The 143,186-nt window shown below is 49.9% G+C and overlaps 1 protein-coding gene and 2 long non-coding RNA genes across 3 annotated transcripts; all 3 read left to right on the top strand.

Annotated features, from left to right (window-relative positions):
• Nucleotides 1–34,059: 34,059 nt before the first annotated feature.
• On the top strand, nucleotides 34,060–113,533 carry FAM78B (family with sequence similarity 78 member B). The gene is made up of 2 exons (XM_025927854.2): nucleotides 34,060–35,090; nucleotides 112,048–113,533. Exons 1-2 carry the CDS (start codon nucleotides 34,828–34,830, stop codon nucleotides 112,568–112,570), a joined length of 786 nt encoding a protein of 261 aa, XP_025783639.1. The 5' UTR covers nucleotides 34,060–34,827; the 3' UTR covers nucleotides 112,571–113,533.
• On the top strand, nucleotides 68,935–77,001 carry LOC147572458 (uncharacterized). The gene is made up of 2 exons (XR_015246044.1): nucleotides 68,935–70,859; nucleotides 73,163–77,001. It is a non-coding gene; the product is annotated as an uncharacterized LOC147572458 (long non-coding RNA).
• A 7,881-nt stretch (nucleotides 113,534–121,414) lies between the features above and the next one.
• On the top strand, nucleotides 121,415–124,674 carry LOC147572457 (uncharacterized). The gene is made up of 2 exons (XR_015246045.1): nucleotides 121,415–121,665; nucleotides 122,051–124,674. It is a non-coding gene; the product is annotated as an uncharacterized LOC147572457 (long non-coding RNA).
• Nucleotides 124,675–143,186: the final 18,512 nt, after the last annotated feature.

The raw sequence follows: 143,186 nt of genomic DNA, 5'->3' as shown, positions 1-143,186 counted from the left end.
AGAAAATATTTTCATGAAATGTTTGCTTGATATTGATTAGTTGGTTGGTTTTAACGGTGGGAGAGACTTGAGCATTTCTATTCTGTTGGGGGAATGAGATGGGGCCTCATCTTCTTCAGCTGCATGTTATAGAAATGCCAATACTGCCATAAGAAAGTGTGTCCAAGGTCACCTTGGCCAACTGGCCAAAGTATTAGGATTTAAATCCAGGTCCTTTAACAGTTTGTTCTGTTGGGTGCATGATGTCTCTCCATTTTGCAAATGTTTTGGCTTTTCAGTAGGGCATGAGAGGATATAAGTGGTTGTTTCTGTAAAAATACATTTGGAAAGAGGTGTTGGATCCCCTTGGGCATGGCAGGGACAAAGAAAGCACATACTTGATTAAGTAAACACTTTGCATCTGTCAGACACTAGGGTAAGCACTTTACCTATAACAAGTTAGTCAATCCTCATAGTAACCATATGAAGCAGATAAAGTTACTATCCTTATTTTATGAATAAAGAAATTGAGGTCTCAATTTCTTAGTTACTCAAGATATTACTCTTAGTTACTCATTGTCTTAGTTACTCAAAGACATTAAGTAACTTGCCTAAGATCACATAGCTAGCAAAGGTCAAATCAAAGAGTCCATGTCCTTAACCACTAGACTATACTATCTCCCATGGGAATATAGAGTAATACTCATTTATACCACAAATTAGCAAATAATGTTTTAACATGTCACAACTCATTTTTTTCTACCGTCATATTTATTGTCCTATTTTACCTGATTTTACTTTCAGAATAACTGGTTGTGAGACAACTAAGGCAGAGTGCACCATCTACATTTGAAAGTAGGAACACTGGGGGCACCTGGGTGGCTCAGTCAGTTAAGCGTCCAGTTTTGGCTCAGGTCATGATCTCGCAGTCTGTGAGTTTGAGCCCCGTGTCAGGCTCTGTGCTGACAGCTCAGAGCCTGGAGCCTGCTTCAGATTATGTGTCTCCCTCTCTCTCTGCCCCTCCCCCACTCATGCTCTGTCTCTCTCTCTCTGTCAAAAATAAACAAACATTAAAAAAAAAGAAAGTAGGAACACTAAAACACACTCTCTCTCTTTTTCTCCCCATCCCCCCACTCCAACCAAACACACACACATACACACACACACACACACACACTTCCATTAGGAGGTGTGTGACACAAAATGTAACAGAGCCTGGGCAGGCTTGGTGCCCAAATTTGCTGCAGAGTTGCCAGGATCCATAAGAGAAGAGATTCAGTCCTCTGCTGTTTTTAGCAAGTAACACCTGGTGTCCAAGGTAGAGAAAATAAACCCATTCCATCAAAATGCCAGAACATAGGCCTGCAAGCTGCTTTATCAGAGAACTAGGTGAGAGGATTCATAGGTAATAACCAGGAAACTATTTCCTAGTAATACAAACTCTTAAAAAAAATAACTGTAGCATGTCTTGACCCCTTCTAGACTTCTTTCCCCTTCCAAGTGACCTACAGTGAATCTCTTGGCATCCCAGAACTCTTTGGTGAGTTGGCGATTTGCAATTAACTTTAGGAATAAAAGAGTAAACACAAGTTGGTCCCACATGGTCTTGACACATAACAGACCATTTAAAAAGGTGGTATTCATCAGTTTGGAAGGGAATCACTAGTGTGAAGAAGAAAATCAGCCCAGGTGTGATTTGTTGATAATTTGGAGCAAGGGCCATATCTTATTCATCCTTGCAACCCCAGCACCCAGCACAACGTCTAACACATAGTCAGCGCCCCGTAAATTTTTATGATGATTGATGAACGTTAGCTAATGCATAATGATGACCATGTCTGCCACCATGCTCCAATTCTCAAAAACCAGTGACTGTCCTTCTAAAATCTACTTCGCTGGGCAGAAGGAAAATCAAAATGATGCAAACAACTCTGGTCTGAAATTCCAAGGGAATTTTTTCAACTTTTAACTTGCTTGGCTTGTAGCATTGTGACATTAATGAAAGCAATTCTATTCTTGGTGGGTAAGTTTCTAGACCACGTATAAAATTCTTGAACCCCAATGTAGAATTATCATAGTGTCCAACAGCAGCATAGAACCATATTCCCATTTTTATTATATTTACTTGGCAAGATTTATTTGGAGTTCCAATCTGAGATATCAGAAAGAGATCTTCTGCTGGAGTCCCAGTTTCAGATTCCAGAACTCCTTTTTAAACCTCTTTCAACTCTGTCTTACCTTCCATTACCTGTACCCGCCCACTCACCCTGATTTGCACCAAAACAGAATCCACTTCTCTTCTGAATCTCAGTGAATGGCAACACCATCTACCCAGGGACTCCAGTCTAACACTTTGGAATCATTCTTACTCCATAGTCCCCTCACTGCCATGACACACATCCACATCCACACACATACATCTTAACAGGCTCTCAGGCACCAGTGATTTCACCTCAGCCACCACTTTAGTTCAGGACATTGTCTTTCTGAACTACTGCAGTGTTTCTGTGTTCCAGAAAGAAGAAAGCCATAAATGCTGTAAGTCTTCTGGCCATTTCTATGCATTTAAAATTACCTGAATTCAGAGGTTCCTGGGTGGCTCAGTCTGTTGAGCTTCCGACTCCTGATCTCAGCTCAGGTCATGATGCCAGGGGTTTGTGAGACCGAGCCCCACATTGGGCTCTACGCTGGCAGTGCAGAGCCTGCTTGAGATTTTGTTTCCCTCTCTCTCTCTGTCTCTCCCCCTGTTTGTGCTCTCTCTCTCTCTCTCTCTCTCTCTCTCTCTCTCTCTCAAAAATAGAACAAATAAACATTTATAATTACCTGAATTCATAGGTTAGGAAGTGTACTCAGGTGAGTACAACATTGAGGTAATAAATGAGACTGTAGAAGGAGATGAACTCTCCAAAAGGGGCAGACTTATTCTTCAGGACCTTGGAGAGAACCAGCAACATGGCAGATAAATAGATGGAGGCAAGACTGTAAACAAGGCCAAATGCTGGAAAGAACTCAAGCTAGATATTCCAGTCACAGATTTTCTTTCTGATTCTTGAAGCTTCGAATCCATTTTTTTTTTTCTGGGCTTTTGCACCAGATGTTTCCCCTGAGTGGAACCCTTTGCCCCTACATATTTGCATTGCCCTCTGCTCCTCACCATTCAGGTCTCAACTCAAATGACTCTGTAGTCAAGCCTTTCTTCACTCATTCTTATCCTATGTCCTCATCTTACTTTCTATGTGAAACTATGCTACTTATTCCTGTGTTTACTTGACTGTTGTCTCCCTCACCTTCACAGAAAGTAAGCTCCCTGAAAGAACAGACCATGTCTATGTAATATCTCCAGTGCTTAAAACATATCTGACACCTTGAAAGCACTCTACAAATAGTTGACAAATGAGCAAATGAAATACAACAAGAAATGAGAGCGGGCAATTAGATTTGAAGTTGAGGAGATTGTTGAGGACCTTGACCTGAACAGTTTGAGCTAATGCTAGACACTTACCGTTGAGATCTGAGATGCCACATGTAGATTGGTGTTAGCATGACCCATATAGAAACAGGCATCTAACACATTCATTGGGTGGCACGGCCAATGCTACATTTTCATTTGTAGACTCACCAATACATTTTGAACTAATAAAAGCAAGACAATCCCACATTTGGATCTCTGCAAATGCAGAAGGGAATAAGGAATGTTTCCCCATTCATTTCCTTTAGTAAGGGACTTTAATTTTTCTCAGTAACATCCAGTGGAGTCTGGCTGGGAAAATCACTGGATGGGGTGTTTAACCACTCCACAGAGGTCAGTGAGCAAGAGCTAGTGCCCCTGAGCACTCATTTACAGAATTATCAGGAAATGAGAGCGTCTTGTGGCCGGGGAGCTTGGATGCTGCCATCTCTGCTGATGGCACACCAGGGTGGTGGGGCCAAGGGTCTGCCCAGGAATTTGGTAAACGGGTTTTATTTGACCCACACAGTGGCATTTGAGTTTGAGGTCCCCCACTATGAAATGCAAGAATCAGATGGTTCTAGGTACTGGGGACATGAGAGTGATTAGGAAGATAAAGTATCTATATGGAATCAATGTGTCCATGTTTCCAAAAAAAGGAACAAATCTGTGATACATCGCTATGGGCGTGGATATTATGCACTATTTTGCACAGCATCCCCTTGAAAGACGTGGTGAGATGTGCACATGTTGTACTTGCATGCATACACGTGTTCACATAGGAGACACTCAATGCGTATTTACTGAATAAATTAGCGAGGGGCTTCAGAGCATTCATCAAAATCCTAACCCCTAAAAAAATATATTACAAATTACTGCTGTACGTTTTACAGCTTGTGAATCCACTGTGCTTTTTCTCTCTCTTATTTTCTCTCAGTTTTAGTCCAGAACTAAGAATAGAGATGTAACTAAAACCCATTAATTAATTAATAATAGACCTGATCGATCAATCATCAATTAGTCTGCTTGCACCCATTTCATGTGGTTTAATAGGGCCTTCACTGCATGAGTGAAGCCCAGATTTCTTAGTTTGGACATATGGGCTCTCCCCCTGGCTCTGCCACGAACTGGTTGTGGTTCTTTGAACAAGTCACTTGGCTCTCTGACCAAAGTTTGCTCATTTGTAAAATTATATGATCTCCAGGGCTCCTCTCTCCTTTACGGTCTCTGTTTCTGTGAAAAACAGACACATAAGAGGGAAGAAGCTGGAAACTCAGAGCAAACAGTCTAGCAAGGAAAGACCAAGAAGAGATTTTTTTTTTCTTCCCCAATAATTAAGGCAAGGAGGCCTCCACATGCCCGGGCAGCAATCCATGGAGGGACAGGAGTGGAACGTGAACTCATTAGCAGGATGTTGAGTAAAACTCAGAAAGGAAAAGCGAGTAATCGGGAGGGAGTCCAACTGGAGACTGAGAATTCTAAAGAAAGAATGGAAAAGTACTGCTAATTAGGTCACTTAGAAACTGAACAACTGAACGTGATTCCTGCTGAAGCAATAGGAAAAAAGCCAGGGGATGCATAAGAGTAACAAGAATACATGTTAACAGACAAAAGCAGGACCCCCAAGTAACTCAGGACGATAAGCCACATGCAATCCAATAGATGCCAGGTAGAAAACAGCACCTGAATTGAAGCACAGTTTTTAAAAAATATACAGAGGAAGCACATAGTAAGTGCTCAGAAAATATTTGTTGAATTCAATTGTATTATTAAAAGTTCTGGTGTGGGTACCTGGGTGGCTCAGTTGGGTAAGAGTCCGACTTCCACTCAGGTCATGATCTCATGATTTGTGAGTTCGAGCCCCATGTCGGGCTCTGTGCTGACAGCTCAGAGCCTGGAGCCTGCTTCAGATTCTATCTCCTTCTCTCTCTGCCCCTCCCCCACTTGTGCGCATGTTCTCTCTTGCTCTCTCTTGCTCTCTCAAAAATAAATATTAAAAGAAATTTTTAAAAAGTTCAGGTGTGCTTTGCTAGGTAAAAACTCTGGCATGAAGAAAATGAAAAATCTGAGAAATATCAGAATCATCATTCCTCTTTAACAAAAGGATTCACTGCAAGTCTATTTTAATTAAGCAGAAATCTTTTACCTTTAAAGTGTAAAATTAAAATATTTGTTTCTGAAGATTTTCCATTGACAAATAAGATAGAGCTCAGAATCGGTGTTTTACTTAATTTTGCACCCACTGTTCCCAACACAGTATCAGGCATAGAAGGTGGTGAAATAGCTTTCAGCGAGTAAACATGTGTGTTTTGTTTATCTGTTGCTACATAACAAACCTCCCTAATTTAATGGCTTCAAACAACAACTTTCTCATCTCTCACATCTCCCTAGGTTGACCAGGCTAGCTGGGAAGTTCTTGTATTCTCACTTGGGTTCTCTCGTGTGCTTGCAGTCAGGTGGCAACTTGGCATGGGGTTATCTGGAGGCTCCTCTCCCTCTTGGGGTAGTCTCAAGCCTCTCCCTCTCCATGTGGACTCTCCGTGTGGTCTTTGAAGCAGGGCAGCCAGTGGCTCAGGGATTCCAAAAGTACAAAATCAGAAGCTACCAAGGCTCCTTAACACTTGGGTCCAGAGCTGGCACAGCGTCCCTTCTGCCATAGTCCAGTGGTTAAAGCGGGTCATTGGTTAAAGCCCAGAGTCAGCAGTGAAGGAACCACAGAAGGATATGAACAGGAGGTGTGGCTCAGTGGGGCAGTTTTTGCAGACTAGTCACCCCAGCTTACCCTCGCTCTGGGTCTGCAACTTCCAAGGAGGCAGGAAGCAGGCTTAGAGCCACATAGCTACAATCACAGGCCATCCTTATGAAAAAGGAAGAATGACTCAGAACCAGAGCCCCAAGGATGAAACCAGGAGCTGAGGAGAACCATTCCTAAAAAGCAAAACTGTGCCTTAATCAAGGAACATTCCCTGCCTCGAGTCAGAGAAATTGGGACAGGTGCCAGGCTGGATTTTTCAGGATTGCTGTAAATCAGGGACTGCTTGTGTCTCCTCCCTTTCTTTTTCTTTTTGAACAGGGGAATCAATTGTAGTTTTTCTATATCTTTCATTATTATATTATGGGTGGGGGTTGGGGGACAGATAACCTATCTTTTGCTATTCTCTGTACCAGAAGAAGTGATAGGGACTCCCTGGGGGCAGTCCCATCCACACTGGCACCTGATTTAGTGGGCAACATCTTGGGCCTTAAACTGATGCCATGTTGAACTGGGATTTGTAGGGGCAAGTGTATTTTTCATCTAGAAAGGACCTGAATCATTACAAGCCAGAGTACGGTAGCTAGTCTCCAGAGATGATTTCCCAATGATCCCCACCTCCCTGCATCACACCGTTGTGTAGACCCCTCCCTCACTGAAGGTGGGCTTCCCTGAGACTCGATTTAACAAAATATGACAGAGCTGACACTGTACCAGGTAGGGCATTAGTTTCACAGGTCTAGCAGCTTCCACTATTTCATTTTTTGAAACCTTGAACTTCCACATAAGAAGTCTGGTTCTCCTGGAAAGACCACATGGGGAGATGACATGAAGAGGTCAAGTGGTAAGGGAGAGGTAAGACCACTTAAGGAGGGAAGAGGCCCAGCTGTGCCAGCATTCCAGCCAAGTCTCCATCTAAGTACAGCTGCAAGAGAGAGCCCAAGAGAGACCAGCAAAAGAACAACCTATAGAAATTTGAAAGGTAATAAAACGATTGTTTTAAGCCACTAAGCTTTAGAGTAGTTTATTAGCGTAGCTATAGACAACTAAAACAACATCAGTGGATGAATATGGGCAAAGTATACTCTCTGAGGAAGTTATATTTTCATGTGATATCCATAAGTTTCTTTTCTCTATGTAAGAAATATTTGTTGAGCCCTGATGTCTGTCAACACATCCTTCTTGTGCATGGAGCAAAATGGTGTCTCCTTTGTCTCGCCTACATGCTCTCTCACCCCAAATCAAGCTTTGATTAAGATTTAGGAAAAAATCTTTAGTTGGAAAGTGAAACGTTTAATTAAAAAAATTTTAGTGTGGGGCGCCTGGGTGGCTCAGTTGGTTAAGCGGCCGGCTTCAGCTCAGGTCATGATTTCACGGTCTGTGAGTTCAAGCCCCGTGTCGGGCTCTGTGCTGACAGCTCAGAGCCTGGAGCCTGTTTCGGATTCTGTGTCTCCCTCTCTCTGACCCTCCCCTGTTCATACCCTGTCTCTCTCTGTCTCAAAATAAACGTTAACAAATTTGTTTAGTGTGTTTGACACTGGCTCGAGCATCCTCAGGTCTGAGGGGAGATAGTTTTGATGCATTCGCAACAGGAAACCATCGCGGATTCTAGGGGGACCAGTGACATGATAAAGTAATGTTTGGGAAGTTTCATTTGGCAGTGGAGTGCAGACAGGTTTCAGGGTGTGTGGGTGGAGCCATGAGGCATGGGCTCAGATTCAAGCTGACCTGCGTCCAAACCAGGGTAGATGGGAAAAGAGAGAATTTGATTACAGAACTTAGTGAACTATGGAAAATAAAAGAGAGCATGCCAAAGATTACTGAGATTGGGAGAATAATGATGCCATTAATAATAATAAAAATAATAATTAATGATAGAAAAGAAAAAAGAAGGAAGAATGTAGGACAATTGGAATAAGCATCGTTCATGTATGGGAAGAAGAGACCCATCCCGATTTGGACTCATTTGGACAAGAGAACAACTGAACACAGCTGTTTTAGAGGCAGTTGATTGTTAAAAGGAAAAGAAAAAGACGATGGGTGAAAAAGAGGAGGATTCAGGAGGTTCTGTGTTTGGCCCACTTGGAATTAGCATGGCTTTGCCCCCACCAGCCAGTGAACAGTGTGGCCCAGGCCACAATTAATGTCTGGATCTGAGACCTGGAATTCTCAGGTCTTTTCCAGTTACTGCTTCCTAAGAAGATCCTAACACATCAAGGTGGACACAGGAACCCCATTGGAGAGTAGAGTGCTAGCAAGGAAGGCCTACCAAAGACCAATGCTCTGTGGAGGGGCCATTGACTAAGCTAGTGAATTTGAACCCAAGGCAAATAATTTTCCAACTTCCCCCAAAATTATTTAAAAAAATTTTTTTAACATTTATTTATTTTTGAGAAACAGAGAGAGGCAGAGCATGAGCATGCAAGGGGGAGAGAAAGAGACGGAGACACAGACTCTGAAGCAGGCTCCAGGCTCTGAGCTGTCAGCACAGAGCCCGATGTGAAGCTCAAACTCACAAACCATGATATCATAACCTGAGCTGAAGTCGGACCCTTAACCGACTGAGCCACCCAGGTGCCCCAAAATTATTTTCAAAGTAGTACAACTTCATTACTTATTGTTAGGGACTGAATGCTGTGTCACACCTCAAAAGCATTTGTGGAAGCCCTAACCCTTATGTAATGGCATTAGGTTGTGGGGCTTTTGGGAGATGATTAGGTGAGGGCATGAAGGTAGAGCCCCTGTGATGGGTGCAGTAATCTTATATGAAAAGGAAGATACATCAGAGGTTCCATTCTCTGCCATGTGATAAGGTAGCAAGAAGGTGGCCATCAGCAAGCCAGGAAAAGAGCCCTTACCAAGAGCCAAATGGTCATCACCTTCACCTTGGGTTTGTAGCCTCCAGAACCGTGAGAAATAAATGTCTATTGTTCAAGCCTCCCACTCTCCGATACTTTAATATAGCAGCCCAAGCTGGCTAAGACATTTGCCCTTTAAATAAATACAGTATCCTGCATGGAAATGAACTTGGTGAACTCCTAGTAAGCTCGTAGTTGTTCAGCATAGTTCAAGCTCCCATGGGAAGCAGCTTGTACTTCCAATGTCTGTGGCACTAGATATTCCTACATTAAAGCCATAAAGTAAAAATAAACAATGTTTATGAAGATGACGAAACAGAACTGGAGTTACTTCTGTTCTGTCACCCCATGTGATCACTTGTAGCTTTTTATGTGTGTTTAAAAGTTTTAGACAGTGAAACACAGTGGCTGGAGAGATCATTTGAAAATGTGCTTAAATGGATCTGAAATCCAGATGCCTCTATAATGTATGCTCAAAACCACAATGTGTGGTTGGGACCTTGTGCATTAGGACTCCATTGTAGCTGTGGAGATCATTAAGTCTTAATGGTAATGCCATGATTGTTTAGCACTCAGATAACAATTGTTGTTTAGGAAGGAGAATGTTATTATTATTGCTGGCATATGATGATAATAAAAAGCAGGCCCACTTCCATTCTTTTTTGTAATTAAAAAAATTCTCCACAGGGGCGCCTGAGTGGCTCAGTCGGTTACGCGTCCAATGTCAGCTCCGGTCATGATCTCGCGGTTTGTGGATTCAAGCCCATGTTGGGCTCTGTGTTGACAGCTCAGGGCCTGGAGCCTGATTCGGATTCTGTGTCTCCTTCTCTCTATGCCCCTCCCCCACTTGTGCTCTGTCTCTCTCTCTTGAAAATAAATAAGCACTAAAAAAAATTTTTTTTTTTTAATTCTCCACGGAAAATGCATCAACTTGTTACCTACACCAAGGGTGGACCATTCTCACTGCTCTGTCATTGGCATGCCAAACAAAGCCTGATTCTGAAAAACAATAACCTAGGGAGGTAGCACTAAACCTCCTCAAGTCCCCAGTATGAATGGCCACAGACAGAATGAAGAGACACATATTGGAGCACAAACCTTCTCCACAGGTTGCACAGCCCACATGGGACTCTCTATCAGAGAAGTCAAACAACTTGCCCAAATACCTAGTTACTGAGTTGCTACATGAGACAGACTTGGGGAACTCACCAATACCTGTCTTTTCTCTTTCTCTGGCACACTGCTGCATCACGATCCCAGCCCCCTTGCAGCTAGGTGGGGCCATGTGACTAGTTCCAGCCAAGGAATAAGGGGGGAAATAGTTTGTGCCGTTTCCAGCCCTGGCCCTTAAAACAAGTCCTACTACCTACCCCATGCTCCTTCTCTTTGCTTGTCTCCTGGCTGGATACCAAGGATCCAGTGGAGGGCTCAGAGGAGGTGCTAGATGGAAGGAGCCCAGGTCCTATTCTACGTGGATATACGCCAGTGTGATCAAGCACAAGCTAGCCTGCCAGGGGACGAGATGCCACATGGAGGAGAGACAAGCCATCCCAGCTGAGCCATCTTTTACTGGCCAGCCCCAATCAGCTCTGCAGATTCTCACAGATGTATGAGACACCTGATATATAAATATATAAATGAGCGGCAGCATGGGGGAGAAATGCACCTTTATGATGTGAAGCAACCGAGATTGTGATGTTATTATAGCTGTTACTCCACACAGACACAGTGCTGTAATTTGAATCAAGGCCAGTTTGACTCCAAGCCTGTGGTCCCAAAGGGCACAGAAGCATGACTGATAACAGATCCTACCTCCTACTCCAGATTGCCCAAATTACACCTGGCTGGATAGGAAGCTGTCCCTAAAACCCCATCACACACGATGTCATCAGTAGTACTAGACTCCAGGAAAAATAGCTGTGGAGCTTTTGCTACAAAACAAACCACTTCAAAACCAAGTGGCTTACAACAATGAAAAGAAAAAAGCAAAGAAAAACATTATTTTAGCTCACGGTTTGGAGAGTCTGCAGTTTGGGCCTCCCACAACTGAGTGGTTCTTCCAGCCTGGACCAGACTCTGCTAATATCAGCTGGGCATTCATACAGCTGTGCTCAGCTGTAGAGCCGCCTGGGAGCCGGCTAATCCATGATGGCTTGGCTGCAATGGCTTACCTCTGCTCCGCATGATGTCTCTTCCTCCAGCAGGCTAACCTGAGCTTGATGGTTTGGTGGCAGCAGCAGAGGTTAAAAGAGCAGCGAAAGGAGAAACCTCAGTGCGCAGGCACTTTTCAAAGTGCTCCCTTTAGCCAAATTAAGACACGTGGCTATGCCAACAGTGGGGTGGGAGGGCACTACCAAATGCCTGGATACAGGAAGTGGGAGCAAATGTGGTCATCACCACAATCAATCTACCCCAATATCCAAAGATCACTGTTTGGAGACCTGAGCACACACAAAAAAAGGTGTGCTGTTGACTTTCCAGCTCTGACCTCCAAACCCCCAGCAATCCAATAGCAATACAATCTGTGGGGCAACAGCATCGGTTGGCTTTTTTTGGAGTTTATTGGAAACCAAGCTTGGGAGGAAATGACCGATTCATTGTTCCTGTGGCTGGTTTGGCAGAACTCTGGAGGCAGAGAGTCGTCTCCATCTGACAGAAGGATGGTTCCGCTGGGTGTGAGAAATCTTCTTCCTGTAAAAAGTGAGTCATGATAAGAATAGAGTGCCAGACCTCCCTCGTACTCGTCAGTGGCAAGGAGAATGTGACCAAATCCCTGATGAGTGCACTCCCTTTCCTGAGAAGGAAGGGCTGAAAGAGTCTAGAAGGAGAAAGAAGAGTGCTCCTGGAGCAGCCGCCCAGTCTGCTCTCTGCAAACGTTTCCTTTTGTCTTGATTTCTATGTTCAAAATCTTCTCCTTGTGGCTTGCTGTTGTTTCTATAAAAATGTCTTTTACTTGGCAACATCCTAGCCAAGAGAGGCAAAATATCTAACAAGAAAAAACACAGCTTGTCTGTCATCTCAGTGACTTAAGGCCGGAACAATAACTTGTTATTGAGTTATGGGTTGCATTGTGTCCCCTTAAAATTCATATGTTAAAATTCTAACTCTCCAGGACCACAGAATGTGACCTATTTGCAAATCGCGTCATTGCAGATGTAATTAGTTGAGATGGGGTCTGCACAGAGAAAGAACGGACTTGTGATGACAAAGCAGAGGTCGTGGTGAATCAGCGGAAGCTAAGGAACCCTAAAGATTGCCATCCAGCCACTGGAAACTAGGAGCAAGGCATGGAACAGCCTTCAGAGGGAACCAACTCCACCAACACCTTGATCTCAGACTTCTGGTCTCCAGAACTAAGATGATACATCTGTGTTGTTTAAGACCCTCAGGCTGTGGTACTTTGTGTTACTGTAGCCCTAGCAAAACAATACTGGAGTGAGCAATGTTAGAAATAAGCCCACCGACCCAATCAAAGGAGGGAACGGTGAAGCGAGGTTTTAATCATCTTCTTGCAAGAGCTGGTGTCTGATAAACAGGCACACTGGGGGCAGTTACAGCAGACAGTTTATCTCCTAGCGTGCAAGTCCCTCCCCTGGTTCCTCATTGGCTGAGTACTACAGAGGCAAGTCCCTCCCCTGGTTCCTCATTGGCTGAGCACTACAGAGGTTGCAGCCTGAGGTGGAAGTCCCCTATGCCCACATAAGGCAAAAAGTAGTCTGATTGGAATAAATGTACATTCCCTGAGGTGACCCAGAGACTTTCAGTCCTTCCTCCCTTTGTTCTTTGGTGCATGCTCATTGCAAAGCCTGGGGAAACAAGCCCAGAAAACGGCGGGGGGGGGGGGGGGGGGGGTGGAGAAGAACCAGGAAGTGAAGTGTCTAAGGGTTTGGGATATCTCTGTGGGCGTGAAGAGTTGTACATATTTCCAATAGGTTGTAAACTTACTGTTAACCAGACAGCACAGCTTTTATTTGGTATTTCTGAAAATGAGTCATCTCCCTTACTTCTCACAGCAACTCCCTATATCATGGGCCATTTCCACTCATTTTCTCTTCCACTCCTTGACCCCAAGAGTGTTGGCCCCGGTTGCAAATGAGAACACTGAGGCTGAGTTAGCATGGTCAGAAGCCAGGCTCAAGCCCAGGTGGCCTGAACCCATCTGTGCATTTTCCTTTACACAATGTTGCTGCCTCTTGGTTGCTGACAAAGGCTGACGGCAAGGCAAAGGTTGGGACAGCAATTCTAAAGGCAGCTACACCCACCCCCATTGTGCAACAGAATGGTTTAGGAAAGAATTTGTTCTTAATTGATTCTTTATAAACTCAATGATGTTTTAAGTGTTTCCAGGAGTTCCCTATTAAAAGGAGCCCTGTGGGAGACCCTTTTGTGTAAAAAAGGGTCTTTCTGGGTTGTGAATGATAACCTTACCTCCCTCTAAATTCATTTGCTTTGCAAGTGTAATTTGTTCTCATAGGAGAGGTTTTTGAGAAAGCGGGCCTGCCTTCAGCCCTACACCTCTGCCTTGGCTGGCGGGGGCTCGGTAAATGCTCACACTTGCCATTGTGGTTGATGGCACTGAAGGACGCCCACAAGTTGCACTGCCTTTTAAATACACGTGGTGTCTGGAATGATTTCCTCCCATTTCAAGCCATTTTCAGCATCCTCAACTTAAAATCACTGCTTGGGTAGAAAAAGGGAAAAACATCATTTTGCTAAATGCCAACATTTAGCTATTAATTACTGCCTAACTATTAGTGAGCTTTGTGTTAATTACTATTCTGAATACCTAGGTACTTGTAAATTAGCAGGTGCTTCACTTACTTTCCTCGGTCTGTCTTTAGGCTGCCTGTGCAGAAGGATTCCCCTTGGGAGATGCATATAGCCCGCTGGAGAGGCAATGGTGGTGGCCGGAGTCACTAGAATCTTATGACTCGAATAACAACCTCTATTTGAGGATACAGGTTGCCAATGTTTTAGATAATTTTCAATGTTCTTTCCTGCAATAGCTTTATTTTAGTTAGTTAGTTAGTTAGTTCACAAGCTCAACTGAGTAGCTACTAAGTGCCAGGCACTGTCCTTGGCCCTGAAGATGCAGAGATGAACAGAGGACTCCAGCCCTACCCGTCACTCCTCAGCATTTAGTGGGAGGATACACATGTAAGTCAATAACCACAGCAACGTGGTAAGTGCTGTATCAGAAGGCTGGAGAAGGCAATTGGGGAGCACAAAAAAAGAAGCACTACGCTTTGCTGGAAATGGCAAAAACCATTTCCCAAAGTTGGTGGCATTCTCACTAAATCTTGAAGGATGAGTAGGAGTATGACAAATGCATAATGTGACATAGGACATTTCAAGAAGAGAGAGTAGTGCATGGAAGATGCAGTTATGAGCACCTGGTGTTTGGAGACTGGTGGGTGGCTAGACATAGGAGGTGACGAGAGAGTAGCAGAAAGTGAGTTTAAAACCAGTTTTCTGGGGGCAAGATCACAAGAGAGCTTGGGCATTAGTCAACCAGCCATAGGGAGCCATTGAGGGGTTTTACCCTAGAGAGGAGGATTGACTTGATTAAATGTGGTCTGAAAGGTTGAAGGGGCTGGAGGCAGGGGACTGAACGGGGAGACAATAATAGTGGATGAAGATCCAAGCTGGGAAAGCAGCGGTGGAGACGGAGAGAGGCACAGTGATTTAAGCAGTAACAGCAAGGTCAGATTCTAAAAGTTTGTCCCTGGGAGATGAGACAGAGGAAGGGTCTGGGACAACCACACATCTCCAGCTTGTACATCCAGCTATACTAACCCAAAGTGGGTGATGCGGGCAGAAGGGCTTCGTTCCCAGTATTGTTTGTTTTTTTTTTTTAAAAAAAGAGGGGCGCCTGGGTGGCTCAGTCAGCTGAGCATCCGACTTCAGCTCAGGTCATGGTCTCACGGTTCATGGGTTCCAGCCCCGTGTTGGACTCTGTGGTGACGCCTTGGTGGCTGGAGCCTGCTTTGGATTCTGTGTCTCCCTCTCTCTGCCCCTCCCCTGCTTGCACTCAGTGTCTCTCTCTCTCAATATTTTAATGTTTAAATAACATTAAAAAATATTCAAAATAAATTAATTAATTAAATAATTTTTAAAAAGAGAAAGAAAGAAAGAAAGAAAGAAAGAAAGAAAGAAAGAAAGAAAGAAAGAAAGAAACCAGCCCAGAATGGCGTCATTTGCCCCAACAGAGGCAAACCAAGACTTAATTACAGTTTTGACCTCCCCAGGGATGTGACCTTTTAAAAGTTAATCAGAAAATTTCTGATTAGCCCTAGTGAGGTAAGCTGCATGAAAAAAATAAAATAAAAAATCTTGCTGCTGTGTGTCAACCAAACTTCAATTTAAAAAAATATTTTTAATTGTATTTTTATCCATAACCAAAAAAAAAAAAAAAAAAAAGAAAAAGAAAAGAAAAGAAGAAGAAGAAAGAAAAAAGAAATTCTGATGTTTCCTTACCTCCAAAAAGATGTCAGGGCCTGAAACAATCCTTCTCCTCTCTCTCTCTCTCTCTCTCTCTCTCTCTTTAGCTGATAACTTCCTGCCCCACCCTCCTGCCTGTAAAGACCTTCTATTTTGTACACCTGCTCAGAGCATCTTTCTACTTGCTGGATGGGACGCTGCCCAATTCATGAATTGCTTAATAAAGCCAATTAGATCTTCTAATTTACTCAGCTGAATTTCGTTTTTAACAGTATCTTTGGGGTGCAGACATTGCAAGGAAGCTTCCAGAGGTGAGATTTGTGCTCACTCCTTCAAGGGTAGTTTAGGACCTGCTCGCTCACTCTGCCCCAGCTACTGTTAGGACCGTAGTCCCTGAGCGACAGAACAGGTGAGTCCTGTTTGCATTCTCGTGAGCAGGAAATGCTGGCTCTAGGTTTTTCAGCCAGGGTTCCAGGGACACACAACAGAACCCCCCCCTTCGGCTGCCGTAAGTAGGAAAAGAACTTATTAAAAGATACTGAGCAGCTCAGAAAAATCTCCAGGAGGGCTGGAAGGGCAGGTCTGGTGGCCCCACGACTGAAGTCAACAGGAGGACCACACTGTGGATGGCTTTCTGAGGAGATCTCAGGGGGCAGGGGGTGGGGTGGGGCCGTGACAGCACACAGTTCACACCCTTGACCTTGGGCGCTGGAAGCCCCGAGCTCTGCTGCCCCCAGGAGCCAAGTGCCCCATAGCCTCCCTCAACAGAAAGCAGTTTCCAGCGCCTGCTTCCTCAGTCCCCTGTTTTCCTAACTGAAGTCTCCGGGCAGGGTATCTGATCGTCAGAACTTGCATCTGTGAATGAAGCCCGGCCGCAAGGCAGTCCGGGAAAGCCAGGGCCAGGCTCTTCCCTTGGGGAGGGGCGGCTTGTGTTGCAGAAAATACCCCAAACGTAAGAGGGATTTTAAAACATGTGAGTAGGAAGCAGACAAACATTAGCTCCAGAGGGCTACCGTTGGAAGAAGAAGCTGGAATTAAGTGATCTCTTCCTCCTGTGTGAATTCACAGGCTTGTGAATCACTGCTTTGGTAGACTTCTACTTTGTACTATAGTTTTTCTTCTCCCCCACCCCCACCTCCCCAGACTGGAAAACTCCCTGTGGCACGTGAGGTGTCATTTTCCGTTTTGTGTGCCGCGTTGTTGGTGCCGCGAACCCAGGACGGGCTCACAAATGTGTCTGTGTCCAAGCCCATAACAACGATAGAACTCTCTGTGCTTCCTCATTCGGTGAGTACGTCTAGGCACCTACTGTGTGTCCTGACCGTGTTGTGCACCCCAGCTGCTTTAGCAGACGTACTGGACACACGTATGCTCACGCCCTGTAGTCACAGGGCCTTCTATGCAAAGTGCACAGAGATGACATCTGACGTTTGTCATCACTGTGGTAACCTGTCATCCTTATGGGAACAATCGCAGTTTGTCCTGGGAAAGAGGCCTTCATTCGTCATTCCGGGAGGTAAGAGCCTTCTTGGGCAGGGCCACCCTGGCTGTACCTACTTGACATTGGTTTCTATGGACACTGCCTCAAAAAAAAAAAAAAATGAAACCAGAAGGAAAAAGTACTGAGTTCCAAGGAGACATAAGAAAAGGACCTTCTAGGCCATTTAGTCTTTGAAATGAGGATTCTAAGCCTGCGGGAGAGGCTTAACCTACTGATAACTCTGTTTCAGTCTGTCTTTTCCGAGAGGAACGCTCAGGGACACTCACCCATCCAAGCTGCCAGTTCCCCTGCAGTCCAGGGGGCTGCCCGACTCATTCCTTACCCCAGCAGGGCCGCCCCACCCAGGAGAGCTGAATTACGGGAAGGAGAGAAAGTCATTCATCACAACTCTGCCACAGAGTTAGTCATGATCCCAAGGGGCAGAAGTGAGGCCCTGGGTGGATGGCTTCACTTCTCAGTCTTGAGTTTCAGTGTTGTGGTGTTAGGAGGCCCCATGGGGTTATGGCCTGTTTCCCTGGAAACACAGGCAGGAATGGTCTTCAAGCAAGAAAGCCAGGCAAATCCACTGTGACCAGGGGCCCAGGCCGGACACTGCCTGCTGCCTTCAGCAACTTCCAGCTGATTAGGGCAAGTGAGTTCACTAGAATTAAGGGTAAGGTCAATGCGCCAGCCCCCAGCGATAATGGCGGCGTCTGTATCTTGCTCCAGTAGAGCTTTAAGAAGGGTAGAGAGGGGCGCCTGCGTGGCTCAGTCAGCTAAGAGTCCAACTTCGGCTCAGGTCACGATCTCACGGTCCGTGAGTTTGAGCCCTGCGTTGGGCTCTGGGCTGATGGCTCAGAGCCCGGAGCCTGCTACCGATTCTGTGTCTCCCTCTCTCTCTGCCCCTCCCCTGTTCATGCTCTGTCTCTGTCTCAAAAATAAATAAATGTCAAAAAAAAATTAAAAAAAAAAAAGGGTAGAGAGTGGACTTCTGATCTGAGGCAGAGAGGAACCGATTATGCAGACTTTTGGCATATTGAGATTGGTCCCTTGCTCCTTATCACACTGCAGGTGTCCACGCGCCAGGTTTTCATGACCATGTGCCAATCTTTGGGATCTGAGTCTTCTTCAAAGCCAAGTCTTTAAGCAATCTCATTTTAAGTTATTTTATATCTACTTTCACTTCCAAATAAGATGAAATAAACAGCTAAAAAAAACCTGGATTAAGTGTATGGAATGACAGGTTTCGGACATTGGACAACAGGCAGTAAAGGACAGGGCTCCCTGGGAAAGAAGGAACAAACAAAAGAAGCCCCATGGTGTCCCAGATTCATGTCTGAGTTTCCAGAACACAGAACAGAGAGAGGAGACCCAGGCAAAGAGTCTTCCTGAGTTGGGAGGTGGAGTTGGGAGTCTGGGGAACCCAAGGCACCTAGAGTTCACGTGCACCCTAGCAAAGCATTAGTGAAAACAGACCTGCACAGACAGAAAACTGCAGAGATCTGCAGAAGGTTCCTTTGGAATATTCGGGTGAATACTGATTAGTGCTTACATGTGAGGAAACTAGCTGAGGCAGAAGAAAGACCCACCAGAAAAGACCAGGAGAAACGATTCCCAAAGCTCACACAGAGCTGGGAGTCATTTGCAACAATTAGAGTGGAGAAACCTGAAATATTTGAGGTATCAGAAAGTGTATTCAAAAGAGAATTGCCAGGTTACCTCCAAACAAAAGATTGGCTGGTATCTCTCAGCAAAGTTCAAAGCAAGCCTCAAAAGGACCACATTGTTTTGTTTGGTTTTTCTTTTTTTTAAATTTTTTTTTTCAACGTATATTTATTTTTGGGACAGAGAGAGACAGAGCATGAACGGGGAAGGGGCAGAGAGAGAGGGAGACACAGAATCGGAAACAGGCTCCAGGCTCTGAACCATCAGCCCAGAGCCCGACGCGGGGCTCGAACTCACGGACCACGAGATCGTGACCTGGCTGAAGTCGGACGCTTAACCGACTGCGCCACCCAGGTGCCCCTGTTTGGTTTTTCTTAACTGCATCCCAAACAATGCACAAAAGCCTGTAAGGGAGTACCAAAAATTCAGCACTCAAAAGCATAAAATGCAAAGTGCTTAGCATCCAATGAAAAGTTATTAGACATGCAAATAAGAAAATACGTATGATCTTTCATGAGGAAAAAAAAATCAACCAATAGAAACGGGTCCACAAATGGTACAGATGAAAGAATCGTTAAGGAAAGACATTGTAAATATACTGTATATATTCAGGAAGATAGTGGAAAATGGGGCGCCTGGGTGGCTCAGTTGGTTAAGCAACTGACTTCGGCTCAGGTAATGATCTCACGGTTTGTGGGTTCGAGCCCCGCATCAGGCTCTGTGTGGACAGCTCGGAGCCTGGAGCCTGCTTCGGATTCTGTGTCTCCCTCTCTCTGCCCCTCCCCCACTTGTGCTCTGTCTCTCTCTCTCTCTCTCTCTCTCTCTCTCTCTAAAATAAATAAAATGTAAGAAAAAAAAAGAAGATAGTGGAAATCATAAGCATGATAAAGAGAGATGTGAAAGATATTTTTAAAAGATCCAAATCGAACTTTTACAGATGGGAAAAACATCTAAGATGGAAAAATACAATGGAAGGTATTAGCATTAAGAGCAGATTAGACACAGTAGAAGATAAGATTAGTGAGTAGCAATAGCAATAATCCTAGAAATATTCAAAACAAGCTGTATGGTGAAAAAACATTAGAAAAAGTGCACAAAATACGAATAACTTCAAGCAGCCTAACATATATGTTATTGGTGGCCCTCAAAGAGAGGAAAAGGAAAGAGGAAAAGGATGTAGAGAAAAATATTTGAGGAAGTAGCAAAGAGATCTTTTTTCTTTTGAAAACTATAGACACAGACCCAAGAAATTCAAAAGAGCAAACATTATCAAAAAAGTATACCAAGATATATCATAATCAGATTGCTTAAAACCCATGATAAAACAAAAATCTTAAAAACAGACAGATTTTCGGGGCGCCTGGGTGGCTCAGTTCCTCTCAGAGGAACAAAGATAATAACAAGAAATATGTCTTTGGAAACAACACAAACCAGAAGAAAGTAGAGCAACATCTTTAAAGTACTGAAAGAAAAACCCATCAACCTAGAACTCCCTATTTGTAAATTAAACAACACACCTATAAGTAAACCATGGGTCAAAGAAGAAATCACGAGGGACAATATAAAGTATTTTGAATGGAAATTAGACAAATCCCAACATATCAAAGTTTATGAGATACAGTGAAAACAGTACTAAGAGAAAAATGGATAGCATTAAACACATGTTAGAAAAGAAGAAAGGCCTCAAATCAATAACCTTAAGAAATTAGAAACAATTAAATTAAACCTCATGTAAGAAGAAAGGAAATCATTATAACAGTCTAAATCAATAAAATTTTAAAAAGAATAACAGTAGACAAAATCAAGGAAACCAAAAGCCAATTCTTTGCGAATGTCAATAAAATTTATAAACCTCTACACACATTGATCATGAATTAAAAAAAAGAGAAGGCCCAAATGACCAATATCAGAATGAAAGAGTAGATATCACAATAGATCCTACAGAATTAAAAAAAAATAGAGGCAAACCAGGAAACAGACTATTAACTACAGAGACCAAAGTGGGGGTTGCTGGAGGGGAGGGGGGCAGGTGATGGGTTAAGGAGGGCACTTGTGATGAGCACTGGGTGTTGTATGGAAGTGATGAATTACTAAATCGTACACCTGAAACTAATATTACAGTGTATGTTCACTAACTGGAACTTAAATAAAAGCTTGAGAAAAAAAAGATAACAAGGAGTATTATAAACGACTTTGTGCCAACAAATTCAGCAACTTAGATGACATGTTGCAAATTTCTTAAAACGCATAATCTACCAAAGCTCTACCAAAGAGAAGTAGATAACCTGAACTGTCTTAAAGCTACGAAAGATGGATTTTGTAACCAAAAATCTTTCCATGAAGAAACTCCAGGCCCCGAAAACTTCTCTGGAAAATTCTACCAAACATTTAAGGAAGAAATAATACCAATTCTACACAAACTCTTCCAAAAAATTAAAGAAGGGTATGGTAAGCAGAATAATGGTTTCCACAGATGCCCATGTCCTAATCCCTGAAACCAATAGATGTGTCACCTCACATGGCAAAAGGAACTTTGTAGATGTGAGGAAACTGCGAATCTTGAGATGGAGAGATTACCCTGCATTATCCTAGTGGGCCCAATGTAATCACAAGAGTCTTTGCAAGTGAAAGAGAGAGGCAGGAGAGTTGAAATAAGGGATTGAATGATGCTATACTGATGGCTTTGGAGAAGAAAGGGGGGGGGGGGCTGTGAGCCAAAGAATGCAACATAAAAGGCAAGGAAACTGACTCTCCCTAGAGCCCCCAGAAGGAAGTCAGCCCTGCCAACATGTTGATTTTAGCCCAGTAAGATTCACTGTAGACTTCTGACCTCCAGAATTGAAAGATTCACAAATTTTCCTTGTTTTAAGCCAATAAAACTGTGCTTATTAGTTCAGCAGCAATAGAAAAGTCGTACAAACAGAGAATGCTTCCAATGCATCCTATGAAGCCCGTGTTATCTTGATATCAAAACTAGACAATGCCATTACAGTAAACCACAGAGTATCAGCACTAGATGTCCTTAGCAAAGTTAAGCAAATCTACTCTAACAACATATAAAGAAGATAAGTCCTCATGACCAGATACGGCTTAACCCAGGAAAGCTATTACAGTTCGATGTTCCATTGCTTTTCCAACCTGCTCCCAATCCCTTTGATAGACTTGGTCTCCAGCATCCCATCCTATGTCATCTTCCACCCCATTTCACTCTTCACTCAGAATTTGTCTGCATCGGACTTCTCTCCATTTCCTAAATATATAAAGTACCTCCATGTGCTCATGCCTTTGCTCATGCCATTCCTCTGCGAACACTGTCTTCTCTAGCCTTCTTCCTGGGGACACTTATTCACCCTTCACATCCTAGAGCAGATCTCTGCTTGTGCTCTGAGAAACCTTTCCCTCCAGCCTCAGGCTCTTCTTCCCCATCTCCCTATCTCTCTCTGCAGCATTCCAATGGGACCTGTCTTACAGGATTTCACCTTCTCTTATAATTCTTACTTTCCTCCCAGACTATGAGTTCCATCAGGGCAAGAAATGGTGTCCAATTCTTCTTTGAATCTTCAATGCCTAGCACAGCGCCTGCCATGTGGGAGACCCTTCATAAATTACTGATCAATTGGCACTTTAATAGAGAGTAGTAGATAGTCACTTGAGATACAGTCTAGTGTTCTGCGGGACAGAGGGAACTAATCTACAAGGAAGAAATGAGCCTCAGAGATTGGAAGCGGTCCAAAAAGAAACACATCATCTTTCCACTCAAAATTACATCATCTAATTGGCATGCTGAAGCATTTACACATACGATATTCTTTTTGAGGGCAATAAGGAAGATGGGATTAATCCTACTTTTCCATGAGGAAACTGACGCTGAGGAGAAATAAATAGTTACCCAACATTATGGTGTGAGACAGTGGCAGAGCAGTGAGATCCACTCCCAGGTGGCTCACAATACCCCATATGCCGCAGTTGCCCACCCCTGCCTGAAGGAAGTGAAAATCAATTGGGTCTTTGTGCTGGACTGCAGGCATCCCATCTGGAGTTCTGAACTGCCTGCCCTCCGGATAACTTCCACTGCAGGCTAAGGTTTCCCCAGCCTAGTAGCAACCCTGGCTGCCCCTTGACCTCTAGACCTTCTAGGCATTGCCCTCACCTCTACCAAAGCACTCAGTCAGAACACTAACAAAAATGGGAAAGAGAATATGTTTGAGTTGAAAATAGGGATGCCTATGTAGCTCGGTCAGTTAAGTGTCCACTCTTGATTTTGACTCAGGTCATGATCTCACAGTTCATGGGATCGAGCCCTGCATTGGGCTTGGTCTGCTTAGGACTCTAGCTCTCTCTCTCTCTCTCTGCTCTGCCCCTCGGTAACCCCGTCCCCTCTCTCCCTCTTTCTCTCTCTCAAAATAAATGAATAAACTAAAAAAAAAAAAAAAAAAAAGAATTGAACGTAAGTAGGTACAGCCAATAGCCCAGTGAGCTTCCCCATTTTACATCTTAGGAATCACCTAATAACCCAGACACAGTCCACTGGCTCCACGGCCGTGGCATCTTCCATCTTGGAAGTGTTGAGGGTGGCGGTCTCTGGCCAGTCTAATGTGCCCGAGAGTGACCCCTCTATTTACGTGTGACACATACCTCCTCACACTGATCCCCCCAGTCTGTTTTTTGGTTTCTACCACGTCTGCTCATATACCTTCAACCTTACGTATTCTGCTTGGTTGCGTACACGTCCCCGTGCAACTTGGGTAATGTACATAAAATCTCTTGTGCTTTTACCTCTACTCCTTACCTTGAGAATTTCCTTCATATCCCCCCTTTTCAGGTCCCATTACTCTCTGTCTAAAAGAGGAGCTGAATTCCTTCCAACCGATCATTTTTTCATCTGTTTCATGTGGTATTTTAATTTCTTCCTCTTTGAGGAAACAACTGTGTAATCTCCTTATACCTCTGCAGAATTATTCAGTTTTACATTCGTCTTTGTTACTACCATAGCATGCTTACAAAGGTGCTCTCCTGAGGGATGGCTCTCGATCTTCAACGACCAAGAAGAACAAACAATAATCTTTGTGTCGTGCTTTGCAGATTGGAAATTGAGTCACAAAGTCTAGGGACACACGCAGAGAGGGCTGAAAGCCTCTAAAATAGTATTAGTGATAATGATATCAGGCACTGGCAAAGCTTTTCATACTCTCTGACTGATGACACTCTTCAACCCTTAACAACCACCTAAGATTAGTAGGGCGGCGGTTTCCAGCAAGAATAGGAGCACTGGCTTATTCCAATGGTAAGTGCTCTCAAAGATTTCTGCCCTTGTGTCGCATTTATTGGCACCATTTTGCATTTGACCTGGCATACTCAGGTTTCCCTTCTCCTTGAGAAGGAAGGACTGCATTGGCTCAAATGCGTAACCCATGCCCTCAGAGAATCCATTCACTTTTCCAAGATTTCTGCCGTTCTGGGAGGCTTGTGCCCTCGAAGCCTCCTCTGTCGCTGCCTTCACGACACTTCTCAACTCTTGCTCTCCACAATAACTCATACAGTTGTCTGCCCTGTAATCGCCCCAGACGTGGAACTCAGCCTTACTCTTTAATTTACGTGCATGCACACACAGACACCCACACACAGAGTCTTCGCAAATAAAGAAGACTTTGTTAAAGATTTGGGGACACAGAAGAGAGGGTCTTTTACATGAAAAATTAACACAAACCTTTTGAAAACTGGATATTAGATTTCCCTGTTCTCCCTTCCCCGCTTGGTAGGCCATCCACCCTCTCCTCCCTGTCTTCTCTTCCCATCCCCCCAATTCACTTTCATTTCTGTGGGAGAACCACCTAACATCTTTTTACCAGGTCTCAAGCTCCTTGTCGTGGAATTCTCATCTTCCGCCCCAAGCAGTTTATCAAGGTATTTCCCAGAACAAAACCAAGACAAAATCTGGAGAGAGCCATGAAGATTGTCTCTTTGAATTACAAATACAAACAAGGAAACTGAGGCTCAAAGGCTTTCTGTGACGTGCCCAAGGTTAGCGAGTTGATATCACTTCCAATCTTCCATTACCTGAAAGACACAAAGCTTCAGAGACATAACTTTCCAATAACGCTCCCCGTGCCAGGCCATGGGCCTATTTTAAGATACAATCAATTGTACTTCGAACATTTTAGGGAAACAGTGTGGTCCTCTCCACCCAGCTCCGTGGCGGGGGCTGGGGGTGGGGGTGGGGGGTTGTGAAATGAAATTGTGATGTGTGGCCTGCTGGATGCCTGTGTCTGTTGCTACAGGATTGTGGGTGTTGCCAACTGCCTCAGGAAGTGTAAACACTAATGTTATTTTGCTTCCACTGTGTGTGGTACTTACTGGGTGATACAGATAGAATTAGTTTCTATTCCTGTAAACATAATACCCAATTTAAAGGGATTCGCAGGCTTTCTCTTTCCTTTTGGTATTGTTTTCTTCCTAAACTGCTCATTCCCTTTATTATAATGTGATTTGGACTTGCTTTCCATTCATAAATCAATAGTTTCCAGCAGTAATAAATATAAGTACTCATTCCGATGGTAAATGCTCACAAAGATTTGTGCCCTTGTGTTGCGTTTATTTAGCCTGGACTGAGGCCCAGGTTGAATTTTCTGAGTAGATACAGCACACACTAGAGCTCCTTTTGCAATCAGTCCCCGGGGATCCACACATAAGCTCCTCACAACCTCCTGCTGTATCTCCAGACACATGTCCACACCACAAACTGGTCGGTGCAATCCAGGAGGGGTGGGACTTGGAGCTTAACATGAAAATCCCAAAGCAGGTGCTCAGAGAAATGTGTCTGGTCCCACAGGTACAGCTCGGTGTCAGGAAGGCCTGGCCTCCGCACCAGAGTGACGGATGCATCCCAGCAGGGGGCGGAGCCGGGCCAGTTCCAGGAGCAGTGACAAGGCTGGCCGCCTGATGGAAGTCTGCGAGCAAGGGACAGGATTCGGAAACCAAGGCAGAGTTCGGGGATCTCTCTCCCACCCCAAACAGCAAAAAGTTCCCACACTAATGGAGCTTATAATCTAGCAAGGTACAGCGATCATAATTAAATGATCACAGAAATGATTAATTAATGGCTACGTGATAAGGGCTGTGAGGAAGAGGTCCAGGGGCCTTACGGATGCACGATATCGAGCCTTCCCTGGGCCTGGGAGGCCAAAAGCACTGCTGAAGGGGTTGAGCATTTAGGTTGAGCGCTGAGGGATGAGTTGGCTGTGTGAGCGGCACCTGCACAAGAGAAAAGGCAAGTGCATTTGATAAATATTTATTAGGTGCCTACCGTAGTCCAGGTACCATGCTAAGCATTTGGGATCCATCAGTGAACAAAAAGGCAAAGAGCCCTGCCTCATGGAGCTGGCCTGTTTGTGGGACGTGACAGTGAAAAGAACATGGGATGGAAACCGTGTGGGCCTCAATGTGGCTCTGTGTGAGGGGGGAGCCGGGAGGTTATGCGGTGGGGTGGGAAGGGGCCAGACTTCAAAGTCTTCTTCGTCTCGTGGAGAAGCATAACATCATGGCACCTTTATAGCTCCCGCATATGATGCCTGACAGATGGCATTTGCTCAGCACATGAGTGAATGCATAAATGAATGAATGAAACAATAAATGAATGAATGAATGGCTTCAGACAGGCCAGTAAACAGTGACCAGAGTGTTTCAGAAAGATAATTCTCAGTGTAATGTAAAAGAAGGGATTGAGACCAGGAAGCCAGCTAGAAGAAGTTGCAATGGTCTCGATCAATCGTTGCCAAGTAGGCTTGCTTGTTTACTTATTTATAAATGACTTATGTGAGCACCAAATACTGATAAATTCTTTAATACAGCATACACAAAAATAGAGATTTTAACAGGAAAAGCAGAAAACAGAAATGCTATTATTTTCTTTCTCTGCTCCAGTGGAGATGAGTTTGGAGACCAGTGCTCTAGACGATGCAGATTGGATGGTGGTGGTGGAGACAGACGAAGGGCAGCAGTGAACTTGCGGACAAGCGGTGGCTCTGTCCTCCACACCGCGCGAGAGCCAGAGAGCAGCCAGCCCTGGTGCGAAAGAGCACCTGTGCATACACACTGGCGTTGAAACGTCGTCCCTGCACCCTAGATCGCAACCCCACTCTCTCACCCACGCAGAGGAATCGCAATGAAACACACCTCATCCAAGATGAGCGGGTGCCTTGGCAGGATAACCCGGTGGTGAGGTAAGAAGGGAGAAGAAGGAAAGGCGTCTAGAAGAAAGGTGACTGAGGCCAAAGCAAATCCAGAGGTGACTGCCTTTGCTGAGAGTGTTCACTGACCTGGGTCTACCTGCAAGTGGCAATCCCGCCTGAGGCCTCAAGCTGTGTAACCAGTTTACAGCCCATCGCCTCCAGTTGTAAAACCAAAACAGAACATGGAGAGGCTATAGCCAGGAGACCCATCCACACTGATGATCATCTTGCCTGGAAGTTCCTACAGGCAGGGACTGTGTTTTATCCGTCTGCCCCTGTTGACTCTGGCATCCTCTGTAACGGTGGTGATGCTCACTGCCATTTGCTGAACACCTACCATGCCCTGGGCATGGCATTAAGGAGATTTACATTTTTTAATTTTTAAAAATGTTTATTTATTTATATTCAGAGAGAGAGAGGGGGGCAGACAGAGAGCGGTATACCAAGAATCCCAAGCAGGGTCCGGACCGTCTGTGCAGATCCCGATGCAGGGTTCGAACTCACGAACTGTGAGATCGTGAGCTGAGCCGAAACCAAGAGTCAGATGCTTCACCAACTGAGCCACCCAAGCACCCCAGGAAATTTACATTTAATTAATGTTCACAGCAGCCCTATGAAGTAGACATTGTCTTCTGTTTATTCTCGTTTGAAAGACACAGAAAATGAAGCTAAGGGACATTGAAACTACACACCTAGTTCTCGTCCAAACTGAGGTTAGAACCCAGGTATGTCTGACTCGACTGCATTAGCTTTTCACTGTACCTCTCCTGGCCTCATGTAGACCCTGGGAGCTGCACACCCTGGTCCCAGCTTCCCTTTCTGACTTCCTCAACGCCCATACCCACATCCCCATGTGCTACGTCCTGCCACGCTAAACTTCGCACTGCCCCCTACACACCGTCCTCTCTATCATGCTCATGCTTCGTGAACTTGGATGCCAGTGCAGCTAGTCCTCAGACCACGGTTCAAGTAACGAGAACTTAGAAACTCACCACGGGTGCGGTGTCTCAGGCCCACCCAGATCTACTGAATCAGAATCTGCATTTCATCAAGATCCTCAGGTGGTCTGTATGTATAATTTGAGAGGCACTGGTCTCAACCTGAAATGTCTTTTCTCTTCCTCCTCACCAGGCTACCTGTTACCCAGCATCACTTGAGCATTTACAATGTACCAAGCACTGTGCTTACAACTGAGGACACCAAGTCGAATTAAATGTGAGACACAAACTCAAGATGATGAAAATGTATTCATGGAATAGGATGGAGTATCTCATATGCCTCACTGTCTCCAAGCAGCATCGTAATACCAAGAAAAGGCTTGATGATATTTCTGGAAGAAAGTAAAGGCAGAAAGGGAAGGGAGAAAAAGGGAAGGAGGGTGAAATGAGAGAAAGAAGGAATTTCACTAAAGCTATACTTTCTAAAATGGCAACTCAAACAAGATGGTTCCGTCAGTGACTTCCCTACTTGAATACATGGATATCCTGTCGAGAGCCCCCAACCCACCAAACTCTCTTCCTCTTTTCATGTGATTCACTAAGAAAATGGTATTATCATTCTAAGTGATTAGCCTAAAAATCTTACATTTATCCTCGACTCTTCCTTCTCCTTTGCTCTTTCTATGAAGCCATTATAAAATCCTGTTATTCTACTCATTCGTGTGTCACTTACTCAGTGTCCAGTGTATGTTGTGAGTAGGAGTTCAGGAATGAAAAGGATCATTTCTGACTGAAGTGCTCACAGTTGTTATGAGTCAGAGGGGTCACAGTGCATGGGCAGACGGAGATCTGAGTGTTGGCCCAGCCACTTACCAACGTGACCTGGAGCTAGTCCCTCATTCTCTTTGTACCACCATTGGCAAAGGAGGTAAGAGTATCACCTCACAGACTCATGCAAGGAACCATTACACATACATGGTTGCCATCATTATCATTGTCATGGGCGGGGGGCCGGATTTGGACTGAGCTTAAACAAAAACAGAGAAGTGGAGAGGGTGGAGGCCTGTGGAGGGAATGGTGAGTTGTCCGCTCAGGCCAAGGCCCAGGGTCTGTTGGAAGCAGAGGGAAAGACAGCTAGAAAGGCTGCCTGAGGTGCCCTCCTGGAGCACTTCAACACCAACTGGCGAGATTTGTGGTGAATCTGATGGTAACAAGAAGACGCTGAAAGTTTCTACGATAGGGAGAGTCATGAGGATTGTTTTTCAAGTTTATTTTTATTTTTAAGATTATTTATTTATTTTGAGAGAGCGAGAAAGCACCAGTGAGGGAGGGCCGGAGAGAGAGGAGGGGGCGAGAAGCCCAGTGTGGAGTCCAATGCGGGTTCAAACCCATGAACCACCAGATCATGACCTGAGCCAAAGCGGGGCACTCAACTGACTGAGCCACCCAGGCTCCCCAGAATTTGTTCCCCCTTGGTGTGTGAATAAGGAGTGGCAAAGACAGAGGAACCTTCAAGCACAGATGGGGTAGTCAGGAGGAGACACTGGCTTGCAGGGAGAAAGGTGTCAATTCGCTGAGATGAACAAGATGGCAGTACTTCTGAATGGAAACATCTAGTGGTCAGATGGATGTGCTGGCCTTGAATTGAGGAAATGCTTAGGCTGGAGGCACCAACTTGAGAGACATCCATGGAAAATAATACAACCAATAGCATGGGTAAATGCCCTGAGGGAGTTCAGGTAGGGTGAGGAGAGACCCTTGGGGTGGCGGGGTGGTGGGGAAGCGAGAGGAGTCAGAGAAGCTGGGAGGGCAATCTTGATTGCAGAATTGTGGGATTAAAAGAAGGGGAGAGAGTTAAACCCTACAGGCAAGAATTGGGAAAAGGACTCTGCAAGTGACAGAGACAGGCATGAGTGCCCTTCAACAGGACAGCTGGGGAACTAGAGCATCCTTCTTCACAGTCTTTGTAGCCCAAGGTAATGTGAGGCTGGTAGGAAAGGCTTGACAGCTACCGGCCACGTGAAGCAGTTGCCGGATCTTGGGGCCGAATGCCTTCTACAAAGAGTCTATGGCCACGGTCCACTTCATGCTGAGCCTAGCGTGGCCTGGAAGAGAAATCGATTACTCTGACTTGAACTGGTGGTAGGAGGTTGCTCACAGCCAAAGAGCAGAGTCGTCTCTTTAACCCTGAACTCTCAGGGCTTGAGGATTCATTTGCCCTCTTGCCTGTCTTCAGGGCATCGAAGCTAGGTAGAAATCCACGTCCATTTTTACCAGCTCCAGAGGCAACTCCTTGACAATATGTGGTAGTCTGTTCTACAGTTTCTGAAAACCCTTGCCAAGGTCAAATAGAAAATAGGCCCTTGTAACCCAGAGTTTCTAAAAAGCACACTTGACCACCAATAGGAAAAAAAGAAAGTCAGAGATCGCCCTGCCTCTGGAAAGCCTGAGCGTGGGGTCAGCAGAGGCTGAGGGAATGGACTGCAAAGGAGGTGCAGAGGCCAGCATCCTGGGGAGTGTGCTCTGGGGCTTGAACTTGGCGAACTGAGGGTCTCTGTCATGCACGAGACCATCAAAAGCAGGACGTACAAAGGAGCATTTGTGCTGTGCCCCGAGAATAAACTCGAATGAGGTTATTCACAAGGAATGATTGTCATCAAGGTCTCGTCATTGAAGTTTTTCCCTTTCCTGGTGCCTAGAATGGAATGGATACCCCTGGAGATGGTGTACTGCTCAGAGACAAAGGGCATGAGCGGGATGGCAAAGAAGGACCGTGCAGAAAGAATTAGGGTCAAAATTTATGCTTGTTGGAGGTAGGGAGACAAAGCTCATAGGTTATGGGAAACAATGTTTTATCATCCTAAAAAGATAATTTTAAACATTCTAACATTTACTGAGAAGCTCCTGGGCGGCAGGCACAAGGCTGGGCCACCGGGCATGATGGTACATTCTCTAGAGGGGTGAAGAGCTTATTGAAGGAGATCGGTGCGAGTGATCCACCTTCCGGAACAGCGCGGAAGGTGCTAAGAGAGGCAGGGAGCTGATGCTAAAGGGGCGGGGACACTCACTGTACCAAGAGAGAAAGAGGAACTTGGAAGAACAGCACAGAGACATTATGGTGCTTCTGAGGATTTGCCCTCGTGCTACATGGAGTTGTTGGTTGGCATTTGAAGACTGAATATTTGTGGATGAAAATAGTCTCCGCTGAGTGATCTGAAAGGTCCCTGTCATGAGGCAATTGTTGGGCCACAAACTTGAATGGCCTGGTACAAGGCCAGAGAGGACTTGCCAGCCACTTAGCTTGTGAATGGACCACGCCCATCACCTGGCATTCATGTCCTGGCACAACTTAGCCCTTCTCTTCTCCTTGACATCTGTGTAGTAATTCTATTGTGACTTTTTTTTTTTTTTTTCCTTTGCAGAGCCAGGGAAACATGGAGTTAATATATGGAGTTAATAAGGTACAGAGCTAATGAAGTAAGGAGTTAATTTTAATGGCAAAATTTATTTAAGTTGCTTTAGAAATTACCTTGGTCCCATATTTATAGAACCATTAAGAGTCTAAAAGGATCCCTTACATTTTTCACACTTTGCTGCTTTTTGTAGTGGAAATGTTAGGTCATGGTGACACTCATGATTTTGGAGACTCGTGAAGGTCATGGATGAACTCTTTGAGAATGTCAGGGGTCCAGGTCTGTGAATAATGAGTTGTATTTTACTGGCACTCTGCTGGATACCACGAGGCCTCATTTGTAGTTTGGAAAGAAGGTATACTCTCCTTTACATGCCTTCCCTCGACTTTGGAGAAGGGTACCACTGCTCTGCCCTGTTTATGAAGGTTTAGCTTGTGCTACCAGAAGATGATATTATCCACAAAATTGCAGCCTGACAAGTAACTCAAGCCAACAAAGATTAACTAAATTCCCCCCAATTGAGTGCTTTTCTTTTGGTCTATTTCCTGGAACCTAATAACCATGGAAACTCAAACTCTGGCCCCTTCCCCAAAATACCCTCCAAGTACCTCAAACTTAGCATGACGATATACAACCTCAATCTGCTTTCAATTCTGTCTTCTCGTTCTGACTATTAGGATCTAATGTATTTATTGCTGAAGCCAGGAAATTCGGAGTTGGCCAGACTCTCTCTCCAACATCTAATCAGTTACCAAGTAAATCGATTTTACCTCTTAAATGACTCTCAAATGCAGCCAGGCCTCTTCTGGCCCGATGGCACGGCCCTAGCTCAGGGCCAAATCATCTGTCATTACAATACCCTGACACCCTGCCTCTAAACTGTCCTTGCCCTATCCTCCAAAAGGATAGAGTAATTTTTCTCAAAATGCAAATTTTGCACTCAATGGCTTCCACTTAAGATCAAGATAGGGTCCTGTCAATAAGCAGTTCCTGGCCAGTGACTCAGATGCCCATGGTCTGCACATAACCCTGAAAAACGCTTTGACTGGGAGCTGTTTATCTCCCTGAACACGCTGTGTTCTTTCATACCTCAACGCATTTTGGATTTGCCCAAGTCTTGCCCTACGCTGCCTGAAAACTCCCCCTCTCGGAGAGCTCTATCACTATCTTCAGGATCCGATTCAAATGCCACTACTCCAAGAGGGCCTCCTGTACATCTCTCAGTGGGCATCCTATCTGGGCTCCCCCCAGCACAGGACACACGCCACTATTAAAAGCACGTGTCACAGTTCACACTAACAACTTGCTAGCAGGTTTATCTTCGGTGATCCATGGGCTCCCGCTCATCTTTGAATCCTAGCACTTAGCACAATGCTTGGCTCCTGCCAGGAAGTCCGTCAGTGTTTCCTGAATGAAAGGACCAGTGATTGAGATCCGTAGCTACGTGGGAAAATGACAGAAGCACGTCACCAAAGAGCAAAAACCGCTCTTTTGGTAACCAAAAAGTGAATCAAGGCGCCAGAAAAGTTAAAACAAGGATGAAGAATGCTTTTGGATCTCAACTGACTTTTACTCATCACATCTGTCCTAATAAAGACCACCATCCCAGGTGAGTGTTTCACACTTGGGCACCGGATCCTGCCAATGTTCAATGGTCACAGAAGAAATACGTAAAGGGAAGCTATTGGCTTTTAAATGTAAAAAAAAGATGCCCCGTAAGAGCAACAGCATTTGCTAACTATTGTTTTCCGTTTGGCACACGAGACCACAATGTCAGATGCACGACTTGGGTCCGACTGCACCCGGTGTCCAATATCCGTGGTGGCGGTTTCCACAGGACAATTAGGGCGAGGCTGTTCTTTGTTTACGCCTTCATTCATTCACAGACAACTGTCAGGTCAGCCCGTTCGTGCTGGGCTCTGGAGAAGCAAAGACAAGAACGGGCCCCTGAGATTCCAGGCTTTCCATCAGGTAGATGGCTTAGTACACACCGGTGTCCCGGACTTGTATCATTAAGCAGTTACTATTTAAATCCAGCCTGGTTCCAAAACCGTTCCCAAGTTCCCCTCGTACTTAGCAGGTCACAGGTTACCTTGGGTAACCTCGGGAAGGCCGCTAAGCACTCTAATCCAGCTAGATGGTCGTGCTAGGCACAACCTGTCTCTAGGATGCAGCTACATTCAAAACGCGGTGTTTAGTTAGGGTAAGTCCACCACTGCTCTAATTCCCCAGTGTGTGGGATTTTGTTGAAAGAGCATTTTCTAAGAAGGAAAAGATTTGGACGAAGGCAGGCGATGAGTAAAAAGCTCAGCTCGCGCTACAACCGAAAACTCCTGGCATTTTGGTGACGTGCTGTTGGGGCACGGAAGGTTTCTCTGGGCGCCCTCCCTACACAGGGTGGTGGAAAGAAAAGCTTCCAGAGCAAACCCAGTCGGGCAAAGCCGTAGTAAATCCACCGCCTTTCGAGCCACTCCGGGAGGCCTCCTCAAGGTAGGGTCCTCGGGGAGCTCCAGCCCAACTCCGATCTAACAGACCGCGTTACAAATACCCCAACAGCCCGGGATACAGCTGCTCCCCTGCCCCTCGGCTGCCCCACACCGTCACCGCCGGCTTCCCACCAGGCTCGGGAGCGCGGCGCCCTCCTCGGCCCCACCCGGGCCCGGCCCGACCCCCAGCCCCCACGCCCACCCGCGCGCCACCTCCCGCAGCCCCGCCCCGCGCCGGCCCCACGTGCAGGGCCCCACCCCGGCGCCCGCGGCCCTTTAAACAGCCCCCACCCTACCCATCACCGCCGCCCCCCCCCCCCCCCGCCACCCGGACGGCAGCCGGAGAGGGACAAAACTCATGGCGTACAGCCAGTCTCCTCCGCGGATCACGTCCCGGGCCGCCCCGCGCGAGGCGCCCTCCACCCGCGGTCGCAGCCCCCCAGCCCCCCAGCCCCCAGCGGCCGGGCAGGGGAGTGCGGGGCGGGGCCGGCGGCCGCGCGGGTCTCCGCTGCCGCCGCCGCCGCCGCCGCCTCCGCCTGCCGCTCGGGCCGCCCGCTCGCCCGCCGCTGGGTGCGCTGCACGCGGGGGGCAGCCGCGGTGCAGAGGTTCATGCAGCGGCGGCGGCGGCGGCGGCTGCTGCTGCTGCTGCTGCTGCCGCCGCGGAGGCAGACAGACCGGGCGCTGCCGCCGCCGCCGCCGCCGCCGCCGCCGCCGCCGCCCTCCCCCGGCTCCATGCCGCCGCCGCCGCCGCCGCCTCCTCCTCCTCCTCTCCGGCGAGGGGCGGGGGGCTCCGGCCCCGGGTGGGCACCGCTCCGCGCAGCGCCGCTCCCCCCCCTGCCCTCGGCGGGGGCGCCCGCCGCCTCCTAGGAGCGCACGCTCCGCGCGCCCTGCCGGAGAGAGGGGGCGGGCGTGGGCGGGGGCCGGCGGGCGGGCGTCGGGGCGGCGGGGACCCCGCGCGGCGGCCGGAGGAGGGGGCTTCCCCGGAGGATGCCCGGCGGCGGCTCCCCGCTCCCAGGCGCGAGCTGAGCCGGACCGGGAGCGGGCGGCGCGTCGCCATGCCGGCGTGACGGGCGCCCCCGGCTGCCCGCGCGGGCCCCCGCGCTGCCCCACGCCGCGCCGCGCCGGCGCCGGGCGGCAGGATGGGCTGTATCCAAAGCATCACCTGCAAGGCGCGGATCCGGCGCGAGAACATCGTGGTGTACGATGTGTGCGCCACCATCGACCAGTGCCCCACGCGCATCGAGGAGACCTCGCCCATCGTCCTGCGCTACAAGACCCCCTACTTCAAAGCCTCGGCCCGCGTGGTCATGCCCCCCATCCCCCGCCACGAGACCTGGGTGGTGGGCTGGATCCAGGCGTGCAACCAGATGGAGTTCTTCAACACCTACAGCGACCTGGGCATGTAAGCGACCGGCGGCGCGGTGCCGGAGCCGGGTCCCTGGCCCCGTCTCTCCTCCCCACCCCGACCCTCCCGCTCAGCTCCTTCTTAGCGCTCTCCCCATCCTCTTTCTAAACCTTCCTCCCGCCTCCTCTTCCACCTCCCTCCTCCCTGCGCTTTTGTTTCAGTGACAGGGCGGGTGTAGGGAGGCTCCTCGCGAAGGCATTTTCTGGTGGTTTGCTTCTGACTCTCCGTGAACGCGAGGAGGACGGTGCGGGGCGGCGAGAACACGACGAGGAGGGTTCGAGAGACGGGCGTCGGGGTGGCTGGCGAGTGCCCTGGGAGTTTCGGGGCGCCGTCTGGGCTTGGTGGGCGCTTCCCGGGAAGAGTTTGGGGGGACCTGTGGAGAGAGGAACGGAGTGGAGTGCCGGGGGCGCACGGGCTGTGCCGCGCGTCCTTTGGAAAAGCCCGAGCGGGCTTGGAGGAGAAGGTCCCGGGCGTCCGAGCGGGACTCGCTGGTTCTGCCCTTGGTTCCCTCGACCGTTGGGTTTGAAACCTTGTGCCCCAGGCCGGGGAGCCTGCCGGCGTTAACATTCGGAGCCGCAGACCCGGCCGAGCCGCCTCTCCGGCTCGGCGCCCTCTGGACGAGGTGTGCGGCGGTGAGGAGCACCTTGTGCGAGCAGCCTGGGGCTGGCGTGGCGCGGTGTTTTCCCTGTGCTCCTGCGAAGCGCAGGTCCCTTGGCTGTCCAGGGTCCTTACTTACTCCACTCACAAACTGCGGCGCTGGAAGGGATTCCCCGGCGCCCACCGGCGAATCCTGCCGGCGAGCTGGGAGCTCTCCAACTTCCTTCAGCAGCGCCGCTCGGTGCGCGCGGGGCTGGGCGGCTGCGGGGAGACCCAGCGCCGCGGCGACGCCGCGACCGCGGCCAGGAGCCCACAGCCTGCCCCAGCAGCGCAGGCTGCGGGCCCTCGCGTCCAAGACTTTTTAGTTACTCGGTTTTCTCAACCTCCCTGCCAGCTCCCTTGCAGAAGAAGAGTCTGAGCAGTGGGCGGCTGCAGCGGCTAACGGTTTGGGGGCCTGCCTTCTACCTGTGTTGCGGTGTTGGTCCAGAGCACCCTACCTGCAGGCTGTAGAGAAACCCTTTCCTGGAAATTCGGCCTCGTGCCATTTATCACCCGAAGACTCTAGAACTTCCAAGGTTCCTCTCCTGAATGTTGATATGGGGCGAGCGTGTTTCTATTTCGAAAGGTCAAACTATCCTTTTAGTGGCGGTTGGCAGGCTTTTTCTTGCATTCCGAGAGCATGTAAATTAACACTAGTCGTGGGTGCTAAAAGAAATTTTGACAGGTCGTTTTGTTCCCCTCACCTTCGCCTCAAAGAGTTTGAACTTTTCCCTTTAAGCACGGGATCTCATTGCTGGAGAGAGCTCATTCCTAGTGATGATGGGTGAGAGCCTAGTTTCTTCCTGTAATGCCTCTGCTCAGTGTGTGTTCTTATCTTTCTGGAAGACAGCTGGATGTAAGAAATGGGGGTGGGGACCATATTATTTTAGGTGGATCATGCCGTTTAAAACCAGACACACCCTCAAAAGGATGATTATATCTGAACACACGGGTCTCTTAAAGTGGCTTTTGTAGAAACTGTTTCCAGCAAAGGCAGACAGAGCAAGCCCCAGACCAAGCAGAGGCTTTCCCTTTTGTCTCCCTGGCCCGGCTCTGATGGCAGTGTGCTCCTTGGCGGGGGTCGGGGCAGGGGGCAGTCATTGCAGTCTGGGGCCTCTGTAGAGGAGACTGGGAGGGACTGAACAGAAACAGCCTCACTTTTCCCCAGACCGCACAGCCAAACCTCTCTGTTGCTCATATCTCTTGTGAATCAGTATATCAAAAGCCAACAAACAAATAATTTCTTTCCATAAAAGAAAATATATTCTGCCTCAGGAAGAGTCAAGTTGAGCTATAAACAGACATAGTAGTTGAACTTCCTTGGATCAGTGGGAGGGTGTGCCCACCACGGAACCAACTGTGATGGAGATGAGCTGGGGTTGGGTCTGAGGGACACATATTCCCTGACCTTACCTGACCGAATTCTTGCCTTTGGGGCTTGGGGAAAAGTTTTGCTTTTAAACTGCCACTATCAGTATTTTAAGATTCTTGGTGGTCATCTTGCTGCAGGGGAGCAGGAGTGTCCCCAAGAAATCATGAAGCCTGTTATTGTAGATCTGTGCCCAGGGTCTACCTGTCTTCGTGGTCGCAGCAATTACGACCTTTGGAGCCCAGATTTGATTGAACCGATCTCCACAAAATGTTTATGACCTGAAAACTTAGCCAGTGCAAACTTTTTAATGGGACCTCATGTTGCATGAATGTCATCACAGCCTATTAATTATCTGCTTTAGCCAGTGTCTTGAGTTGGGGGCGGGAGGGAGTGGAGAACACCGCAGGCTGAATTTTCACCCTGTGCAATGCTGTTGTTCCATGAAGCATGATATGATCAGAGGGTTTAGCTTAGAAAGCTGCCTTTTCGACATTATAAAAGGGACTGCCAGAGGAAATCCACAATTGAAAATGGCAAGAAACTTCTAGTGACAGGCTTAAAAAGCAAACATGGGCTTTTGTGGTTTAGGGTTTCAACATTTCCAGGAAGGAGTTGGTTTCTGAAGGAGCATTTGAAATCGTTGATGATGCTGATGGCCAGAGCATCGTTTGAACTTGAACTCATGTAACTTGGAATGTCCTCCCACGACCACATAGAACCCAGGCTGGGGAATACTTACGTCCCCTATTATGTCCCCTGGGCCCTGGTGAATGCTGCCGATGCAGCCCTGGGGAGACAGCTGCAAGCCTTCCTCTTTTGGGGATGAAAGGCCTCTGGCTTTTCTCAGTCGTCCCATCAGTAAACAAATGTTTACCAAGCGCCTCCCAGGTAAGGGCGCCAGCAAAGAAAGCAAAGGACCAGCAGGCAACTTCACTGTTCCTCGGGAGGAAGGAATGTTCCCCAGGGTGTCGGAGAAATGCTGGAGACGGGGTTGGGAACGCAGGCAGCGTGTTCTGGAGGCAGAAGGACGAGCTGGATGTGAGTGTGAGGAATGGATCAGGTTCACCTGGGGGGGTGGGGGGGCTAATTCTTAAGGGGGACGAACAGCAAATACGTGGAGTCAGGAAAAAAGAAGTTGTTCTAAGGGGACATAAGTAGGCTGGGGGAAGGGGAGCTGTCAGATAGGAGAGCAGTGGGAGACGAGGTCCGAAAGCAGGCTGGGGTCTGTCCGGGAAGGCCTAGAACAGTGTGACCCGGAAGAGAAGGTTGGGGTCAGGTCATTGGAGCCAAGACAGAGTGTCGGGAGGCTCTTCCCACCTCCTTCAGACCATGTGGGAGCTTTTCAAGAGGGACACAAAAATCTTTGTGATGGAACAGCTTTGAATGCTAGAGCGCGGTACCCAAGAGGTTTCCTGAGTGAGGTTTGAACAAAGAATGGGGTTCATGTGTCAAGGACGGACGAGGTGAAGCCGGAGTGCGGGGCGAGAGCCAGCAGCAGCCCTCCCCACTCTCTCGGAGCCCCGTGGGAGGCATCTTCCGAGCTGTAAGGGAGCTCTGGTCAGCCCGGGTGAAACTTTTTTAGGAGATCGTAGCTCACTCCTGCCTGTCTCTCTACTCTACTCTTCCTTCAGAGCCAATGTTAATGAGAATCTGACTCCACTAACCCACCTTGGTCGTCTGTTCATTTCGACCCAAGCTGGTTTCTATCCATCGCAGAATCGTTCTTGCTCAGTTTGTGACGTCCGTGTGACCAATCCAGGAGACATCGTTGAGAGACACTTGCTTTTTCAGCAACGACAGCTTCCTCCATCTTGAATCACCCGCATCTTTTAGCTTTATGCCGGTTTTCTAGCTGTTTCTCTGTCTTACCTCGAAGTACCGTTCATCAGGACGTTACTCATCTGATCCTCTCCCTGGTAATTTTATCCATCCCAACGGCAGCTTCTGTGTGATATGCAGTCACCTGTGGTACAGGTGTGTGTGTCTATGTAGTTTCCGCTCGGCTGTCTCAAAGACATCTCAAATTGAATGGCTCCAAACTGGAACTCTTTTTTTTTTTTTTTTAATGTTTATTTCTTTTGAGAGAGGGAGACAGAGACTCTCAAGCAGGCTCCACACGCAGCACAGAGCCCAACGTGGGTCTCAATCCCACAATGGCGAGATCACGACCTGAGCCGGTATCTAGAGTTGGGCGCTCAACCAGCTGAGCCACCCAGGCACCCCCAAACCAGAACTCTTGATTGCCACTATAGCTCCCTCCTCCCCAAATCTACACCTCCACAGTCTTTCCCCCATCATGGTAAAGACCAGCCCCTGAGCTGCTCAGGCTGAAACATCCGTGTGTCACCCTAGATACCCTCCCACGTGTCTGGTCCATCATCAAACCCTGCTGGTCCCATCTCCGAGATAGCTCTGTAATCCGGGCACCTATCTGCATCCACGCATACCCTCATAGGACAGGTCACTGTCAACTATCATCTGCTCCAACAGAGGATTTCTAGACAAACTTGCCACCTCCATTCTTGTCACCACCCCCCACCTCCAGTCTCTTCCCCACCCAGGAGCCAAGTGATACTTTTGAAACGTAAGTGTTACCGCTTTCCTGCTTAAACTTTTTTACTGATAAATTCATTGCAGTCGGAATACAGTTTGAATTTGTATCCAAATTCAAGGGACAGCCTCTTCCCTGGTCTCTGAATGTCTGTCCTCAAGCCGTGTTGGCCTGTTTCCATTTCTTCAAAAAACCCAGCTTCACCCCAATTCAGAACTTTGCCTGCGCCGCTCTGTGTCTGACGTCCTCTGCTTGCTCACCCTTCTCTAGAAGATTCCTACTTCTCAGTCACGTCTAAGCTGGTACCTCCTCAGAAGCCACTCTGATTTCACAGTTTAAATTCAGGTTCTTCTGGTCTCTTTGAGACACTATTCTTTTACTTGTTACAGCGAGAATGTAATTGTATACTTATCTAACACCTGACCCTTCTACTGCCCCATGAAGGCAGATACTGTATCCATTCTCTTCCGGTGAAGAGTGCACAGCTCCTAGCAGATACTCCATAAACACTTGAAAAAAATAAATGAGCCATTTTTTTCTGACCTCAGTGAGGCTATGTCACCTTCAACAAATCCTGTCTCTCTTCAAAGTCAGCTGCTCATAGTAAACCCAAGGCTAACCCTACCAAGCTCTTGAACTCTAGACATACGCGCCGTCACTTAGCACGGACACAGTTTAATGCCATTTTGCTTTTGTGTCATTTCATCCTGCCTTTGCCCCAGCAGATCCACTGCGTCTCAGAGCAGGGCTTCTGTCTGTCGCTTCCTCTGTCTCTGTGCAGTAATCTGTGCACCACGAGTCACGCTCAGCAAACGCGGAAGCCTCGCTTTCCTGTCACCTGTGATAAAGTGGCATCCAGGGCCTGCCCGAGGAGAGGTAGCATAGAGACCTTGTCATAGCATGTCACCTGCATCGCTGACTCGTGGCCTGACTCTCAGGACCTGGGTACTTTAGCATTTAGCGTCATTTCCCCCAAAGCTAGCACGCCCCTTCTTGTTCACAGCTGCGTGCTGCCTGCGTGTGCAGTATGGCTTTGCAGGTGGCTCTCACTGGTCGTAGAGGTGCCTCCTTTGGGCATCCGATAAGTCCCCAGGCCGTTGCACCAACAACCATCCCCCATTCCTGTTTCATCACTGGATGGGGGTGGGGGGGGCATGATCTGGAAGTAGCTGGAGCTGCTCCCCACCGGAAATGTTGGTGACTCCCAGTCTAGAGCATTAGATGGGAAACAGGATGCACTTCCCTTCTTAGAGTCCTGAGTGCCCTTGGAGGGGGCGGTGGCCTAACCCTTTGCCTCTAATCTTCCCCATCTGGGAGAAAGGGAGCTGCAGCAGATTAGCGGGCCTTATCAGGAAGCACTAAGCTCACTGGAGATAAAGCACAACCCCGGGGCTGGAGGGAGTGGGAGGAACCAGAGGAGATTTCAGGAAGAGGGTTCGAAAGGGAGTTAAAAACGTGGCTGGTGGAACCCAGGATGCTAAAATACAACCGGGCACTGGGTGGACGGGACAGCAGGGTGTCAGTGACCTTGCACGGGGCAGCAGAGGCAGATGCTGTCTTTGGGGCCCGGTCTGCAGACGCTTCATGTTCCAGGTTAAGAGAGAAGGGGCATCTGGGTGGCTCAGTCGGTGAAGCACCCGTCTCTTGGTTTCAGCTCAGGTCATGATCTCACAGTTCGTGAGTTCGAGCCCCACATTGGGGTCCTCTCTACCCCTCCCGCACTCACTCACTCTCTCTCTCTCTCTCTTTCAAAATAAATAAGTAAACTTTAAAAAAGAGAGAGAGAAAGAAAGAGAGAAGGCTGGCCGCTGCTGCGGCCTAGGGCCTCACTTCTCCCTCAGCGCTCCTTGAGGAGAGGCGCAGTGTTGCCAAAGGCCCCAAGTAGGTGATTCTGTAGCTCCCTTCTTGTTCAGCCACTTGGGTCACAGATAACAGAGGGCCGCCCTTTCTGACGTGTTCACGCTGAACATGCCGCAGGAAGTGGCCGCGATTCATAAATGGCTATCATGAGAAAAGAAATGATGTCAAGTTCGCCGTAACAGAGCATTCTGGTGAGCACTGCCAGAGAGGCAGGACCCGTGGAGGGCCGGGGTCCCTGGCAGGGGTCAGGGCCCGCACGGCAACCACAGAGAAGTGCCCACACCGACAGTCCTGCACAAGCTGCCCGTCTTTCTCGCCTGCCCTCCCCTGTCACTGAGGCGCCCTGGAGGTTTTGCCGAGGGTTGTAGACGGAGGGGCCAGTGTGTTGAGGTGGGAGAACCATTCCCATCAGGGAAAGCCTCCTGAGTCTGGGAGATGCTGCTACCGAAGGGCCACGAGGGGAGGGCCACGAAGGCAGGGGACAAGATGACACGGAAGGTCTCTGCGCCGAGTGCTTTCCACACACGGCCTACGGGAATCTCAGCAGCCAGGGGGGTGCTTCTGTGGCCGGGAGGGTCAGTAGCGGGCCCAGGGCCTCAGGGGCAAGCGGCCCTGCCAGGAGGTCTGTCTGGGGCTGCCATCAGCCCATCACTGTGTCTGGTCCACGGCCTTAACTCCTAGGAAGGAGGCGCTCTGAACTCGCTGTGTGGAATATTGCTGTCCCCCGACGGTTCGCTGGTCCTTCCCGAAGCGGACCTAGTTGTAGTGTCTGCTCAGATCTGTCTTATTTCCTCACTCCTCGGGAAACGGAGAAAGTTGCCCTGAGGTCACGGATGTGGGCGTCTCAGAGCTCCCGCTGAGGGCAGACGTTAGCAGGGTCTTTGGGGGCGAGGGGTGCAGAGAAGGCAGGGAACCAGCTCTGTCCTCGCCCAGAATCTCGTTCCCTGGAAACAAGGGGACGCCTCCTTGCCTCACAGGGACCCCACGCCGGCCAGTCTGGGCTGCAGGTTTTAGGCCCATGCCTCCTCCAGGAGCTTCCTTGAGGGGCCCGTGTCAGCCCTCATGGGCAGCATGACAGTCACCCAGACCCCTCAGTTAGCTGGACTTCAGAGTCTGTTTGTCCCTCAGACTCTCCAGACAGTTGCTGTCTGGATGGACGATCAAGAACAGAAGGCAGATCACTTGTGGTGGTGGAAGGACCCTGGGCTTGCGCGTCGGCTCAGAGGACATACTCCTGGCACTGTCACTCCTTTCCCAGCCCATGCTGTTCCAGCTCAGGAAGGAGCTGCGGACTTTCCAGCCCCGGGTGGGCAGATGAGGACCAATACCTGAAGTGATTTGCACCCACATGACGGCTGGTGTGTCCGCTGTCATTCATGTACTTGGTTGTTTCCATATAGACAGATCCTGTCTCTATACAAAGGAGACTTCACACAGGCACCCTGACAATGATCACAGACACGTTGAGGACAACCATTATTCCCATTTTAGATGAGTAAGCAGAGGCCCGAAGAAAGAGACTACGAAGTGTGCTCAAGGTCACCCTGGCAGGCACTGGTTGGGTCAGGCCTGGTGCCCAGGCCTCCCAACTCCTGCCCTAGAGCCTTTGTGTGCCAAGTGCACAGTCAGCCAGCCCTGGACAGGAGCCGGGGACAAGAGAGGTCATCATGAGAGCCGCGCACACTGAGCACCCCTGGGTCAGTCAGCATTTGTGGCCTGTGAAGACCAGAGAGGGGCAGAGAGGAACATCGAAATGCATTCAGCAAAAGCAAAGAGAAATTTTCGGGCTGTCAGATTAAACTGAAATAAATAAGACCTTGGCGTCTGATGGCACCCCAGCAGGGTCTCTGTGACAGGCCTGCCTCAGAAAGCCTCTGGCTGGCCTCCTCTCTTGGGGCCTGACCTTTCCAAGCTGGCTTTGGGCCCGCATCAGGCCCGGGCGCTCCGAGGCTGTCAGAGGTCTGGCTAATGGGAAGCGATAAACCGGTCAGCATCCTCGCTCAGCAGGCCCTGCGGCATCTTGAAGAGGCAGGCGGGCTGAGGAGATCGGGGCTTCTGGGCATGAGGGGTGCCCTCGACAGGCTTTGGCAAATTGGAAAGGGCCAGAAACGGGCCAATGAGATGTTGCTTTGCTCTAGAAATGGGAGTAGGGGGCCGGCGTCAGGGGCTGGGGGATGTGGGGACTGAAAGGCATGAAGGGGACTTAGATGGGCTGGTTGTGGGGGAGCAGGGTGCCACCCTCTTGTCCTCCTACTGAGAGCCCCCCGCTGAGCCTCCAACCCCAGGGGGTGGCCTCCACCTACGGCTGACTCAATCCAAGACCAAATTTTTCTTTTTTTCCAGTGACTCAAATAATGGAGAATCTGTTTCAAACCTTCCTGAATAAGCTTCCCAATTTTTTTTTTTTTAAATTTTTTTTTTTCAACGTTTTTTTATTTATTTTTGGGACAGAGAGAGACAGAGCATGAACGGCGGAGGGGCAGAGAGAGAGGGAGACACAGAATCGGAAACAGGCTCCAGGCTCTGAGCCATCAGCCCAGAGCCCGACGCGGGGCTCGAACTCACGGACCGCGAGATCGTGACCTGGTTGAAGTCGGACGCTTAACCGACTGCGCCACCCAGGCGCCCCTAAGCTTCCCAATTTTTAAGAAAGATAAGAAATTTGTGGGGCGCCTAGGTGGCTCAGTCGGTTAAGTGTCCAACCTCGGCTCAGGTCACGACCTCGCGGTTCGTGGGTTTGAGCCCCGCGTCAGGCTCTGTGCTGACAGCTCGGAGCTGGGAGCCTGCTTCAGATTCTGTCTCCTCCTCTCTGTGCCCCTCCCCTGCTCACACTCTGCCTCTAAATAAATAAACGGACAAACATTAAAAATAAATTTGTGCCATAAAACTAAACCCACACTCCCAAGATTTCTTCGTGACCTCTGATGCTGGGGAGGCTGTCTTATGCTGGGCCACACGTGCACTTCAAGGAAGGGGTGGGTATTGGCCTGTTCTGTTGTCTGTCTGCCCTTGAGGCCATAAGCAGCTTACTCAATGATAGTCAGCCATTTGTTGAACATGCGTCTAGTGCTAAATGCCTCATGTGCCCGTCTGCGAAGTAGGGCCGTTCCTTTCCCCATAGTAGAGATGAAGAAACTGAGGCCCCAAGGGGTTGAGTAACTTGCCTGGCATTGCCCAGCTAATCAGAGACAGAGCCAGGATTGGAAGCCAGATTTCCAGAGACTCTGTGATGTTACAAGCCTCATTAAGGGTTGAGTGAATGAATGAACAAACGAGGAAATACAGGGTGTTCAGGAGATGCCTGAGTGCTTGCTTTTGTCCTTACTGAGCAGACCCGGGGAACAAAGGGTTTAATCAAATTGGAAATCACCGGCCTCCTCGCCTCCCAGCTGGTTTGCTCAGCTGGTCGTGACATGACGTTAATGAGACCGGGGTCTTGGGGTCGGACCCAGGGGACCCTCTTGGCACCCGAGTCAGTGTTTTTTACCCTTCCGGCTACCAGTCACAGCAGAGTCTAAAGAGAAACACCCAGAAAAAGGCAGGTAGTAGGTCAGCAGAATCATCTGTGAGTCACGGAGTGTTAGGGCAGCATGGGAGCTCATCTTGCCCACCTGCTCATCTTACAGACAGGGACACCAAAGCCCAGAGAGGGGCTGTGACACAGCCAGTGAGTGGCACCACCAGGCCTCAGACCCACGTCCTTCCGACTCCCCGCAGCCCTAGTCTGTAAAGTAGTAATTGGGTCACCACGTCTGATTTTTTCATCCCTGCCCCCACCACCCTGCACGCCGTTTGCTGAAGGTCCAGGTTTCTGGACAGAGATGGTCACCCGCCCAAGAGAGGAAGCCACACAGAGGACAGGAAGAACCCGGCCCTCGGCAGCACAGAGGGGAGCTCGGATCAGCCCAAAGGATGTCTACACAGCTGCCAGGAACAGAGAGACCAGCCTATTCCCAGTGTCCACAGACAGTGATTAGCAAGCAAGAAAGGAGAGGGTCTCCCCAGAGAGGCGCATCACAGATGGCAGGAAATGGGAGGGTTTGGCAGCCCATGGGGGGGGGGGTGGAGGGGCGGGAGGAGGGATGTATGGAGAAATTGGGATTCTGCCTGGGTGCCCAGCAGCCCAGAATCCCTCTCCCCCACTTTGTACTCCCCTCCCACCCAGGTGCTGATGCTGTACGTGGGCCCCCTGGCTCGCTGCCCACACACAGGCAGGGTGGCTTCAGGGTCCCTGGCAGCTCCAGAAGAAACAAGATCCAAGTGGTGTCAAGGATGACAGATTGTGAGGGGCCGGGGGCCCTCCCCTGATAGCAGGGCTCAGCTGGGAGGCCCCCGTGGAGCAGAACAGATGGGGAGAGTCTGAGAGGGATATCCTAGCAGCCTGGAGACTCTGTTTCTGTTGTGGCTTTTAGTTGGGTTTCTCTCCATTTTGGGGGGGGGGAGGGGGTCTTATTTTTTGTTAACTTGAGGCACTTTAGCAGGGGGCATGATCGAAGTGGGCTGTCTGCTCACTGTAAAGAAGGGAGGGGGGGACGGGAACAGAAACGAGCCGGTCAGGGCCAACGCACCGCTTGCCCGTTGTGGGATTTAAGGAGGGTCTAGAGGAAGGACTGCAGAGGGGGCCATGTGTGCCTCTCAGCAGCCTGTCACTTCTGCCCGTCTGGTGACTCCAAAACTGTGTCTTTGTACCACTCCAGGCTGCCCGTCAGTCGTGATGACTAGAAAGTCAGAGCAATGTCACGTGGTCTGTCCCCCTCTTACACGGTCCTGTTCCAGCCTGGGCCTCCCTCTCAAAACTTGGCACTAGAACCTACCTCTGGACCTCCCTGGAGGTCCTACCTCCTCCCTGGAGGAGGACGCTCCTTCAGATCTCCTGGCCTAGTTGGGCCCCTCGGCAGTGTCCCCCTTGGCCCGCGGGGCCTTTTCAAGTCCCTGTCCATCACGTGCAGCATCTCTTGAGTCCGTGTCGACATTTCCCTGCCTGGTTTCTGGCCCTCTGCTTTATCTCGGGTCAGTCTCTCTTACTCTGTCAAGCTGCTGGGCCTTAGCCAGATGCCTGCCCCAGCCCCGTGTCCTCCTGGGTCCTCCCTGTCAGGCTCCCTCTTTCCATCAGAGGTGGGAGGGAGAAATGTAGAGGGGGTCCTGACCGGAGGAGCAATGCTGTCCTTTGCCCCAAAAGCCCGTGAGCCATCCTGTCCTCCTCATACCTTCTAAACCTGCACTGGGCTACCGTCGTCTCGTGGTGGGGGCGGGGAGGGTTTCAAAAGCCATGGAAAGAGCTTTATTTTTTTTAAGTTTATTTAGTTAGAGAGAGAGAGAGAGAGCACAGGAGGGGCAGAGACAGAGAATAATCCCATGCAGATCCTGCTCTGTCAGTGCAGAGCCTCATGTGAGGATTGAACTCACGAACCGTGAGATCATGACCCGAGCCATAATCAAGAATTGGACGCTTAACCGACTGAGCCACCCAGGTGCCCCCATGGAAAGTTCTTTATAAGGAAAATCGTTTGGAACTGAAAGGGGCAACCAAACTAGAGTTCTGGAAGACTGGCAAGGCAGCTGAAACTCAGACAAGACCAGGGGACTGGGGACATCCCCAGAGTGGGTGGGGCTGGGAGGGGGCCGGTCCACTCACAGAAGTCTGTACCAGAGGGATAGGGTATGAAAGAAGTTTGAGAACATGGTTCACTGCCCTTGTCCTCTTGGTGGCCATCAGAAAGGCCTGGGTGTCAAGAGCAGACCCTAAGATGTGGGAAAGAGGACAGTTGATGAGGTGTGGATGGGGCCCAGGGAAGCCACAGTCAGCCTGGTTCCTGCCCAGCAAGGCCGGACAAACTCTTGACCTTCTGTCCTGCCCTGCCTGCTCGGTGTGAACTTGGGAGACCCGGGCAGGGCTGGTGCTGATCTCACTCTCGCCCCAAAGCCAAGAACAGCTACCCTTGGTCTTCTTTGATGAAAAGCCCCTAGGGTAACAGTCTCTGGTCAGGTAGCTGAGCTGAGTGGCCCCAGCTAAGGGGTGCCAGAGACAGAAGGGAGGGTTGGGGCCGGGAACCCCGAGGTGGCCCCTCTGCGGCCAAGGTGGCATCCTCCTGCTCCGGCCACTGTCTCATCTTCTCTCAGGTGTCTCTGAGAGAGGTCACCTTTTCCGAGCCCAAGTCCCACAGGGAATCTCACCATCTGGGTGTACCTGTGGGGTCCCTTAATCACTATTGAAAAGACTTTTCAGAGGTGGAATTATTGCATAATTAGACAAAAGGTTGGACCTGAAGTTTGCCTGAAAGGGGTCACTGTGCAGATTTGGAGCCAAAAGGGCCCCTTTCTCCTGCAGGAACTCCCAGGCCCTTGGCGTAGCATGGAAGGGGGGAGAGGTGGCTCTGTCTACCTGGTAAGGTTTTCACGGAAACTTTATCTGTCAGCCTTTAACCTCCAGATCTGTGCATACCTTTCCATTAAGCAGCCAATTCTCTTTTAGCCACATGGCTGAAGGGTGGCGTGCATCCAGGACTTGAAGTCGGGGCACCTGGGCGCAGCAGCCCCCGCTGGGGGTTGTTTGTGAACACTTGGAGCTTCAGATGGTTTTTTCTCTACTCACATGGCGCCACGGTTTCTGCGACTTGTGTCGGTGACGACAGACTCAGGATGGAGGAGTCCTAGGCCAGGTACCCCCACAACTGGACGAACAGCCACCACTGAGCCAAGAAGAGTAGAGATGCTTCTGGGTCAGCAGATAGGTGTGTTTAGCTTTGCTCCAGGGGAGAAATCCATCCTTACTTGAATGCCGAGAGTGGTTTTTCTAAGATTTACCCTCAGCATCTGGTGCTTCTTGAAATGTCTGGGCAATCAGAATTAGGATCTAGAGTTTCATGGTCGTATTTATGACTTGCCACAAAAAAGGAAAAACATTTCGGAATGGGTTTTCATGCTATTCCAAAAGAGCAAAGACATTGAAAAAACTGTTCCATTAGAAACCTCTCTGGTTAAATGGAAGTGGAGTAGCTAGAGAGACAGAAGTGGGTAGATGGTGGCTGCCTTCACGGGGACGGGTCAAGGGCTAAGTATATCCAGAGTCCAAGAACACAGACTATTTACAGGCCAGCATCAAACTCTTGAGCTGTTATGGCCCTCCCTCCAATCATTTCCAGTCTCCAGGATTCAATTTCTTCTGTGATGCCTCCCCTGTCAGTCAACATTTTGATCCGTGCATGCATGACCCAGGACGGAACTGGGATGGAGCTCCCTGGCCTGTAGCTCCTTGGTGACAATCAACTTCCGTACAAGCTCAGAACGTTGGTTCTGGGTCCCTCCATCCAACTTCTGGTTAGTCACTATTTATGTCCATACGGCCCAACTTGTTACTTGCGTTGTGCAAACGTTCTGTGTTCTTGCCAAGCTTTATCTGCTTGATCTATTAGTTAGTGAGAAGGTCTGTTGAAATTTCTCTCCATGCCGGGGTGTTCATCACTCTTCCTGCAGGGTCCTCGAGTTTGCCTTATACATTTTGGGGCTGAGCCTGCGTGCTTCTTTGGTTTCGCTTCCTCTTCATTTTTGACCTCTGGGGAACGTGTTTTTGCAAGCTCAACTGTGGATCCCATAAGAGATTTGTAACGGAGGGTCTTCCAAGATATTTATTTCACTACATTATGATTTCCTTCCTAGATTCTTCTGTTCCTTAACTGTAAAGCAAAAGTAAGGCAAGAAGTAAGCTTTTTGTGGCTACCTTTTCTGGTTGGAAGGAATACCTTTCAGAGCAAGCTGCTTGTCCAGGCGAGGCCCTTTGGTAAAAAGAACTGAGGTTTCTCAGCAGCCCACCATTGGGGGTGGAGAGAGGAGCCAAGGCACTGGGAGGGTCTTGGATTGCGGGGGGGGGGGGTTTGTCTGGGAAGACCCCTGCCATGCACTGGACACAGCCGACTGAGGCGTGCTGTTGTCTCGGTGACTCCGTTTCTCTGCATTGTTGTCAGTGCTCTCTGGTCAACGACTATGGCATTTGTCCCCATCCGTGCACACCTCAGGGCCCCAGCTCTTCCTGGACAAGCCAGGATGTTCTGGAGAGGAGAGCTGCATTCCTAGGAAGCCTCGAAGCCCTGCCTGAGCACAGCCACCCTCCGTGTCTCTCTGTAGCATCAGAGACTCAGAAGGAGTTGGCTCCAGATTTCCCCGCTCCTCTTCCCTGGGCTGACCCCTGAGGCTCATTTTGCGCTGGCATTTGGCTTTTGCCAGGTGGCGAGCTGGTTTGCCTCCTTCTCTTCCAGATGGCTCCGAGAAGGACCGACAGGAGGAGGAAGGGGGCGGGGAGGCAAAGCTGTCTGCTGTTTGTCAGGCAGAACCAGGGACCCCAGAGAGGGCACACACACACACACACACACACACACGCCCGGCATTGCCCTGGCACTCCTCGGGCTGACTCTCTCCACATGTGGGGATGGGGGTGGGGACGCCCTGCGTCGAGCTACCCTGGGGTGTGCAGATCTCAAGGTAGTCGGAGTCACGTAAAACTCGAATCTGGTGACAAAAGGCGAGGCTGGAGCTTCCGCATTTACAAAAGCGCCTCTCTGTAGTTACTTCTGGTGAGGCTCTGATTCATTCTTCGAGGTGGTGGTGTTGTCCACATGACGCCGGAGAAAACCAAGGCTCGGGAAGCTTAAGCGATTTGGCAGGTTTACACGGTTAGGAAGTGGCCACGCTTGCCATCTGATTCCAGATTGATTGCTCCCTTTAGGTAGCTGATGCCAGAAAAGAGGGACGCAATGGAACTTTAGACCCCGAAAAGACCACGGAGCCCCCCAACCCGACGGCTTGGCTTTGCAGGTTAAGCAACGACACAGATGTGAAAGGAGGTGAAGGGAACTGTCCAAGGTCATACCAACAGCTAAGCGGCAGACCAGCTGAGATCCCCCCAGGATTGAGTTTATTTTAAAATATGTCTGGGTTTTTTATAACAATTCAGTGAGTTTAATTTTTTTGTACAAGCTTATCACTTCTCTGAGAAACACACTCTGTAACGCAGTAACAGTCTGCAGGAATGACCTCGCCTGGACAGGCGCTTTATCGGGGGACATGCCAGGAACTAGGATCGGAAATCTTTCATACCGTGCAGAAACACTGGGTAAAAGCCATTCCTCCAGCTAAATCAGCCAGCCGGTATTAAGCACTTGGGTGCTCGGTACTGTGCCGGGTCCACCGTGAACTTTGTAGGGAGGCCCACCCAGAGGCGGCAGAACCTGATAGGCCAGTAGAGACCGCCTAAAGACCGCCGTCAGTTGCGTTTTCTCCAGGCAGAATTATACCTGTTCCCTAAAGTGTCCTTACGGGTTCAGACCTGCTCGTCCTTGGGGCCCTATTCCCAGAGAAGGTCTAGCACGAGCGGGCAGCAGTCATGAAGGACTTCCATCCGGGCGTTGTCATCCCGGCATCGTGCCTGCTTTGAGCCTCCAGAACCACAGCGTTCCAGCAAAAGAGGGCGGCTGTTACCTTCAGCAGCCTTGAGGACTTTTCTGGCCATCCTCACCTCCTGCACGTCCCTGTTCTACATGTCAGCACACTCCCCTGCCCCATGTCCATTGCTGCACTTACTTGGCTTTCCTTGTTTTCCTTCCTGACCACCGCTCCCAGGACAGATTTCTCTCTGCTCCTCTCCTCCTGGATTTGGTGTCTCCTGAACCGCAAACCCAGAGCTCAAAGCTCTTGGATTAGATTATAAGCTCAGGATTTCTAGGAATCCTGATGGCTTTGTGTGTGTGTGCTTGGCTGGGGGTGGGACCTGCAAAGAAAGATTACAAGGTCATTATCACAGAGTCATCAACCTAGCCTGAGCACTGATACTGAGGAAGGCAGAGGACCCAGAGCATCCAAGACAAAGCTCAGGATAACGGCAGATAGTAGAAGCCAAAGTGAAACGCACGCTAATGCTCAGGGGGCTGTTTACCTGCACCGAGAGGTTGACAGAGATGTCCCCTGAGACCCATTCCCCACGATTTGTCCACTTTACCATCCTATTGGCTTTCTGGGTTCTGAATTTGAACATCAGCTTAATGTGCCACCCTCTGACCCTGTAATCAATAAATTTAATTCAGAGGTACAAAAAGGGATTCGGACAGGATCCTAAATAAACATAATGCTTTGTGGTCCCAGATGTCATAAAACCCTGCATGGAGTAGGTAGAAATTGGCCCTTGAGGCCGAAAGCCTTTTCAACAAAATGGCCATGGCAGTAACTCTGAAAGATCAGTCCATTGAACTAAAGGCCCAGCACATTCCCATGAATTGTCCTCAGGGAAGTTTCTGGACCTCCAGGCCATGTTAATAATAACCATTCTTCATCTTGGTAATAGAAACTTACAAAGTGCTTCTGTTCATAACGTTTCCTTTGCTCCTGGCAATGGTCGTAAAAGGAAGGTAGAGAAGGTATCATCTCTTTTCTGCAAATGAAGAAGGCAAGACTCAGCGAAGTTATGTGACATGTCCAAGGCCAGAAGGCACAGGCATAGGACTAAACAAGCTTCTTCTAACTCGTGATCCACGATTTGTCCACTTTGCCATCCTGCTGGCCCCGGGTTCTGAGCATCAGCTTGATGGGCAGCTAACCATGAAGAGCCAGTCACCTTTCATTTGGAAAACTTGCATAGATGGGCTCCGCTTGGTGTCCGAGTTGAGCTTATCTTTGAGAATATACAGATCCAAGATGGGCATTTTGCTGACTTTTGCTGAAATTATGCTTTTGGGCTCTCTTAAAGTCACAAAACAGCGGAAAAGGAATTGGGGAAAACATCTGACCCATCCCTCACTCTCCCCAGGAAACCCAGAAGCAGGTGGGTGTCCTGTATGACGCGGCCCCTTCTGCAACCGCCCCCCTCCCCCGCCACCTTTGCCCATCGAAAAGCCTCCTTGCCCTTTGAAAACCCAAGCAAAGTGCTGATGCCATGATGGCATCTGGAGCCAACCTCCAGGATGCCCTGGAAGGCAGGACACCAGATGCGCTCTGGGACAATTTTTTGCCATTCAGACAGGTTGGGCAGGGGCAGCGAGACTTCCAAAATGCAAGCACTTCCAAAATGTAAAGTCTTGCCTTGGTTGTATGCTGAGAAGGCATCTCTGATTTGGAAAAACGAACATGCTGGAACCAGTCTTGATGGAAAAGATGAGAGTCTGAGGCAGAAATGGTGATTCCTACAGTCCTTGGGCCTCCTGAATCTGTGGATATCAGACAGAGATCACCTTCTTTGTCCCAGGGCCTCCCAGGGAGCACAGCCTTTACCTTGACTAAAGCAGATTCAACCCCTTCGGGTGCCCTACCACCTGTCTTTTTTGGCATAGTTTGAGAATCAAAGCACTAGAAGTCTGATGTGGCTCTAACATTTCAATGTTAGTCAAGCCTAGAAGGTGGTGTTGGGTCCCCCCTCCCACCCACCCCCATCTGAGGCTTTTAAAAAAAAAATGCAAAACGTCTCCTTTCCATAGGCAGGAGAAAGTTTGGAAGACTTTCTTTGGAAGAGAGGGTTGCGTTTTTAGTGGGAAGATGAATGGTGTCTTAGAGAAATCTCTAGGTGAGGTCCCAGGGGGAGAAGAGAGTGGGGGTTTCTTCCACAAAGAAATGGCAGGTCTCCCCTTCCCCTGTGGGCTACCTTTGATGTACTCTTTCCCCCTTGAAGCTGAAGAGTCTGCCCTGAGGAAAGTTAGTTTACACCTTGTTACTGAAGAAAAAAGCTGAGGTTGGAAAGAGAAACAGCCACCCACTCCCTGTCTGTCAAGAGCCAGTACAGCTTGAGATGAATGGGAGACCTCTCTCTGCTCCCCTCTCCGCCCGCCCCATTACACTCTGATGCTTCCTGCTTCATCGTGAGGACAGCCAGCCGCCTTCTCCCCATCCCTGCCTCCCACCTTTTGGAATTGAGCTAATGCTTTAGGAAATATTTAATGTTCCTATGCCTCCCTTGCATAGAACCAGTTTCAGGGTTCTTGTGATCCTGGATTTACATCCGTCTCTTTCATTTCCTACAAATTTATTGCCATCTGTTGGTTTCATTCCTATGACACCCACATCGAGATCATTCATAAGGAGGGTCGGAACCATTCCTAGACCCTTCGCTTACGCAGCAACGCAGCACTTTCCCCCATCCAAATGTCTGAGCCTGTGTGGGTCTGTGAAGGCATAATCTCCCTCCTTTCCCCTTCCTCTCCCCACTCTCGCTTCTCTCTGTCTCTCTGTCTCTGTCTCTCCAAACACACACGCAGGTGCGCGTATTTGACAGACCGTCAGGCAATTTAGAGTTTTGGCATTTGTTTCCTGAATGATGAGAAGTAGGCACTCACCGATCCCTTTATCCCTTGGGAACCCTGGTTGCTGGACCCACTAATTTGGGTTCAGGATTTCTTTGCTGCCTTTCCTCAGCTCTTTGGCCTCGTTGTTACTTGCTCCCACATAAAATCCCCTTCCTTCTTTATTCTCAACAAAGGTAAGTTAGCAGATTGTGCCTCATCTGTCCCTCAGCCCCTGAGGGCATCCAGTCCCTCTCATCCTGCCACCCCACCTGCTCAGGGATTGGAGGGCTTGAGGAAGGACTGAAAGAGATGGCCCATGCTGAGGGGTCAGCACAGAGCCTGAGTCACAGTGAAGGGCTCCATACGCATTGTTGGTGGCGGTGTTGAAGCAGTCCTGTGTCTTATCCTGACCTTCTCAGATCTGCCCACCCTCTTCTCTCCATCCCCGCCCCCTAGTGCAAGCCTCAGCTCCTCTCAGCTCTGCCACTGCCTCCGTGGCCTCCCAGCTGGCCCCCCTGCCTCCTGTCTTCATGCCCTTCCCTCTGCCACGCAGCCTCTGCATCTCCGCGTGTACGTCTGATCATCTCACCCCTTCTACTTAAAAACCTCCTAAGATTCTCCATGCCCTCCGAGATAAAATTGAGACTCCTTACCAAATAATGCCAACATCCGGAGACCTGGTCCTCCCTGCCAGGGAAGCCCAGGCCATCTAACCTGCCTCAGCCAGAGCCATAGTACCCTGCATGCCGCCCACAGCCAGGGTTCCCCTCCCTTCTGTAATACACCTGTGAGTCTCCCCAGAGAGCCCCCCTGGCATCCACCCCACGCCAAGTCTGGATTAGGTCTCCCTCCCTCCCACTGCCCAGCCTCCACCATACACTAATAGCCAGCACTTACACGTTCCGAAGTATTTCATACATCTTAACTCAATTCTCACACCAGTCCTGTGAGCTGGGCACTGTTATTATGGCCACCTGTACATGCGGAAATTGAGACATAGAGGAATTAAACGATTTGCTCAGGACCACACAGCTCTTCAGAGCCACGATTGGAACCCAGTGATCTGGCTCCAGAGTCTGCGTTCAGAGCCACCAGGCTCTGTGGTCTCCTGTACTGTTGATCAAACTATGTCCTTTACTGGACTCCTTGCCTGAGAGGCCATGTGCTCTGCATGTTTGAATCCTGGAGCCGGCCACACTGCCTCCAGGTAGGGGCACATCTCCTTCCAATTAACCCTTCAGCCAATCCAGCCTTCTAGGCCCATGGGGCTCAGTAGATTGAAGACTAACCCACCTTATGCAGCCAGTTGCCCACCCATCATTCCATAATAGGCCTAGAATGCCTTCTATGTGTTAGAAGCGTGGGGTCAGAGACTTAGAACACAACCCTTCCCCCTTGGGGAACTTGTGATTTGGTTGAGGAAATAAACAAGATTATACACAAATCTAGAGCCATGGTAATAATGCCTCAAAGCACAAACAAAGCCAATTTCTTTGATTTATGGTCTATCCTGATACAGAGTCTCCATGTTTTCCCAGCTGGACTCCAGGTCCCTTGAAGGACCATGTGCCCAGCACTCACCAAGTGCCTCTCTGTGGGCTCAAGGCTCCTGCTGTGCTGTGCCTTGGCCTGAGTGACACAGTCTTCCCAGGCCTGGATGGTAGAGGTCGCTCAAAGGAATCGGGCATCTGGGAGATCCTAGGTTGGAAGCGGACTTCTGAGGGCAGAGCCCAACGGCAATAGACCTGAGTTGTTGAGGACACCAGAACCTCCTTTAAGGTGTAGTCTGACTGCACCCCCCGCCATCCCCAACAATCACTTTCCATTGCACAGTGTCCCCTAGTGACCTACCTCAGTATAGATCTCTACAAGGCAGCGATCCCCTTCCATGTCAACATGCCCCAGGACAGGGCTGCTACCGTGCCACTCACTCTTACAACCAGTCTGATCACAGGGGATCTGTGCCCAGGGCAAGGAAACCAGGATCTCTGATAGCATGCCATGCCAGGGTGCAGGGAGACCACAGCTCTGCAGGACCTGCCCAGGCCCTAGAGCCCGCCTCCTCCCAGGTCTCCACACAATCCAGCCCAGGGCGGTCTCCTTCCTATAGAGTCCAGGTCACTTGCAGACTGTGCTTGGTATGCACAGCCTTGCATCCACCAGGGCATGCAAAAGGCAGTGCCAGCTGTCATGGGCCGTGCATCTAACACCTGGTCACCACCCTTTGCCAGGCCCCACGTAGATCTATACTTCTCATCACCTCCAATAAAATAGATCGCCACCACCTCTTCTATAAGATGGGAATAAGCATGCTTACCTTGTAGAGTTTTTGTGAAGATCCTGCATGTACTTGGCTAACAAATGGTTGTTGAGTACCTGTTGTGGGCCCAGCTCCCAACACGTAGTAATCACTCACTTACAACAGCTTTAAGAAAATCTGTCTTCGATGGGGGTTCAAAATAATGCGGAAGATGTACAGGTAGAAATACTCCACTGTCTTCCTTCAGTTGTTCAACGCTCTTAGGATGTTCAAAGACAGGAATGTCTTGCCCAATCACCAGAGTAAAACCCGGAGAGATTTGCATGTCCCCAAACCACTGGTGTGCTCACGATGGGGCACCTGCCCCATCAGCCATTTGACTTGCTATGATGTAACTGTGCGTTGACTTATCTGCCCCGCTAGAGACCCCGAGGGCAGAGACCATCTTCATGCATCTTACATGTCCTTCCTCCAGAAGGCACTTGTTGGACCACCACAGGTGAGCCCTGTGTGAGTGTTCCGCCTGTTCAATGGCCTGACCTTCACTGTTAGGGGAGCACGGCCCCCACATGAAGAGGGCGTGAATGCTGTAAACCCTTCATGCCCCTCCAGCACAGCTACTTTTTGCTTACAAGGCAGTGAGGCAGCCTGGGCTTTGGTGTCTGAAGACCAGAGAGCGGTCTGTAAAATGAGAGCATGGGCTAGCTCGGAAAATTTCAGGTGTCCTTCTTGCTTTGTGATTCTGGAACACATTCAGAGAACGTCCTGAGGGTGGCAAAGGGTCTGGATATTCTTCCCGTAATGTTCATGGGACTGTAAGTGCTTAGGTAGGGAGAAGATATGATAGCTGTCTTGAATTATTTGAGGCACTGTCATATAGAAGGCAAAGAAGTTGCAACTCTTTTGAAAGACCCCAAAGGCTAGAAACAAAACCAATTATTAATTAATTCAACAAATATTTATTGAGCACCGGCCGTATGCCAAGCGCTATTCTAGGCAACAGGGATGCAGTAATGAATAAAAACAGACAAAAAAGCCTCACCCTGATGTCATTTACATTCTAGTGAGTGCAGACAATAAAAAAATAAACGTGATGGGTAGGAGCTTCTTGGAACCCCAAAATGGGCTGCCTGGGAGCTCTGCAGGACCTTGTGTTCAAGGATACTTGTAGGACTTCTATGGCTGGTTAGACAAGATGACCTTGTTACAAGTTCCTTTTAGCCCTACAATCCTGTGAGTCTCAGGCTAGTTTAGATGAGTTATCTCTCTTTATTTGGACACCTCTGCGCGAAATCATGACCTCCACTCTATGGCAACTCCCACTCCCCGAGAAGAGATGAGGTGGATACGGCAGCTATTTAATGGATGGCACCAAAAACTGGTATTGGAACGTGTGCAGGGCAAGAGGAAGAGAGGTCTTTCCTTGAGGTCGCTGTGATGTAGAGGCTGAAGAGAGGACTACAGAGGATGGACAATGTGGTTGGACCAATGAGGGTGTCAGGAGGATGGAGAGAAAAGCAGTGGAAGTGTGGATGGAGCCTTTGACGAGGAGGGAGCAGAAGTAGGAAACAAAGGGGACCCCCCCTAATTGAGACCCAGTGCCCCCAGCCTCACCGCCTCCTAGGCCCTACTGCCATCATCTTTTCTGAGCTGCAGTGTCCCAGGTTCCAGTCACATCGCTCATGTGCAGTGATGAGGTCTGGGACAGCCACTCTGGAGAGCAGGATGCGGGGGATGAGGGATACGAGAGAACACAGCTTCTACCTCCGGCCACATGCTCCCTTCTGCGACATACCTGGAACCAGCTGCCCCCAGGGGGCTGGAGACTGCCGCTGTTAGCCTTGGCTTTTTCCCATTCCCATTCTTCCTGAGCTCCTGCACCTGGGGCTATAGAGAGAGAGCATCTGGATACGGCTGTCCCTGTTACCCGCATCACTGATCCGCTCTCAGGGACCAGCACACCGCGAGAAGTCTGCTTCCCTAACCCCCCACTCTGCAGGTGTGGAGCGTATTCAACTGAAGCTGAATCTAGGGCTCCAGACTCCTCCCTTCCCATCTTGCTACTCTGCCTCTGCCTTCCAGTGTTTTCACGTCTATTGATAGCATCACGGTGCAGCAGTAAGAGCACGGGCCTAGGAGCTCAGAGTGCTAGGATTCTGGCCTTTCATTTGAGTCAGTAATTCTGTGAAATAGATAAAACAGGATTTATCTCTTGTAGTCTACAAGTGAAGAAAAGGAGTGGGGAGGGGGGCGGGGTGGAGAACTCATTCATCCATATTTATGGAGCTGGACCTGGTATTAGGCCCAGGATGGCATGACGTAGTGAGAAAAGGACTGGACTTATAGGTGAGAGTCCTGGATTCAGATTCCATCTCTGCTGCTGTCCAGCCGTGTCATGTAGAACACATGAGTTTTCTGATACACTTTATTAGCTACAAAATAAATAGGTGTCCTAGAAGGAGGCAATAGGGGCATCTGGGTGGCTCAGTTGGTTAAGGGTCCTACTCTTGATCTCAGCTCGGGCCTTGATCTCTGGGTTGTGAGTTCAAGCCCCACATTGGGCTCTGCACTTTAAAAAAAGAAAAGAAAAAGAAAATACGGCCATTAGGTGACATTGGGGTCCCGTTAGCCCTTTCCATGCTTGAGGCAGACATGGCTAATCGATCACAGCACACTGTCCGTCCCCCCCCCCCCCCCCACCTCCGGGCAGCCCCAGGATCCTCCTGGCCCAGGAGCCAGCAGCTGATGCTGAAAATCGGAGTCACCCATAAAATGCAATTGCTTGCCTTCCCTCCACTAGATCTCCAGGTTCTTTCTAGTCGTGCTGGGCATAGAAACCCATGCTCCTCCCTGCCAGCCCATGCACTTTCCACCAGGTCAGCCTGGAACCTTCCTTTTCTATAGACTATTAGAAAGAGTAACAGAATGAGAAAATCTGGGTTCTGGTCTGTTCCCTCCCTTAGTTTCCTGATGTTTAACTAGAGTGTAATGGCAGACTGTGCAGTAGTTATGAGGCGTGAGGGGTGGGGAGGAAGCACCTTTCGAAACTGTAGGAAGCCGTACAAGAGCATTCACGTAGCACGCGCTCAGAGCACCTGCTTTGTGGCGGGCACTGAACTAACATGCGGGGTAGCGCCTTATTCGTATTTGGTCATGGCAGCAACTTGAACACATCACCAGGCATCTAAACCCTTTTCCCATGAAGAGGCTGAGCAGGGACCAGGCCTCTTGATCCGGAGCAGACACACCGCCCCAATTATGGGCAAGGTGGCCCCGGGCCTGGGACAGAAAGTGGGAAGCTCATACTCCATGAGCTCATTGCTTTTTTTTTCTTTTGGCAAATCTTCCTGTTGCCCCTTTCCTCTCTTAGCTGCACTCTTGAGTCTTTTATTTTGGATTATTGCTTATCGGTGAAGCTATACTGCTGTACGGAGGGAAGGAAGGGTCACGGTCCGCAGTGACACTGGCAGAGAGGAAGGCAGCAGTCTGGGCAGAAGGACGAGGCGTCCAGATCTGGCCGTCTTGTTCCCCACATCACTGATCCGCTCCCGGGGGACCAGCACACAGTGAGAAGTCTGCTTCCCCAGCCCCACACCCTGCCCCTCAAGCCTCAGGCTTTCCATTACCCGGGGCTCTGGGAAGATTAACGTGTCATCTGTAAAGCACTTCGCGCTTCTTGGAAAAAGCCATGCTGTGAATTCTGACGTTGGTAGAAGATTGAACTCTTATCACATCTCTGACTCGCTCCATGCACTAGGATTCTTACAGCCTTGTTCTGTTACCATCCTCTGTGTCCTTTCCTAGTTCTCAGCTGTCCCCACAGACAAGACATTACTGGCAGAGTTTGGTTAAGACACTGTACTTAGCCTACCTAAAAATACTGGTGAGTGGCAAATCTCCCTCAAAGGGGCTCATTGAAAAAAGATTTAGTGCTGAGGCTTGCCATGTTTCTTCGCTTTTTCTGCTCCATCTTGCAAATGCAGGAACCCCTGGGGATATCTGTGGTCTTGGGAGACTAGATCTCTTCCTAATATATCAAAACCAACTTTTAGGAAATGGGTTTGGTCCGTACTAATTCTAAAATACCTTGGATTATTAACCTTTGCACTATCTTGGCAGAATACACACAGAATGTGACTATTTGGGGGAAGGAGAAACTCATTTAGGCCCCAACATCCCCTCCCCACTTGACAGATGCCATTATATTGAGTTAAGCGCTATGTCTGGGCCTGCATGGGAGCTGATGACCCAGAACCCTGGGACCACGATGGAAATTGTTCCACTTGGAATTCTCTCTGGCTTGGGTACCTCTCCGTCTCTTTCCTCACCTGGCCACAGAAGGAGACGCAGACAGTGCCATCCGGCTGCCCTTTCTTTGAATCTTCAAGGAGAATATCCTCACCCAGCATGTCTCATACTATTGGATTGAAAAGAAAAGCAATGAAAGCTTATCCCTTGTTGATAGTGAACCAGACAAGGGGTGATGCTTTCATTCTAAATGGTAATCAAGAAGATTCAGGTAATGCAACCCGAATCCTCATCAACATGGTGTTCCCTGCTATCCCATCTCCCAGCCTTGGATATTGGAGTCATTCCCAATATACCCTTTGTTCAGAAAGGAATTGCTCTCAGAATTTTGGGCTTTGAAAACAAAAGAATATGTTTTGAAGATTCCATTGCCGGTATAGATTATTTCACTGTGGTTAGAGATTATATATTCCTGCCCCTCAGCTCCCTTTTACCACTTTTCTTCTGGGGCAGACATAAATCATGTCCTCACAGGTGTCTAAAGAAAATTCCTCCTGGGGCGTCTGGATGGCTCAGTCAGTTACGTGTTCGACTTTGGCTCAGGTCATGATCTCATGGTTAGTGGTTCATGGGTTCGAGCCCCAGGTCAGGCTCTGTGCCGACAGCTCAGAGCCTGGAACCTGCTTCGGATTCTGTGTCTCCCTCTCTCTGTCCCTCCCCTGCTAACCCACTGTCTCTCTCTTCCTCTCTCTCTCTCTCTCTCTCAAAAAATAAACATTAAAAAAAAAATTCCTACTAAAGTGGGTTCCACCTGGAAGTCATCTGGAGAAGGTAAACTGTTGGTGAACTGAACTCTTTTCAGGGCACTTGTAGGAACTTCAAAATTGGCCTAATTAATGTTTTTGCATAGTAATATACCTGTTTGCATTGTAGACTTAATTAGCTTCTTTAAAAATAATTCTTCAGGTGAAAGATGTTAATGGCTTCTCGTCCTGCCCTGCTGAGCAGAGCCAGAGAGCTTTATAAATAAAAGAAAGTAGTTTTAGGCCAAATAAAAGAAAGTAGTACTTTACGCTGTAGGTAGTAAATGTGCAAAAATCATTACTCCGAGAAACAGTATGGACTGAAATTATAAATAGATTCCAGGAATGAACTTTTAGAGAGTCGTGGATGACACATATAAATGGGGTTATTAAATGGAAGTTAGGGGACATTTCCTAAATGCTGAAAGTCAACATTATAGATGTGTCTCCCGTATTCTCCCATGACCCTCTGGGACACCAAGGTCAGGGGTTCCTTGTAAGATGGGGTGAATGCTGCTCTGACCTACCGAGGGGTTTTAAATTCTCATGCTCCACTCTTTATAAGCCAGTGTAACCAGCTGAACCTCTGTTATTCTTATTTTTTGGATGTTCTGATCTCTTTCAGTCGACCACTTCTTCATAACTCTCTGAAATGATTTGGAAAACGTAGAGGGTCCTACAGCCCAACCATAAAATGAGAAACCCCTGAGCTCCAATCCTGCCCCTGCCAACTCTTTGCCTGACCCTGGGGTGTCCCTATACCTCTCCTACCTTGTTTTTTTGTGTGGCAAAGAGAGGGAATTGGGTGAAATCTCCCCTGGTGGGTAAGTTCTAGGAACCTATAAATAAATAAATAGAGTCTGCAAACTCATTCAGGGAGTGCCTGAAATGAAAACGTGGAGGGGCGGGGGGGGGGGGGGCTGCTTTGCCTTATTTTTCAGAAAAGGTAGAGTAGAGGGCTTCCCCCTTCTAACAGGAAATGAACATTGTAGGGACAGTGTCGGGAAAGCCGGTCAACGTTGGGGAAACCCTGGTATCTTTCTTTTCTTCCACCCCCGGTAGAGGAAGTGAGCGAAACACAGGGGAGAGCTCTGTGTGTGGGGATTGGGCAAATCTGAGTTTGGATGCGGCTCTGTCACCAGCTGAGTCCATCTGTCATCAGTGGCATGGAGATAATGATGTGGAGCTGGTGGGATTGTGGCAAGGAGAAAATGAGAGGCATGAAGTGTCTTGCCCGGTTCCTGGTGTAACGTAAGTGCCCAGTACATCATAATGTTTACAGGAAGGAGGCAGGGGTTCCGAACCAGGGTGATTATGAGGGCGAGCCCCTCGCCAGCAGCCGGCAGGGAAGGAGCAGACTGCAGTTGTGTGAAACCCAGTCCAATTAAATGGGCATGAGATTTGCATCGGAAAATGTTTCTAACCAACAGAAATCAGACTCCGTGTTCTGCCTTCTGGCCACAGTTCTTTTTGTCTTTAAGATTTCTCAGCATGGCGGACTAATATTGCTTTAAAGTTGTATACGTTCTAATAAATCCGCAAAACCCAGTCCAATTAAGTGGGCATGAGATTTGCATCAGAAAGTGTTTCTAACCAATAAAAATCCGACTCCGTGTTCTGCCTTCTGGCCACAGTTCTTTTTGTCTTTAAGATTTCTCAGTGTGGCGGATTAATATTGCTTTAAAGTTGTATACATTCTAATAAATCCATGGGAGTCGCATTTGCACACCTGGGGAGTTTGGGGAAAGATCCCTGCGTAAAGCAGACATCTTTGAGTCTGGGTCACATGGCTGTCCCCTGCTGGCAGAATATACAAATTGCAGGTTCTTTTGTTTCTTTTAAGATATTCTGCTAAGTGAGATAAGTCAGAGAAAGACAGAGGTCATAGGATTTCACTCATACGTGGAATTTGAGAAACTTAACAGAAGACCATAGGGGAAGGGAAGGAAAAATAAGATACAAACAGAGAGGGAGGCAAACCATAAGAGACTCTTAAATACAGAGAACACGCCGAGGGTTGACGGGGGTGGGGAAGATGGGTGATGAGCAGCGAGGAGGGCACTTGTGGGGATGAGCACTGGGCGTTGTACGTAAGTGATGAGTCACAGGAATCTACTCCTGAAGCCAAGACTACGCTGTATGTTAGGCAACTTGACAAAAAAAGAGAAAAGAAAAAGGTATCGCACCTCTAACGTGCATCTTTGGGAAAGTTTGAGTCTATATACAATAACAAGCACCTTCTCCTAGAATTCTCATAACCTGCCTTTGAGGCAGATGAAAGGGGTCTTAGGAGGAGTTGCCAGCCCGGCGCGCAGCTGCTGGGTCAGGACGGGCAGCTCTACAAAGCTCAGCCCTTGTTCCCCACGCCGTGGTGCCAAGGGAAGAGGAGAGGTGCAGACTCCAGCAGGCACCCTGTTGTCAAAGAGGACACGGCCGCTTCGCCACCCCCAGAGCCGGCGAAGCCTCTCGTCCTGCCAAGATCCACCCCTTCCAGATAATCCACACCTCCCCTCGATGTCGGGAGTGCAAGTCCTCCAGCCAATTCCCAGCACTGCTGGTGACCTTAGGTTGGCCCCAGAGGTTGTTTCCATATCCCAGAAGGCCTGAGTAGCACTGTGGACACCCCTACAAACTGCCCTTACGGCTTTCATCACGGTTCACGTCGGAAAGCCAGCGGACGCCATGGTGCTTTGTTTGATCACGTGGCTGAGCTGGCATTGTCAGTCAAGCCTCTACTTACCTCGTAATACTTCCAGGCAGTTAGCAACAAAGCTGACCTTACTGGTGCACATAGTTGATGCCATGTATATACACGTATGTGTATATGTATATATGACACATATGATACAGATTTTACATATATATATATACATATATATGTAGTGTAGTGGCTCCTTTATAGAAACTGTAGTATAGCATAGTATAGTGGTTCCTGTATAGAAAACAAGTCGAAGCAAGAACTTGGTGCCCTCATCCTAACATGAGAGTCTTTGTCTAATTAGGCAGAACAATTTGGCAAGTGTGAGCAACCATTAGGTGGGGGAATCTCCTACTGCTGCACCTTATGGTGGTAAAAAGGGAGAGAGAGGACATATGCGAAAGCCCTTTGCCTTGATGGCTGACGTGCACCAGTCACTTACTGGCGCATGCACGTTACAAACGCCTCATTTCGTGCACTTTACCAACGCCTCATTTAATCCTCAACTATTACCCTGTAAAGGTAAGTAGTAGCAGTCTCCCCGTTTGACAGATGAGGGAACTACAACGTGAAAATTGAGTGACTTGTCCAAGGTCACACTGTTCAGTTGCAGTGCCCGATTTTGAATATCTGTCAACGCCAGTGTCCTATTCCAACACCCTGAGTGTTGGGGGAGAGGAGAGGTTTGGAACTACCCCTCTAAGCAACCAAGTGAGCACCGAAAAGCCACTTTGCAGTCATTTGTGTGAACTGCTTACTGAACCCCCAGGTAACCCAATAGTAATGATATCACTGAGCATGTTATATTCACTTTGTTAGAAGTTTTATTTCATGGTGACAGCTAATACGTGCCCAGTCTTCACAGCCCGTTGCTCTTACTATAGACACACCTGCTCACAAATTCTCAAAATTGGAGAAAACTGTGCTTAGAGGAGGTTTTATGGCCTTCTTGACTTTCAGCCTCGGAGTGAAGGAGTCTTTCTCAGCTGAAGTCGGTAGCTTTGATCAGAGCGAAAGCAATGCCTGTCTGTCCCTGTCACTGTGAGACCCAGGCCTTCTGCATTCCGCTGAACATCTGCTATGTGGAGCTGGGCTTTTTCAAGTGACACCTCCTGTCCCGAGCAGCCATGCCGCTGAGGTCATCAGCTCATGCCCCACCGTTAGCACATAGCCTCACACCCTTGCATTTCCCTTCATAAAACTGAACTTTGGAGCTTTCCAGGTAGGAACCTCTTCAGTATCCGTTAGAGATCATGCCACTTACCCTGGATCTCAGTGACGTGGAACTGCATGTGATTTTATACAGCTGTCCCTATCCTTCCTCACATGGAGCCCAAATCTGCCAAATGTGGTCTTCTCCAGGAATCTCACTTCTGCCCACTAGAGCCCCCAAGACCATCTTCTCGCATAGCAGCCCTGCAGACACTTGAGGAAGCGCTCATGTCCCTAAGTCTCCTCTGCCCCATCAGTCTTGCACAGCCCTTTTCCATCTCACTGCTCTCCTGCGGATGGCAGGTTCTGGGACACGGGCCCAAATACGCAGAAAAAGTGGCATCTGTGTCTCTCGGGCCCCTCCTGCTCCGTGCCAGCCTGTCACCCTTCTGCTGTCTTGAGTCAAGGAATCCAGTAAGCGAGGCACGGTGTCGGGTTTCCCAGCATGGTCCCCTGGAGTCGCTTCAACCCCAGAGCAGTCTGGCCCTGCCTACTGGGATGAGGGTTCACTGCCCGCTGGACTTCTGGTATTGCCTCCCACTGTCTTCATTGGGAGGGCTAGCGAAAAGCATCCTGGCTCGGGAGAGTGGGTGGTGCGCTGAGTTATTTTGCCTCAGCCCACGCCCTTGCGGTCACTTTGACATCTACCAGGCTTAACAACAGCACTCTCGGTCGAGTCTGGTGCCCCTGAATTCCTGCCATGTTGTCTGGCTCTGCAGATAGGCACATAACCTAGAAGAAAGGACGCAGGGCTGGGAATCCGGGAACCTGAGGGTCAGCCTCGTTCTGCCACTTAAACAGCTGTGTTGTGGTGGGAAAATCACCTGACTCGTTTGCGCCTCAGTTTCCTTCATGGGGTTAAGAAGGCCTGTTTTACACTATATCAGGGTTTCTCAACAGGAACATTTTTGACCCTTTGGCTTGAATGATTCTTTGTTGTGGGGACTGTCTTGTGAATTGTAGGATGTTTATTTAGAGCATCCCAGGGTCTCTCCCTACTAGACGCAGGTAGCACCTCCCCATTGTGACAACCCAAAGTGTCTCCAGACACTGCCAAGTGTCCCCTGGGGGGCGAAATCGCCCCCAAGCTGAGAACCACTGCATTAACTCCTGGGATTACCAGGATACACAGTGTGTGCACATGCGGGGCCACCCTCAGCACCCTTTAGCACTTTGATCCTCTCTGATCTGACCATAATTATGCAGAAGCAGAGAGAAGAAGCCACGTAGCCCACACGAGACTCTTATGGGATCCACCGGGAAGCTTGATAGGTCTGTGCTTCAACTTCATGCAATTCAAGTAAGTTTCCTTCTTTTAAAGTGTTTAATATCTACCGTGTTGTGAAGTGAAGAGCCAGAAAAGATGAGGAGCCACTTTTCACGGACGATACAGTCTAGTGGGAGGAATTTTTCTGCCCAGAAATGACTGGACTGCAGAACGCGCATACCTGAGACCCGACAGAGGTGCAGAAGGCAGAGAGGAAAGGCTCTGTGCAAGAGGTGATTTGGGGGATCGGCCCTGGGGGTTGAACGGGGTGGCGGCGGGCAGACAGCACAGTCGACAGGTGGTCTGAGCAACGGGAACGGTGTGATGGAGGCCGAGGGGCACGGAGCATGACAGCACGAGGCAGCAGGAGATACGAGCCGGCGGCCAGTTTCTGAAGGTCAGCTGTGTTGTCCTTGATGTGGTTGGCAGTGGAGAGCCCCGGGGGGTGTCTGAGCCCTGGGGCGGCGTGGCCAGAGCCGGGTTTAAAGGGCTGTTTGGTGGCAGTGTCTGGAGTGGATTGGGGGGAGGGGAGGCCAAGTACAAGGTGATTGAGGGCCCGAACGAGAGTAATGTCCGTGGGAGTGGGGAGCACGGGCCGAACGGGGGTGGAGGTGCCAAGAGAGAAGGCAGCAGGACCTGTAAGGGGGGGAAGCGGAGGGGGAGGCGATGGAGGACTGAAATGTGGAATCTGGATCCCTGAGAAGGAGGTGGCCGTCCATAGACCAGGAGAGGCAGAGGAAGGACCGGGAATCAGGAGCTATGGGTGCTGGGGAGGGGCCGCGCAAAGCATTAAACATGCGGGTTTCCCAGAAGCTTCCACGTCTGCACCTGAACCCGTCCCACACACTTCCTGTTTGCTCTCACACACATGCTTGTGTGCTCAGTGCTTTGTTTCTTTCCAGTGCGGCCGGGCTTCTCAAATCTATTCAGAATTTCTTCGGGACTAAATAACATTCAGTGAAAAAAAAAAAAAAAAAAGAGAGAGAGAGAAGCGAAGCTCAGTCTGGGGCCTTAGTCCCTGTGCAAAGCACCTTTTTATTATAAGCAGAGAGAATCGGCGTTTGGAATTAAGTTAGTTAACAGCGGGAGCAGAATTGCATGCGGAGTATATGCCATATGCTGTTGTTTCTGAATTTTCTAACGATACACCGGGACGCTCCGGGTCTGTATACGGTGCCCACAGCAGGGGCTCGGGGCCCGGACGGGCACCGCTGGGCGTCCCGCCACTGCTCACACACCCGGGCACGCAAACAGAGCCGGGACTCTCGGTGTGTGAGCGGGTATCCCCACCGAAGGCTTCTGCCCTCCCAGGGCCACCTCAGTCACGGTTTCTTTTGTCCTCTCAGCAGGTGTCCCGACTGGCTTCTTCTTTTCTCCCCTAGACCTTGCTTTACCTCCCCCTACGCTTTTTACTATTCATTCCAGCTCCCTACAATTATCACGTTGAGATCCTTAAATGCATCTAAGAAGGGACAATCAAAGCGATGGCTCCCAGGACACCCATCCATCTTCCGTCCTACGTACATATTTAGTCATTAATATTTATCTGCTAACCAGCCAGAGGGCTGCTCCATGCGTCTGTGGGTCCACCACAGGAAAGAAGGAGGTCCTGCCTTGGCCACCCTGGCTGACAGCCCCGTGCCAGCTTTGCCCCCCGTGGGGAAGCTGGAGGAAAAGCCTCAGATCCCACAGGCTCTGGCTTGTGGACGTGGGCAGTGGGATCCAGCTTGAAATCTCCTCCCCTCTGTTCTCCAGCCGATACCTGAAAACACTGGCTTCCATGTGGATGGCTTTTCACAAGTGATCTGGCATTGAGCCCTGGCAGTTGCCGTGATGGAAAGTAGCGTGGGTGTTAACCCCAAACTTCGGGGAGCAGTGGGGTGCAGAGGGGTGTGTGTGACTTGTCCCAGACATTCCTGGTGGCAGCAGATCCCATGGTACTTTTAGTAATAACAGTGGCAACCACTTCCGGAGCACCTCGTGTATGTGTGTGTGTGGTACTGTGAGCGGAGCTCTGAGCACATCCCGTAGGGCCCCAGCTGATGAAAGGGGAACAGTAGAGACTCAAGGTTGGGGACACCGGGGGCACCAGATCCCGGCCGTCTGGGAAGAAAGGGCCGTGTGTGGGGACAGATGAGAGGGCGGTCCCAGGAGAATCCCAAGCTCCCCACTGGATTGGTGGTGATCGACTGGAGGCTACTGGTACCTGTCCTGTGTCCGACTGGGGCAGGATTGAGCTCGGGGATGGACGGGCAGTGACTGCAGCTCCAAGAAGCTGGGGAAGGAGGTAGGAAAGGAAAGAGGAACTGTTGGCACTTGTCAGAGCCCTTGTACACGCATCATTTCATTTAATCCCCACGACTCGATGAGGAGGGATGGCATCCACCGTGTGGTGAGGAATCCTGTCCTGTGTCGGAGGTCCCGCCACCCAGCAGGGGACAAGACCCAGGCCTCTGTCGTTCCACCCATGGCACCAGAATTGGATGAGATCTCGGGGATTCCTTCCAGCTCGGAAATTTCTGAGTCTCGGGTCCCACCAGGCCTAACTTGGTTGACATGGGAGGACGTCCAGAAGCTTTGCTCTGCCGAGTGTGGGGAGAAGGTATCTAGCATTGGGATATAGGCCTGGACTCTGATGTAGACGACCTGGGGGGGTGGGGGGGGGGTCAGTCCCAGCTCTGACACTCAATACTTACAGGTCACATTACCTTGGGCGTAACCTTTCTCTGCCTCAGTTTCCTCACGCGTAAAGTGGCTCATATCGTGACTCACAAGGGCCTGCGTTGATATGGCCTCTCCTCCCACCTTCTCAGCCTCTCTCGCCCCCTCACTGTTCCTTGAGCACCCTGAGAGCAGGCCCGCCTTGAGGTCTTCCCGTTGGCCATCCCCTTTGCTCAGAATGAGCTTCACCCAGATATCCACAAGGCCAACTGGCTCACTCCCAATAAATTTTCGCTCAAATATCTTCTCAGTGCGGCCCACCGAGGCCATTTCCCCAGCACTCCCAGCCGCTCACCTGCCCTGCTATTCGGTCCATATTCTTTCTAACCTACCACGTGGCTTGCCTTGTAGTTTACTTGGGTGTGATGTCCATTGCTTGCTGTCTGTATACAAGTCGCAGGTCTCTGTCTGCTTTGTTCACTGCTGTGACCCAGGTACCCAGCACTGACTCTGGCATAAATGGGTACTCGTCATACCATTGAAAGGATTGACTTTCAGGTTTGTGAGGATTAAATTAGATAGTATTTGGCAATAGCTTAGCTCAAAGCCTGGCCCATAGGAAGGACTTAATAAAACGCTGCTGTTGTTGTGCCTGTCTTTAATTGATTGATCTGCCGCTGGGTTATAGTTTGGGTTCAGGTCCTACTGAACACAGGCCATATGTGATGACCCGTCCATTATGGCTACAGTCCCTCCTTGCCACCCTTCCTAGTAGAAACAGGCCCTTTCATTGAGCTCCATGGCCTACCGAGGCAGAGTATTAGAGCCAGCTTCAATACGAAACTGGAGAAATCAAGTCAGGGAACGTTTGATAGCGTATTTAGCAAAGGCCGCGAGTCAGAGACCTGCTTGCCTCCTGGGCCGGCAACCGAAGGAAAGTGAAACGAAATGGAGGAATGCCACAGCTCCAGGCCTCCTGGCCCCGACACTGGCCTTATCACGTTGTGTTGGAAAGAACTACAACTGGGAGAGCTCCTTTTGCGCCACTGGGCAAGTCTCAGTCAACCGCAGAGAAAACCAAATCCGCTTCAAGAATATGGAGATAAGTTGGAGACAAAAAGCGTGGCTGAGTCAGCCAGAGGCATTTCACAGAAATGGCCCGGTGGGCAGGAGGGCTCTGGCCAGCTTGTGTGGTCTGCCAGGACACGGGCAGCTTGGGGCGGGACTCCTCGGACCCCATTCCTTCCATAGGTCTGCAAAAGGAGGTTCCAAGGGCCCCAAGTGGTCTTTTCTCCTTCCCTCTTCATCCTTCCGCCACCCAACAGAGGAAGTCCTGATCAGTTCTCAGATGGTATTGCGCGAGTACTGACTCCCTCGTCACCAGGAGTGTGAGGCTGACTGCCGCGACTGGCCCTGCCCTTGAGGGCTCACAGCCCAGCAGGGCAGACTGCGGCCCTGCAAGCCACTTCTAGATGAAGTAGTTAGGAGCACAGACTCAGAGCCATGGGGCCTGGGTTTGAGCTCAGCTCTGCAGGTTGCCAGCTTTGTGATCTTGGGGAAGTTACATAAACCTTTGAGGCCTCAGTTTCTTTGCTTCATAAAATCAGGACTGATAGGGGCACGTGGGTGGCTCAGTCGGTTAAGCGGCTGACTTCGGCTCAGGTCACGACCTCGAAGTTCGTGAGTTTAAGCCCTGCATCGGGCTCTGTGCTGACAGCTCAGAGCCTGGAGCCTGCTTCGGATTCTGTGTCTCCCTCTCTCTGTTCCTCCCCTGCTCACGCGCTCTCTCTGTCTCTCTCTCTCTCTCAAAAATAAAGATAAAAGAAAAACTTTTTTAAATGGGGACTGATAATATGCCTACCTCGTAGGGTCGTTGTGAGGAACAAATGAACGAAATGCATCGTGTACCTGGACCCGTGCACGGCACGTGGTAACCATTATGTACGTTTGTCTTTATTACTATTATTATTATGGTTTAGCATCATTCTGGGGTAAGCCCTGTGAAGATGTGCAGGGGTTCTGGGAGCTCAGGAGATGTCTGATCTAACCTACAGCTCTAGGAAGGGTTCCTGGAAGAGGTGACAAAGAACTGAATCTAGAAGGAGGAGGAGGCATGATCCAGGCAAAGAAGGTACAGAGAGTCCAGGAAGGGGGCATTGAAAACCATGAGCAAGACATAATGGCATGTGCTACAAAGTGCAAGGAGCCTGGTGTTGCTATAGCATAAGGTTCCAGGCTGGATACTGAGCAGCAAACAAGGTGCTGGGCTGGCCATGCGGTCAGATCATAGGGGGATTTGTCATGACCTTTCTGGCTTCTTTTAGCACAGATCCCACTCTTCTAACCGCTTTGTTAGGCCCAGGAGTGGAACCCAAGTACCAGTCACCTCCCCCGCCACTTCCACTGGCCACAGTGGGACCTCCCCCCACTTCCACTGGCCGCAGAGTGAGCGAGGGATAGGCATGTGACCCAAAGTGGCCAATCGTAATGCACCCCTGGGATTTCTGCTGGAGCCATGTCCCCCCTCTTCCCCGCCCCATGGAGAAGTCCCCAGCTTGGGCCCCTGAGATCCCAGGAAATGCCCAGATTCCTGCAAGTTCTTCCTTTTTGAAAAACTCCATGCTTTCTCAAGTTGGTTTGTGACATTTGCAAATGAAACAGGCCTGACTAATAGGCCACACTAAGAGGCTGGGATTTCATTGTCTGAGCAGTGAGGGAGCTATTGAAGGTGTTAAATTGGGGTCTGCATTTGAGAGCCATCATGCTGACAGCGCTGTTAGAACCCGACTTAGGAAGAGTGGAGCAGGGTGCCCCTTAGGCGCTGCCTCAGTCCAGGAGTGGCGTGCCAGGCCTTCCCTGACGTACCCCAAGTAGCAACAGAGAAGGCAGACTGAACCCCGAAACACTGAAGCAGTACCCTGAGCTGCTGGCGCCAGACCCTGACTGTCAGCTGTGTCTCTGCCGGTGAGGCCGGGATGAGGTCCTTGGACCTGTCACAGGTGGGGGAGAGGCCCGGCCTGGCCTTGAGAGTGAAGGCCTAGGAGTGGGCTGCTGGCAGAGGCCGTAAGAAGCGCTGTCCCCCCTCCCCATGCAACAGACCCTTTGGGCCACACTGTACTGTCACCTTGGTCCTGGGTATGGCCCCCAGTGCTCCGCTGTTACCGGGGAGGGATTTCTTGTAAATGTATTTGTCTGGGGGCACCTCGGTGGCCTAGTTAGTTAAGCATCCCCTTCGGCTCAGGTCATGATCTCAGGGTTTGTGAGTTGGAGCCCCGCATCGGGCTCTCTGCTGTCAGTGCAGTATGCTTCAGATCCCTTGTCTCCCTTTCTCTGCCTGTCCCCCCTCTCAAAAATAAATAGACATTATAGATACATAGATAGATAGATAGATAGATAGATAGATAGATAGATAGACAGATAGATGTATTTATCTGGTTTCCCACCTTCCTTTAGAGTGGCTCCAGATCAAAAACAAACCCTACCCTCTGCTGCTTTTGTACCCCCCTCCCAGCTCTTGGCTGGACCTGGGTTCCTCCACACAAGAGAGCCTCCCATAGCTGTGACCAACCTGTGCCCGGGATCCTGCACACGGCTCCCGGGATGGCCTGAAGGGTAAAATAACGTTTTGTCCAAGTACAGTCTGTGTCCCAGAGACTTTAAAAATGTCACCTCACTGAATTCTCTCGGTAATCCTGGTGGATACGTTCTGTCACCATTTTACAGGCGAGAATGCCAAGGTTCAGGAAGAGAAAATGAAATACACAACAACACACAGCCACTGAGGGAGAGAAGGAGAATTTGAACCCAGATCTGAGGTGATTCTCGCCTTCAGACCGATTTTTCAAACATTTGTGAGTGGGTTCCAGATGCCTCTGTTCTGAGGTCGGTTGCTACCTAAGATACATGTCTATTGACGTAATGTTGGACGCCACACTTTACAAGCTTGTAAATACCACGTTCGTGGGGTTTTTCCTTCACGCTTACTCATTCAGGTAGAGGTGGGGGGTTGGGCTTCTAAGAGAACCAAGATGAGGTGCAGTGGCTTCCTTTTCTCTGGCTTGGACCTTCCCCCCAGTTCAAGGTCAGCCACCATGACCGGCTGCTGGAAACTTCACTCATCCAGGCTGTCGTCCATCGCTCATGCTTCAGGCAGATCCATGCCCTGGGCGGAGCCACCTTCTCCTGGCATCAGCCGTGGCATCAACCCACAAATGCCCTCTGACCGAGCTTCTCCTTTCCCTTAGGGAAGATTCCGTTCCTCATCCTGGCCGAGGCGCACACACACATCCACGCCCTCACTGACTTCCAGCTCTTTCACAATGATGCCTCAGCAAATCTACCTCACAGATCTGGGAGTTAATCTGTGATTCAGCAAAGCAGTCAGAGATACGGGGATGTGGAGGAGAGTTGTCACAAACATTCCAGCCACGAGAATACAACAGTGCTCCATAGCACCTGTCTGGGAGTTGTCTGGAGGGCTCTGTGTCTCTCCGGGAGGCTGCGGTGTGAGCCTACGTGCCCTGCAGGTGAGCTCTGCCACGTGAGGAGGGGACACGGGGTAGTCGATGGAGCAGCCCGACAACTGGGCTCCGTCGCTTGTCGCCTTGGGCGCGTTGGCTCACCTGCTGTGTGTCTGAGGTTCCCGAGCTGTGAAAATGCCGTAAGGATGGTACCTACCTCCTGGAGTCATGAGAATTGAGTGAATTAGCCCAGGTAAAATGCTTCAGACACCTGTCAGTACGGGGCACTTGGTGGGTGTCGGCAAACGTCTCTACCACTCTTACACCCTTGTCCTGGGCCCTGTGCCTTTGAGGGCCCTGCACTCCACAGGGCATGGAGTTCTAAATGGCCAAGAAGACCATTCTTCTAGGCCTCCTCCTTCTAGGCCATTCTTCAGGTACCCCAAACCCCAGAATTCCCCACTGAGATGGCCTCCCACCTGCTTCCAGGACCCATGGGGGAGCTTTTCCCCAGGGGAGCCTCCTGTGGGTGGCCTCCACTGCCTTGGGAATCCTCAGAGGCTCCAGGTGCCTGAAGGCAAGGCTGTGGGTGGAGCCTGGGCTGTGGAGTTCAGTGTCCCGCCATGTGGGTACGGCCCCTCACCGCCCACGATGCCCTCATCCAGGGGTGTCCCATCCCTCGCCACCTTGGTCCAACACAGAACTCTGTGGAGTCTGAAAATTCTGAATGGAGAGCTGATCTTCCAGATGGAAGACCTGTAGTAGCTAAGGTAGGCAAATGGCACGTATTTTATCTGGCAGTTTGTAGGCTTGGTTTCTAACTTTAAAATATTTACTCGTACGGCGTGATGAGTCTATTTTTGCCCCAGGCCCTGAAGATGTTGGCGGTGGGCCTGGTGGTGATAATCGTGGTGAGGAGCGAGATCAAGGACAGATCATCGGAGCTGAAGCTCTGAGGCTCGTCTGCACTATTGTACTGATTTGCATCCTTACCTCCTCCCTCTGCTAACTGTTGCCAAACAGATGGAAGGCAGGGGTGCCGGCAACTTAGCTGTAAAGAACGATAGATGGTGTTCGCAGACGCGGCCTGGGGTTCTGGAGCCAGGCCCACCCCTCTGTCTAGAGCCTGCATCCGCTTACCTGTGAGCTCACAATGGTGACCTCTGCTCACCACCCACCCTTTCTCTTAGAAGCAGCTTAGCGCCTCCTGTGTTCTTGCGCCCACCTCCCCCCGGGATCAGCCAGAATCTTGCATTTTTGCTGTCTTGGGCAGCCCTTGCAATGGCCCTGGGGGACGCCTCTTCAGGAGCCCCTGGGGTCTGAATGAGCACCGTTGTCTGTAGCTCCAGCAACCCCACCAGCCCAGATCAATCCCAATAATTCACACTAGCATGCACAATTGTATTTCCACACAAATCGCGTCTGTTCTTCCCTCATTTCGCTCCTCTCCAAATGACCTTCAGCGTTCCAGCTTGCTCTCGTTTCAACACGACGTGCGGTACCTCCAATGCATCTGTGTCTCGACCCACGTTCCTGCAGCCTCTGGGCACCCTACGAAGCGGCTGAGGCACAGCTGGACGGCAACCGCGGTGAAAGACAGTCCCCAGGCTTCGGAGGTGGCACTTGATGGAAAGCACACGGACACACATGAGTTCAAGCCCCGCTCCATCACTTACTTCCTGTGTGTCTTTGGACCAGTTGCTTACCTTCTCAGAGCTGGGAATGCTGCATGTATAAAATGCAGATAATAATGCTGACCGTCTTGTTGTATGATGATTTAAACAGATGACACAGGTAAAGTCCCTAGCAAAGTACCTGGCCCAGATTCTCGAAAAATGTAAAGACAAGGACTCTCTCCGTCTTTGACTGCCGGCACCCTACCCGGTGCCTGACACGATGCATGTTGGTTGTCATCGTCTTTAAGCCGTGAGGAGCTGACTCCACTGAGAGGGGCAGGCTGAGTTTAGAGGGACAAGTAAGAGGGGAACCACTGGCTGAGCCCACGCAAAGCCACCTCTGTTGTCTGGTCTTCTCTCTCATCCTCGGCTTTCCTCCATTAGCAGGGAAATATCACCCTTGAAATTCAAACTTGTATTGAGCTGGTTGGGGGCTCTATGGGCACAGGGAACAATGCACCTGTCAAATGTCTCACCTTGGCAAGGCTTTGGGGGTCTCTCGTGGCTGCTTACGGCACGCACCCTTTATTCTCTTGACCACTTCTGTTGGGAAAGCCGATGTTCTTTAAATCCCTCACATGAGTATTCATTACTGTCTGTCCAAGAGAGATGTGTAATAGACGTGGAAATGCAGACAGTGTAAAGGCTTGTAAATGGCAAGAAGGAGGGAAACAGTCCTCTGAGGGGCTATAGCTGGGCAAAGAGAGAAAGCGAGGGTCACCTGTCAATGTGTACTCTCCTGGACAGATGTAGATCATTCTAATGGCCGATTGATCTCGTAGCTCTGAAAAATCTCCCCCACAGAAAACAGAGGCCCAATCTGGACCTCAGATTGGCTGTTTGTTCTTTTAAATATGATTGTGGGTAGACAGGGTAGTTTTCCCCTTTGCATTGTATCCCTTGGAATCTCTTATTTCAAAAGAAGATAAATATCAAGTACTCCTATGTTTTGCTGTTTGTAGTAGATGCCGCGGAAGTAACGGAAGGCAGCAGGGTATGTTAAAATCATTTTAACCCATCAGGGCTGCTTGGAGTGATTTCCCTGGAAACCTGTGAAAAGGGTTTTCAAGTTGAACTTGAGACAGTTGTAAATGTGTCCTTTTGTTGGATAACAGAAGGTGAATGCTAATGCTGAGAGGGAATTGGGGAGCCAGATAAGTTCTAGTCTTAGAAGTTCTTAGAAGCTCTCTCTGCCCTCCAAGCCTCAGCCTTCTTGGAGCAGCAGACGAGAGCCAGCACTGGGGGCTGAGACCTGTCCTGCAGCCATGTGGTGGGAGAAGTGACCCAGGACCCATCAGTTCATCTCTGCCCACGGCCCTCGTGTCTGTAAAATGAGAACACGACATGACGTGACGAGGTACCCCTAAACAGAAGAGCCAGCAATGGGAAGCTGGGAGCTGCAGCACAGAAATACGGGCCTGGGCAGCCAACGTCACGGTCTTGTTCCCTCTCAGCCACCAACTCACTCAACCTAAAGGAAGTCACCAAACTCTGCCAGCCTCAGTTTTCTTACGTATACAGTGGGGGATTGGATAAATGGAAGAGTGGCCAACTTTTTCTCTGTAGAGTCAGATAGTAAATATATTGGGCTTCATGGGCCATATGGTCACCACTGTAACTACCCAACTCTGTCACCGTGGCAAGAAAACAGCGAAAGACAACATGTAAATGAATGGGTGTGGCTGTTCCAATAAAACTTTATTCGTAAAAACAGGCAGCAGACCGTAGGTCTTGGATTAGAAGATCAGGGAGTTTCTTTTTGTGTTTTTTTTTTAATTCACAACATTTCTTTTTTTAAATTAACGTCTTTATTGAGATGTAACTGATATATCTCAACAGATATAGATAGATGTAGATGTAGATATAAACTGCGCATATTTAATATTTCAATAGAGTTTTTTCTAACTTAATAAAGTTATGTTTTATCTAATGAAGGCATAAACCCCATTAGAATATGAAATTGTTGGTTCTTTTATTTGCTGCGTGATTAACTGAAATTATACATTAGATGACTCTCTTGGGATATACTTGATAAAAATTTCATGGAATGTCAGACTCTCAGTGCAGCAAGGGATCTTCGGGATCACAGAGTGCCACAGCCCCACACGCTGGAAGCCCCCCCCTCCTGCCTCGTGAGCCCCAGTTATCCACTTATCCACAGCCTGCAAAGGACTTATCATCCCAGGCGGCAGCCCAGTCTACCCAAGCCCCTCGGTGGCAAAGGCAGATGCTGCACGCTTGCCGCTTCCCCTGTTGGTCCTACCCATGCAGGCTCCTTCGCTCTGCCTTCTTTTTCTCCCCTCCTCCCCACAGACGGACTGCAGTTCCCCTGCAGAGCCCAGGACGCTTGCCTCAGAGGACCAGTTCAGCTCTGCCTCCTTCCCTCCAATCCATTCCTGGCCTGGCGTCCCTGGGCCCCAGGCCCCTCCCCGGCTGCCTCAGTCTGGTCTGCTCGCCTTCGTGAGTCAGTGCTCCCGTGGGTCTGCCTGCTCCGCTCTCCACCTCAGCTGCGATCCTGACTCTCTCGGACCCCACTTGGCTCAATCCCTGTGCCCTTCCCAGACATCCAGGAAGCCCTGCCCAAGTCCAGCCCCTGGGCCCCCATTCATCTAGGAAGAAGGTTGAGAACGTCCGAGAATCCTTTAGGGATTTTAAATCTCTTTCCCAGACCAATCAGACCCCAGGGCCTTCGACCTACATATATACCTACAGTTCAGACGTTCCTTCCATGAGTAAAACAGCTAACGGCCATCTCGACCGAAATCTATGCTCATGAAAGCATTTATCCATAGAAAAATAAGTGCTATTAAGTCTGGAATGAAACAGAAGCCCTGGGAGCTGCACTTCTCCGGTGGGAGTAAATGGATACTTACGTTCTTAGCACATTGGAGACGCGGCCACTTGCGCTGACCAGGAAACGTGGTATTGGGGGGGGGGGGGTGCGGTGCCAGGACAACAAGGGCTGATCGGCTAAAAAAAGACAAACTTGCGATCTGGGAGTCTCTTATTCTGCTCCTGTAATTATGGAGCTCCAATAGCAAGCCTCGGGCTTCACAGAATGCGAAGTAATGCAAAATTAGGCGAGAATCCTACCCAGGGGCACAAGTCTTTCCCTAAACTGGGGAGGGAAGCCATGGACGGGCAGAAGTCTGGGTAAAACCCAAGGGACGTGGTAGACCCTTAAGCGGTAGATATGGCAGGTGCTGCCGTTAGGGAGGAAGCGTCGTGGGACCTTGGAGTCGACTGCTGTCACCCCCTCCCCTTTTCCAGATAGTCTTGAGGCTGGAGGGGTGCTCATGCTCAGGGCGATAGAACAAAAGCCGTACTGGAACCCTGCCGGTGCTCCCCTGTGAGTGGGGTGTCGGCATCCCAGCTGAGGGAGGGAGCTTCCCGTAGGACAGTTCTGCAGAAGACACACACCGCAGCTGACGTAAAGCCTTGGGCTTAGTGGAAGGACACTCTCCTTTTCCTACAGGGACCTAGAGATGAAGGGCTCTTTAACTCGGGAGGGTACGCGGAATGCACTTCAGTCTTGTCGGGGCCTGTTCGGTGTTCAGCTATGACCGTGCCAGCCTGCTGATGGAAATGTACTCCCAAATCCACCTTCTTTACAGAGAATGCAGGCTCCTCGCTTTCCCGGGCTGCGTGCCTCTTGCTACAGAGAAACGCCGCTCTGGACAGAGCCACGCGTGGCTTACGGGGAACAGCGTCCCCCTCCTGGATACGGACAAATGGCAGATGCGGGGTGGCCACGCTCGTCTGGAGCCTGGGGACCAGGGGTCTGCACACACGTTTGAGCAATCGCAGCTACCACTGGAGCAGATACCACAAGCTCAGGGTCTGCAGCAGCCCCGCTGACGGCCGCAGGATGTGCGGGGGGCACGGGATGCAGCCGGGCCTCCGGCCGAGATGCCCAGCTCTGGATTGTCACAGCTGAGCCACCGGCTCTCGTGGGTTCCGGGAGGATGGGGAGAGGCAGGAGCCTGCGCCCTCACACGGAGCCACACAACACACAGGAGGAGACAGTGTGGTGAGATCATAGCAGCGTTTTATACCTGGCTAGGGCTTTGCAGTTCTCAAAGCGCTGTTACGCCCGTGACCTTGTTTTCTCTGGAGAGAACAGGTACTGTTGTTCCATCTTACGCACAAGGAAGCAGAAGCTCAGGGAGATCAAGGGGCCTGACTGGGACAGCAAGTGGGCAGAACTGGGGCCAGGACACAAGCTGACTTCTGGCTGGTCCCATAGCCGCTCCTGGTGTCCTCTCCTCCGGAAGACCTTTCCTGAGCCCTCGGCCCCTGCACGTGCCCCACCCCTCCCCGGCCCTGACCACGGGGTCCCGGACTCAGCCCTCTGTCATCATCACTCGCTAGATCCTAAGCTGTGTGGACCCGAGGGCTGTGACTTGACCATCTTAGTATCCCCAAGTCCTAGGACCTGCTCGGCATGCAGAAGATACACAATAAGTTTCCAGAGTTCATTCGCCGTGGCTTCCAGGGCCCATCGGAGCTGGACCGATGCCGTGTCGACAACCTCTTTGGCCCCACCTCCACCCACCTTCCCCAAATGCAGGAAGTGCTTTCCCACCCCAGGGCCTTTGCCCTTGCTGGCCCTCTGCCTGGAACCCTCCGCCTCCACATGTCCGTGCAGTTCTTTCCCTCACTTCGTCTGGCCGTTGGCTTAAAATGACGAGACAACATTCTCAAAGAGGCCTTCCCTGCACCTGTCTGACGAAGCAGCGGCCACCCCTCCTTACCTTTTTCCTGTTTGTTGTCTATTTCCCCCCACCATGCAAGCTTCCTGAGGGCAGGAGCTTTGTTTTGTCCCTTGCTGTGACCCCAGAGCTTAGAACAGCCTCTAAGGAAACATGAAACCACGCTTCAAGTTAAGGCACCAAAAGCTGCTTTCTGTCACCTCCCGATCGGATGGTATCGCCACGTGCCCCTCCTAAACCTCTCACGCCTCATTCTTCCTCCCCAAAGATTGCCGTCTCTGTGCTATCGAATGAGGAAGGCTGAGGGGAACCATCAGTACAAGACCAGATTATCTCCAAGGGAGTCCGGAGCCCCTGGTGTAGACGTGGGTCAGACACGATCTAACCGCTAATGACACAGTCATGGTTTCTGAGTTTGGCGGGGAAAAAGCAAGGAACCTACGCTATATATTTCTTAGGAAATAAGGAACCCACACGGTCATATTCTCCAGGGCAGGGCCCGTGCCTTCCTCTTCGGTGTCCTCCGAGGTGACCAGCATAGAGCTGGAGGAAGGAGGACTAAAGGTCGCCTCCCCACCCCCACTCTGTTATAATGCAGGACGGATGAAGTTTTTTCGAGTCCTGCTGGAAATCTCCTGGCTGGAAACCTTCCCAGATACCCAATTTTCTTGCTTGAAGCGCATTTCTTTTCTCCTTGAAAATTAGTGCAGGAGAATTTGTCTCTGTTATAAACCCCGTCCTGGTGGGAGGTGCAAAGTGTTCACACAGAACTTTGCAAATGCTTGGTGTGTGCACTGCACAGGGGCTGGGGGCTCTTGGGGTTGGAAAGTGAAGGACGAGGAACGGGGCAGTTCATACAAAGCGGTTGGAATGGACTCCTCTCCCAGAGGACGTGTAAACTGGCTCTGGACTCCTCTGTGTCAAGAGGCAGGAAGAACTGGCCGTTCGCATCTTAGCGTTCTCCGCAGGAACCGGAGGGGCGGAACTGCGTCCCATGCCTGTGACACCCCCTTCTCCCCTCGCTGACCAAACTGACAGGGGCCTTGAGCCCTCCCTACCATGAGACCCAAGGGAAAGCAGAATTGGTCTTCTCTCTGGAGATGATAACTCAGACCTCAGGAATGTAGTCATTCTTCTAATAAATTCCTCAGGCAGCCTTGTTCTGGGCCCTGGACTTGGAGAACTGAACTGGACACAGGCCCTGCCTTTGGGGTGCTTCCGTTATGGAGGACACAGAGAGATAGAGATGATAGAGATAGAGATAGAGATGATAGAGATAGGTAGAGATAGAGATGGAGATAGAGATAGAGAGAGAGAGATTAGAGAGAGAGCAAGCGCGATAGAGAGATGATAGAGACATATATATATATATATATATATATAGAGAGAGAGAGAGAGAGATGATAGAGAGAGAGATAGAGATGATAGAGATAGGTAGAGATAGAGATGGAAATAGAGAGAGAGAGAGATTATAGAGAGAGCAAGCGCGATAGAGAGATGATAGAGACATATATATATAGAGAGAGAGAGAGAGAGCGAGATAGATATAGAGATGATAGAGATAGAGATAGAGATGATAGAGATAGATAGAGATAGAGATGGAAATAGAGAGAGAGAGAGATTATAGAGAGCTAGATAGAGAGATGATAGAGATAGAGACATAGATATATATGTAGAGAGATAGAGAGCGAGATAGATATAGAGATGATAGAGATAGAGATAGATGGAGATATATAGAGAGAGATGATGGAGATAGAGCGAGAGAGAGATAGAGATAGATGGAGAGAGAGAGCGAGATAGAGATAGATGGAGAGAGAGAGATGATGATGATGGAGACAGAGAGATAGAGATACAGATACAGATACAGATGGAAATAGAGAGAGATTATAGAGATAGAGTGAACGAGATAGAGAGATGATAGAGATAGAGAGAGATGGAGATAGCAAGATAGATATAGAGATGATAGAGATAGAAATAGATGGAGCTAGAGAGAGAGAGAGATGATGGAGATAGAGAGCGAGATAGAGATAGAGATAGAGATAGAGATAGATAGAGATAGAGAGAGAGAGATGATGGAGATAGAGTGAGATAGATATAGAGATAGATGCAGAGAGTGAGAGATAGAGATAGAGATGATGGAGATAGAGATAGAGATAGTTGGAGACAGAGAGATGATGGAGACAGAGAGAGAGATAGAATGCATAGTGGGAGAGGGGATCAGAACATAGAGGATTCGTGGGCCTGCTAAGGAGCCCGTCCATCATTCTGGAGGCGATAGGGAGCTTCTGAAAGATTTCAGGAAGAGGAGTGGTTTGGTTGGATTTTCATTTTCAGAAGGGGGCCATTAGGCCGTTGGTCGGCCGGGACCCATCACGGAGGTCCCAAGCCTCCCTTGCCCCACGAGCACCACGTCCCCTACATCCGCCAGCCGGACCGGGCGCGTCTCCCGCGCGCTCACGCTGCAGCTGGACTTGTCCCTGCTACGACAGCGCTCACCCTGCGTGCTAGGGTTGCCCGTTCCGTCCTGCTCCCCACCAGAATGCCAGGCACTGTGGCGGGCTCGCCTCTACCCCCCCGTGTCCAGCACAGGGCCTGGAATGCTGCTGGAGCTCACTCGTACATTTACGCGTACATATATATTTTTCACAAACGTCACATGGAACTATTGAATATCGCAAGAGAGAGAAAACTGGGGTCCGGGTGAGCTGGGGCGCTGACAGCAGGAGCGTGAACAGGGGTCGGGGGGAGACACCGGGGGTGGGCAGACCTCATGGCTGGTCGGTGCTCGTGGCGAAACTCTGCTCCCTGCTCCTCTGTGCTGTTCTCTTCCGTGAAGCGGAGCTTTTAACACCTGCTCACGGCGGTGTCACAGAGAAATGAGAGTAGGGTCATTGACAGCTGCTCGGCTGCCTCGGTTTCCCCAGTGCCCAGTGTGATCAGTCCCGGACTAGTAGTGGCTGAGCAAAAGGGGGAGGCACAGTCTGAAGGAGGTAAAGTTTCCTTTTCTACCTTCTGCCACTTTCCTGGGGAGGCCACACCCACGAAACAACATCCTCGCTTCTCTCAGGGCCTTGGACCCTCTGGCTTCAATGGCAGATGTTTACCAAAATTCCGGAAATTTCCAACCACTCCATGACTGACTGACTGACTGAAGGGAGAAATGGCTTTCTAACCCTAGCTCTGCCATTTACCATGACCTAGGACACCTTTCCACCCCGAACGTTAGTTTACCGCCACTAAATGGGCATCAGACTATGCTTTGCACAGGTTTGTTTCAAGAATTCAGTCCAGTCGTGCCTGTGTGAGCACTTCCCAAATTGTAACGTGCAACAGAAATGTCCTGTTATCAACATACCTGCCCCTCACCCCCCGTCCCCCCCAAAGGTGCTCAGCATGGAGCGTGCACAGAGGAGGCTGTGGCTGGAGGTTGAAAGGGTAAATGGGGTCTATATGATTTAGGGATCACCCACATCTTGTCATATGAAGTATTTGCATGCCAGTAGGTACCCGCGGGGTGGTGGGTCCCACTGTGGAGACCACATCACTGGGGCTAATGCACTGCCCCCTTTTGGCCACTCTTTGGCTTTCATGGTTTCACCCCGGTTTGGATCCTGACACCTGCTCCTGGGGGAGGTGGCCAGTTCCCCGGCTTCCCCGGCCACGTGGCAGAGCTGACGAAGGCCTGGCCTGTGGTTTCACAGCTGTGCCCACCTGTCCCCCATCCCGCAGTCCTCTGCGCCAGGAGATGCCCACTCATTCCTGTGCAGGGCCGTCGGGGGGAGAGCAACTGAGTGACCTTGCAGGGGAGGCGGGCTAGAGCAGCACAGCAGAGCTAGAGCCTCCAGGGGTGATGGGAAGGGGGGGATGATTCCAGCCTCCAGCAGGCTGGGAGGATTTTCTGATGCCACGTCCACAACCCACTAACCTGAGCAAATTCCTCTTTTGAAATGTAAGAGATGGGGCACCCCGGTGGTTCAGTCCGTTAAGCGTCTGACTTCAGCTCGGGTCATGAACTCACAGTACTTGAGTTCGAGCCCCGCATCGGGCTCTACGCCGACAATGCCAAGCCTGCTTGGAATTCTCTCCCTCTTTCTCTGTCCCCCTCTGCTCATGCTTTCTCTCTCTCTCTCTCTCTCTCTCTCTCTCTCAAAATAAATACACTGTAAAAAATAAAAATAAATAAATAAAATGTAGGAGCGTAAACCCTAATGGTCCTTCATACCCTGATGAAATAAACTTAGTTACATATTTAACTGCCGGTGTGTATAAAGCTTTGGCGTGTCGTTGTCATCACACTGAATTTCATCGTCCTGTGATGCAGCTTCGAGCCCTCTTTCACAGTTGAGGAAATTGAGGCTGGAGCAGTGAAGTCATCTGGAAACACAGCGACAAGTAAGGGAGGTGGGATTCCAGAGCCAGGAGTGTGTTCCTCCTGCCGAGCAGGTTGCCCTTCTCTGTGCCACACCGTCTCCCCGGAAGCCCGTGGGGGCAGGACGCTGATGGGGGAGGGCTGTGACCTCAGGGCCCACTGCAGGGGCCTCCCGGCTGTGGACAGTGAAACAGAGGGCCACTGTGACAGCCAACCTGCTCCCCTGGCCCACACCCACCTCCCGGCCCTGGCCTGGACAAGGCCTGCAGGTCTGGACCCACTGACCGGCTAAGGACCGAAAGTCTCTGGACAGGGCACGGCCGAGCCTGGTCCACTACAGTTACTTTCCACAGTGTTAGTTTTTAATTATAAAACAGATTTAAAAAAAAAAAAAAGCTCTCATCTCCATAACTTAGCCTGTTTAACAATGCACTTACAGTGGATTTTCCAGGCCGTCTGGGTGGCTCAGTTGGTTGAGCATCCAACTCTTGATTTAGCCTTAGGTCATGATCCAAGGGTCGTGGGATCGAGCCCTGCATTGGGCTCTGCGCTGAGCATGGAGACTGCTTAAGACCCTCTCTCTCCCTCTGTCCCTCTCCCCCACTTGCGCACGCTCTCTCTCTAAAATAAATTTTTTTTTAGAAAATGGATTTCCCAAGGATAGAGTCTAGTGAGTTGTGTTCATATCCCAGCTCTGGCACCTATGAGTGGTACGACTTTGGATAAACGACATAACCTCCGTGGGCCTCAGTTTCCACATCTGTGAGGTGGTCGTAGCCCTAGTTATATACTTCGTGGGGTCGTTGGGAAGAGAAATGAGGGGACTGTCCAGGGTGCTGAGTGTGGGGCCTGGAGCGTAGAAAGCATAGGTGGGCCACAGCCTTGGAGCCACATCCCCGTCCTGCTTGGTTTGAGGGCAGGAGCATGGGAACACCTGCCTCCTGGGTGACAGAGCAGCAGGTGTATTCTAACCATCGCTTGAAGAACGAGGCGTCCACAGAGGGCGGTGCAGACTGAGAGGTTAGTGTGGGCTCTACTCTGTATGGGCGAGATCCGGGACTTAGTGTCCCCCCTCCCGGTCTTGCCTCAGATAGCCCAACAGATGAGGCCTTCAAGCCGTGGCTAGAACAGTCTTGCAGCCCTTGGAGGGCTTCTAAGGGAAGAGAGCCCGTTCGGGCTCCACAGTTCCTCTCCTCGGCTAACGCAGACCGTCGGCCCCAAACACTGGATTAGTGCTTTTATATAAATGGGGCGAAGTGAGGTGAGAATGAGAAGCAGACACACAGGCTGGGCCTCGCAGAACGCTGCCCTGGGCTCACACTCGTATTTCCCTCCATCTGTCTCGTTCTTGTGTCTGTCTGGGGACCAGGGTCGTGAGTGCAATTATAACAGAAACATGATAAGTCACTAGGAAAGCTGATCTGTCGTACATACGTTCTGAAGGTGGGAACGACTAAGCTGGAAGAGAATTGCAGCGGCCGGGGAGGCGGGGGGGGGGGGGCGGTATATGCCCCAAGAATTGACACAGAAGCAGAAATGCCAGAGCGGCCTGGCTGCCTCAGGAGATGAGTTGCAGAATTATCTAGCCAGGGACGTCCAGGCCGCTGAGTAATGTCTCCTGATGTTAATCAAGTCTGCGACAACCTGGATCATGCAACTTACTGAACTCAATTTATATTCTCTTAGGCAAAATCACTATGACCCGGATGGAAATTTAGCCAGAGAGCAATAAAGAATGGAAAGCCCCAGGTAATGAACTAGCCTCTGGGAAGCCAGGAGCCCTGCTCTCTGGCTGGTTATATTTTAAATATTACAGGAAATTAGAGGATACTGAACATTTACTGAGCACTTATTATGTACCAGGAGCTGTGCTGTAAACTTTAAGGACCGGCATTCATTGGGTCCCCTCAAAAGCTCTGTGCAGAAGGTATCCCAGACCAGCAGCCACGTGGTAGTTTTCTGACATATAAAGACATTTTCTTGAGTTGGACTTTCCCCCCACTTCAGGTGGCCAAAAAGAAGCGATATCCCCAGTTACCTGTAATGAACGCGAGAGACTTAGTGCATCTCCAGAACAGCAGGGACACCGTACATGAGCCACAGTCAATGTGTCCTTGCTGGATGCTGGCTGTTCTGGCCTCTCTAACATGTCTGAGATTTCTAGCCTGCTTTCTACATTGGTGAGATCGTTCACATCAACTATCTTGACTTGACCCATCACTTGAAAGCAGAGACCCACTTATTGGGGTGCAGAGAGCAAATATGAGCCCATTATAACCCTATCCTTCCTCTCCCTGCCCATCAGTCCTGGAGAGAGTCCTACCTCTAACAAACCCCATAAATGCGGGGTCTCCTTGATGCATGGAGCAGCAGGTGCACTGAGCAGGGCCCCCCCTTGGACAGATCCTAGCCACCTGGATCCTGCAGTTGCTTGATCCAGGGGACCAATGAAAGAGAAGGGTCGAGTTCGGGCCAGTGAGGAGAAGGAGAAGTCAGAGAATGGCCCCATAACTTGCCTTCCCACCCTCCAGGCTTGGTCATCAAAGAGTTCATACTGGTCACTTTGTTTCTCTCCACTCCTGGGTCCTTCCTGTTTGCTCCACAGGGACCTTGCGGATTTTTCTGCCATCCTTCGTGTTTATGGGGCACAGAACCTTCCAGAGCATGACTGTGTAGGGCTAGTATGCTTATCTTACAACTAATTCCTGCTATTATGTGCAGAGGCCCGCGGACCTTGCACTTTGCCCTAGGACCGTGTCATCCCAGTGTATCTTCTGGCTCGTTCCTCACGGTGTCCCGGAGCCCTGCTACCTGAGGTGTCAGAAGCTGTGTCTCTCCGAGTTGGGGGCCACAACTCTACTCTCCCAACCTGGGGACTCCCTGGGTTTTCTGTGTAACTCAGCTCCCGATTTCATGGAGTCCAAAGAGGCCAATGCCCACCCTGCCCCTAACCGACATGCGTGTGACATAGGCTCGCTGTGTTGGCGACTGGCCAAGCAAGAAAGGAGCAGGGACGTTAATGATTAGCCAGGCTTGGGACAGCAGCACAGGAGAGGAAAAGCCTGTGATTGCTCACTTGCACTGGCCTCGGCCGCAGGAAGGAAACATAATGAACAATGTCCAGAGCAGCAGAAGGAGGAGAGCAGTTACAGTCTCTTGCTGCCCGACTCTTCAAAGATGCCCAGCGGCGCTGGGAGGATGTGAAGTCAGGATTTCATGACACCCAGGGCCAGGGCCGGTGATAAATCCCCGCCCGTTTTCTTTTGAAGATGGTTCCTCCCCTTCTCTTGATCCTAGGACTCCAGCCTGGTTTCCCCGGGCAACTAGGCTGACTTCCTGTGGCAAAGGTCAGCGTGCGGTGGGGTGCGAGCAGACCTGCCCCGGTGGTGTTTGGGGAGGAAGGACCCCGGGCAAGGAGAGGAGCAGCAGAACATGAAAGCAAGCCAGTCAGATGTTCTTGTCCTTAGCCCCCATCTTAGCCGAGGAAACTGAGGCATAAAGCGGCTAAGTGACTTGAGATAGTACATCGTGGAACCAGGAGTTGGATCTCTTGCGGAGTGAGTCTGCCTTCCTCCCCGAGAAACTGCAGCCACTGACCAACCTTGCGGACGTGGTGCGCTTAAAGCTCCTGCTCTTGGACGGGCGCCTGGGGGGCTCAGCCGGTTAAGCGTCCGACTCCTGGTTTCGGCTCAGGCCATGATCTCACGGTTTGTGAGTTTGAGCCCCGTGTCGGGCCCTGTGCTGATAACGCAGAGCCTGCTTGGGATTCTCACTCTGTCTCTCTCTTTCTCCCCCTCCCCGACCTCTCAAAATAAATAAATAAACTTTAAAAAATAAATAAAAAGCTCTTTCTCTTGGAGAGGAGACAGGTGCACAGTGACATGCGTGGGGGCCGGTGGGCTTCCTGTCCACGGTGGGGGGGGAGGGGGGAGCAGGCTGAGCTCACTGCCCCTGCCAGAGCCGTCAGCCCGTGTGCGACGATGGCCGCCTGTCATCCCAGCAGTGGCTCCTGGGTCACCACAGAGACTCAGAGGCCCAAAGCAAGGGGGGGGGGGGAGGGGCTGGAAATCCAAACGCGTTCTTCCCACCAGTCAGAGCCACTCGGGATGAAAACTTGCTGAGGGCAGCAGGGGCTCCCAGGACGACTGGCAATTTGAGCTTCTCAGAGACAGGCAATATGTTGGTACCAGATGTCATTTTAAGCTAAAAACCTACGGTTATGTTACTTAGATGATCTTCTTTATTTACTCTAACCCATAATCCAGAGCCGTTCTCGATTGAACGTGGGCCGTTGAGCATTCCTGTGGGAACCACAGCTCCGTATTTTTAGGTGTCGCCTGTTCCCAGCTGGGGAATGCGTTTCTGTGTGCGGCTCGCTGCGTTTAGGGTCTGATCGTCTCTGCGTTTATTCTGTCACTGGTCCTCGGGAATTAGCGCCTCACTCCTCTCTGTTGGGAGAGTATCGCCCACCCCCCGCAAGATCGTTCCTAATGTCTTCCCTCCTCCAGCCCCAGAGACCGTCTGCTGGGAGGCTGTGGGCATAACTCACCGTATCTATCACTTGGGCACTTCTCTGTTCATCCCTCCTGCCCTCTTGTCAACAGGGGTGAGGAGAGGCATGACTGAGGGGGCCTGGGGGTCCCTGGGGGCTCAGGAGTTCTGGGCCAGAGGCAGGGCGGTGGAGGTAAAGGCTGTATAGCTGCCTTGGAAACCAGTGGTGGTGGCCTTCCCACTGGGGCCGTCCCTCCCCTCCCCTGGTGGCTTCGGACAGCCCACACCGCAGAATGGGGAGGCCGTGAAGAGTACCCACGCCCCCAGAAGGGCCCAAGCCTCGGGATGCCTGGGCGTGTCTCTACCCAAGTCCTTCCGGCCTGGCCACCCCAGCCGCCCTGGCCGCCACCTCTTGTGGGACTAGGAGTGTAGGAGGGCCTGTCTTTGAGTTGTTCGTGCTCAAAGGAAAGGCAGTGCCCCCCCCCCCCCCCCAGGGCAGCCGCCCTGCCCACGGGGCCTGGGCAAGCCCTTTGGGGGTGGGGCTGGAATGCCGCCCGTCTTTGGCCGTGTGCGCCTGCCAGCTTGCCCCTGCAGGACCCCTGCGATCGAAGGGACTGGTGGAGGGAGTACACCGACCCGAGTGAGGATGGGAAGGGGCGTCTGGAGCGTCAGAGCGGGCTGGCAGTCTGGCCACCTCTGACTCGTCACCTTGGGCAGGCGGTTTTGGCTCTCATGTTTTTACGCAGTAAAAGGGTCTAATAATACCCACCACGCCGAAGAGTGGTTACGGGGAGTCCAGTATCAAATGCTGTCCACCCCCTGGCAGGCAATAGTGCATAAACCACAGTACTACCGTTGTCCCTGCTGTCACGACAACTGAAGGCCTCCCGCCCCTCTCTCTGCGGGCCCTGACCGGCCTCTGCAACTCTCAGGGTTCCTTCTAGACTATGTAGCCATTTCGACTCACGGCAGCATCCATACAGGGCCGGCATGTTCACTGCAGAAAAATCAAGGCACATGCTGTCCCCACACCTACAGGACACGCCTGGGCTGTCAGCCTTCTAAGGGAAGCACAGACTGGAGCAGAAGAAAGTCTGCCCCGATGGAGCAGGACGGCATGGGGCCAGACTTCTCTCAGCCCCAGCGCAGCGCGGCCGAGGGCTCTGCGGGGTCCACCCCGATTACAAAATGCCCACGGCCGCGCAGACCCTCCAGATGCACAGGTCCCAGCCCGGCAGGGGACGGGTTCCTACGGGGAGCGCAGGGCACATCTCCCCTCCCTAGCGGGGGGGGGGGGGGGGGCCCTTCTGCTTCTGTCCCCCACCTCCCGGCTACAGCTTCTCGCTCCCTCCAGGGCCACTCGACCTTGATTCCCACCACCCTGTTCCTCCTTTTCACTTGCCAGCATTTTTCTCTTGGCTGCGACTGCGGGTGCTTTCCTAGGCTCTGTCCCCTCCAGAAAGCTGCCTCCTGGGGCTGCATTCGGAGCTTCCTGTGTGAGGTCAGCCTTGATCCCAACCTCCTGCTTCCTCTCCAACCTCTGGCTCTATAAAATGTGGCCTCAAGACACACACACACACACACACACACACTCATTCACACTCCCCGAGGACCTCTTCCTTCTTCCCATGTCCCCTCCTCTCCCCAGGGCATCATCATTATTCCCAGGACTAGGCAGTTTTCCTTCCCAGCAGCCCTGTCCTTGTATCATCCCAGCCAATCAGGAGGCGTCAAATCTTCCCTAAAACCCAATGCCTGCTTTACCTCCATTGCCTCATCTGTGTCTGCTAATTTTGTTGCTTTCTTTAAAAAAAAAAAATAATAATAAAGAGCACTTTCCTTATGACCCTCTTGCCTGCCGATCGCACGATCCCACGTGGGAAGGTCCGGAAAGATATGTTACATAAAAGAAAGCAAGCCCTTTGCTTTAGCGTGGGGGTCCTACAGGGGCTAGCACGGCAGGAGAGTGACGCTGGGCCCTTCTGCATTTGGCCCAGGAGAAAAGGGAACCCAAGGACACAGACGTCCCATCAGACCCCTTTTCTCTTGGTAGAAGTCATGGGAAGGGCAGGTATGAGGAGTAGCCGCATAAAAAATTAGAATTTATGACCCTCTGCGTGTTTCTCCTGCTGTTCACAACCGCCATGCTAAGCTAGACTTGATGGACCACTTGGCCGTGTCTCCTTACCCCTTTCCATCCAGTACCTCTCCTGGGGCTTTTCTGACGTGCCCCGCTTTAAGACACTGGGTATCTATTTTTAAAGAAACTTGTAAAATAGGGAAAATGAATGGGTGCTTGTTTATCTGTCACATCAAGATTTTTCTCCAGAACACTTCCCTGCAAGATTTCTTTAATGAATGGCTGCCTCTGTATATTTGTTTCTTTGCTTATCCTGAACCGCGACTGAAGTTTACAAGTGGACTTAATGGCACACCGGTTTGGGGCTCAGAGAGGTCCAGCTTTAATCCTAGAGTGGCTGCTTAGTGGCAGGTTGGGAGATCCTGAGACCCAATGGGCTCACCTGTGAAATGGGCATTGTTGGAGGATTAAAGTTACTTATTCTCTTATTCAGCAAAAGTGTGGATTAGGGGGCACCCGGGTGGCTCAGTAGGTTAAGTGTCTGACTCTTGATCTCAGCTCAGGTCATGATCTCGTGGTTCATGGGTTCAAGCCCCACGTCAGGCTCTGTGCCGACAGCTCAGAACCTGGAGCCTGCTTCAGTTTCTCTGTCTCCTTCTCTCTCTCTCTGCCCCTCCCCTGCTTGTGCTTGCTTGCTCTTTCTGTCTCTCCCTCTCTGTCTCAAAAATGCATAAACTTAAAAAAAAAACGTGAATTAGAATGACATTTCTTAGGACCTCTTTGCTCTCACCTTTCATGCAAAAATAATCAGACAGGCTGCACCAAATTTAAGTATGTTTGGGATGCTTGGATCTACAACAAAAGCTGTGCCGCGTACATGGAAGTCCCTTTGGGGAGCTCATTGGGGCGTCAAAGGATTTGAAGACTAGCTTTCTGGGTGGGCCAGGCTGGCTGGCAGCTGAGGAACATGGAGTAAAGGAAAATCAAGGTCTATGTCCTGGATGACAGGCTTAAGGAAGCCGGACGCTGGAAGACTAACAAGCAGCGAATAGGCAGAGAACCAGAAGGGAATCCAGGATGGAGGGAGAGGCAGGAGAGGCAGAGCGGGACAAGCGGGCGCAGGAAAAGGGGGAGGGGCGGTGGGGAGCACCAACCACCTGCAGGGGGTCCCTGCTAGAGAGGGTTGAGAACACCAGGCAGGTTTGGGAGCGCAGGCTGCACAGAGGGCAGCCAGCCCGGGATCCCCTGCGGGGCGGGGAGCAGGGCCATGCCCCGCCATCAGAGGACACTTTTCCACCGCTCTTTATTCTCTGCACCAGTGCTGCCTCCATTAGCACAGATAATTAGCATTGATGGCAGCTTATTACCTCATTATTTCTGGCTCATGTTTGCTCAGTGTATTACAGGCGGTTTGGACAGATATTCTCCCTGAGAGCCAGGTTCTGGAAAATTCTTCAGAAAAATAGAATCTTGGTCCATAAGGCTCCCCCCCTTTTCGTGTTTCGGAAAAGATAATAGCTCGGCCATGTTAACCCCCGTCTCTGGGTTTTCCAGCTGTCCCGCCTCAGCGAGAGCAGGGCGAGTGTGGTAGACAAGACACAGAATGCAGATGCGAGTTCGAGACCCGTCTCCGTCACCTACTAACTGTCGGACCTTAAGAAAAATTATTTAACCTTCCTGAGCTTCGGTTTCCTTGGCTTTAAAATAGAGGACAGGGGCGCCTGGGTGGCTCAGTCGGTTAAGCTTCCGACTCTTGATTTCAGCTCAGGTCGTGATCTCGTGGTTCATGAGTTCCAGCCCACGTCGGGCTGCGCACTGTCAGTGCAGAGCCTGCTTGGGATTCTCTCTCTCCCTCTTTCTCTGCTTCTCTCTCTCTCTCAAAAATACATGAGTAAACATTTTTTAAAAATGGGGGACATACTATCAACTTCACTGGATTATTGCAAGGATTGGATCGGGTCATTGACAGGAGGAGATAAAGCCAGGATTTGGCTATGGTTATGTTCCCATTCAGTCAGTCACCAAACATTCGTGGGGTGTCTCCATGGCAGTGGTGAGTGGCAGGGCAGGACCCATGAAGAATTATGCTTGAGAACCCACCTGCTTGCACCAACCTGCCGTGGGGGCGTGGTCAAAGCCCCTCCGCCCCCCGCCGGGTCCCCGGCCTCATCTCCCCTCATTTTTTAAAAAAATTCATTCAGGGATTTTATTGTATTTTATTTTATTTATCAATTTCTTATTTGAATTCTAGTTAACATACACAATATCGGTTTCAGGAGTAGAATTCGGTGATTCATCACTGACAACACCCAGTGCTCGTCCCAACAAGTGCCGTCCTTCGCACCCATCACCTATCTAGCCCACCCCCCACCCACCTCCCTCTGTAAACCCTCAGTTTGTTCTCTATCATTAAGTTTCCTCTGGTTTGTTTCCCCCTCTCTCTTTTTTCCCCTCCTCCCATATGCCCATCTGTTTCCTAAATTCCCCATATGAGTGAAATCATCGTCTTTGTCTTTCTCTGGCTGACTTATTTTGCTTCGCATAATATACTTTAGCTCCATCCACATCGTTGCACACGGCAAGATTTCGTTCTCTTTGATGGCTGAGTAATAGTCCATGTATATATATATATTTATCCATTCATCAGTCGATGGACATTCGGGGTCCCTCCATAGTTTAGCCATTGTTGCTAATGCCTCTGTAAGCATCGGGGGGCATATACCCCTTTGAATCTGTATTTTTGTTTCCCTTGGGTAAATACCTAGTAGTGCAGTTGTGAGATTGTGGGGTAGTCGTATTTTCTAAGTTCTTGAGGAACCTGCACACTGTTCTCCAGAGCAGCTGCACCAGTTTGCATTCCCACCAACAGCGCAAGAGGGTTCCTGTCTCCCCTCGTTCTTGGCCCCGCTTGATGTTCAAGTCGTCCGAAGTCATTCAGCAGTGCCTCGGGTGTCCTCTCTGCCCGGGCCCCGCCTTGAGCCCATCACTCATGCCGCTTCCTCCTCTGCCACCCATTCTTCACCCGGGATTCCACGCGGGGTATGTTCAAATCCCTCATTACCCCGGGCTGGTTCGTTCACCCCCCAAACCCCAGTCCCGTGGGACAGTGCTACTTCCAACCTCGTTGGGTGGTCGTGACCATTGATAAGTAGCGTGCGAAGTGCGGGGAATGATGCCCACACAGAGCAAGCCCTCAATCCGCATTGGCCGTCACCATTGTCACCACCTGCTCCTATCCTCAGCTGGTGTCCATGCTTCTCCTACGTCCCCTAGGGTGACATGGCTTTGTCCCCAAATATCCCACACCATATTGAAGTGATCTGCCTCTAAGGCTGTCATTCCCTCGTGGGGGGGGGGGGGAGGGCGTGTCTTCATTCTTGGTGTCCCCTGCACTAAGGACAGTACCAGGCATATGGCAAGTGCTTGAGAAATCATGGAACCAATTTAAAATGAGCCATAACTCTGAGGTGGCTTTCCTTTATTATTGATTCTGATTGTGGAGACATTCCCTTCAGTGGGGCTGAGATGTAGCCTTTGAAGGAAGGACAAAGCTGTGATGCTAGAAAGCTCTTACCCCATTGTCATCATCGACATAGCCTCCTCCTTTGGCCCATGGCACATACTTCCTGTGTGACTTACTTTTCAGTCCAGTGTTCCTGTTGAATAAGGTTGGTTTCGGTGGCTGGGCATCGCTGTGCCTGTCCAGGGGCTGGGCCATTTCTGGCATCGCTGAGTGGGCAGATGGCTGGATGCTCCTGGCTTGGAAAAGAGAGCATTCTTTCCAAGGCTGTATGCTCAGGAGCCCCAAGAAGTGGTGCATGAGGGATAGGACTTGCTGCCCCCTGGTCTTCATGTTGACATCTTTCAACCCTCGTGAGTGCATGGGGTCAGAACGTGGGTGTTGGGGACAGTAGAGCTTGGGAGGGCCAGGAGGAGCCTTGTATAACTGACCTTGGTATGAACCTTTATATGCTGAAAAAGCTACTTCTGCAAGTGGCCATTACCAGCTTCCTGTTTGGCTTTCCATCCCTGCCTCTGCCGTTGGGATTTACACGGGCTGCCAGGGGGGGCCGAGGGCTCCGTGCGGCTCAGGAACTGTGTGAACCAAGTCTTCCTGAATCCCTGCAGCACGGTTGACCATGGGGCTCCGGCCCACGGGGAAAAGCTGCTGTTCGACCCCCACCAAAGTGATGTTAACGGAGCCCCCCTGCCTCCCAGAGAGCCCCCTCCTGCAGAGTCCAGGGGCACCTGTGTATCCCTTGGACACCTGGAGGGCAGGGCCACCCCCACCGCAGGGACACGGGCAACATGGGCCCCTCCGTGGAGCCCTCTCCTACTTCCTGGTCCATTTCCTAGCTGGCTGGGCACTCGGGACACTCCAACTGCACCCCATCAGGAGGCAGCATCCACCCCTCCTGGGAGCCTCAGAACAGACCATCCCTCACGCTGCTCCTCCAAAACCTTAAATTCAATCAGTCCCTCTCAGGGGGTTCCCACCGGGTTTCTTTCATCTCCTAGAGCCCTTGGCCCTCTTCCTGCCCACCCCACCCTGCTCCTCCTCCTTCCCTCTCAGGCAATCGACATCGCCACTCCGTCTCCAGCACCTTCCACCCTTCTGCCTCTTCTGCAGACCTTCACCCCTCACATGTCCCTGAAACACCACTGTGTGCCACAGTGTGGCAGGTACTCGGTCTGTCGTAGTAACCAGAGTCTGCATGTTCGAACCCACCTGAAGACACGGACGTTAAACCATAAAAACGCTCATACATGTGTAATTGCAAATGGTGATGTGTTGTATGAAATCAGAAAAAGAACAGAGTTCTGTGGCAGAAACCTAGTTTAATTCAGCGTTGGGGGAGGGAGGATGAGTGCAGATCAGGAAAGGTCCCAGAGGAGGTACTACTTGCACTTAGAGCTAAGGTTATTCAGAGTTACCCACGTAAATAATGGGGAAAAGTGCTTTCCAGGCAGCATGTGCCAAGGTCCTGGGGCAGGGAAGAGTTGGCATGTTTCAGGACTATAAGGGAAGCTGGTGGGGATGGAGCGCTGGGGGGAGAGTCAGAGACAAGATTAGGCAGGGTGAGTGGGCAAAGTGAGGGGTTTGGGATTCATTCTCCTTGTCATGGGAAGAGTTGTAAACCGGGGAAGCCCCCAAGCCAGCATCTGCCTCGTCTGCCTCTACATTTGGGTGGCTAAGTCACCAGCAGTCAGGTGAGCTGAAATGGTCACGAAGCACTTCCTGGAGGACTGCGGGGTGGAAACGGCTTGGCCAGAGCTGGATGTCACTCGATAAAGCCCGGAAATTGTAATGGGCATAAAAAAAACCTAGCATTCCACACACTTGCCATGGAACCTGCACCGTGGCTCCGTAAGGGGGCATCATTTTACAGCTCAGGCCACCCAGGCCAAGGACAGCCAGGGTGTAGCTCACAAGGGTCGTGCAGCTGAGTGACAGGCCGGGATGCAGGCCTGGATCTTCTGACGTCAAGTGCAGTGCTTTTTCTGCCCCGCCAGCAGGGTCTGCAGAGGAGGGAGATTCCCTTGGCAAGAGAGTTAGGACCAAGGGGAACACGGCATGTGGATGGATGTCGGTGCTCCTTCTGGTTCACACAGCTTTGATGGGCTCCCAAAGACAGGAAGAGTCCTAAAGCTCCCGATTTCAACTTCACATCTAAAGAGTGTGAGGTTCCAGAGGTTTCTGTTGTGAGTCAGCTCCCCTGCTGGCTCTCAGGCTGATGCCAGAATCTTCAGAGAGGAGATGATCCATCCAGGGGCAAAAGCCAGTCCCCTGGGTGTTTGATGGAGGTGACCAACAGCTTAAGCGGCATCGGCTCAAAGCGCCCGCAGCCTGGACCCCACCATGGGGGAGACTCCCTTCGGTGCCACCTTCCCCAGAGCACAGGACACAACGGCCAACACGCACTCTTCATGCATCAACTTTGTTTCTAAGCACGAGCATCGAGTGTTCTGAAAAGGGAATTAGGAGAACAATGCCTTTCACAATAGCATCAAAAAGAATACGATACCAAGAAACAGGTGACCTCTGGCATCTCCAACACCCCAGAAACTTTCTCCGGCCTGAGCGCACTCCTCACCTCCCTCTTTGCATTGAAGCTATTTGTGTAGCCCTTACACCTGCCAGGAGCCAAGCCAAGGCCTTCTTCGTGTCCCCTCCCCCCATATGGCCTTGGAGGTGGAAGGACTTCAAAAGGAAGGTGTTAAAGGATTTCATCCCTGAGCAGGGAGAGCAGATCGGGAGGCACAGATCAATAATGTAACTTTTTAAAATTGAAAACACAACATGGTCACGTGGGAGGCAGGCACCCAGTTTAAGGGGAAGAGTGTGGGGTCTCTCCTGGGTCTAAATCCCATCTCAGCCACTTCCCAGCTGGGGGAATACAGACAAGTTCCTTAACTTCTCCGTCCGAGAGGCTGCCTGGGGCCGGCGGGGTTAGTTAGCAACGCCTCCTTCACAAGGAGGTTATGAAGACCGAATGAGCTGAATCACAGCACCGAGCATGGTGTCTGGAGCATGGAAGGAGCTTGAGAACTCTCCATCTCTGGAGAGCTGAGTGCTGAAATTTGGGCCACAGAGGCGACCGCTCAGATGTGAATCCTGGCTTCATGGTTGCCCAGCTGCCTGATCCCGGTGTGACTTCATCTCTCTGTCTCAGTTTCCTCCTCTGCAAAGCAGGGTGGTGCCACCGGCCATCTGGTAGTGTTGTTGCAGATTAGAGGAGGGCGGGTGTGCGGAGGATGTCCCTGGTGATAGCCGAGGGGGTCAGTCCTCCTGGACCGAGCGCACATGGCCCCGCGGGGGGAGCACTTAGATGTCCCTGGACGGTTTAGGACCTCTCTGTCCCTCTCGCTTGGCAATACCCGTGCGAACTCCTCTGTGCTCACAAACGTGTCCACATCCACTTCCCTGCAGACAGGCGTCCCTTCTGTGTGTGAAGCAGGGCACCTGCCTAATAAACCATTTTCATGGCCGTGTCACCAGGACACACGCTGAGGTGTCAGCAGCCTCATGTTGCCTCCCCCCCCCCCCCCCCCCCCCCCCCCCCCCCCGCTTAGCTGGTGCCGGTAACTCCCCACATCTGCTGCCCGGCTCAGCGTGCAGTGAAATGTGGCGCGTGAAGAACACACAGCAGAAAGTTAATGAAAACAATAAACTCTGATTTTAAGAGTCTGTGCCGCTCGCCCACACCATTTCGGTCCTCAACCTCGTCCCTTCCGTGGACCTGTGTCTGCATCCCTCCTCCGTTTAGCTTCGTGAGCCTAACCCTTCCACCCACCCACCCCCCTGACCCCCGCTTGGGTATTATTTGGCAGGAGCTCGGATGTCCTTGAACAAGAAGCCGATGTCTTTGGCAGCTGGGAGAAGGGGCGTGGGCACGTCCCCGTTCCCCACCGTCCCGCCTGCATGCTGCCCAGTGCTGGTGAGAGGTGACCGCCCCCAGCAGCTGGACGGAGAACCAGTGCTTTGGGAGGGTGGGGGAGAGGGAATCGGGCTGGGCACTCGGCTCAGTACTGCCTGCCAACAGCTTGGGTTCTGAGCCACAAGGGGGCCCAGGTGCTGGGGAGTCAGGTTCAGACCAGGTCGGCCACCTACTTGCTTTGTGAATTTGCCAAATGCTTTAACCTGAGCCTCAGTTCCCTATTTGGGGGGAAAAAAGTCAAGGGGAGTAACTCGTGCCTCGTTTGAGGTGCTGTGTCAAGTGTTTAGTAGAATGCTGGACACACAGTAAGTCCCCAGGAAATATCAGCCATTAATAGCGGTATTAATAACATCTGACTTTCCGGAGTCCCCTCTGTCTGCTGTGACTTCCACCTCATTACCACAGCTGTCTTGCTCAGTCTGGCTCCTCTGGTCTTATTCTTGATCCAATAAACAGACCTTTGACTTCACTTTCTGGTTTCCAGACTGTAGGCCCCATAAGACCACTCGGGCCAAGCAGCCTTCACCCTAGACCCTGCACCGATACTCCCCCCCTCCCCCGCCCACCCCGAACCCACTCCTGAGTCTCGCTCTTGGCTTGGTGACCCAGACCAAGGTCTCTCAGACTCTTCCCTGATCTGTTGGTCTTTCTACTTAACTCCCCAGGTCTGGTCCCCCAAAGCAGCCTGAGCCCTGTGGGCCATTCTGTTCGGCTAGCTATGGCGGGGGGTGGGGGGGAGGACAGGAGTGGGAAGGGGCGATCTCTCTTCCCCAGGCTGGGATCAGTGAGGTTCAGACAGCTCTGGACTTGGTGGTGCCCCTGTATTCCTGCTCAGACGCTTGTGCCCAGAAGCCCTGCCGTGGTTCATTCATTCAGTTGGTAAATATCTAGTTACTTCCTATTCGTAGTGCAGAAGATTTAGCAATCATGTCATTACTAGTATCTCCTTGACCTCGAGAAATTGTCCCCCTTGATGATTCCCAAACCAGATAGGAAAGAATCATAACCACTGTCTAGGCCAACAGATAGGAAGAGCTCTGAATTCTGGCCCCGGCCTCCATCAGCATTAGGTCCAGATGTCAGGGTGGGGTGGCAGAGAGGCTGTCTCCTCCTCGGGGCTGCCTGGGGCCCCCTGCCAGCCGTCCTCAGTGTTCATCGTCTCCATCAGATGCACGCATCATCATTGGATCCAGCCCCCAGAAAACTGGTTGTGTCTTTACAAACAACAGCAAAGGCTGCAGATGTTCTGTGTAAAAGTCAGCGAGACCACACAACATGTCAGGCTGTCAGTTCACCGGGACTGGCAGGGTGGGAAGACCCCAACGCGTCCTCCCCCAGGGATCCACCGGGAGACTCCAAACTAGGAATCTCACTTGAATAACACAAAAAGAAACAAGCGAGCCACCACTTCCTCCCGGTCCGTAACACAACAGGAGGGACAAAAGCAAAGGGGGGGGGGGGGTGGGTGCTCACAGGGTCAGAGGCCCTTCGCTGTCGCAGCAGCCGCAGGGTTCTAGATTGTAGGAGCCCCCGGGAAGGCCTGGCTTGGGGCTGGGACCAGGCGGGGTGAAGAGGCCATGGCTCCTCGCACCCCGAATGCATAGGTTGGCAGTGTGGTAACCTGCAGATCAGAACCCCCCGTCGGGAGCTGCAGGTGGTGCGGGAGACTCAATCAGGAGGACTCAGGGACCCTAGAGAGGAGAAGTGAATGGGGACCTAAGTCCGGCTTAGATCCAGGGCAGCCATCCGAGTGCCCAGGGTCTGTGGAGCCCAAAGAAAGCCAGCTGTGTGGGGTCCTGTGTTCTGGGAGGAGCAGCTCATTTCTGGGGAGAACACCCACTGCATTTCTGTCTTCAGAAATCAGACTTCCTCCCTCTGAGGCCCCGAAAACCCCACCGGCCAGCAGAGTGAGTGCCTCCATGTGACAGCACCGTCCAGGAGCTCTGTTCCGCGGCCCTGGAAGAGTTCGGAGGGACCAGGTGGTGGTGTCGGGGAGGGAGGGGCATGGGCTGCACACCCTAGCCATGGAAGCCAACTGAATCCTCTGAATCCCCTGGAGGCCAGACAAATGATGGACAAGAGGAGGAGGAGAGTGGATACGTGTTGTTTCCCTCTCATTTTGGGATTTCGCTACTACAGATAGATTCTTAGTTAAAATGTAAAAAGGCGTTATTGAATGGACACCCCAAAATGGTAAAAGTCGTTATCTATGATGGGGCCCCTGGGTGGCTCAGCTGGCTAGGCGTCTGACTCTTGATTTCAGCTCAGGTCATGATCTCAGGGTCATGGGATTGAGCCCCACGTCACACTCTGTGCTGGGCACGGAGCCTATTTAAGATTCTCTGTCTCTGCCCCTCCGCAGCTCAGGAACACATGCACCCTCTCTCACTCTCTCTAAAAGAAGAAGGAAAGAAAAAGAGTAGTAATCGATGATCATGGGACTATGGGCATTTCTCTTTATTTTTGTTTTGCCTACGTTCTCACTTAAAAAATCATTCGTTTGTATTTGTTCTGTAATCGAAAGTGAGGAGTTACTTCACAGGGTTGCACATGGTGAATGTGAAGCACACAGCACCCCCTCCAGGCTGTGTCCTTGGAGCAGCCTCTGGGAGATGGAGGAAGGACCCTCATTTGGAGGACAGGAGGGTGTGGGGAGCCTCTGAGTGCAAGTAGGCTGTGAGCCCCTGGAGGCTGGGCATGGACCCCCGCCGTGCCTAGCTCAGAGGGCGCGGTGCTCCCTAGGGACACAGTCTGGCCCTGCATGCCTGGCCCACGGGTGTGAGTGAGGACATTCGGTGTTTAAGGCAGCCCTGGCCTGCACCTGTCTGTGGGGAAGGCCGCTTCGCTCCAAGAAGCCCAGAATTGGAGTCGGAAGCGAGCCATCCTCAGACGTGACCCAGAAAACTGGCCACTGACCCAAGACTTCAGGCTTGTCAAATATGAACAAGCCAGCAGAGGCCTCTGGGAACCCAGCTGGAACAGGGGGTCTGCTGGAGAAACTGACCTCCAAGTGGTGAAGGGTAGATACATAACGAGAAGGTGTCTCCAATGCTACAGAAACCCAATCAAAACAGAGCATGAATGCGGCGGCAACAGAAGCCTTTCGCTTAAACATGGAGCCTCTCCCAACACGGATGGCTCTTTAAAAACACTGGAAATGGTCTTTTCTGCTGTGGGAAAAAAATGCCTCGCTATGTGCCAAGAAAAAAGGATGTGGTCAGAAAGGAAGGGGCGGAAGAGGAGGTGGGCGGCTTCTCAGAGTCTGACATAAACAGTGCAGAATGAGGAAAGACCTAATTTTAAAACTTACTCTGTAATCATGGTGCAAACCATCTGAGAATCGGGACCCGTGCCAGGGCCGGGGCTGGGACTGGTGTCTCAACAGGCTGAGAGGCTGCCTAGAGGCAGTGGGCGTCTGGACCCACCAGGTGACGTAGGGCATTGGCTCTGAACCCCTGCCTCCCCCACCTCTCACCGCAGCCTTCTTCGCAGCCCTGAGCCCTGCCCCCACCTGCTCCTGGAAAGGGGCTTCTCTCCATCCTCTCTTCTCCCTTAACTCACTCACCATGGGCTGTGACTTCAAGCTCCTCACGTGGAAGGGCTCCGGGGAAGCAGAGGTGCTGGGCGCTGCCTTTGCCAAGTCAGAAGTGACACTGAGCAGGAGGCTCTCCGGGATGTGGGTGCACTGCTCTTCCCAGCACTAGACGGGGAAAAGTCTGAATCCTCAGGAAACACGGCATTCTCTTTAACTTTCCACCTTCCCAAGTGGTGACGCCATAGGTTTGAGCCATGAAGGTAAAGAGAGAAGGCAGGAGCCCCTTCCCACCATCAAAGGGCAGTAAAGTTAACAGCAGCCAGTCTCCTGTAAGAGCAGATTCAACCAGGTGGAGAGATCACAGACTCAGAGCAGTGCCTGTGATAAGGTCAGGGCTGAAATGCAGCCCTGGAGCTGGAGTAGGGTCTCGGAGGTCCCCAGTCCAACCCTGTGTTTGGTTGGTGAATTTCGGAGAGATCAGGGGCCCTGGGAAGGAACCTGGATGGCTAGGGAGGAGGCACCTGGGGAGAGCAGAGGGTGTCTGTTTAGCAGTTGTGTAAAAAATGTTTCACTCTTGGTGACAGCAGCATCTGTCAGCTAATATCACCCATGACTATTATCATTATTTTTCAGAACGCTTGGACCACTAATTTGGTACCAGGGTGTCATTGTGAGGAAAGCATGTGATTTTGAATCAGATCCCGGAATCGCAACTCAGTTCTGCCCATCGCTAGCTATGTGACCCCTGACCAAGTTCCCTATTGTGTAATGGAAAGTAGAATGATACCCACTTCATGAGACTGATATAAGAAGTGGGTACAAAACTATTTCTGGGAGTACTTTGTAAATGTTAAGACTGAACAGATGTGAGTAAAAGCACACAAATCAAAAGAAAATTTTGAATTAGAGCTGTCCAGAGTTCCAAAGCCACGGGGCTCCAGAGCTCCCACCTCCACCTGTCCCCAATATTTGTGGGGTCCAAGGTAAGAGCACAAACGAAGGCCTATATACCATATTTCTAAATAGTAGTTTTAATTCTAAGTCAACTAATGGAAAGCTGAGGGTGTAAGTCAGACTGGCAGTGCTAAATCACATCGGTTCTGTCTTTTTACCTTGACAGATAATACCTTTCTAACAACCTAGAAAGCGAGGTTCAGATTTAGAATTCTCAGACTCCTCCAAGTTCTGTGCTAGGGTATAGAGGCATAAGAAGATAAGAGCCGGCCCCTAGCTGGCCCCACTCTCCTTCCCACCCTGGCTCTGTACCATATAGAGAGATATGGACCATCATGGATATGCATGTAGACACCTAACCACCTAACACACCTGTCCAAACTCCATACATGTCCCCTACAAACAACCATGCTTTGGCTCACACAGGTGGAGTAGACTACCCTTAAGAAGACAGACCAGGAAAAAGGCCTTGCATCAACCGTGGAGGCAAGTGTGGGGCCCATATGGGCTGGGAATACTGAGATCCCAGATACCCAGAGCATGGTCTAGAAGATGGGGCACCGGCTCCAGATAGACACATCCGCTTAGCCCCACAATGTGAAATGACATAGCCAGAAGATAGCAGAGTGGGTCTCTTAAAGTGGAGGGCCAGGCAGGAGCTCCTGTCGCCTGGGCTGAGGGACAGCATCATCCTGGATCTCAAAGCCTCCCTGGGAGCTTGAAACACCCTTGAAACCACCCATCAATCAGGGAATATCAGTGTCAGCAGTACCCCCCGAATACCTGCCCACTCCCTGCCCTCAAGAATGCTGCTGCTGGCTCCCGATCTCCTTGGTGACCATGGGGCTTCGGGGGGGTGGGGGGAGCAAAGAGGGGCTCCTTCGGGGAGGTTGCTCTGCTCCTCGTGGGCCCTGGGAGAACTGGCTGGGTCCGGGTAGAAACAGGACCTCAACCCAGGGGCCACTTATTTGAATGAAATGCTTCGCACGAGCTTGTTTAAAGATTTGCCTTTTTCTTCTAAAACTGGGCTGCAGAAAGCATGAAGGTTGCAATAATCGATGCTTTCATTATTAGCTCCATTGGCGAGTCCATTAGCTGTGCGCTTTGGGTCAATGACTGATTGTCCAAAATGAAAACACTGTGTTTATCCCGTGAGGAGAGGGTTGTAAGAGAAGGAGGGGAATTGAGATAATAACTAATGTGGGTCTCGTGTGTTATAGTTTCCAAAGCGTCTGCTCACCTGCCATTGCTCTGTGTGATCCTTGTAACAGCTCCGAGATGTAACTTGCCTGGAGTCACTTTCCTTCTCTAATTTGCCTTCCCATTTTACACATGAGGAGCCTGAGGCCGACAGGAGTGTCTTGTCTGAGGCCAGCCAGCTGTTACTTTGGCACTGACACCCAAATCAGTGCTTTCTCCACTCACCACCAAGAAGACCTCAAAGAGAAAAAAATGAGATTGGGGACTCATTGAAGGTTAAGATTAAGGAGCTTTCCCACAAGCGTGGTGAAGGAGAGAAAGCAGGGTTTGGGGCCAGAAAGACCTGACTTCAAAGCCTAGCACTGCCCTCCCCAGGAGGAGGAGTTTGCACAGTTCACTCTGAGCTTCTGTTCCTTGTGTGTGACCAGGGTACAATAATCCCTGCCTCACATGCTTACTGTCAAGTGTTTGCAGCTGGAAGGGTCGACGGCTGTGAGTTTCCTTCTTTCCCAACCCTCTCTCTTCCCGCGTCTCACTTCCTTACTCATATCTGAACTTAAATCTCACTTACTCACGCCCGATGCCTGACCACACGCCTCACATTCATTATCTCATTTAAGGCTCACACCAAGTACATCAAGGGAGTCCTATTACTATGCCTAGCTTGGAGATGGAAACTGGCATAAAGAGGGCAAGTGACTTATCTAACTGACACAGCCAGTAGGTGGTAGCACTCAGTTTACAAGCCGAGGCAACCTGGCTCCAGAAATCCTGCTTTCGGTTCCTCTGCTCGGACAACTCTCCAACTTTGGTGCCCAACTTCTTGAAGGAATTACCTGAATTCTCTTTTTTTTCCCCTTGTGCTTGTTCATTCCCCCCATAACTCCTTACCGAAAGGCCTCCACCAGCATATCTTCACCGCTGTCTTGATAATAAATCTAATGGTCTTTTTCTTAACCCCACTCTCTCCAGTTCATGTGGCTTTAAACACCGGTGACTTCCTGAAATTCTCTTGACTTTGGAAGTTCATTGTCCCCTTTTGCTGGTCCTTCTGCTTCTTAGTTTCCTCTTTGTCTTCTGGCCATCTGAACGAGCCTCCTAAGGCATCTCCTTCAGCTCCAGTGATCCCAATATCACTGTCAGGTCAGCTGACCCTCTCCATGCAGACAGTTGCCAGATTTACACCTCTAGCCCTGACTTTCTCCTAAGCTCTAGACCCAACTTTGCAACCCCACAAAAGCATCGCGTCCCAATTGAAACTCAGTCTCCTCCTACCTTTCACTTCAGACTGTTTCAATACCTATCTATTCAACAAATAATTTTGAACTCCTTTTTAAAAAATTTTTTTGATGTTTATTTCTTTTTGAGAGGCAGAGTGTGAGAAGGAGAGGGGCAGAGAGAGAGTGAGACACAGAATCTGAGGCAGGCTCCAGGCTCTGAGCTGTCGCACAGAGCCCAACACGGGGCTCGAACCCACAAACTGAGATCGTGACCTGAGCTGAAGTTGGATGCTTAACCGACTGAGCCACCCAGGGGCCCCAATTTTTAACTCCTTCCACGTGCCAGGCATTGTTCTCGGTACTGGAGATATGGCAGTGAACACAACATAAGACATACTTTGGGCTTACATTTGGGGAGTTGGGAGACCATAAACGAAATAAGTTATATATTATATTAGACAGTGGAGAAAAATAATCAGAGACATAGGATGAAGAACACTGGGTTGGGAAGTTGCAATTTTAAATATGGTTGACAGGAAAGGTGGCACTGAGAACACGATGCTTGAGCCAGGAATGATGGAGGCAAGGGAGCAAACCTTACAGATCCTGAAGGAAGAATGCTTCAGATAAAATGAAGAGTGCAAAGGCCATGAGGTGGGAGTTTGCTTGGCATGCTCAGTGAGCAGCACAGAGGCCAGAATGGGCAAGAAGGAGAGAAAAGTTAATGATATACAAGAGGAAATGGAGACCCAGATCATGCAGGCCACCTAGGTCCTTTTAAGAACATTGACATTTCCTAAATAGTTTAGGAGCCGTGGAATCGTTTTGGGCAGAGGAGTGACATAATTTCACGTTTGTTTAACAAGACCACTGTGAGCACCATGTTGAAAGTAGACCAGAGCAGCAGAGCAAAAGTATTAGCAAGCATACTAGTTTAGGACACTAGTGCAGCAACCCAGGAGAGCCAGCTGTAGCTTGGATCAGGGTAGTGGCGATGGAGGTGATGGATGGGCAGGAGTTGAATTCTAGACGGATATTGACGACATCAACAGGATTTGCCAATAGTTAGTAAGTGGAAGGTGAGAGAGTGGTCAAGAGTGACTCCAGGGTTGTTGGCAGGTGGGCCAGGGATTATATGGAGCCTAGGAGAGCAATCCAGGCTAGAGATAGAAATTTGGAAGTGGTCAGCATGTAGATGGTACTTACAGCCATGAGACTGGATTCACCAAGATGGAAAAGAGAGGAGGGCCAAAGACTGAGACCTGGGGCCCTCCGAAGGTAGAAGGTTGAGACATGAAGCAGAACCAGCAAAGGATGGTGAGGAAGAGCTAGCGAGACACAAGGAGAAACGAGAGTTGTGTGTGTGCTCCATGTTCTAACCACCATGTCCTGGGCAAAGACACAAAGACAAACACGACTCCATCTTCCCTGCCTAATGGAAGAGTCAGAGCTTTGCACCCTGAAATTCCACTGTGGGTGGGTCTGGAGATGGGTGTGGCATGTCAGCCACAGTGAGGCCACACCTTGTTACTTCTGAGAATGATTTTACACACACACACACACACACACACACACACACACACACACACACCAGTCAACTGTGCTTGGCTCTTCTGAATAATTGTTTGAATGAATGTTTTACTTTATTCCCTCTTTTGTCTCTGAGAGGCAATCGGTTGCCAAGCCACAGTAGATCTACCTTTGCAGTCTCTCTTATATGTGGCCCTTCCTCTCCATTCTCAGCCACCAGCCTAGATGAAAGCTTCACTAAAGATCACCTAGAATGTTGCAAAAGCTCCGGAGCATCCTGGTTCCCTCCCTTTGGTTCTCTAATTCTTCTTCATACATCACCTTTCTTCCTGGCTCATCATCTCTCGCTGAAAAGTCCCACCACCCCTGGGATGAAGCCCAGTGCTCAAGCCCATTATTAAAGGCACTTCCTCCCAGACTGACACTGCCTTGCCCAACCAGCCTTGTCTCCACTCTTCCCAGGTGGTCCCTCTGGTTCCTGGACACTCCATGTTCATGCTTAATGCCACACATTTGTCCATGATGGAACCTCCCGCCAAGGTGTGCCCTTCTTTGTTCCTCACAGCTCAAATTCCATTTCCTCCCCAAACCCTCCCCCTATAGCTTGCATGGATGTCCATGTTTCTGACTTCCTGTATCACTCCAAGTCTGTGTCATTAATTTTTGTATGTAGGTGTATGATGGCATGAACAGTCACAAAATACATTTGTAGTCACCAGTTCATTCATTTTATTTGTGTGTGTCTTGTCTGCCTCCCCCTCAATGATAAACATGGTGTTAAACATGGTGCAATTGTAATATTGGAATACATGAATGGTAGATAATAGTTTTTTTTAAGGTGAGGGAAAATATAAAGTATAAAACTGAGATAAAACACTTCGTTATATACAAGCTGTATATAAGACAAGCATGAAAATGATTTAAATAAAATATTCCTTCAACAAAAATGTATTAAGATCTACTATCTGCCAACAATGTGCTAAGTACTAATGATCCAAAAATAAGTCATAATCCCAAGCCTCAAGGAAAGCATAATCTCATGGAGAAAGCAGACACATAAACAAACAATTATAATATAACCTGGGACCTGTAAAGAGCTGGATATATCCAGGAGAGCTTGGAAGAGAAGGCTTCCTGGAGGAGGTGACGCATGTAATGATTCTCAAAAAAGAGTACTTAGGTCCAGTGAGACTTTAGCAGGGGAGAGAGAGCTTCAGGCAGTGGGCATGGCATGAGCAAAAGGAAGAGGGGAAGAACAGCATGGCATGTTAGGGTGGGAAGGCCAGACCATGGAGAGCCATGTATTAAGAAACGTGAATCTTACCATGTAGATGATGCCATTGATGCCCATTCAGAGGAAACTTCGAAGGGTGTAGAAAGGACAGAATCATGTCTGCATGTGGGAACACCAATGCAGCTAAAAGATGAATTTGAAAGGGATTGGGGTTGAATGCAGAGAGGCCCAGCTGTGGCCCCTTACTAGTAGACCAGGTGGGAGATGCTAAGGGTGTGAATTAAATGACGGTAGTGAGAACTGGAGAAAAGGAGATAAATTCAAACATCACATATGGAGCAAAATTCACAGGATGCAGTGATGCGGTAGCTGAGACAGTCTAGGAAAGAGCATAGGAAGATGGCCCTTATTTCTGGCCTCGAAGACTGGTGAGTAGTAGGTCACCCGCTGCAGCAGAGATGGGAGAAGGGGCCAAGTGTATGCTAGAGGTGGTGAGTTCACTTTGACCATGTAGAATTTGAAGCGCCTCAAGCATTCATTTAAAGTAGTTCTCTAAAAGAGAGAGTGACTCCACGGTACTATCACTCCTGAAATTCATCAGGGACTTCTTTTTTTTTTTTTTTTCCAACGTTTTTTATTTATTTTTGGGACAGAGAGAGACAGAGCATGAACGGGGGAGGGGCAGAGAGAGAGGGAGACACAGCATCGGAAACAGGCTCCGAGCCATCAGCCCAGAGCCTGACGCGGGGCTCGAACTCACGGACCGCGAGATCGTGACCTGGCTGAAGTCGGACGCTTAACCGACTGCGCCACCCAGGCGCCCCCATCAGGGACTTCTTTGAAAACCATTATCAAACTGGTTTATCAGCTATATAAACCAACCATGCATTGTATAGGCATAACTCTTTTTGGAGGAAAAAAAAAAGCCACTACCTTAGAATGTGCATTAGTACCTATTTTTCATAAAAGAAATAAAACTATGATATTTTTGGAAAAGAAAGCTACTCCCTATTCACTAGATTTAAGTCATAGTGAATTTTGGCTACTTCCAAAATCAAACCCTCCCTGGGGCTGTGGGAGAGAACATGCCTCAGATCCAAAGGATTTCCAATAGAGCAGTGGCCAAAGTCACAGCAATGTGGATGGATGGGGTATGTAGCCTCCCAAGGTCACTGCACCCATTGGCTAAACTCAGCCATGTCCCTTTGTTTCCATGTGATGCATAAGAAGCTTGTTTCTCTATTCCACAGAATCTTCCCAGAAAAGGGTGTCTTCCTTCTCTCCCAAGACAGACACAAAAGTAGAGCCTTATGTTATCTCTGTTTGCGGAACATCTGGGACCAAACTAAGCTTTGTAAATTTCTCACTTGACTGACCTCTAGACCCTGGGCTTAAGTCTGTTCACGTAGCTCTGGGCAGGAAGATGGGGGCAAAAATAGGAACTGTGAAGACACTATAGACAAAGTATCTTAATCAACCAGCAAGATAGCCAGTCTTTAAAAGGACAGCGTTATAACAGAATCAAAAACCAAATTCCCCAGCCAGTATGCCACAGTTGGCACAGTGTCTAAGTACAGTGTTACACTGCTGAGAATACTTGTCCTCTAGTCCCACAAAAGAACCCCAAACGGGTCTCGTCACTGTAACCTAAACGGAGATCAGAGTTGAGGCAACACAGGAAGTAAATGCCTGGTGACTTAATAACTGTCTCCACACTTTGGCTGGAGGCAAGAAGCTGACTCCAGTCTGGCCATTTCATAAACCCAATAAGCAGATTGGGCTTCACCTGACCTCTGACCCATATATGAATATGTCCTGCTCAAATAACACTCCCTTTTGTACAGTAAGAAATGGCCACAGCATCTTCAGTGAGCTACTCCTTGGCTCAGCTACAACCAGCATGTGCAGCAAAACGGTATCTCTCTGACTTTCTATTTGAGGTCATTTCTTCTTCTTCATTTCTGCCAATCATGATACACTGCAGTTACTCCCGGCAGCTACCAAGGGCATGCAGACAAGAGAAAGGGTTCTTGCAGCTGTGCGCTCACTTCCTCTCCAGGAAGCCACACTGGAAGTGCTGTGGAGGCCAGCCAGAGGCAGTAGTTAGTGTCTCAATGTCCCTGCGTGACAGTAAAAGATGCTGAGACATTTCAGCATCAACTTGACAGTGGAGCTGTCTCTTAAGCCATTTGTATAAAGCCCTGTAGGATCTTCTGTCACTTCATAAGAGGAAGAACTTAGCTGATGAGTGGAGCATCTCTTTTATTTCTTTAATTATTACATTCTTCTGGGGCTCCTGGGTGGCTCAGTGGTTTGAGCATCTAACTCTTGGTTTTGGCTCAGGTCATGATCCCAGGGTTGTGGGATCAAGCCCTGTGTCAGACTCCTCACTGAGCATTGAGCCTGTTTAAGATTCTGTTTCTAGGGGTGCCTGGGTGGTTGGTTGTTAAGTTGATTAAGCATCCAACTTCGGCTCAGGTCTTAATCTTGCGGTTTGTGAGTTCGAGCCCCATGTCTGGCTTTGTGCTGACAGCTCAGAGCCTGGAGTCTGCTTCAGGTTCTGTATCCCCCTCTTTCTCTGCCCCTCCCCCACTTGCATTCTGTCTCTCTCTCCCTCAAATATAAATAAACATTAAAAATTTTTTTAAAAAATTCTCTCTCCCTCTGCCTTTCACTTAAAAAAAAAAAAATCTTCTCATATTACTAAGAATCATTCCTAGTCCCAGCAGTGGATATATGGAGAATGCACACTCAGGCTCTGCCGACTTAATTTCTGCTTCTGTTTGGATTCAGTCCAGCTCCCGGTGGCTGCTCTGGGAGCTGCAAGCAGATGGACAGCCAGAGTCCCCTCCACTCTGACTTTCTCCAGAACCATGTAAGGGTACTTAGGGAAGTGATATGGTATAGTGGTCAAAAGCACAAAGTCTGGAGTCAAATAACTCCTAACAACACCTCTTACAATCTGTAGAACCCACATTATGGGCCTTAACATCTTTAAACCTCTATCCTCTCATGTGTAAAATGGAAATAAAAGTTCATTCATCTTGTGGGATATTTTGAGCATTAACTGAGACAACATAGTTAAAGTACTTAGCACAGTGGTTGAAATAGAGCAGCAATCAATAAGTATCAGCTGTGACAATGATGGCGGTGGTGATGATGATGATGATGAGCTGGGGGAAGAGACATGGGCTAAAGTCAGGGGTACCCAAGAGAAGTAGCAAAGTGCCCAGAATGGCAGGTTCGCTAAACTAAGCAATTAATGGGGTGCCTGGGTGGCCCAACCAGTTGAGCATCTGACTCTTGGTTTCAGCTCAGGTCATGATCTAATGACCCGTGGGTCTGGGCCCCACACTGGGCTCTGCATGGCAACGTGAAGGCTGCTTGGGATTCTCTGCCTCCCTTTCTCTCTGCGCCTCCCGTCCTTGCACTCTCTCTCCCTGGCTCGCTCTCTCTTTCTCTCTCTCTCTGAAACATAAATGAACATTAAAATAATCTTTAAAAAAATAAAATAAAATTAGCAATTAGACTTCCAGTCTGGACCTGAAGTCAATGGGACAATAGCACTTTAGAGACTATGTATGCCAGCCTACAGCACGTTTGCTTTGAGGTGGTTTCCAGAAGGTGACCATTATCTCCTTGTGTGTCAGTTTCTATGTCTGTTTTCCAAGTGCTGGATTGGCCAATGATTGGAATTTAAGCAGCCCTCTTTGTTGAGTAGAAATTCTACGACTGTGATTTTCTGGGAAATTTGTGTAACCCTTAACTCTGCCTTGTTTTGCCCTCCTTTCCACCTGATGCTTCCTTTCAAGTACATCAAACCGTAACCACTTCTTCCCAACAAACAAACCTTGCACACATTCATACTTCCCGAGAAAGTTGTTATTGCAGTGGAATGACTCTAAATAGCTGATTACAATTCCACCATCCCAAGTGGTTGATACCTCTTTGTGGGGCTCACAAATGCCTCTTTGAGCTTCCGGTTGCCAGTTAAACCAGCTATGATTTTATTTAACTTTTTGGTTTTTTTTTTTTTAATCTTTGTGTTATTTCGATTTGTCCCTATCTCATCCCAAAGCAGCACAGCATAGAACTTTCTGACCTGAATTCCCCTCTGAGCTTCCCATTTTGACCAAGTTGACTGTGTTAGTAAGTGTTGGGCACCTCTCCATCTTTTGAAAAATTCATACAGCCTCTTCTTTTCTTGTGCATCTCTTCTGCTTTGCCAGGTCAAGCTGGGAACTACCTGACTTGAGGGAAGGGAGAGTAAAAGCCATCAGTGACTCAGATGGGGTGAGCTACCCTTGGTACGGGAACACCACAGAAACTGTGACCCTCGTTGGTCCCACCAACAAGATCTCCAGGTTCTCCGTCAGCATGAATGACAACTTCTACCCAAGTGTGACGTGGGCAGTGCCAGTGAGTGACAGCAATGTGCCACTGCTCACAAGGATCAAGAGGGACCAAAGTTTCACTACCTGGCTGGTGGCCATGAACACCACCACGAAGGAGAAGATCATTCTGCAGACCATCAAGTGGAGGATGAGGGTGGACATTGAGGTGGACCCTCTTCAGCTCTTGGGGCAACGGGCCCGGCTAGTGGGCAGGACTCAGCAGGAGCAGCCCCGGATCCTGAGCCGGATGGAGCCCATCCCCCCTAATGCACTAGTGAAACCCAATGCCAACGATGCCCAGGTCCTCATGTGGAGACCCAAACGAGGGCCACCTCTGGTTGTGATCCCTCCTAAGTAGAAGCAGACTGGCCTGACTGTGTGTGGAGCACATGACGCTGAGACATGCAGTGAGGCTGCCAGGGGTGGCAGGAGCCAAACTGAGTTTCTGAGCCAAAGCAGACCTCTCGGTTTGCCAGCCTTTGCAGCCACTTGTGAAGAGTAGGGCTGCTTCTTGGGTGGTAGAACCATAATCCTTAGGAAAATTCCCTTCCTTTTAGGAATAAAGAAATCGCTGATTTGACAGACTTGCTGTGATTACCATGCAAGTAGCCATATTTTGGAGCTGACCAAGATGATTCTTTTATCTGAACTATTGACCATTGCTTTCCTGCGAGATGCAGGGGATGGAAACAAAATTAAACAGTGCCTGTGGCAAATGCTGCTTCCCAACCAATTAGAAGTGGGAGTGAAAACATCCACACCAGGTGTTTGTAAGACAGACAGTCCCACTGTCTGACTGGAGGGTGCTGGGGATGGGGGTGGAATGAAAGTCAGGTGGCGAAGAGAATGGGGAGAGAAAGAAATAAGTTGTTATTACAAATTAATACCTGTGAATTTATTGGTAGACCATCAGCTCTTCAACATACTCAGTGGAATGAAAGGCACACTTTAAAAAAACGAGAGATAGAGTGAGATGGGCTCCCTTCTGGAGAGCCTCCTTGGAACTGTCCAAGGTCCTGATGTGAACAGACAGATGGAGACTCTCAATGGTTCCATCTACCCACTTCTTTCCAAAATCTGATCGTTCGGAGTATTCCTTAATCACAATATTTGGATAGATAGTTCCTGTATTCTACAGTAGTTATGATATTTGGGGCCTTTGCCATGTTTTTAGTGAAACCTAATTGCAATTTTGTTTACAGCTGCCTATTCTGTTCCCCGTTTCCAGCCCTAAATTTACAAAAAGATAATTGTTTCTAAACCATGGAATCCATGTAGAATTTCAAGAACATTTTAACAAATAAGAATACTATTTTCATTCCTTTTGTTTTTTTTTTTTTTTAGTTTCTGAATGATGTGAACATACAGAATGCACATATGTATACACATGCACGCATTCAAACATACACATCAGGATGGAGACAGCATAACTAACACATTTGCCAGCAGTGCCTACCTATGTACTTGTAGCCCAGTACATACGCTTTTTATCTATATATGTTTATTTTAGCTCAATTTCACAGAAGCTCAACTTTAACTGCATGAGCATTTGTGAGAAAGTGCTTCATAATGCTTAACTTCAGAGCTCTTTAATGAAAATATGAGCTGCTCACATTAAGCAAGACTCTATGGCTGAGATCCAACCATCAAGGATGAGAGACCATATTTCCTTTAGCTAGGCCAATCTCAAACATTTTAAAGAGTTTCTAGTCTTTACAGTAAGAATTTTTCCAGCTCTTCTAGCTTCCATCACCCAAATCCCCCAAGCAAAATAATTATAAAACTGCCACAGTGTCATTGTGGATTTTATGGATGGATACCGGCAGCCTAATTTCAGAGGTGAAAGAGTTGAGGGTCAGAGTAATTATTACAGTCCTATGGTTGGCTCCAATGAGATCTTCTCCCAGAGTCTAGGAATGGAGAAGGAAAAGCAAGAGGACTTTTTAAATTATTTTTATTAAAAATGCAATTAAGTCTAATTTCTTTCAGGTTCTAGTCTCAGGGGATGGTGCTTATTTACAAGAGAAGGTTAACAGATCCACTTGAAATCATGTAGTGTTAACCTCACACCCCAACCACCAGCTACTGTCTTATAGATTAGTTATTGATGGCAAGCTGAGCTATTTATAACAGCACATTAATGACACATCAGTGACTCACAGGAGACCTGGAGACATTCCATTTAAAAATAATTCAGCTGTTATGTCTGTCCTTCCCATGCTTCCTTGTTTTTTAAGGGAGCTCCAAAGAACGCCATGGCTGAAATAAAGCTGCTTATTTTTCACTCTGATGTTCAAAACAACTTTTCCCTCTAAATGAATTAGATGTCAACCTTATGGGATGCTAAGACACTGATCCTAGAATCTAACCCACATGGCCCTATCCTAAGAAAACCTAATATTTAAAAAAACCAACATTGTACCAAACAGCTGGTAAAAATGATCACTTAATTACAAGATCCTATACAAAGTTTCTGTTTTTAAATTCCCCTTGCCCATGCATTAAAACAAGATGACTTCCACAATCACGTTTACATATAATGTAACTTTTTCAAGGGTATAGCTGTATAAAGCCAAGGGTAGCATACTTAACTAGACTTGCTCCTGCTGAAAATTCACACTTTTCAGAGTTTGAAAAGAAATGACCTGGCCAGTTTTCTGGAAAATTATGTAATACCAAAATGAGAAAAATAGAGGGGAAAGTGCTTATAAAAGTTAAAAGCCCTTGGGCAAATATACATTATGATTATTGTTGGTGATACCATTGCAAGCTCTGCAGTTGGGTCTCTTGGCTCTGGAATGAGCCTGGCAGAATGCTCCATTGCCCTGCAGCCAATTATTTTAAAGTTATAGTGGTTTTACAAGGAAACAATCCCTTCTCTTTCTCTGATCCTTAGATCATTACCTTTCAGCTTAGTCAGGATATTGTCAAATGAAAGGCTCTCCAACAAGAGAGAATTCACCTTGAAATCTCTACTGGGGTCACATCTTCCCACCCGGCTTTTCTTCCCCTGAGACTCCCTGGGTCTGATACCAGATGCCGTCAGTTTAGAGAAGTTCACTCAGTGCCTTGATCAGGTTTTAGTCGGGAGGTGTCAGGACTATACTTGGATTCCGAACACGCACATACGCAATGGTTTCTGGTGACACCAGAGTTTTTGATTCCCGTGTGGAAAAGACTCTTTTGTCAGGTCATAGATCTTAAATGTAGTCACCTTTGAGATCCTTTCTTCCATGATCTCACGGAAACTGAGAGTTAAATTAGCTCATCTATTCAGGGTCAGAGACCTAATTAGCAGCAGAGCCAAGAGAAGAGCCTGGGTCCCCTAAATCTCATAGCACAGCATGGTCACACTTACCTGACACCCACAGTCCTCTCCTCGTTTCCATCCCTGAACCATTTACCTTTGTAGCACTAGAGACCATTAAATTCATCCTTTAAAAAATAGGGTGAAATCTTCGTTACAGTTATGTCAAAAACTGAATGTTCCAGATTCCCTTTTATCCATGACAGCTGTTTCAAGATTGAGCTCTTAATCTGGGCCCTTTGCAGCATGGATTTTATATTCCCAGGTCAGTGCTTTAGTGCACAGCACATGAGAAGGCTGGAGGCTGGTCCTCACTCCACCTACCATTCCATGGGCCTTTAATAACTCTCTGTCTCTGGTACTAGGAATGATATCTCAGAGGTCAAAATCATGTTCTAAGCAACAATTCTGAGCAGTAAAATAAAAGAATTATGATTTGTAGAGTATTTTACCAAAGGCTTCCACATGCGTTTTCTCATCCCCAGATAGTCTTAGGAGGAGTGCAATATTGTTGTTGGTATTATTATCCCCATTTTACAGAAAATCCATTGAGATCCAGAAGGGTTAAGTGACTCATCCATAGGCACACAAACAGAAAATGTCAGGAGCTGGGGTTTGAACTGGGCCATTGGGCTCCAAATCCCATGCTAGGACACTCCTGCGCGGCCTCCCCAGATGTTCCCTGCCTGGAGGGCACAAAAGACAAGGAAGCAAAGGAGAAAGCAAGTCAGTTTCACCCACAGTCATGTAGTCTCTACCAGCTACTAAGTGGATGTATTAAAAATCAGAGAACTAACACTGTTTTCTAGTGCAGAGAACCTTGTAATCTCCAGGGAGATTGGCCCAGAAAAATCTCCTGGCCTGTCAGGGGCTGCAGTGTGGGTGAGCTGGCTGTCAGTCGGGAGCTCTCGGCACGGCACTGGTAATTAGTAGAGGAGGAAATCTGCTCTCCTGGTCCCAGAACCCCTTAAACACCATAAGCACAAAAGGAGGAGGAAAGCAGGCATCCTGCAGTAAGGGTCCCAGCTGAGCAAGGGCCTGCCACCCACCATCCCTCAACACGGCAGGAACAGCCCGTGGGGTGGAGGCAGCGGAGACAATGGCTTTCCGAGCTCCGGTTGGCACATTGCGCAATCTTGTTAGAATGGAGGGCACAATTAAACATTACCAGAGCCAGCTCCCGACTGAGTTGCAAAGAAAGATGTAAACACACACACACACACAGACCCACTACACTCACACGCTCCTCGAGCTGAAAAGAAAATTAATCAAAAACCCAATGAACGCCTGAACTCTATAATTAAGCCTAAATGATCCTCAGATAGAAAGGGAGCTGAGTGAGCAAGCTCAGTGCACAAAGATATTTTTACCCCGGAGTCTTATTGCCATTAATTTCTTTTGAGATCTTGAGTACATCTGGTTCCAGTTTCCCTGGTAGGACATCTGCCTATGGAAGACCTTCAGGAGAGTTGCCAGCTCAGTGGCAAGGTTATTGGGCTGTTCCTCCAACACTTTTATGGGAACGCATCTGGGGAGGTGAGTGCCATTGCCCTCCTCGGTCAGCCGTGCTCCCTCCCATAATGGATCATACCACTGACCTCAGTCCCGCTAACAATTCCTCTGAGGTGTACACGGCTTCACAGTTTACAAAGGGCTTTTACGGTCCTTTACATAGAGTAAAAAACATCTCTGTTGAAGATAGGAAATCTGAGGACTGGCCTTATCTTTCTGTCTTTATGATTATTAACAACAATGACTCCCGTTTGATTAGTATGCTACAGTTTACACAGCACGGACCCAAAGATTGTGTCGTTTAGTCTCAACAACCCTATAAGATCTGCTTTATAACCCCATTTTGCAGATGAGGGAGTTGAGGAGAAAGGTCATGTGAGCTGTCCAAGGTCCTTAATATGAGTCATGCTCTGAGGACTTTGAGCTTCAGTCTTCTGGCTCCACACCTTCACTCCATTTCCACGGAAACTTCTCTCCCTCATTAAACACAAGCAGTGTTCTCTGCTTCTCTGGCCACTGCTATTCCTCGAGCAGGACTGACTAACAAGGGGAGGGAGTCTTTGCAGAGTTGCCCTGATTGATCCCTGGATCCAGTTTGACAAGACAGATCAGCTCTCCTGAGGAGTCTGGGTTCAACTCTCCCAGGCTCTGTGCCTTCAGGTGATTAGGGAGGTTCGTCTGGGTGCTCTCAGGTTGGAGGCCAGAGCCCAGGACCTCAGCATGACTTGAGATTCAGCTGGTGAAATAGCCCTTGAGCAAATCATTTCATTCACCCGGGCTTCAGTTTCCTCCTCTGTTAACTGAGCCACTAATACAATCAGCCGACATCACAAGTCAGGAAGGACAGTGGGATGATGTCTGGAAACACTCCAAAATGTCTCACGTGCTTCCTGATGTAAGCTTATTGTCACATCAGTAGAATCACGGGGCCCAGTGCTTGTTGCAGGATCTTAATTAAGTTCTATCTACTTGGAAGCCCATTCTCCCATTTCAGGGAAACCCAGGCTCCCTGCCAAGTAAGCCTGGCTCAGTGGAGGGTGGTGGGCTTTGAGCTCCCCCTGTCCTCAGACGCTTTGCTGCAGAGACCTGGACCCTGGCAGTCAAGAAAGGAAAGGACACCGCTGTGTAGCCGTGTAGAAAGCAGCTCTGGGCAGAGTCTGTAGCTGCAACTCTAAGTAGCTGCAACTCCAAGAAGCCTTTGGTAAGAAAAGGAGGCTGAATATCAGATCTGGGCCAGACTTGAAATCCCAGCACACTTTGCCACCTAAGCCGCCTAGAGAAGCCAGCCAGGGACAGCTGCGTTGTTTTTGTCATGAACTCAGGCAAGAGATACAGAGGCAGAAAATAATAATAATAATTTTACACACACACACACATACACACACACACACACACACACACCTTTTTGTGGGTTTCCACTAATACAGAGGGGGAAAATAATGATATATATTATATATAATTATATATCTATAGTGTGTGTGTTGGGGCAGGGGGAATCTCCCACTGGCCTGTCTCTACACAGTTTCTGATGCTGCAGATCTTGGCCGGGACTCCACAGTTTGCAGGTCGCATTACAGATTTGACCCTCAAAGTACTCATAGAAGGAGGAAATACTTCAAATGCTGCACCATCCCCGCCCCCCCCCCAGGCTGTCCCACCACACTGCAGGCATATTTGGTCATGGCCCCTCTCTCTGCCCCCCCCCTGCCTGCTCTGGCCCCATCGCACACGGCCCCACCTGGACCAGCCACACAGCTTGCCTCAGGACTGCTGCCCAAGGTGCCCTGTCCCCACAAATCACTGTGCCCCCCTCCCAGCTGGGCCCACCGCCACAGGCTGAGGGGAGGTCATTTTGTCCAGCTGGGGAGTGGTCCAGAAGAGAGCCCACTAGCTCCTCTCACCAAGATAAATATGAAGCCAGGCCGCTGGGCGGCGGGCCACACGGCCACACACAGGAGCCTCTCCTCTGCCTCCGGGCTCCCATTGGTTCTTGGCTAACCCAGAAAACGTGGCTCAGTCCTTAAAACCGCTGTGTCCTGGGTCAGAAAGCCCGAGAGAAGGGAAAATAGACACCAGAATTACAGCAACGAGGGCCCCAGCTGCCCCTGGACCTCCCTGGGGACCGGGAGGGGCTCTGACAGTGCTCGTGACACATTCAAACGGCAAGACGGCTGCACGGGGGCCTGGTCTCAGGCCAGCTGAGGCCCAGTGTCTCTGGGAACAGGCAGGAGACAGGAAGGAAGACAGAATGCTTTGCCTCAGGCCAGGCCAGGGATGCAGGGGAACCAACCAAAGCGCCCAGGGTGCGAAATCTCAGAAGGCCCTTAATGCCAGTTTGTGCAAAGACCAGCACTGCGCTTGGTGCGAGTGAACCGCCCCCCCCAGTGTCCACTCTGGACACCGGGCTTGTCTCGCCTGGGTCCCAGCCCCGCTCTCTGCCACCTTCTACGCGTGGTTTTCTTCCCAGGAAGGGTGGGTGAGGGCGGCTACGTGAGATCCCTCTGGTTACCCATTCTTTCAGCAAGTATTTATACAGAGCGTGTACTGTGTGTCAGGAGGAACAGAGCCCAGAGGGAGACGATGCTCGCAGAAGGCTCTGGGCGCCACTCATTGTCCCCCTCTGGGAACCCCACAACACAAGTAACCCCAGAAGTTTAACAAGGGGCCCCCTAGTCTGCCCGCGAGGGGAAGCTGCCTTTCCGGCCCCAGGACTTGGTGAGGGTGGGTGAGGTGACAAGGCAGCATTCTGTCAAGTCGTCTGATCTCTTCCAAGGAAAGGCACTGGGGGAAACCCTCCAGCCGCATCCATACATACACACGCAGGCACTGGTGGGGGAAGAAACCGCTGGTTCTCTCTCCATCTGCTCTTGTCCCTTCACCCTCACCCTTCAAACCAATTCGAATATTCCTCGCAGACATGATGCAATGAGATGTTAATTGGAAAAATAACAGGAAGGATAATACATGCGCTTCGGGCTGAGAACTATTTCATTAAACTGGGCTTTGAAAGCAAGACAGCCAATTAAATTATTTCCCACTTCACTCCCTCACGTACCAGAAACCATAGAAAGCTATTACTTCTAATTAATTAGAAAAGAAAGAAGGACTCCGCATATGCATATCAGATGAACAGGGACCCGGGCGCTACACCGCGTTCTCTCTTCGCGTACAGTGCGCATGCGTCTACGCACGCACACACAAGTGTGCGCGTGCACACTCACACACACGCATCAGGGACTAAGACTCGTCCACCGTCTCACCTGAAGAGTTTCATGGGTCTTCTGAAAACACCAAAAATAAAAACACCTGCCCCCAAGAGTCACTCACAAATTCAAACAAAGGAAAACGCCTTTTTTGGGCACCTTCATCAGAAAGGAAATAGGGAGAGAAGAAGCAGCTCTAAACTCAGATTCCAAACCTCCCGCACCACAAAGCGACTTGTCTGTTGTCCTCTTCAGGAAAGGAGGAGGCATTTCCCAAGCCAGCTCCCTCTTTCAAAGGCTCAGGAGGGGCTCACGGACTAGAGGACCTCAGACCTCCGAGGCATACTTTGGAATTGACTTTGTTATTATGCAGGTCACATGCAGGGCACCCTCACTTTTCCATCTGTGAAAAGGGAAGAAGGCCTGTTCTCAGTGCCATAGTCACCCCGCTCAACGTTTTTCAGCTTGTGAGAACACATTGGCAGAGAGCCCTGAGCTTCCCGTGCCGTGCCTTGGGGAAACAGAGAGACAAAGCTCAACCACACAGCTAAAATATTTCCTGTACAAAAACTGTGCTAAGCCAAAGTCACCCTTACTGTATCGCAAGTTTAATACAATTAACATAATATGAATATTATAATAATGACTATAATGGTCATAAAAGCAGTCGTCCCAATCATGTGACTTTTGCACACAGGAATCTCTCCAGCATGGTCCATGAGCAGCGGACAGACTCGGAGGTTGTGACAAGGCTTCTGCATGAGCCCACATGAGCCCCATCCTCCCCGCTCACCCACCATACCTGACATTGTGTCCCATGCAAGACATCAAGGGCTGGCAGAGTCAGTGCCTCTGACCATTCGCTTATTGCAGGAAGGGAAACTGGCATTCGCCGACACTAGAGCATGGCAGTTCTTTCAGAGTATAGGGTTTATGGAGGAACCATTTCTAGAATGGCTTTGTAGGCTATTCAGTCCCCCCATTTGTATGCATGATGAGGCCGTTTGCAAACTTCAGACAATTGGAACAAGTTTATTTGACAACAATCGATGTAAGAATTTCAGGTTTGTTTTCTTCCTGAAACTGAAACCACGCGTACACTCTGAAAATGCAACAGTGTTCATCCGTTATCATAAAAACTTGCTCTGCCATTCAGGGAAGAAAGGGGAGGATGCCTTGGAGCAACTCCTGCCATGCATTCAAAACTATTCTTTTTATTCGAAAGACTTAGTTCACCCACTTCTGCTTTGGGACCTCAACTATTATATAAAGCAATAGGTAGAAATACCCACCCCCACACAAAAACAGTGGTAGCAAGTTGTTTTTTTTCCTTTAAAGAAAAACTGATTGCCAACTTCGAGTAGGGTAGACCTACACTCAAGAAGTTTTAGTGCGGCTGAAGTGTGCGCCCGTGCACGGGAGGAATACGGGGTAAGCCACGGGGTCCTGAAGAATCCTCCTGTGCGTTCAGAGGCTGAAAAACAAGGCCATGGGGTGGGGCCCTGGAATTCCCAGCCATTTCTTTAGATCCCTTTATGCCTTGATAGTGGTTACGCCGATGGCTGATCTGGAATCCTTTAATATTGTTTTCGTTTTTAATCATTTTTCAAGACCCGCATAAATGCCATAGGCCATCTCTGCAGAGAAATACATAAGTAAATAAGTCCCAATAATTTTGCATCGAATTTCAGGGTCATTGTCCCCTTAAAATCTATTTATAAGGCCTCGATTATAAACATCGACCTGTAAGGAATGACATTCTTTAGTCACTGTCTTAATGCCCCTTTTATTTACATGTTTTTATGTCCACATACAGGTTACCTAGTAGGACAAGGCACGTCCATCAAGCAGACCCACATGGCAGAGACTAAAGAGGAGGAAAGGAGCCATGGCTGGTGGCTCTAAAACCTGAAGACCTGGACAGCTGATTTCCCATTAAAACGAATGCCATCCCATGTGTCTCCTTGCCACCCTCCCATCCCGTGACCTGTACCCCCTTCTGCCCCACCATATGCCATGCAGTGCTCCCCATGGACTGGCTGAGCTGGCTGCTTGGCTCTCAGCAGGCTGTGCTCAAGTGGGAGCTTTACGGGCTGTATCGTTTTGTGTGGCAGGATTGGGTCCATCCAGATCTCAAGTCCATCCCCAACCCTGAAGTTGAAGCTGCCCAGGGAGAAGAGCTGGTCAGCCTGGACCTAGACACCTAAAATGGCTCAGCCTTGGTTCTCAAACTCCACCTTCCCTCCCTACACTTTTGGGTGGGAAACAGCAGGAATGCGTATCTCCCTTTTTCCTCCTGTCTCCACATGGGTGGCCAATGTTGATACTCTCTCGAGATTTCTCTGACCCTTGGAGCCAGGGCCAAAGCAGTCCTGCTTCCCCTGCACCACCAGGCTGGGTGTCTTCAGGTGACCAAGGGCAAAGTGTATGTCAGCAGGATCAGTGGGGTGAGGGGAGAACCACCCTCGGAGGGCAAAAATGGTGTGCATTGTTTTATCTGTTGGTTTATTGATCGGCTTGCTTACTGGTTGATCGAATTATGAAATACGTTATTTGTTACACAGCAGAAAATCCACTCCCACCTTTGAAGCATCCAGCCCCAGAATTTGTCTTCTTGGCCTCATAGAGCACAGTGAGTTACTCCTCTCTGAAGCCACAGAAAGCAGGGCGGGGGGAGGGGAACTCTCTCTGTGCCCAAACACTTTCCCCCCAACTAGATTTTCAGCCAGAAGTGGGACCTGAAACCACCAGCTAGTGAGGTCACAAAGCCACACAAATCAGCAGAGGCTCAACTGTCCACATACAAGCTCCTAGCATCCCACCATCTCCTCCCCTTTGTAACAGCCAGCCCTGCTTTCCTGCTCTGTGTGCGCAGGTGGGGGGTGGCCAGTCATCTGCAGCCTGGCCACCTCAAAACTAGACTTATTTTTCTGCTCTGGTGCCACTTTCTGAATGCCACATGCACACTAGAGATGCCTGAGGAGCATCCATACCTGGTCCCCTCCCCAACTCATTACAGCAGCATCTGGGGATAGAGCCTGGGAACAGGTGTTTTTAAAAGCCCGGATGATCCCAACGCAAGGCTAGGATTGAAAAGCACTTCTAGTGTTTGTGTTTTTCCTTCCTTCGTCCCTCCCACCCACCCACATCCTTTATCCTCTGCTTCCAAGCTTCCTGCCGCAGCAAGAAAGGGAGCAGCCACTGGAGAATGAGAACTCTCTTCCCATTTCTCCAGCCCCTCCTCCTCAGTGAACCTTACCCATCAGGTCAACCAACCTGAGCAGTTCCCTGCAGAGTTAACAGATCTCACCATTTGTACCTCGAGGCTGGTGCCTGCACCCAGCCCGGGGGCGCTCAAACGATTTCCAGCTTTTCTAGGAACAGAAGCAGAAATCTACTCCGCTCTGAATTCTCTCTCCACCTCCCCCAGACTCCCCAATTCCAAAGGTTTAAAGGGCACTTGGGTGACATTTATGTCTCCAAATTCCAACCCTAATGGGAAGGTCCATGCTCGGTCTTTATAACCCAAGTCTTGGCCATGTCTGCAGAGCCACCTGAATTGAATGAGGGTCTACTGGTAACAGAGGAAAGAGTCTCATTGCCCCGAGCCAGTTCTTTCCCCAACAGTCGGTAGGCATCCAAATCCCAAAGGGCTGAGAAGAGACATCTCACCCTTTACACTTACAAGACCTCCACCGCTGAGTGTGAGTAAATGCATGTGTGAATGCGTATACGTATGCTGCGTAGAAACCATCGAGGTCCATAGAGATGTACTACGTTCATAACGGGCCCAGGTGAATTCCATATTAGGTACAAACACAAGAATGTTGTAACATATACAAATTGTTACACACACACACACACACACACACACACACAGCCTCAGGAAACCTGTGATGTGGGAGGAGTTTTTTTTAGTACTCCATCTCCCCCATCTGGGCGATTTCCTGGGGCAAGTACTATTTCACGCTTACCCTCCCCACTGCCCAGCCTGTCCCCTCCTGTGCTCTCTCCGTCCATGCCTTCTTTTCCCATTAATCAGAATGTCCCTGCCCCATGTCCCATCTCTCAGGGTCCTACTCTCTGATAGGTGACAGTTCAGTCAGTGGGTGCTAAAGAGTTGAGTGTTACCCCTCCCAGGCGACATTCATGTTTTAATTGGGGCTACAGATAAATGCCTTAATCTGAAGAAGTGGCTCTAATGGTGGGACTTTCGGGCACAGCAGTGGGCCAGTAAGGGAGAATATTTTTTAACCGGGGGAGATTTTTGGCACCCCCCAAACCGTACCTATCTCTAAGATCAACCCTTCATAAGTACATGAGCACAAGCAAACACACTTACCTACATACACTTTCCAGAATTTTGAGACCCCTCTCTTGTATTGGCCCAAACTTTACAAATGGGAAAAAAAAAAAAAAAAAAAGAAGGAGGAAGAGAAACAACTAAATTAATTGAAACCTCACTGGGAAATGTAGCCTGTTTTTCCACTGGCCACTAGCCGTCAGGCTCACCCCGCCGCCCGCCCGTGTGCATCTCCCTTCTGTTCCTTCTCTTTTCTGGGGCGGCCTATCAAGTTCATTTACTCAGAAGTGTCCTCCCTGTGCCCCGCCCCCAACAAGTGTATTCCCTTCCTTCATTGTTCCCTGCTTGGAATTGTGCTGTTTTTCGGTGTTGTCTGGACAAAGAGCAGGTTAAAAGCATGAGCATGTGTGTATTGCTTGGGTATTCTGCTACAGTTTGGAGAAAAAAGCCACCCGAGGAAGAGACGGACGTTGGCTCTGCAGAGTGCCTTAAAAATGACTTTAATTAGGAAATTCTGAGTCGTCAGTCTTTGGATGTTACATAAACTCAAACAGATGTTGCATTTCACTTCTCTGGGATTAAAAAAAAAAGTTAAATACAGTACGTATTCAACAACAACAAAGTATCTTTTCTCTTTAATTCGGTCATTAAAGATGCAGCGGCTGGTTTTCTGAAAAGCCTGTTGGAAAGGCCCCAGAACAAGCAGCTCAGGGACATACAGACAGCAGATGCAGGAATCCAACCCACTAGGACAACTGGTGGGCTGAGGCCAACTTAGTGCTGCGAACTGGGGACCAGAGAACATTCTAGAAACCCAGAGGGCAAGCTTTGTCCTTCCATACCCTGGCCACCACCACTCCTCTCTAGAGCACCCTTTGGCCAGTTTCTGGCCAGTAATTTTTCTTTAGCTTAACACTCGCTATCTAGGATTCTACTAAAAGAAGATGATGGGAAAAGTCGATGCTCCCGGGAGTAGTCAAGCCTTCTAAGACCTTGCCTTCTCTCCTTCGGTGTTTCTTAATGGTCAGACCTTATCTGGGCAACAGTGGGAAGTGCAGGTGGGAGGGGGATCTTGATGTGTACGTGGATTCTGAAAACTCTGTGGGGTGGGAAGGAAGTGAGGACCACCCTGCTCTTCCAGCTCCAGCCTGCCAGAGCACCCTTCTGCCTCTCCCGCCTCAACCTCACCCTGCATTTCTGCCGGAAGCCAGCACCTGACTGTTAAATGCTCGGGGTCATCCAGCTAATAGCTGTTCTCTCCATCGGACCTTTTGCTCAAATCTATCATGGCTGTTTTCTACAAGAGCTGTGACCCTTTTGAGGGAACAGCAGTTTTAAAGGGGGCTAGGAGTCAAAAATTTACTTTCTCTCTCTCTCTCTCTCTCTCTCTCTCTCTCTCTCTCTCACACCATTCAAAAGAGGACGAGCAAGAAGGAGATCCAGATACTCAAATAAAAAGTGGTAAATAGTACTTTCCACCACCAGAAAAAAAAACGGTCTATCATGCATCTCACGGGGTGAGGGGAGCACATTTTTTTTTTAATTTTTTTTTCAACGTTTATTTATTTTTGGGACAGAGAGAGACAGAGCATGAACGGGGGAGGGGCAGAGAGAGAGGGAGACACAGAATCGGAAACAGGCTCCAGGCTCTGAGCCATCAGCCCAGAGCCCAATGCGGGGCTCGAACTCCCGGACCGCAAGATCGTGACCTGGCTGAAGTCGGACGCTTAACCGACTGCGCCACCCAGGCGCCCCATATTTTTAAACATATCTTTATAACTAGGACACCCCACCATCACCATGTGAACCAAGCAGCACATGTCCAATTCTATGGGAAGCATATTTCAGAAAAAGGGACATTTCAGAAAACGCGATTCCTGCCTCTTCTCCATTAAAAAGCATGATCTGAGGTACACCATCTGTCAAAGAGCAATTGGCACTTTTTTCCTAAATTCACTTATTTTAGGGAATAAACAATGCCCCGGCGATGGCTGAACACCGTGCGGGCGTGTGTGTGTGCACGCTCACACGCGCATGTAGTAAGCTCAAATGTATGAATGAGGGTTTGGAGCCTAGTGACAGTTGAGGCAAACTGAAAAATAAGTGGCATTTCTTTCTCACTAAAAGAAAGTGTAAAATTCTACAACGGTTTGGAAAAGGAAACAAGGATGTATTTGGTTCTTTAAACACACACACACATGCAGAGAAACTTAGGGGAGCAAAGACGGAAAATTCAAATAAAAGCTATATTGTTACTTTTGTGAGAAATGGTGCAACCTGCGTAACCAACCTAGAGTACTAATATGGTCACATTTCTTCTATTTTCAGATTAATTTCTTGAACTTTCTTAGGGCCTGTCACAGAGTTCAGTAACCTCTTCTTGGGCCTCCTCAGCGCACCCACCCCCGATTTCTCAAGAACCCTGTGTCCTGAACTCATCCCATAGAGAGCCAAAGCACCAAGCAGAAAGAACAGGGTCGTGTTAATCCATTCCCAACTTCCCTTCCCACTAGCTGAGGGAAGAAGGCAGCTCACACAACTTGTCACCTTGGCACAGCTTTGGGCACATACTCGGCTCAGTCGCTGTTCTTAAAGAAAAACGATGCCAAGGGGCTGGGACGGAAGGCCCTTCCAAAATCAGTCCCATGTTGTGCTGAAACCACGCTCCTCGCAAATTTCTAAGCCTCTATGTTAAACCCAGCTCAACAGCCTAAAGCCCTGTCCCTCCCCTCCCCCAGGTCGGTGACCTCGTCACTCTTCCTCCTCTGAGCCCAGCTCTGGGTCCCTTGCAGATCCCAACGGGTGTCCCAACTTCAAACCTGGGGAATGGGGATTGGCTCCCACTTCCCATCCTACGGAAAGGCCCGGGTGCCCTGTGCAAGTTGACCCACTTCCGCTATGCCCCATCTCTGAAGCCTCCATTTTGCACAAGGAGACCACTGGAGTGGTCTGCAGAACAAGAGAGTTCTCATTTCAACAAATACTTACTAAGTGACCAGCATATACCAGACACTATTCTAGATGGTGAGCATTCCTCAGAACAACACAGACAAAATCCCATCCCTCCTGGAACTGCCATTTCAGTGGAGGGAGAGAGAGAGAGAGAATGGACATCATGAATAAGGAAAGTATACATTATGTGGTGAGAGGTACGATGGGAGGGGAAAAGAACAGATAGGGGGATCAAGAATTCTGGAAGGGGCCCCTGGGTGGCTCAGTCGGTTAAGCGGCCAACTTCGGCTCGGGTCATGATCTCGAGGTCCGTGAGTTCAAGCCCCGCGTCGGGCTCTGTGCCGACAGCTCAGAGCCTGGAGCCTGTTTCGGATTCTGTGTCTCCCTCTCTATGACCCTCCCCCATTCATGCTCTGTCTCTCTCTGTCTCAAAAATAAATAAACGTTAAAAAAAATTTTTTTTAAGAATTCTGGAAGACCAGCTTCCAGGTGCTTTTCTGTCTGGGCCATATACCAAGAAACAGCTGTCAGTTGCACTTACTAAGAAAACAGTAATTAGGGCCTCTCCCATTTAATCTCTGCATCAACAGGCATCCTGGGACGTGTAAGCCTTGAGGACCACACTTCACACATTCTGAAGCAGTCTCAGGTTGACCGTCTCCTATCTGGAGCGACGCACGAAGCCATCATTCACCACTGCTAAGAAAGGTTAAGTGACTCCCAAGGGCCACATGGCCACTAAGTGTCAGGGTGTGAACTCCAAGGAGGCTCTCTTGACTCCACGGTATGATTTTCCCGATGCCCTGGCAATGAGCACAGGATGTGAAGGCAGAAGACCCCAAATGGAGACCCAGCATTCCTAGGCGCACAGCACCTCACCAAGTGCCCTGCAAATAGGAGACAAGACTGGGTGCGAAATTACATTCTCAGTCATAAGGCGTGGTGTCAATGACACTTTCGGGCAACTCCACAGGCTGCCTCAACACTCCACTTACCTACTATCTGTGTGATTCATTAAGTAAATAAATATAATTAAAAGGAGTTCTTTTTCCAGCATGCTGCACACAGCTCCCAAAGCAATCCTTACTCAACGCTGGAAAAATTAAAACAGTATATATTTTCTGTCTGTAAACCGATTATCTGATTCAAATCGGATTCGAAGCAAGCCCGCTTCTCAGGTATTCTACGAAAGCACGTGCACAGCCACACTGAACGTGCTGGGGAAACTCTGGAGCACGGTCCTTGTTAGGAACTTCCGAGCACTCTGTGTGGAGAAAAGGACAGTCCTGTGACAGATCCCCGGGGTGTGGGTGTGGCTGTGAACAACCAATGGATTTACTGTTCCATTCCCGGCCTGTGGTTTCCCTTTTTATCTCAGCCATTGGAGAACACCCACTGCGGAACAGAAAGAAAGTGTCACAGTGGCCTGAAAGGCAGCTGGTACTGAGCCCATCAGTCTAAGCTAGTAAATAGGACTGAATTCAGCTTCTGGGAAAGCTGAGAAGATGCAAACTACAGGCAGGAAGGTGCTATGCACTGTGTCCCCCGCACCCCCTCCCCCCGGCCAAAATGCGTATGTCGAAGGGCTATACCCCAAGTGGTGGTATTTGGAGACTTTGGGGTGTAACTAGGTTTGGGGGGTATTTGGTCTTGCAGAGGTGATCAGGCTTGGATGACGTCATGGGGAAGGAGCCTTTATGAAGGGATGAAAAGATCCTAGCTCTCTCACTTGTGTGTTTTCTCTCTCCTCTCTCTCAATCTCTCTCTCTCTTTCTCTCTCTTTCTGTCTCTCTCCCCATCACGTAAGGAAACCAGGAAGAAGTCCCTCATTAGAACCCCACCATGCGGGCACCCGGCCTTGGACTTCCAGCCTCCAGAGCCATGAGAAATAAATGTGTGTTGTTTAAGCCATTCAGTTTGTGGTGTTCCTAAGACAAGAGGGATTCTCTCTTTTCTGAAGCGGTTCACAGCGCCGCCAGGTGCTGCCCACGCTCCTCTCCCCAGGGTCAGGATGAGAGACTTTAGAACAACAAGGGGAGACAGTAAGTAACCTTGTCGCCCACCCTCCCGGCCTGGAGGGTGCACACAAGTGTCCCTTCCCGGCTTCTACAGCTCCTCACCATCAAGATTCCACGGCAAGTTGGACAAAACCACCCAAAAGACAAAGATGCGTGATACGTCCGGGGTCAAAATGGAGGAAGCCGGGCAAGTCTCGTGTTGATGGGGCAGGACAGAGAAGGAACCGCGACACAGGGTGAAACAAATCTCGGAATAAATAAGAGGCATGGGGGGGAGATGCTAGAATCATGACGATCAGGGTTTCCAAACTGAAAATTCACGTCCAGAGCCTGACACAGACGCAAAATAGTCTATCCACAAGGTTCTGGGACTTGGGTGTGTCCCCACCCAGCAAGGCGATCTGAAGTGTAGTGATGGTTCGCTCTAGTGAGATGATCTACCTTGAGGTGACGGGAGCCAATTATTTTCCTACCACGGAGGAAAGACAGAGAGAAATGGGCTCCAACCAGAGCTATAGGGATCCTTCGTTAGGATTCTGAGAGAGTGAAAAATGGTATTTGGTAGGGAGTTTTTCTTCTCTTCCTAACACCCCTCTCCCACCCCAGATAGAGGGGTCCGTAAGGCAGCTGCAAACACAGCAGGCTGGAGAGTTTGTCCCTGGGCGATTCTTTCTTTCTTTTTTTTTTTTCTTTTTAGCTTATTTATTTATTTTAAGAGGCGGGGGGTGGGGGGGGACAGAGGATCCAAAGCGGGCTCCATGTTGTCAGCACAGAGCCCGACACAGGGCTCAAACTCAAAAACCATGAGATCATGACCTGAGCCAAAGTCGGATGCTCAACCGACTGAGCCACCCAGGTGCCCCTGTCCCTGGACGATTCTGAGTTGACTTTGGCTATTTCTTCTGAATTTCACAGTATTAAGCTGATGGCTAAGAGGACCCCCCCCCAAAATCCCATGTCTTTAAGAGGTCCCCCCACCCCAGGAGAAGCAGTGCCTTTTAGGAGAAAATAGAACTCGGATGGCAAGTCTGGGGCGCTGAGTCGCTCGGGAACCAGACAGCCTGGGATCCCAGGGACATGGGGGTCCACTGCCAAAGCAGCAGATAAAACACCAACAAAGCTGACCAGGGACCCCAGCTTCCCCCTAGTGAAAGATCTCCCTGCTGGTGAGTTCAGACAGGCAGAAGCCAGAGACTGTGAACAAGGACTGTGTTCTATCTCCATTGAACACCTCTCTTGCCAAATCACGCTAGGATAATACTGCCTGTGGGGAGGCAGCCCCTGCGAGGACAGGGAGGGGGGCCCATCCAGGTGAGCAAACCTCCTGGGAGGGTCTACTTTGTGCGGACATGAAGAGGACCCTAGTACCAAGTCCCCAGGTGAGCCTGAGAGGAAGCCTATGACCAGAGTCTGGGAGGGGGATGTGGCCTCTGTGAAAGAGGACAGGGGCCCCAGAGTTAAGGGAGCAGGGGCTTGGAAACCAAGCAAAGGAGTTCCCAGTGATTCCTCCTGCAATCCACAGCGGCCATGCAGCGCCCCTCAGCAGAAGTACAAGATGAACCTCCCTTCAGTCCAACTATTCGGCCCTCAGAAACCCCCATTTCTTCATTATTTATCCAACAAACGTGCAGGGCACCCCTGCTTTGTGCCAGGCACTGCTTTAGGTGTGGGAGACCCAGCAGTGGGCAAGGCAGGCAAAACTCTGCCTTCGGTAGCTTACATTCTAGGTGGAGGCTGGGGAGGGACAGATAGTAAAATCAGTAGGAAAGATACAGGCTATGTCAGTGTTAAGTGCTCTGGAGGAGAATATAGCAGGCAATGAAAATATTGATTGATGGGTTTAAAACAGGATGGTCGGGGGGGGGCTGGGTAGCTCAGTCGGTTGAGTGTGCGATTCTTGATTTCGGCTCAGGTCGTGATCTCGTGGTTCGGGAGTTCAAGCCCCACATCGGGCTCTGTGCTGACGGTGCAGGGCCTGCTTGGGTTTTATTCTCTCCCTCTCTCTCTCTCTCTCTCAGTCCCTCCCCCCAGTTTGTGCTCTCTCTCTCAAAATAAGTAAATAAACTTAAACAGTTTATTTTAGAAATAAATTAAATAGGATGGTCAGGGAAGATTCACTGAGAATGTAGCATTTAAACATAGATTTGAAAGAAGTGGGTGTCATGCAGATACCTAGAGAAGGAGTTTATCGGGAAGAAGAAACCGGCAGTGCAAAGGCCCTGAGGCTGGAGTGAGCCTGAATTGGACATGATTGGGGAAATACAGAAGGCCAGTGGGGTGAGAGTGGAGCGAGTCTTGTCTTTCAGACCCAGCTTGCCGGGTCTGGCTCATGTGAGTCACCAGGTCTCACTCATGTGAGTGCCCTGCCGAGTCTGAACCCACACTGCCCACTGGTCTTCATCAGAGGTGGGGATGTCCTGGCCGGGTAGCCGATTTCCTCATGACAATTCTTCAGTAGTTCCTGAGTCTCTGAGGGAGGTGAGTTGAGAACCCATACTGGGAAAAGGAAGGAAGGAATAAGAAGGAGAAGCAAGCATGGGACATGTGGGGCCGTGGAAAGACCACGGACGTCTGGCCAGGACCGTAAGCAGGTCATGCTATTCTCCTGGCGACTCTGCATGAGCTGTCCCTGTGCCAACGCCCGCCCTCTCTTGCCCCCAGGTCCTGCTGCAGGAGCTCGGTCTTCCAGCTACACTCACATCAGCTGCTCTGCAGTTTGCTCACTGTTTCCTGAGGTCAGGAGCAATGCCGTATTCCCAGGACCCCAGAATAGATGGTCGCGGGGTGCATGGACAGGAGATTCCAAGACCACCGCTTTCCCTAGAACCGAGAGCTCTGAGGGTAGTTATTGCAGCCTCATGGAGGGAGCGTCCACCCTGGAGCAAAAGAGTTCCTTTTCGGAGTAACTTTCCCTTCCCGTCTGTGTCTGTGAGCTGGCGGACAGGCCTGCAGAAAGGGAAAAGTCAGTGTGTCCCATCCCCCATTGGCCTGGGACTTGAGATCCCTTTTGGGAGGTGGGGGTGGGGGGCAGAGGCTCCCCGGAGCTGGAATCAACTGAACACAGCCCAGCCCTCAGTCTTCATGGGGACCCAGCAGGAGTCACATGGCTTGGCCTTTCCCTGGTGGGGCTAGGGCATGGTGGGGGTGGGGCGGGGTGGGGGGGGGCCGTTGCTTTCAGACTGGTGCTAAGTGCCTGCGGATAAACCTGAGCAGGAATCCACATCAGCACCGTTTTTAGGGGCCCAGAGAGAAAGGTAATTTTCAGTGGCTTTGCGCACCTGTCTTTTGCCAAAGTGAGATTTTAGCCACAGTATTTGCTGCTTCAGAAGCCCAGGGTTTACTCTCAAATGCCACCAACACAACAGGCTGCTTCGCAAGAGCCAATTACCAGTGCAGGTCGCAATTTAGTGAGAAGAGGGGGCGGCCAGGGTGCAGCCACAGCCTCCCGCCAGCCCCCTCCCGCGTGGCCTTTGTCATTCACACCTCACTCTCGGGCTCCTGCCTCCTGGCCATCACGCGGAAACACGCCAGCGGCCATCCAAGGTGCCAGCGAGGCAGATCTATTTGTCTGGGGCACCAGGGTGTGAGAAAACAAATCCTTTGTAGAACAAATGTGGAGAACGCTTATTTATGTGTTAGATATTTCAAATCGTGTTTTCTGTAAAAGTGGCTCTCAGGCAAGAGAAGCGGCATAGAAAATCTTGGAGGTTGAGGTGATTGAAGCACAAAAGCGAAGTAAGGGAGGGTCCAAACAGGAGGGGGAACCTGATCATCTCGCGGGAGAAGGAAGCTGGGAAGTAAGAACAGGGCAAGAAGAGAACCTATTTTTTATTTTTCTGCAAGATAACCTTTTGCTGTATTCGATTTGTTTCTGTGTGTGTGTGACGTCTTTTCAAAAAGTTTCTAACTCACCATATTTAATATATACACACATACCCACATTTTACATTGATTTTCATACCGGTGTTGTGTATTTCCTTTTCAAGAAACACTGAAAAATACGCCTGCTGGACTTTGCAAGTGCCAGCTGCCCCTCATTCTGCCTTCAGGACAAGCCTCCAAGTAACAGAATGACCGCTTTACATATTTTACAGGTCAGGAAGCTGAGGCTGGCTGGCGCGGGGCGGGGGTGGGGGACTCGCCCCAGAGCACACGGTAAGTGGCTAAGTGGCCGCGCTATGCTAACCTCCCAGCCACTGACTGCAGGGCCGTGTGCCGGGCCCCCTTCGTGCCTGCTGTACGAGTCCTGCACGCGGCGGGAGAAGGCTCCAGAGGAAGGTGCTCTGTTAGACACTGGCTGAGAGGCTGGATGAGCAAATGGAACCGTCTCCTCCCTCCTCCGGCCTGGAAACATTTCCTCATTTCCCACTTGCCTTTTCTGCGGGGTTTGCCTTTCCTGAGTCTCAGCAGTCGCTAGCTCTGTGTTGTCTCCCACACTGTGTGCACAAGACAGCAATGAGCTATTCTTACCTCCTGTGAGCTCCTTGGTGCTCAAGTGTCTCTTAATTCAAGGCTACAACCGCAATTTCTCTCTCTCTCTCTCTCTCTCTCTCTCTCTCTCTCACACACACACACACACGCACACACATACACACACACAGTTCTGTAGTCATTTTGAAATTTGCCATACCAACACTCCCACACCAGAATATTGGCTCTACACTCAGAGACTGCCACTGACCCTTGATCCAAGGAGCAGCATAAATGAACCAGATCACCAGTGAAGACCTCTATCCCCCAGGCTGTATTCTTTTCATTAGACGCATCTAATGACACCCGTGGTCTTCTTCCAGGGGCCCCAGGGAACCCCACTGCCAGCACTCACAATCACCCCCACTCCCCACTATAGACTGAATGAATGTTTGTGTCTTCCCAAAATTCGTATGTTGAAATCCTAACTCCCAATGTGATGGCATTAAGAGAAGGGGGACTTTCGGGGCGCCTGGGTGGCTCAGTCGGTTAAGCATCCGACTTCAGCTCAGGTCACGATCTCGCGGTCCGGGAGTTCGAGCCCCGCGTTGGGCTCTGGGCTGATGGCTCAGAGCCTGGAGCCTGCTTCTGATTCTGTGTCTCCCTCTCTCTCTGCCCCTCCCCCGTTCATGCTCTGTCTCTGTCTCAAAAATAAACAAAAACCTTAAAAAATTAAAAAAAAAAAAAAGAGAAGGGGGACTTTGGGAGGTAATTAGGACATGAGGGCAGAGCCTCATGAATGGGGCGGGTCTCTTATGCCAGAGGCCCCACAGAGCTCCTTGGTCCCTTTGACTATGGGAGGACACGGCAAGACGGCTGTCTGTAAAGCAGGAATCAGCCCTCATCAGACACTGAGTCTGCCAGCACCTTGATCCTGGACTCTCGAGCCTCCTATGAGAAATAAATACTGTTGTTTGTAAGCCACCCAGTCTGTAGTAATTTGCTAGAGCAACCCAAACAGACTAAGACACCCCCCTAAAAAAATACCTACTTCCTCCTACCTACAGTGGGCAATGCCATGATGTCCTTTTGCGCAAGGCCTTGATCCTCTTCAAATACCCTGGCCCCTGGAAGGGCAGCCTGGGGCAGTGGCTGCTGCATACCGTATGCTGCATAACCTAGAGGTGCCATTCACATCACAATCCGCAGGGGATTTGTATATTTTGGTGACCGTTTTCCGGCAGATAGCTGCCAAAGGTCTGGTCTTAGTGCCGCCTGCCCCCACCAGGACAGAGCCCATTGTCTCCCAAGGGCCTTGCTGCCTTGACTCCCTGGGGGGGTTGCAGGGATTATGAACTTTGTCTGCCCAGGTCTCTTCTTTCCAGCAGGGCTTGTGCTCCCGCATGGCTTCAGTCTTCTTCCGTGACCTCTTTCTGCATCTTGATGGGAACCAGTGTTCTCCACTCGACAGGAGACCTCGCCCTGGGGGCTCCAGTGCAGGACTCCATAGTCAGTCACTGAATGGGGGAGAAGGGGCCAGAGAGGGTGGCCGGATCCAAGGGAGCTCACGCGATCTCCTCATTGACCACCGCAGTCTCTGACTGTCGGGGTGCTCCCCCCCCCCCCCCGTCTGAATGCCTTCAACTGTTTCTGCCATATCCCCAGTGTCCCTGGGCTCTTCTGGTCCCCACCAGACTGGAATCCACAGTTGAGTGACTGCAGTTGTCCATTCTGACGGGGCTGAGGTTCTGAAGGGCTCTGTCCCCACCTGTTACAGTCCTCTCAGTTCTTACAGTGATCTCTCTTAGCAAACTTGAGACATGGCCCGAGACCTAAATCAAAGACATGGGTAGGGTCCCCAAATTCCCACCGCAAAACTGTCCCACCCTCTACCACCACTCTGTCCACAGACAGACCCAAAGCATCTTACTCCACGTTGTCCCAGGGTGAATTCCCAGCCCACCCAGGTCATCCTCTGGGAAGCTGGGGTCAGGACATCTGGTGTCTCGGCACTTTACCACCAGTGTCCGTTTCATGCATGGAATTTTTTCTTCTTATAAGGTTGGTTGGTTTTTATTTTTAAAAGCCATGAAGTTGCCCTCCTCTGCCCTCCCCCACTTTTTCCTATGCCTGTGTAGACAGCTATAGATCTCAGGCAGTCCTTTGGACTTGCCTGAAAATAAGCACCTGGCAGGTGTCTGGACTCAATGATAGATGCAAAGACAAGCCCCTCACTCCATCTCCTTTGCTGGGGCTTCCGCCTTTGTTTCACACACACAGCATCCACCCACCCCCACCCCCCACGGCCTCCCCCAGGCCCTGGGGACGGCAGACCCTCTGTTGAGATGGGACACATGCCTCCCAGGGCACCGCTTTGTGCAGGTTTGGGGAGATTATTATTTACAGCTCCTTAATGTCTGCTTTCCCTTCCGGTTTCCTGGGAAGCAATAAAATGGGAGACACAGCTACACCTGCTCTAAATACTCACCTTGCTACAAACAATGGCTTCTGGTGATTTAGGTCTTACCCTCTCAGTAGGCCTCGGGCAGGGGATCCCCCAGTCCTGTAATTACGCTTGTCATTCCAAAGGGATCTGAGGCAGCCCTTTCCAACCGTCTAAAACAGGGTGGTGTATTTATGTGTAAGCCAGCCAGCCAGCAAGCAAGGGCAAAGCCACCAACCTGGGAGGGTCGAGGGCCCAAGTGCATGAATTAATCCCAGAGTCTGGCAGCACTCAGGGCAGGCGAGCCATCAATAAAACATCAAAGGCCGGTGCCATTAGAGGAGGCAAAGCGGGATATTTTATTCATGACTGTATTTTGAAGGGGCTTGCTCATGACTCGCAAATTATTCATGAGCTTTTTTCTATTTTTAAATGCAAATTACAAGGGTGTTTAAAGGGGCAGAAGTGCTACACCCTCCCCCTAGTACCTCTCTAGGCTATTTTGGGGAAAGATTGTCCCGCTTCGGGCAAAAAGAACTGCTTTCCTTTCCCGGTCCTGTCCCGCACGGCGGTCAGCACTGTGTCCCCCTGAGGGCCTCTCCCAGCCTCGCACCTGCACCCCCAGGACCACCCTCTGCCACTCACTCCACCAACAGCTCCTCACCAGACAGAATCAGAGGCCAGCCTCTGCGACAGGGACCTGAGCGATCACCTCTCGCCGTGTGCATGAACTGCACATATGATCTGCCAATGGTTCCTGAATCTCCCAGGGTGCACATTCCTGGGCTTCTCCGACTTTCTCAATCACAGCTTCTGCGATGGGGTCCAGGGACCTTCATTCTCAATAAGTTTCCCCAAGTGATTTTTTTTTTAATTTTTTTTTTCAACGTTTATTTATTTTTGGGACAGAGAGAGACAGAGCATGAACGGGCGAGGGGCAGAGAGAGAGGGAGACACAGAATCGGAAACAGGCTCCAGGCTCCGAGCCATCAGCCCAGAGCCCGACGCGGGGCTCGAACTCCCGGACCGCGAGATCGTGACCTGGCTGAAGTCGGACGCTTAACCGACTGCGCCACCCAGGCGCCCCTCCCCAAGTGATTTTTAAACAGAGTGCCGTTTAAGGAGCACTGAGCTAGACCAGAGGCTTTCGGACTTCAGCACGTCTCAATCACCTAGACAACTTGTTAAATTACAGATGGCTGGACCCCACCCCCAGAGTTTCTGATCCAGTAGGTTTAGGGAAGGTCTGAGAATCTGCATTTCCAACCAGTTCCCAGGTGATACTGATGGAGTCTGGGGACTCCACTTTGAGAACATTTGACCTCCTGAAGACTATCGAGGCCTGGGTTTGACAGAGGCCATACATCTGTCTAAGAGGAGAGTGTCAACCCAGAAGGTCTCCCAGCTCCCAGGTCTATAGGCCACTGTAGATCACCACCTCCCATCACATCCTGTTGGCTTTCTCACTTTGGAGCCCATTTTCAGGTCTTCCTGGCTTGCCAGCAAATGGCCACTGCAGTGACATAATGTAAATATCATGACAGCTTTAAGAAAAATGCATGGGCACCTGGGTGGCTCAGCTGTTAAGTATCTGACTTTGGTTCAGGTCATGATCTCACGGTTCATGAGTTCAAGTCCTACAGTGGGTGAGCACAAGTCCCACTTCAGGTGAGCCCCACTTCTCTCTCTCTCTCCCTCTGTCCCTCTTGGGATTCTCTATCTCTCTCTCTTTGCCCCTCACTCAGTTGCACCTTCTCTCTCAAAAAAAAAAAAAAAAGAAAGAAAGAAAAAATGTGCAAAGTCCTTCTCTCCAACCCACATACATTGCAGAGGCATCTGCTTTATAGAGCACCCTGCCTGAATTTCTTGAGCCAACAAACACCAATTAAGTACTTACTATGTATGCACCAGTGATGGAAAAACACAGAGTTCTTGCCCTCAAAGAACCAACAGCACATAGGTTCAAATACAAACCATTCTGTGCAACGGTGGCATTTATGGGAACTCTGAGAGGGGCATAAATCACAGCCTGGATTGTGGGGAGGGATCCCAAGGGAGAGGCAGTATGGGGGCCGAGTCTGGAAGGACATAAAGAGTCAGCCCTGGGAGGAGCGAGCAGGAGGGAAGATAAGCTTAAGCAAAAACAAAAGTAAGAAAGCATAGGCGAGGGGCAGGTCCAGAAGCATGGTGGGTGGGCTTCTCAGGTCTTCAGTCTGCAGTAGCTTTTTTGACATTTAGAGCAATTCATCCAGTCCCTGGAGAGGGCAGGGTGGGAAGCAAGAGGTGGGAAAGTTCTTCAGCTTCTGTGAGATGAGCCAGAAAGAAGGCGGTGGAGCCATAAGCCCATGACACTTCATGAATGTGACCTTGAGCGTCAGGGTCCAGAGGATCACTGCTCTGGTTGGGAGGGAGTGAGGACTGGGGCTAGCAAGGTTTCTGTAGAGGCTTCGCTACTGGTCTCTAGGAAGCTGGGGTCCCCTGACTGGCCTTCAGGAGAAAGTGCTGCAGACCCACCCACACAGTGGGATTCTTCCACCTTCTGCCTCCCAATATCCAAAGCAAACCCATCTTCCAAGTCCAGCTTAACCATATCCTTTTCCCTCTTTAAAAGTGCATTTCCCCTTCTGTGGTACAAACTCTTGTAGCATTTGATCTGTGCCTCCCTTTTGGCATATAAGACTTTCTTGTGTGCTTGTCATTTCCTTGACTAGACCAAGATTTCTTTTTTTTTTTTTTAATTCTCTAAGCTACTTCTATTTATTTTCTTTTTTTTAATGAAATTTATTGTCAAATTGGTTTCCATACAACACCCAGTGCTCATCCCAACCGGTGCCCTCCTCAATGCCCATCACCCACCCTCCCCACCCTCCCACCCCCCATCAGCCCTCAGTTCATTCTCAGTTTTTAAAATTGACTAGACCGAGATTCTTGACAGCAGAGGCCATGTTTTATTCATTCATCAGATACGTAGTACCTGGCATAACGTCTACCATGCAGTAGAGTCTCAAAAGATGTTGAATAGATGGAGGAATGCATTGAAGAAGTAATTGAATGAAACTATTTCCCATGGTGGCCTCATTCCCAGAAAGCAGGCTAGCCACCATGCGGTTGGGATGAATATCCAGGAAAAGCATACTCTTGGTTACTGGGTGTTCCCCATTGACGACCAGCCTCCGGAAGGAATGGGGCCTTTACTGAACCTCCCACGTGCCAACACCCTGGATGAGAAATTCATCCAGAGCTCCCAGTACTTAACCAACAGGCGAGGGCTCACAGAGCCCCAGATCCATCGGAAGCTGAGAGATCACTTTGTGCACATGCTCTGCAGATAATTAGCCGAGCACACTGGGGACTGCAGGCACTTTGGGGAAATAATTACAATAGGTCAAGGGCTCAGCCAAAGCAAAATCAAAATGAAATCATATGGACTGCTGAGGTCAGGAAAGGGATGCTCTGGTCTCTGAAATCCCATCAGAGTAATTACGAAAGGAAGGTGGGAGGGAGGAGGGGTAAGGACGAGAGAAGAGGAGCAGAAGGAGGATTCCTGCCCCCCCCACCATGAGAGCGAGGGATTCTGGGTAGGTGTGGACCAGCTGGCCAGATAGCACTCCAGTGCTGCCTCCTCCCACGGCCTGGGGTGGTGGGCGTGCAGGGTTCTCCCTGTGTCTTCCTTCTCACACACACACACGCCCACTCACTCCAGTCCCCTCTCCTCCTTGAGGCCGAGCAGAAGGGATGACTTCAAGGGAGACTAGAATTACAATGCACTGCCGTGGAGCTTCTGGGAACGAGGAACCACTCCAATTATTCACTCATAAAATCAGGCAGTTACTTCTGAAGCCGCGAGTACATGGCCAGGTCTGTGCCAGGCTCAGAAGGGCTGGCTAACGACAGTAAGACTCATCCCAGCCACCAGCGGCTTATGCCTGGGTTGGGGGAGAAAACTAAGGCTCATGCAACTATCAGAGAAACCATAGGGCAAGCTGCGAATCACCCTTAAGCAATGGCATACCAAGGTAGGCGCTCCGAGGTGTCCTTCCCACTGTGAGGGATGAGGAAGTGCTTTGTACACAGAGGATTTACAAACAATGGACGGACTTAAAGGAAGGTCTGCTTTTTATTATCACCATTGCTGCAACTCTAAACAATATCTGTGAGAAGATATTCCTCCCCCCACACCCTGCCCCACCCCAGGTAAAGATAGCTCCTACCCATGATGCCACTGCTGTTAAGATGAAGCTTCCAAGGAAGAGGAAGTTGGTATAGGTTAGAGTAGTTTGGGAAGATTTCACAGAGGAGAAAGATCCAGGGTTAAGCCTTGATGGGTGGGAAGAGTTTGAAGACTAAGGAATAAGTGTAGGGATTCCATACAAGATTCCAATTCTGTGTCTGCTGCATTGAGAAGCATCCCCTCCTTCTCTGTCAAAGACTTCCTATTGGTGATCTGCCAATCTCTGATGTCTCTGATGTCTCTGATGTCTCTGATCTGTGAGTCAGTGAAGGAGCCTCCTGGTTGAGGCTTGGTGCCCTGGGCCTCCTTGGAGGACTCTAACAGAGGAAGGAAAAGCAAGCAGGCCCTACAGTGTGCCTGGGGTACGTGCAAGGGTACAGGTAAGACAAGGGGAGTGCACTAGAGAGTTGTGGTTGAGGTCCCAGGGCACTGAAATGAAAAGAGAAAGCATTTTTAAGAAACAGAAAATGGGGACGCCTGGGTGGCTCAGTCGGTTGAGCGTCCCACTTTGGCTCAGGTCATGATCTGACAGTTCCTGAGTTTGAGCCCCGCGTCGGGCTCTGAGCTGATAGCTCAGAGCCCGGAGCCTGCTTCAGAGTCTGTGTCTCCCTCTCTTTCTCTACCCCTCCCCCACTTGTGCTCTCTCTCTCTCTCAAAAACAAATAAACATTTAAAAAAAAAAAAAAAGGAAAAGAAAAGAAACAGAAAATGGAATCCATAGCAAAGTGGATTTCCTGGCATCTACCAGAGCAAGCAACAAAAATTGAGTGATCAAGAGAATCTGGTCCTCCAAGCTTTGGGGAGAGGCTGCTGTTCTGGGACAGCTCTACTTCTCAAGGTTCAGAAGCAGTGTCACTGCTCAGCAGGGGGACCTGGGAGGAAGCTCCAAGTAACTGAAAGGCTGTCAGGAAGGAGGGAGATGAGTCTAACTGCACAGCTCCAGAGGCAGAATTAGACTCAGCGGGTAGAAATTATACGGAGGCAGATCTCAACCCCACATTAGCCTGATGTTTTCTTGCCCTTAGAGATGTCCCACAGTAGCTGCTTGAGAGGTGGCGAGCACCCAGTCACTGCGCATGATCAAAACGTGGCTGAGCAACCATTTACTGGAGGGTTGTAAGGTGTTCTGAGAGACATTCGAGCAATGAGCATAATCCTGGGGGCACCCACAGGTGCCTCTTTAAGTCTGAAACTCTGTAATTGTGAGTATCCTCCTTGACCAAACTCTTGGATTTAAATCACGCAACCTGAAGGGCACCTGGGTGGCTCAGGTCATGATCTCATGGTTCTTGGGTTGGGGCCCCGTATCCGGCTCTGTGCTGACAGCTTGGAGCCCGGACCCTGCTTCAGATTCTGTGCCTCCCTCTCTCTCTGCCCCTCTTCTTCCCCTTCCCCTCTCTCTCTCTCTCTCTCTCTCTCTCAAAAATAAATAAACATTAAATACACACACACACACGTATAATCAATCAATCAATCAATCATGCAACCCAATATCCAGACTCACGAAACCCACTGTGGAAATGTCAATGTCAATCCCCAGGGACACCCCCTCCCTGTTAGCTCCCCAGAGTCCAGCGAGCCATCTCTAGAGGAAACCAGAGACATGTTCTCCTGCTCAACAACAAGGGGTAAAAACAATGCAGGGCTCAGAACCGGGAGAGCTGGGTTCTGCTCTTAAGCCTGTTAACTGTCGTGGAACCTTGGGCAAGTCTCTTCTCTGGGTCTTGCTTTCCTTACCTATCAAATGAAGTAGATCATTCAGAGTAGTCCTCAGATTCTCCCCAGCCCAAAGCAATTCTCCCATCTTCATACTTTATCGAGAAAATAGAAGCATCCAGATCAGAATCACCTCACCTTCCTATTGCCGGCCTCTAAAGCCACACACCCTGTTTCCTCTTGTGTTCAGGTGGGAAAGTGTCTCCATGTCTCTCTAAATTTGTTTTTAATGTTTATTTATTTTTTTAGAGAGAGAGAGAGAGAGCAGGGGAGGAGCAGAGAGAAAAGGAGACACAGAATCTGAAGCAGGTGCCAGGCTCCAAGCTGTCAGCACAGAGCCAGACGCAGGGCTCGAACTCACGAATTGCGAGATCATGATCTGAGCCAAAGTCAGACACTTAAATAACTGAGTCACCCAGGCACCCCCTCCACGCCTCTCTAAAGTCAGCTTCTCTACTTGTGCTCTGGACCTTGCGTGCAGGAGCATTTTAGTCCTGAAATTATTCTCTCTCTTTCCTGCAGAAGCAACTCTCCCCTCCCTACTAGGCGAACACACACCCGTGCAAAAATAGCAGCAAAATACATCATGGGGACCTTGTTCGGATCCTGATTTGAAGAAACGTGCTTCATAAAAACATCGGTGGGACCAGCGGAGAAAAGTGAACTCCAACTAAATGTTGGATAATATTAAGGAACATGTCATATTAAATGCTTTCCTTTAAAATAATCCCGGGGACCAGGCGAGTATGTGGGCTTATGAGTGAAACAGGATTGGATATGCATTGATAATTGCTGACATTGAGAACTGAGTACACGGGGTTCATTATACTATGTTCTCTGCTTTTGTATATGTTTGAGATTTTTGTGGAATAAATCTTA

The sequence above is a fragment of the Puma concolor genome, chromosome E4 (genome assembly GCF_028749965.1).
Source record: "Puma concolor isolate L17-30 chromosome E4, mPumCon1.1.hap2, whole genome shotgun sequence".
NCBI classification, from domain to species: Eukaryota; Metazoa; Chordata; class Mammalia; order Carnivora; family Felidae; genus Puma; species Puma concolor.
The sequence above is the reverse complement of the archived record's forward strand: the minus strand, read 5'-3'. Positions and strand labels throughout refer to the sequence as shown.

Bases quoted from the DNA above. Each gene is read 5' to 3' on its own strand.
- FAM78B (XM_025927854.2), top strand. From the start codon at position 34,828: ATGGGCTGTATCCAAAGCATCACCTGCAAGGCGCGGATCCGGCGCGAG. The intron at 35,091-112,047 runs GTAAGCGACCGG...CTGCTTTGCCAG, and splicing joins ACCTACAGCGACCTGGGCAT to GTCAAGCTGGGAACTACCTG.